This window comes from Sus scrofa, chromosome 10, assembly GCF_000003025.6.
Source record: "Sus scrofa isolate TJ Tabasco breed Duroc chromosome 10, Sscrofa11.1, whole genome shotgun sequence".
In the NCBI taxonomy this organism is placed as follows: Eukaryota; Metazoa; Chordata; class Mammalia; order Artiodactyla; family Suidae; genus Sus; species Sus scrofa.
The window spans coordinates 47,112,039-47,255,521 of NC_010452.4; the positions used below are offsets into that span (position 1 = coordinate 47,112,039).

General features: G+C 45.7%; 1 protein-coding gene and 1 long non-coding RNA gene across 7 annotated transcripts; one reads left to right on the top strand and one right to left on the bottom strand.

The window, feature by feature from the left end:
- Positions 28,738-111,348, top strand: FAM107B (family with sequence similarity 107 member B). 6 transcript variants are annotated; one of them, XM_021064845.1, is made up of 5 exons: positions 28,791-28,948; positions 30,582-30,650; positions 99,921-100,104; positions 107,211-107,361; positions 108,364-111,348. In XM_021064845.1, the coding sequence occupies exons 3-5, from the start codon at positions 99,977-99,979 to the stop codon at positions 108,478-108,480; spliced, it is 396 nt and encodes a 131-aa protein (XP_020920504.1). In that variant the 5' UTR covers positions 28,791-28,948; positions 30,582-30,650; positions 99,921-99,976; the 3' UTR covers positions 108,481-111,348. The 6 variants fall into 6 exon arrangements, with proteins under 6 accessions (XP_020920501.1, XP_020920504.1, XP_020920499.1 ...); XM_021064840.1 differs by lacking the exons at positions 28,791-28,948; positions 30,582-30,650 and adding exons at positions 57,508-57,845; positions 57,966-58,050; XM_021064843.1 differs by lacking the exons at positions 28,791-28,948; positions 30,582-30,650 and adding exons at positions 97,096-97,223; positions 98,640-98,936.
- Positions 95,013-96,955, bottom strand: LOC106505158. Its single transcript, XR_002336354.1, has 3 exons — positions 96,870-96,955; positions 95,336-95,482; positions 95,013-95,095 (listed from the first exon to the last, which is right to left on the bottom strand). It is a non-coding gene; the product is annotated as an uncharacterized LOC106505158 (long non-coding RNA).

Genomic DNA, 143,483 nt, shown 5'->3' on the forward strand with positions numbered 1-143,483 from the left:
GCCCCAAGCTATGATGTAGGTCGAAGATGTGGCTCGGATCCAGTGTCTCCATGGTTGTGGTGTAGGCCTCTGCTGCAGTTACCATTTGACCCTGGGAATCTCCATACGGCCGTAAAGAGGGGAAAAAATGATGTTTATAAAATATCCACTTAAAGTGGATGTTGTTGTTTAAAAACCCCATGGCTCGTTAAAACGCATCGTAAATTTAAATGTTGAGTTGATCATTGTGTAAGGTGCTATAACAACAAGCCATGAACCAATGTCTCATTGTTTTAGGCCTAATTGTCCATAGAAGATGCAGATATGAATAACAGGAGATGTGTTTTGGCTCTTCTATTGCTTTCAAGTCTATCAACAAGTCCTCTTTCTCTCCCGTCCTTTTCTTTATTTCGTTTTTAAATTTAATTTTATTGGAGTATTGTTGACTTTCAGTGGTGCTTTCTTATGCATGGCTTAAAGAGCTTTGCTGGGAGACACAGAGACTTATAAGACACCTAACTCGAAAAAATGATCCATCTCAAATCCACAGTCTGTTTCCAGGGAAGTCAGGTCCTATGATAACGAGGACCTCAGATGAGAAACCAAGTAGCCAACCTGTTGGGGAACAATGTACTGTCTTGCATCTGCACCCCAAGATCTCCAGCTCTTGGACAATCGTCCAGTACAATTGAAAATACTCCATTGCCATTCAAATATAAAACAGCATTGTTTTAATTGTCCCCCTCATGAATTGTAGATTGAAGACAGAGGAGAGGGGTGGGGGTCTGAGTTAATTCAAGCTGCAAGAGTCTTGTGTAAATCCTGGGCCACCCAGGGACTGGCAGTGGCCGGCAGTGGCCAGCAGTGGCCAGCCCTCAAATAAATGAGATAAAATCATCACCATAGCAGGAGATGGCTTTTCTCTTCTGCTTTGCCAGCTGCAGAACAACCACTGTCTTAAAAGAGTCCCGAGAGTACTTTGGCAGGGGTTGGGGGACATTGAGTGTTTCCTGCCTCCTGTTGGCCCTAATGAGGGAGGAAGATGTGTTTGGCTTTGATGTACAGCTGTAGGGTTGTTGTTTTTTTTTTTAATGAGGTAGGCGAGCGATCAGATTCCATTAGGAGATCTCCTTTTAAGCCTTGATTATTCAGCAGCCCTTGTTGAAATTAGCTGTTCATTTATCTATGAGCAGCTGCACACAGGGTTGGATGGTTTTGCTGGTAGTGTCCAACTGAGTGGGGCTGGGCTAAGGCACTCCTGAATATGGATTTAATTCAGTTTTTCCTCTGTGCTACATTTTTTTTTCCTTCTCCTAAGCAAGAGCACTAGATTCTGAAATTGCTAGAATTCCATCATTTAAATGACTGAGAAATCTGATCCGGATTGTAAACCGCAGCTTGGTTCTAACACAGCCCCGCCCCCACCGCCTGTCCCTCTTCCACGCGACACTAATGCCTATTTTGGCACATCCTGTCACAGCTGCAAAGCAGGGCTGGTCCCTCCTGTTCGCCTGTTCTGATGAACTCCCTGCAGGGCTGCCAGAACCGTCATATTCATGACTGTCAGGGCCCGGCTGGAAACACAAAGCCTGTGTTTCAGAGCCCAGGGGCCACGCTCTGCTCACTGTCCCGGGAAGGTGAACGGGGTTAGATGAAGCTTTGTCAGAGGATCAAAGACGAAGGAGTGAAGGATGACCCTGAGATGAAGCAGAGATTTGGTGCCAAGCTGGAAAACTGGTAGGGCTAGAAGGGATTCACACACACACACACACACACACACACACGCATCAACAGTGACATTCAGATCAGCAGATTTATTACCGTGCATCTGGTTCCATGGGCCACCAGGAACACAAGTGTTTCTCGCTCTTGAATGTGTACTGATCAAGATAAACTTTGTTATGTATGTGCTTTTGGTTGGCAAGACCTCTGCATTATTATTACTTTTGAAATATTTTATTTTTTGTTTTTGTTTTTTTAATTTTCATACTTTTTTTTTTTTTTTTGGCCATGTCCACAGCATATGGAAGTTCCTGAGCCGGGGTCTGAATCTGAACTGAAGCTACAACCTAGGCCACAGCAGAAATGCCGGATCCTTAACCCACCGAAACAGCAGGAACTCCAGACAATCGTAATACAATTTGTGCAGGTTCCTGTCCTTTAGTTAGTACAAAATATTTGCTCCATTCCCTGTGTTGTCCTTGAGCCTTTCTTACAGGTCATAGTTTGTGCCCCCTTCCCCCACCCCTGTAATGCCGCTCCCCCCTCCCTCCTAAGACCTCCTCATTATTCATTTAACAGTTTCACTCATCCCCTTCTTTTCCCCCCTCCGTATGTCAGCTGCTTGAGCTGTTTTACCACATTTGTCATAAGTGCAGCTTTGGTGCCCAAGTATGGAGTTCTGCTTGGGCGGGGACCTTCAAATGCCTTGGGAGCTGACCCCGACTTCTTTTTACTTTGAGATAAAACTGGCTAAACAAGTCCTGGGCCCAGTGGGACCTGGGGAACTGGCTCTGTCATTTCTCCAACTTTTTCAACCAATGTTGGCATGACTTCCACACTTCTCTCATCTCCTGATGGGTTTCCTGGTTTTATTTACTGGGTTTTTTTCTATTTTTTTAAAATGAGAGTTAATTTATAATTTGTGCCAATTTCTGCTATACAGCAAAGCGACCCAATCATACATATATAGTCCCTTTCTTATATAATCTTCCATCATGGTCTATCCCAAGAGATTGGATAGCGTTCCCTGTGCTGTACAGCAGGACCTCATTGCTTATCGACTCCGAATGTAATAGTTTGCACCTACTAACCTCAAACTCCGGGTCCATCCGGATCCCTCTCCCTACTTCTATGTACTGTTCTTATTATCACAGATTGTTTGCACTGTTCATGGGTCTCTGTCAGAGCCGCCATTGGTTCCATAATGGTCCTCCAGGTGTTTTCCGAATTGGACACCAGCCTCACCTGCCACTGCTTTGTTTCATGTTTGCTAGGATCCGTTTGGGGGACGATATGGCAGTGGTTGATGATGTGGGCAACTGATGTTCTACCATCCTCCGTTCCTCCAAAGATGGCTTTGTAACCGATGTTGGCAAGTTCATGAGAAAGCAGTGTCCTCAGCAATGTCGAGTGTTACTGTTGAGAAGGATGTTTGACATTTTTGTCAAACAGCAGAAAAACTATGGCAAAAGTTTTCTGTGCCTTCAGAATGCAAAGCCCAACTGGGAGATATTCTGCTTAAAGTCTGAACACATCAAATCCCCCATGTATATTTGTGCTGCTTTTGTGCCCATCCCCACAGCTCTGCGTTGCTCACTCTCCTTGAAATACGTGTGCCTTGTCTGTCGTTGATGTCCTTTAAACAGATCTCCACTTAGACACCTGCTGGATCGCAGTCTCTCTAAATCTTCGCGTTAAGATGTACAGGGAGAGGCTTCCTAGGCTATTGCAGCTGATAGGCTGTTCTCTACATACTTCTGTTCCTACTGATTGACTTGTTTTCTTACTGAGAAAAAGATGTTTTTGTTTCAAACTTGTTTACACCCATTGCTCTTGTAATGCCATAATATAATTAAACATGAAATAAGGCAACAAAATGAGAGCCAAAAGACAGGGGATGGTTATTACGAAAATCAAATCAAATGCTTGGAAAAAATGGATGAGCTGCTGAAGACAAATTGTTGTCAGGTAGGCGTGGGCAAGAGGTTTATAGAAGATGAGTCAGGTAGTAAAAATCAAGAAGGATTCTTTACTCAGATCGCTTTGCAATCCTCTCCCCCTTCTTGCTCCCATTTAAAGAAACAAACGGGAAATTTGGTAATACATTATGGGTGTGATTTGTGCAGGCGAGAAAGCAAAGGAACTCCAACATGAAGGCTTGTGCTTAAAGGAAATCCTTGACTGTACAACCAAGTAACCTTGTGAATAAATGCCCAGTGTGAGTTTATGTTAAACTAAGGATTCAAGGTATAGATTATTTTTATATAATAAAATAAATAATAAAATAAATAATTTTATATAATTGCCTGCTCTGAGTAACTGCTCATCTGCCTGAACCTAGAGCTAAGAGGATTTCCAGCGTACAGATCTTTAGCATCTTAGGTGCAGCCTCCTCCAGGAAGCTTTCCCTGACTCTCTTCTCCAGCCTGGGTGAATCCTCCCTCTTCCTGGCTCCCAGCTGTTGGTCCATCACAGCATGTTAATACATTGTAACTGATTGTGTAGTCATCTCTCTCCTCTGCAAGGCTCTGAGCTGGCTGAGATCTGTGAACTCATTTGTTGTCTCCAAATTCTTGGGTCCTAAAACAGTGCCCAGCCCCTGTGAGGATGCACGCCAAGGGTTGAAAAACAGACTTCATCAAAGGTGTTGGTGGGAGTTCCCTTGTGGCTTGGTGGGTTAAGAATCCAGCATTGTCTCTGCAGATGCTTGGGTCACTGCTCTGGCACGGGTTTGATCCCTGGCCCGAGAACTATGGCATGATGTGGGCACAGCCAAAAAAAAAAAGGGGGGGGAGTTGATGGAATAACCTAGATTAAAATAAACCAGGAGTTCCCCACTGTGTTGCAGTAGAATAGGCAGCGTCTTGGGAGCACTGGGACAGAGGTTCAATCCCTGGCCCTGCACAGTGGGTTAGGATTTGTCATTGACCCAGCTGCAGCTCATGTCACCACTGGGGCTCAGAAACTCCATATGCTGAGGGGCAGCTAGAAAAGAAAAAGAAAACAGAAACAAAAAAACAGATGTGGAGTTCCTGTCGTGGCACAGTGGAAACAAATCCGACTAGGAACTATGAGGTTGCAGATTTGATCCCTGGCCTCGATCACTGGGTTAAGATCTGGCATTGCAGTGAGCTGTGGTGTAGGTCGCAGATGTGACTCAGATCTTGTGTCGCTGTGGCTGTGCTGTAGGCCGGCAGCTGTAGCTCCGATTAGACCCGAGCCTGGGAACCTCCACTTGCCGCAAGTGTGGCTCTCAAAAGTCAAAAAAAGACACCCCCCCCCAAAAAAAACCCCGATGTATCACTTCATGGAGCGCTGATTGTGGAAAAACATGGTGGTATAAGGGGGTTGTTTCTCGGATATTTGAAATGTGCTCTAGAATGAGCTTAAAGAGCAACTACCTGGGGATCCCAGGGCAACTTGAATAGATTTTATTGCTTGTGTGCATTGTCTGGACACGTCTTCCCCTAAGTGCAAGATATTTTTGTGTGTCTTTGTTCGCCTCGCAGAATTTCTGCCCCTTTTTCTTTTTGCTGCACGTTCTGTGTTCTCTCTCCAGCTGCTAACAAGCAAGCTGTGGGACGGGGCTGGTGCCACCCCACATCGATGGAGACAGCCTCAAAGACTCTGAATCCTTCCCTTTCAAATCTTGTTTATTCTCCTTCCTGTCTTTCCTAACCTCAAATCAACATATGGGTTTAGTCTGGGAGGCTAGGGGAGTTCTCAAGGCCATGTATCCTGTTTCCTTGAATAGACTTGCAGCCTAACTAAGCTGAGAATTATCTTTTTTTTTTTTTTGCCTTTACATTCTTTAATTCCTTGGTCTTAACTCTTTAATCAAATGTCTTGCTTTAATGTTCTCTGCCCCGTGGCATTTGGCTTATGTTTCACCACAAAGTGTTGTATTTTGTGTACATTTTAAAAAGTGGCCTGCAAGAGGAAATATTTCATCTAAGGTAACTTGTAGAGTTTGAACACTTAAGAGCTTAGAACCAAAGAGTCTGCAATAGGAGTCAGTCATTGAACACAGACGTCACAGGCACGGTTTAACAGGAAAAAAAATTTTTTTTAATTTTTTTTTTTGTCTTTAGGACTACACCTGTGGCATATGGAGGTTCCCACGCTAGGGAACCAATCGGAGCTACAGCTGCCAGCCTACACCACAGCCGAAGCAACTCCAGATCCGGGCTGCATCTGCAACCTACACCACAGCCCATGGCAACACCAGATCCTTAACCCACTGAGGAAGGCCAGGGATCGAACCCATGTCCTCATGGATGCTAGTCAGATTCATTTCTGCTGAATCACGACAGGAACTCCCAGGAAAAAAATATTTTGGGGTGGTCTTTTTAGGGCTGCACCCACTGCATATGGAGGCATATCCAACTAGGAACTATGAGGTTTCAGGTTCAATCCCTGGCCTCACTCAGTGGGTTAAGAATCTGGCGTTGCCACAAGTTACGGTGTAGGTAGCCGATGTGACTCAGATCTGGTGTTGCTCTGGCTGTGGTGTAGGCAGGCAGTTGTAGCTCAGATCTGACCCCTAGTCTGGAAACTTCCATATGCCTTGAGTATGGCCCTAAAAAGAAGGAAAAAAAAAAAAGATATTTGAGGCTTCCCTGGTGGCTGAGCAGATTAAGGATCTGGCATGGTCACTGCTGTGGCTCGGGTTAGATCCCTGGTCTAGGCACTTCTGTGTGCCTTGGATACAACTAAAATAAAAAAGAAGATAGGTGGATGGCAAGTAAGCACATGAATAGATACTCAAAATCATAAACCATTTGGGAAATGACAAAACCACAATGAGATATCACTACACACTTATTAGAATGGGTACAATAAAACACAGGACAAGGGCTGACAGATTGTAGAACAACCAGAACATTCACACATCGCTGATGGGGATATAAGCACAGGTACCATGCTAAATAGTCTAGGAGATCCTATCCAGCCAACCATACACTTGACATATGTATTAATTTTGTAGGACTCCTGTACAAAGTATCACAAACTAGTTGGCTTATAACAATAAATGTTTGTCATTTCACCCTTCGGTGGCTAGAAGGGCAACATCAAGTTGTGGGCAGGGGAGTTCCCACTGTGGCTCAGCAGATTTAGCCCAGCATGGTGTTCATGAGGACACAGGCTCGATCCCTGGTCTCGCTCAGTGGGTTAAGGGTCCAGTGTTGCCCCAAGCTGCAGCATAAGTCACAGATGTGACTCGCTCGGACCCAGTGTTGCTGTGGCTGTGGTGTAGGCAGGCAGCTGAAGCTCCAATGAGACCCCTAGCCTGGGAACTTCCATAGGCCACAGATGCGGCCCTAAAAAGCCAAAAAAAAAAAAAAAAAAGTTGTCAGAAATTTATAGGGAATTATCCCTCCGTCCATCTCCTGTCTTCTGGTGTTTGCCAGCAACCCTTGACATTCCTTGGCTTAGAGACACATTACTCCATCTCTGTCTTGGTTGTCACATAGGCATCTTTCTCGTTTGTCTCTGTTTCTCTGTTTCTGTGTCTCTTCCCCCCTCTATAAGCATACCAGTTAGCTTAAGAGCCCACCCTATTCCAGTGTGACCTCATCTTAACTAATTCCATCTGCAATGACTTTATTTCCAAATAAGATCATGTTCTGAGGTAGTGGGGGGTTTAGGGCTTCAACATATCTTTTTTTGGGGGGTACAGGAGAAGGAAGGAACTGGGAGGGGGAGGGGGGCAATAATTCAACTCCTAACATCAGACAGCTCAGCCTTATCCCACTCCTTAGGTAATTAAGAAAAATGAAAAGGAAGAATGCAGGTTCTATCCCTGGCCTGGCACAGTGGGTTAAGGATCCTGCATTGCCACAGCTGCAGCTTAGGGCTTGACTGTGGCTCAGATAGATCCCTGGCCCGGGAACTCCATATGCTGTGGGATGGCCAAGAAAGAAAAAAACAAAACAAAACAAATTTTGAGTGCATCCAATAACATGAATGAATATCAAAGCTTCATGTCAGTGAAAGAAGCCATACAGGAAAGACCAAAAACTATGATACCATTCACTCACCATTCCAGAAAAGGCACATACGAGGAGGCAAAAATCAGAGGGGCAATTTGCAGGGTCTAGAGGTGGAAAGAGAGTGTTGATCACAAAAGGGGGTGAAACAAATTTTTCAGGTGATGAAAATATTCTCTATCCTAACCGTAGTGGTGGTTATACAACCATATACAGTGGTTGAAATTCATAGAGCTGAACATTAAAAAGAGCACACTTTACTCTGTGTAAATTATGCCTTAAGAAAGCTGACTTTCACAAAAATTCCTACACACTGCAGTGTGAAAATCAAGTGTACTTTAAAAATAGGACCCAAGATTCTTTGAGCTCTTAGCATAGGCAGTCTGCATATAAAGTATTTAAATGTGAGGGATTAAAGTTTCTACCAAAGATTGTTAGACGTATTCAGATTACCTGATATTAGTGAACATCAGTATAGCCTCCCCGGGCTGGAAATCAGGAAAAGAAATCTCCACAGGTCACTTTGGGGGCAGGGCCCTCAGAGAATGACAGGGAGCAGCCCTGGAGACAACCTGAGATTTGAAAAATCTCTCGAGGTTGAGCAGTAGTGAGGCCCCAGCCCAGCCCCTGTGTGTGCCTGGGGCTGTTTCTTTGACATCTACCCAAAGTTTCCCTGCCTTTTTTTTTTTTTTTTTTTTTTTTTTTTTTTGGTCTTTTTCAGGCTGTACTCATGGCTAATGGAAGTTCCCAGACTAGGAACTGAATTGAAGCTGCAGCTGCTGGCTGGCCTACACCACAGCCACAGCCACACAGGATCTGAGCCATATCTGCAACCTACACCACAGTTCATGGCAATGCTGGATCCTTAACCCACTGATCAAGGCCAGGGTCCAAACCTGCATCCTCATGGATACTAGTCGGGTTCTTAACCCACTGGGTCACAACGGGAACTCCTCCCCGCCTCTTATTTGGATTCTCCTGACAGCCCTTCCTGAGATGGACTGTGTACTGTGTTCCCCACCTGCTCTTGGTATTATTCTTCTGCCTTGGCTCTGGGCTTATTTTTGTCTGAACTCAAACATCGGCAGCTACTTTTATGTTTCCAATCCAAGGAAGTCACCGATTGTGAAATTATGATACAGGCACACCTGGGAGATATTGCAGGTTTGGTTTCAGACCACGGCAATAAAGTGAATATCACAATAAAGCGAGCCACATGAATTTTTTTGGTTTCCCAGTGCATATAGAAGTTATATTTCACAACATGGTAAATCAACTATAATTTTTTTCTAAAAAGTTATGTTTAGGAGTTCTCTTGTGGCGATTCGGTTAGGGATCCAGTGTTGTCACTGTGGCAGCTCAGGTCGGTGCTCTTGCGTGGGTTCGATCCCTGGCCTGGGACCTTCCACATGCCAAGGGCATGGCCCCCCAAAAAGTTATATTTGTACTCTTAGTAAAGTGTGCAGTAATATTATATAGCAGTGTAAAAAAATTAGTGTGCATACCTTAATTTAAAAATACTTTATTGTATTTCCTGTCGTGGCGCAGCAGAAACAAATTCGACTAGGAACCATGAGGTTGTGGGTTCAATCCCTGTCCTTGCTCAGTGGGTTAAGGATCCAGCGTTGCCGTGTGCTGTGGTATAGATTGGAGATGTGGCTTGGATCTGGCGTTGCTGTGGCTGCGGCGTAGGCCAGCAGTTGTAGCTCTGATTAGACCCCTACCCTGGGAACCTCCGTATGCCGAGGGTGTGAGCCTAAAAAGCAAATAATGATATTAATTAAAAAAAATAAAAATACTTTATTGCTGGAGTTCCCGTTGTGGCTCAGGGGGTTAAGTCCCCAGTGTTGTCTCTGTGAGGATTCGCGTTGATCCCTGGCGTTGCTCAGTGGATTAAGGATCCAGCATTGCTGCATGCTGTGCTCAGGATCTGGTGTTGCTGTGGCTGTGGTGTAGGCCGGCAGTTGCAGTTCTGATTCGACCCCTAGCCCGGGAACTTCCATATGCTGCAGGTGCACCTGTAAAAAGCAAAAACTTTATTGCTAAAAAATACTAACCATCATCTGGAGCCCTCAGTGTGTTGTAGTAGGAACATCAAAGGTCACAGATCACAGACCATCATAACAAACATCATCATCGTGAAAAAGGTTGACATATGGTAAGAATCACTAAACTATGACACAGAGATATGAAGTGAGCAAATATTCTTGGAAAAAGGGTGCCGATAGACTTGCTCAATGTGGGGTTGCCACAAACCTTAAAATGGTTTAAAAAAAAAAAAGCATCTAAAGAAAGTGCAATAAAATGAGGTGAGGTCTGCCTGTCCACAGGTCCCCCCATCATCCAAAGTTAGAATCTGTGAACTGTTTTGTAAGCCAAAATGGTGTAAAGCAAAGAAGGAATGATTCCTTAGGACACGTCTTGCTGGGGGATGCACAAACTAAATCAAGGTAAAGCAGAGATGCTCGCAGACAGTTCAAAGCGATGGCAGTCGGATGCTGAGGTGCTGGATGTGGTTCTCAGAGGAGCTTGGGGGGCCGCTCTCCCTGCTTGGATGCTCGCTGCCTCTGTAACTACTTGCTGCAAAATCATCGCTGAACACTATTTTCACTTTTCGCCTTTTTTTTTTTTTTTTTTTTTTTTTTTGCAAAAGCAAAAATCCTCTTTGGATTTCTTTCGGTTAGCAAAAATGGGTACTAATGTAAGGCTTTCATAAAAGCAAAGGAACATAAAGCAAACTTTCAAAAATTGGGGAATACCTGTATTAAGCGTCAATGATGTTACATTGCATTCAGTGTACACAAGCTTGGCAGTTGTTGGTTTTTTTTTTTTTTTTTTTTTTTTTTGGCTGCCCCACAGAATATGGAGTTCCTAGGCCAGGGATCAGATCCAAGCCACAGTTGTGACTTACACTGCAGCTGTGGCAATACTGGGTACTTTAACCCACTGTGCCCGTCTAGGGATTGAACCAGTATCCTGGCACTGCAGTGATGCTGCCTATCCTGTTTTGCCACAGCGGGAACTCCCCAGCTTTGTTTTTTCAGCTGTGTCTCAGGCATGACTTGACTCCTTCTCAAGCAAGACCAGGGCTCTCTCTCACTTGGCCTTTCCAAGTTAGAGCCATCACTCTTCCCCAGGGAAAGGCCCCTTTCTCTTTGCAGACACTCATCTTTTTTTATTTTTTTGTCTTTTTAGGGCCACACTCACTGCATATGGAGGTTCCCAGGCCAGGAGTTGAATCCGAGCTGCAGCTGCCAGCCTACACTACAGCCACAGCAACGTGGGATCCAAGCTGCATCTGGGATCTACACCACAGCTCATCGCAACACCGGATCCTTAACCCACTGAGAGATGCCAGGGATTGAACCCAAGTTCTCAAGCATCCTAGTCAAGTTCATTACCGCTGAGCCACCATGGTAACTCCAGAAACTTTTTTTTTTTTTTTTTTTTTTGTATTTTTGCCTTTTCTAGGGCCACTCCTGCGGCATATGGAGGTTCCCATATGGGGGAACCAATCAGAGCTAGGGGTCCAATCAGAGCTGTAACCACCAGCCTACACCAGAGCTATAGCAACGCGGGATCCAAGCCGTGTCTGCGACCTACACCACAGCTCACAGCAACACTGGATCCTTAACCCACTGAGCAAGGATCGAACCCACAACTTCAAGGTTCCTAGTCAGATTCAGTAACCACTGCACCAAGACAGGAACTCCAGGAACTCCAGAAAATCTTAACACACAACAACTGCTTATAAAGAGCCTAGCAACAATCCCACCCAGGTTGCTCCCTTGTGACACAGGGGGCTAAGGACCCAGCGTTGTCACTTCAGAGGCTCAGGTCACTGCTGTGACGTGGGTTCAATGCCTGGCCCAGGAACTTCCACATGCCTCGGGTGGGGCCAAAAAAAAATAAATAAATCCCACGCAGGCCTCAACAGGAAAGTTTGTTTCCTGAGTTTTGAATTCACAGTGAAAACCGGGGCATGACCTTCCGAAAAAAAGAAAATCTTGAAATAGCCTGCGTCTTTCTCCCTGCTAATTTCCTTTTCCTTTGCAGCCTCTTTATTTCTTCTGCTCCCCTCCCATCCCATTCCTGTCCGGGGAAGCCCTTCCCCTCCTCCGTCCCTCTTTTCTCATTATCCCTGCTCGCCTCCCCTTCTTCCTCCTGCGTTTATCCTCTCACCTGTCCCTCTTCTTACTTTCTTTTCATCCTTGCACTATTCTCTGGCTGAGCACTATAAGGACTCAAGCGTACCTCTCATAATTGCTGTTCTCATTTAGTCAAGTGTTGTGTTCTCAGAAGCCCAGGAGAAAATCGGCATAAACTTGCCCACTGTATACTCCCTGAGTGCCTCCTCTTTTTTATACCAGGCAGACCTAAGCTCCGGGGGACAATACCCTTTATCAACCTCTGGGTGTGAGGCCAGCTCATGCATATTCATGTTTCTCCCTCATTAGTCGTCCCCTGGGCTGACTCTGTGTCATGGAAAGAGCACGGATAACCGTGGAAATCAGTGAAAACCATATTCCTTGTCTTTTCACTTGCCTTGATGTATTTTAAAACACCAGTTTCCAATCTCTCCATAGAACCTCTGATCAGATTCTTTTCCTCTGCAGAAAACTGTCTTTAAAACAGCTCTGCCAGCGAATGAGCAAGATGGTTTTATCCAAATTCCCAATAAAGATCCTTGCCTCTGCCTTCCACCAGAAGATCAGAATCTTTTTTTTTTTTTTTTTGAAATAATGTCTGTAAGAAACTTTTCTATAACACAGCAGGGAAATAGCTAACATCTTTTGGAAAGATTTAAAATAATTGTTACGAAAACATTTGAAGGAATAAACTGGTAAGCTAAGTTTTTCATGATTATTTCTAGAATTCGGAAGTAATCTAATAATCCTTTGAATAATTCCATCATTCTGATTTATTTAATACATTTTGTTTTTGTTTTTGTTTCTACAGCCTCACCTGGAGCATCTGGAAGTTCCTGGGCTGGGGGTCAAATCGGAGCTGCAGCTGCCCGTCTACACCACAGCCATGGCAACACTGGATCTGAGCCACATCTGTGACCTATGCTGAAGCTTGCGCAGCTTGTGGCAATGCTGGATCCTTTACCCACTGAGCGAGGCCAGAGATTGAACCTTCATCCTTACAGACACTGTATCAGGTTCTTAACTCACTGAGCCACAATGGGAACTCCCATATCATACTGATTTTTAATATAATTTAACCAATATCTATCTAGGTTCTCTTATGGTTTTATTGCTGTGCCAAAGAGCGAGAGGATGAAAATATTTATTCCAATTCCAGCCAAGGTAATTAAGGAAACAAGATGGGTACAAAAAATTTGTAATATGTGACAGATAACAAGTTTGTTACCTTCTAGAGTGTGGATGTTGTGCTTTTTATTTAAGCCGTTCGTTCTTTTTGTGTGTGTGTGGTTTTTTTTTTCCCCCCCGCAGGGCTGCACCCATGCCATATGGGCATTCCCAGGTTAGGGGTCGAATCAGAGCTGTAGCTGCCGGTCTACACCACAGCCACAGCAATGTGGGATCCAAGCTACATCTGTGACCTACATCACAGCTCATGGGAACTCCTATTTAACCTGTCCTTGTCTTAAATCTAGCTCACTCTTTTGCACACAGAGATACTTAGTGTTTGAAAAATACTAGTGTAATAAGGAAAATAAAAGCAGCAATGGGAGTTCACGTTGTGGAGCAGCAGAAATGAATCTGACTAGTATCCTGAGGATGCAGGTTTGATCCCTGGTCTCATTCCATGAGTTAAGGATCTGGCGTTGCCATGAGCTGGAGTGTAGGTTGCAGATGCGGCTTGGAGCTGGGGTTGCTGTGGCTGTGGTGTAGGCCGGCAGCTACAGCTCCGATTCGACCTCTAGCCTGGGAACTTCCACATGCTGCGGGTGTGGCCCTTCAAAAACGAGAAGAAGAAGAAGCAATGAAGCTAGATTACAAAAGTTAGGGAAGGCCTTGTAGTGAAAGTAGGGCTTGAGCCGAAACTTAACACACGGGTAGAATTTGGTTCTGTTAAAAGGGGGAAGAACAGGAGTTCCCTTGTGGTGCAGTGGGTTAAGGATCCAGCCTTGTCACTACAGCAGCTTGGGTCACTGCTGTGTCTTGGGTTCGATCCCGGGCCTGGTAACTTCCATATGCTGTGGGCTCGGCCAAAGAAGAAAGGGAGGTCAATTGTGTTCCTTCCAGAGGGAACAGCATGAACAAGATTCAGTGGTGGGAGCAAGTGTGCTCATTCAGCAAGAGGGAAGCTGGCTGCAGCAGAGCACTCGCTTTAGTGAGGTCAGGGTTTAATATTTAAAAGACCACGGGGACACAGGTTCGACCCCTGGCCTCACTCAGTGGGTTAAAGATCTGGCATTCCCATGAGCTGTGGTGCAAGTTGAAGACCTGGCTTGGATCTGGCATTGCTGTGGCTGTGATGTAGGCTGGCAGCTGTGGCTCCGATTTGACCCCTAGCCTGGGAACTTCCATGTGCTGCCAGTGTGGGCCTAAAAAAACAAACAAAAATATTTAAAAGGCCAATATGGATAATCACAAATACTCTCCACACAGGATCATTTCCATCAGCTTGCAAAGAACATAGTAAGAATCATACCCAGGCCTCAACATGCCATTAATTTCTTCCAATTTCAAAACAAAACAAAACAAAAAATAGAATCTTTCTTAGTTCTTTATTTTAGTACACCTACCTCCCTAGAAAACGTTGTCTATACCGGCTGCCTCTAGCTCCTCCCCTCCCATTCTTTTTTTTTTTTTTTTTTTTTTTGAAGTACAGTGGATTTACATATTGTGTTTAGTTTCAGGTGTACAGCAGAATGAGTCAGTTATATATGTATGTCTTTTCATATTATTATCCATTCTAGATTATTACAAGATATTGAATATAGTTTCCTATGTTATCTAGTAAATCCTTGCTGCTTGTCTATTTATATATATAAATGGTATGTATATCTGTTAATCCCAAGCTCCTAATTCATCCCTTCCCCTTTCCTCTTTGGTAACCCATAAGTGTATTTTCTAGGTCTGTGAGTCTGTTTCTGTTTTGTAAACAGATTCATTTGTATTATATTTTAGATTCCATGTGTAAGTGATATATAATATTTGTTTTTCTCTGTCTGACTTACTTCACTTAGTATGATAATCTTTAGGTTCATCCGTGTTGTTACAAATAGCATTTTCTCATTCTTTTTCATGGCTGAGTAGTATTCCATTGTTATATGTACCATATCTTCTTTATCCATTCCTCTGCCGATGGACACATAGGTTGTTTCCATGGCTTGGCTGTTGTGAATAGTGCTGCTGTGCACAGTGTTGCCGCATCCAGGTCTCTATCCCTTCTGCTCCGCCAGTGATGCTTGGGTGTACAGTGGTCAGTTCTCAGCCCGCCTCTTTCAGGACCTCCAGCAGTGTTTGAGACTTTGACCACTCTCTCCTTGTAACACTGGTCTCCAGTCTCTTTTGTTACTTTCCACTTACCTCCCTGATCTTTAAATGTCAGGTGACCCAGGACACAGACCTCAGTGATAAATTCAGTCTCCTGGTTTTCAGCATCATATACCCACCGATGACTTCTAAATGTACAACTCCAGTCTGGACCTCTCCCCTCAATTCTAAGCCCATATCCAACTGCAGTGGACCCTTGAACAATGCAGGTGTTAGGGGTGCAGACTCTCCCTGGAATTGAAAATCTGAGTATAATTGATAGTCCATATAGGCAGATTCAGCCAGCCAAGATTGTGTAGTGCGTATTTAGTGACTATCCCGGTGTAAGTGGGCCCCTGCAGTTCAAACCTGGGTGGTTCAAAGATCAGTTCTACTTACTTGACTTTTTTCTTAGATCACGGAGGATGTCTCAAACTCAAGGTGCCCAAAGCCAAACTCCTGATCTTCTCCCCCAGAACGAACGGTTCCTCTCCTAGGCTCCTCCATCCTTCTAGGTCCTCAGGTCTTTTTTTTCCCCCTCCTGTCAGCCATTGAATAATCCGTTTGCAAATCCTGTTGGTTCTACCATCACAGTATCCGACCTGTGACCCTTTCTCATTGCTCCAGTTCCAAACAGTACCTTCCCTCTGCTGGATGAAGGCACTGCCTTCCAAGTGTTTTTTCTGCTTCCGCCTTTGTTCCCCTAGAGTCTGTCTTCAACCCGGCACCCAGGTGATCCCTTGAAAATGTACATCAAACAGGTCTGTCCTCTGCTCAAAACCCTCCTGTGCCTCCCAGCTCGCTCAAAGTAAAAGCCAGATGCCTTTCAGCAGCCCACGGGGCCTCGTATGATCTGACCTTATCATTGTCCTCTCTCCTGGATGGTGCCTGTGGTCTCCCTGCCCTCCTGCTGTTCCTTGAATTTACCACATGGGTCAGCCTCATGACCTCCACACTGCTATTCCAGCTGCCTCCAAAGCCACTGCTATTCTAGCTGCCTCCAAAGTTTTTCTTCCTGATGCGGGCACAAGGAACGCCTTTCACATCCTCCAGGTGTTTGTCCAAATGTCACTTTCTCGGAGAAAGCCTCCCCTGTTACCCTGTTTAAAATGACACATTCCCTTGGGGTTCCTGTGTGGCTCATCGGGTTAAGTACCCAATTAGTGGGTTTGGTCCCTGGCCTCGCTCAGTGGGTTAAGGATCCAGCATTGCCACAAGCTTCTGCGTAGGAGGCAGATGCTGCTCGGATCCGGTGTTGCCATGGGTGTGGTGTAGGCTGGCAGCTGCATCTTGTTCACCCCTGGCCTGGGAACTTCCATGTGCTGCAGGTGCAGCTGTAAAAAGACAAAAAAAAAAAAAAAAAAAAAAAGAAATTTACGCATTCCTTCCACCACTTTCTATCCCCTTCCTGGCTTAATTTTTTTTTTCTATAGCTTGGCAATAACAAATGCTTTCTGACATATATGTCTTTCTATTGTTCTTCTCTTCTCCTTCCTTTTTCCTTCCTTCCTTTCCTGTTTGGCTCCCTCATCCAGAATGTGCATCCAGTAAAGGGAGGGATTTTTTTTTTTTTTCTGTTGTGTTCACTGCTATGTTCTCCAGGACTAGACTAGAACAGGGCCTGGAACAAAGAGTGCGCTTGAGAAATATTAGTTAAATGAATAAGTCCCCATTTTGCTGATGAGAAAACTGAGTCTTAGAGAAGCTGAATGAATTACTTGGCCAAGGTTACTTAGCTGCTAAGTAGGGAGTATAGGTTACAAACTCTCACTATGTGGTCTGGGGACCCGATCACTAGAACATCCAGACCTCTGGTAGGCAAAGCAAGTGTTCTTTGTCTTATACAGGGCATGGCACTGTTTGCCAGGCTTTTTTTTTTTTTTTTTTTGGCCAAGCCCATGGCACGTGAAAGTTCCCGGCCAGAGATCAACCTGCAGCACAACATCCATCCAAGGCGATGCAGTGAAAGTTCCAGATCCTTAACTTTCTGCACCGCAAGAGAATTTCTGTTTTTTTATTATATTATTTGATAACCTCTATGCATGAAGAAATTTGATTTTTTCCCCCATTGTTAGGTGTTGCAATTTGCTCAAAAATAAATGGCAATAAAAGAACATATGAATTCCAAGTTCACCTCTTACTTTATAGATTAATAAAAGTTTTATTTGGGAATTCAGTTCTGTTTTGAGAAGATAGGAAAAAATCAGGAATTGAATTAAATTTATTCTTTAAAGTGGTACAGTTGGAGTTCCTGTTGTGGCTCCATGGATTAAGAACCTGATGTAGTCTCTGTGAGGATATGGGTTCGATCCCTGGCCTCGCTTAGTGGGTTAAGGACCTGGCATTGCCGTGAGCTGTGGTGTAGGTCGCAGATGTGTCTTGGATCCTGCACTGCTGTGGTGTTTGTGGCATAGGCTGGCATCTACAGCTCTGATTCGACGCCTTGCCTTGGAACTTCCAGATGCCGGGGTGTGGCTCTAAAAAAGCAATAAAATAAAATCATGTATATTCATCGTATGTAACATGCTAATTTGATATACACATTACATATGAAATGATTACTACAGTCAAGCTCATTAACATTATCTCACATAGTTAGCATTGTGTGCGCGCTCATGGTGTGGCGTGTGCGTGGGCATGTGTGCGTGTGCGTGTGTGTGTGTGGTGAGAGCACTTGAAATCTACTCTCTTAGCCAGTTTCCAGCCTACAATACAGTATCATTAACTAGTCACCACGCTGTCCATTATACGTCTAGGCTTATTCATCCTTTCTAAGTGCAGCTCAGTTTCCTTTGACCAGCATCTCTCCATTTCCCCTGCCTCCCCACCACGGGTTACCCCATCCTGCTTCCTTCTTCATGTAATTTAACTCTTTTAGATTCCACCTATCTGTGAGATCATGAAGTTTTTTTCTTTCTGTGTTTGGTTTATTTTACTTCATACATGTCCTCCAGCTCCAGCTATGTTGTTGCAAATGGCAGGATCTCCTTTTTTTTTTGTAGGCTGTCCATTGTATGTACACATCACAGTTTCTTTATTCATTCACCCATGGACAGACATTTAGGCTTTTGGTGTTGTTTTGTTTTTCTTTTGAAGATTGCACCTGCAGCATATGGAAGTCCCTGGGCTAGGGGTCAAATTGGAGTTGCAGCTGGAGGCCTGTGTCACAGCCACAGCAACACTCAATCTGAGCCACATCTGCCATCTACACCGCAGCAGGTGGGAACTTTGGATCCTTAACCTGCTGAGTGAGGCCAGGGATCCAACCCAAATACCCATGGACAGCATGTTGGGTTCTTAATACACTGAGCCACAACAGGAACTTCTGGGCTGTTTTCTTTTTTTTTTGTTCTGTTTTTTCTTTTTTTGTTTTTGTTTTTGTTTTTTTAGGGCCACACCAGAGGCATATGGAGGTTCCCAGGCTAGGGGTTGAATCCAAGCTATAGCTGCCTACCTACACCACAGCCACAGCAATGTGAGATCTGAGCCACATCTGCAACCTACACCAGAACTCATGGCAACGCCAGATCCTTAACCCACTGAGCAAGGCCAAGGATTGAACCTGCGTCCTCATGGATGAGTCAGATTTGTTTCCACTGAGCCATGATGGGAACTCCTAGGCTGTTTTCCTGATATACGGTCTTGGCTATTGTGAATAATGCTGCAGTGAACATAAGGGCACATCTCTTCGAAGTGCCGATTTCATTTCCTTTGGGCACATACCCAGAAGAAGGATTGCTGGATCATATGGTAGTTCTATTTTTAAGAAAACCGTTTCTTTTTTAAAAAATGTATTTAATTAAAGTATAGTTGATTTACACTGTTGTATTAATTTCTACTATAAAGCAAAGCGATTCAGTTACCCATATTTATACAAATTCTTTTTCATATTCTTTTCCATTATGGTTTATCATGGGATATTGAATATAATTCCCCGTGCTATACAGTAGGCTCTTGTTGTTTATCCATTCTGTGTGTAATAGTTTGCATCTACTAATCCCAAGCTCCCAACCCATCTCCCTTCCCTTCCCCCTCCCCCTTGGCAACCGAAAGTCTGTTCTCTACGTCTGTGAGTCTGTTTCTGTTTCATAGATAAGTTCATTTGTGTCATATTTTACATTCCACATGTAAGTGATCGTGTATGGTATTTGGCTAAGAAAATAATTTCTGAAAGAAAGAAGTAACTTTTCAATTTTAATGAAAGAAAAGCCAGAGGTCTGGATCAGAAGCAGGAAGCCTTAGATAACTTCCCATACTGGACGCAGCCTGCTGGTGCCAGGGCTTGGGTGATGGGGTTTCCTGTGCAGGGCAGATGGAGGAAAGTAATGTTTGTGGATGTCCATTCGGTGAGGATTAAGGATCTGTGGTCCATGGAGTTCCCGTCGTGGCACAGTGGTTAATGAATCCGACTAGGAACCACGAGGTTGCAGGTTTGATCCCTGGCCTTGCTCAGTGGGTTAAGGATCCGGTGTTGCTGTGAGTTGTGGTGTAGGTCAGAGATGCGCCTCAGATCCCGCCTTGCTGTGGCTGTGGTGTAGGCTGGTGGCTACAGCTCCACTTCAACCCCTAGCCTGGGAACCTCCATATGCCTCGGGAAGTGGTCCTAGAAAGGGCAAAAGACAAAAAAAAAAAAAGCATCTGTGGTCCAGGCAGAATTTGATAGTGATGGAGAGGAACAGATGGATAGGAGAGAAATATAGTGAAAGCAATATATTTTGTGACCCAAGTGAATGCGGGCCCCAAGAGAGGAAATGAAGATTATTCTAAAGTTGTAGGACCCAGACTGTCAGGGGTCCTTTTGATAAGGGGAGGAGTAGGGAGGTTGAGAGCGAAAAGAGAACTTCTGCTTTTAATTGGTCACATTGATACACTGTCCCCCAAAAAGATTAAGCCTATCTCTACCAAGCTATAAATATCATTAATCAGTCTTAAAATCAATTTCCATAGTACTTGGTTCCTCCTATTCTGTGAGAAATTTTTATTTTATTTTATTCTTTTTTTTTCTTTGTACCTGTGGCATATGGGAGTTTGCCGGCCAGGGATCAAATCAGAGCGGCAGCTGAGGCCTATGCCACAGGTACAGCATTGCTGGATCTGAGCTGCATCTGTACTCTACAGGATCTGGCGTTGCTGTGGCTGTGGCTGTGGCTGGCAGCTGTAGCTCTGATTTGACCCCTAGCCCGGGGAACTCCATATGCCACGGGTGCAGCCCTAAAAAGACAAAAGACAAAAAAAAAAAAAAAGTTTATGGGACTCTCCAGTTTCCTATTTCATTCAGAGTCTGTTGTAGCAAGTTAATATTTTCCTAGGAATTTTTTGCATTTCATGTACATTTTCATATTCCCTTTCGAGTGTCTTTGAGTATCAATAGGTATGTCTCCATTTTCATTCCTAATTTTTTTTTTTTTTTTTTTGGCTTTTTAAAAGGGCTTCACCCATGGCATATGGAGGTTTCCAGGCTAGAGGTTGAATCAGAGCTATAGCCGCTAGCCTACACCACAGCCACAGCAATGCCAGATCCAAGCTACATCTATGACCTACACCACAGCGCATGGCAATGCTGGATCCTTAATCTACTGAGCAAGGCCAGGGATAGAACGCGCATCCTCATGGATACTAGTTCATTAACCACTGAGTCACGACGGAAACTCCCTAAATTTTTTTTTTAATGTTTGTTTTTTCTCTGTCTCTCATCATTTTGGGAAGAGGTTTGTCCATTTTATTGGTCTTTCAGAGAAAAAGACGGTTTATCTTCTATTTTTGCTTTTCTTTCTTTTATCCTCTTAAGCAGTTGTTTATGCTCTCATGTCGAGGAGAGCAGATGGCTTAAGCAGTTGTTGTAGGGAGAAATGATCTGGGAAAAGCAGGTGCATGTTAAAGTACAGTTTCTTGCAGTGGGTCTCAGCTGTTGACTTGCAAGAGCACAGTCACCAGGGCAAGCTGGAATCAGAACAAGGTAGGTTGTTCCGAGCCCTGATGGTGACAGAGAGGTGCCCAGGAAGGGTTACAAAACACCTCCAGCAACTAGCCTTTAGCAGCCCCAGAAGGGCTCTGCCCTTTTATCATCCATTCTTTCTCTCTTTTTCCTTATCAAGTTCAACTCTAGATTCATATTAACGTTATTCAGCTAACTTGGCATTTTAGTCCATGTTAAATTCTGGTGGAAACAAAAAAAAAAATGACTCGAAAAATATTTTTTAAAGCCCAGGGATCATTAGCACTTCAAATGTGGGGATGATACTGTTCTCTAGGCAGAGTTAATAAGCAAACTTTCTCTGGCAAGATTTAGCATGAGCTGTAGTTTGGACTTTAGTTGCAAGCCCCAAGTGGATCGAGCTGTTCTTCTTTTCCAGCCAAGATAGACAGCAACAGAAAAACCATGAATGCTGTAATTTTTAGATATATGTATACACACACCTCTCTATATAAATGTATGTGTGTGTGTAATAGTACTGTAATTTTTACATGGAACGTACATATATATATCCAGATATGGATTGCTATAGAATCATTAACCACAAAATCCAGAGGAAATAGGCTGCAGTGAGTTAAATATTTTGTCCAATGTCACAAAACTAGTTGGGATCATAATCATGATTTAGATCTTTTCTGCCCTTAGCCTAGTCTTTGTAACTCCATGAGCCTATTTCATTGCATTGCTTTAAAAGTAGGTGAATATATAATACATGAGTTTACATAAACTTACAACTGGTTATAATACAAACGTTTTAAGGAATACTTCCTACCAATAGGAATGTATCTGGATTGTAGAGCAAGAAGAAGAAAATGTTGAAGCAAAATGTAGAATGTTCTCAGGGAATTGGCCACTTGTTTTCTATGTTAGTTACTCCAAGTAGGAAACATATAGGAATTGTTTTAATGATGCTTACGTGCAAAAATGGTTTGTTTACTCATGAATATCTACTATGAAGACACCTCATATTTTTGACAGGATGAGGGTTGGAGTGTTTTTTCCCCTCTCTTTGCTTTTGGAGATTTTAGTTTTAATATACAGGAAGACTGTCAGGAAATCCTTTTTTCTGGTTTTGGATTTATGTAAAGAAAAAGACGTAAAACTCAGAGCTTTGCATCATGCCGTAGTTGTTTATGTGACTAACAGCTGTTTCTTTTGATTCTTGGGCAATATTTAGTGGAAGATTTGAATCACCATTTTATAGAGTCCCTTTGACTTTAAAATTATGAGTAATGAAGAGCAAGTGTTTTGTAAAAACGAAATTAAGCATTTTAGGCCACACGTACAGTAAAGGTTTTGCAAGGAAAACTCTCCTATATTTTAAACTCTCTGGAAATAGCCAAGCGTTCAGTTACATTATGAACCATACCTCTGTTGTGCAGTTTGCAAAACACTTTGTAACTGATAGCTATTAAAGGGGAGAGTGCTCATTTTTCTTATAGGTGCTGTTAGCATATTTAATGAAGTGACTCCATTCCCTTGCTCACCAATGCTCATGCAAAGAGACTATTTTAATGTAACTCCTGATCTTGCTTATAACGTGTTCTTTTTACCGCTTAAGTTTTATTTTGTATATATTTTTAATTTTTAAATTTATTTTTTTTAAATTATAGTTGATTTACAATGTCATGCCAGTTTCTGCTGTACAGCAAAGTGACTCAGTCATGAACAGATGCGCGTGCGCCCACACACACACACGCATATATATGTGTATTAATATTCTTTTCTGTCACAGTCTATTACAGGAGATAGGATACAGTTCCCTGTGATATACAGTAGGACCTGCTGCTTATCCATTCTGAATGTAATAGTTTGTATCTCTCTCCCCCTTCTTCCTTGACAACCACATCTTTATGTTAGTCTGTTTTTCTTTGTACTGCCTAACACATTCTTTTTGATTTGGGTCTCCCTCTTTTTTTTTTTTTTTTTTTTGGTTTTTAGGGCTGCACCTGCAGCATTTGGAGGTTCCCAGGCTAGGGGTTTAATTGGAGGTACAGCTGCCAGCCTACACCATAGCCACAGCGACGCCAGATCTGAGCCATGTCTGTGACCTACACCATAACTTATGGCCATGCCAGGTCCTTAACCCACTGAGCGAGGCCAGGGATTGAACCTGAAACTTCATGGTTCCTAGTCAGATTGTTTCCACTGTGCCACAACAGGAACTCCCTGGGTCTCCTTTTTTGATCTTTGCTAAGTACTTCTGATTTTAAAAGGTACATATATGCTGGAGTTCCCTTTGTGGCTCAGTGGGAAAGAACCTGACTAGTAACCATGAGAATGTGGGTTTGATCCCTGGTCTTGCTCAGTGAGTTAGGTATCAGATGTTTCTGTGAGCTGCAGTATAGGTTGCAGACTCAGCTCGGATCCTGTGTTGCTGTGTCTGTGGCACAGGCTGGCAGCTGCAGCTCCAATTTGACCCCTAGCCTGGGAACTTCCATATGTTGCACGTACAGCCCTAAAAAGCAAAAAAAAAAAAAAAGAAAGAAAGAAAGAAAAAAGGTACATATATGCTCTATTTGCATGGCAAGTTATACACATTTTCACAAAACATTTCTACAAATGACTTCTCTAAGTCTCTTCATTGAAAAACATTATCCTTGGAGTTCCCACGAGGCTAAGTGGGTTAAGGATCTGATGTTGTCACTGCAGTGGCTGGGGTTTCTGCTGTGTTGCGGGTTCAGTCCCTGACCGGGGAACTTCTGCATGTCATGGGTGAGGCCAAAGAAAAAGGAAATCATTATCTTCATGGTTATAAGACACTGTATTAGCATGATGCAACAATGGTGCAAAGCAGTTAAGCAAAATAAAGAAGACACTATTACATTCATATTTTTGTGCTATTTAAGTGATAAAATTAGTGTGCCGTATTAACTTTCTTATTTTTTTCAGCAATCAGGTCATTGCAGTTTAAGGAAGACTTACTACCCCTTGAGCTGTGTGATAGCTAGGTTATTAACTATTGGAATTCCTTTCTAGGCCTGGCTTCCTCTGATTTACTTAAGTAGCTGATGGGCTTGTATGTGATACCTCCCCAGGCCCCAAGCTTCTGCCCACCCTCACATTCTGTAAATTTTATACTAAAGGACATCTGTCTGTCTGCCTGTCAGTCTATCTACTTGTATTCCAGATTGTATGGGCAGAATTCTGGGCCCTGGTGTACACATACCTTCTGCCAGGTACTCAATTATATACCCTTCTAGGTACTCCTGGGAGAGGATTTTGCAAATCTAAGGAAGGTCTCAAATCAGTTGGCCTTAAGATAAGAAGATGATCTAGGTGGGCCTGAGCTAACCTCATAAACACTTTAAATCTGCATCTAGAGGCAAAGACAGAGGAGGGTTGAAATGAAGAGGGGCAGAGATTAGAGGCACCAGAAGGATTTGATGTGTCCTCGCTCACTAGACACTGGAAAGGGCCACAGGTAAGTATATGAACAGCTTCTAGGAGCTGAGAGTTGCTCCCAGTTCAGCCAACAGGAAAATGGGAACCTCAGTCCTGCAACCACAGGGAACCAATTTCTGCCAACAGGATCTTGAACTCCAGACGAAACGAGTCACGAGTCCTGCCAAGATCTTGATTTCTGCTTTGGGGGATCTTGGGCAGAGGTTCCCTACTATTGAGTACTATTGACTTAGCTTTAGTTGTGCTTGACTGAAGCAATGATGAGCTAACATATATGGGCTAAATCTGTGATAATTAGTTATGCAACAACAGATGGTTAATACACTGCTCTAGAACCTGGTCAGTCTTAGCTTCTGTAGAGTCCTAAAGCCTTTGTCCTCCCCCACCCCCCACTTCTCGTTCATTCTTGGAACCAGAAACAAAAAAGCAGAAATCAAGGATGTACTTGAATCTCTCAAATCGGGACATGGGGCCAGTAGCAATTGATTGGATCTGTTGTGGGTTTAACGTTCAATTGCAAAGGGCTCTTGACTTTTTTATAACCAAAATGATTTCCCTTGAAATGACTGCAGTCACCTGTCACCGCTACCCTCCAGGTGTAGTTCCTTAACTCTGATGCAGGGGAAGGTTATTTCCAAAGAGGGCTATGACAGCTTCTCCAGTCGTATGTAGTATCCTCGTACCCAGGTCTAGGTGAGTAATGTGACAACTGCTTCTACTGTCAAGGGGTGGAGACCCTGAACTTTGGATTTGGATTTGGCTTAGCTCTGTGATTTTTTTTGGGGGGGGGGGGCTGTACCTGTGGCATATGGAAGTTCCCAAGCTAGGGGTCAAATCAGAGCTGCAGCTGCTGACCTACACCACAGCCACAGCAATGCCAGATCCCAGCTGCCTCTTCAACATACATTGCAGCTTGTGGAAATGCTGGATCCTTAACCCACTGAGTGAGGCCAGGGATCAAACCTTTATCCTCATGGATATTAGTCAGGTTTGTTACTGCTGAGCCACAATGGGAACACCCCAAAGTAAATATTTGATCCCACTGTTTTTGGTTTAAAAAGAAATACTGCTTCCTGGAATTCCCATTGTGGCTCAGGGGATTAAGGACACAATGTTGTCTCTGTGAGGCTGTGGGTTCGATCCCTGGCCTTGCTCAGTGGGTTGAGGATCCAGTGTTGCCATGAGCTGTGGTGCAGGTTGCAGATGTGGCCCAGATCCAGTGTTGCTGTAGCTGTGGTATAGGCCACAGCTGCAGCTCTGATTCCACCCCTGGCCCAGGAATTTCCATGTAAGTGCAGCTGTAAAAAAATAAAAAAAGAAATAATGGTTCCTATCCAAAAATGAGGCCAAAACTGAGAGCCCATGGGCATTAATACCCGGTCTATGGAGTAAGCTGCACGCTTCTGTTTTTCTTCAGGGCAGGGCAAGGCTGTGTGGTCACTTATCACACCGAGACACTCTGTGCACTGCACTGGCATCATAGACATTTGTCCAGGCTGCTTTGGGGTGACATTACAGGCTCACTGGTGGGTCAGTGCTTTTCCAGGGATAGTCTAGAATCTAATGCATACCTCTCGTGTTAGTCTGCTGGAGCTGCTGTAACAGTGGCTTAAACAGCAGATGTTTATTTTCTCACAGTTCTGGGGGCTGGAAGTCCAAGATCAAGGTGTCAGCAGAGTTGGTTTCGGGTGAGGCCTATTCCCGGCTTGCAGATGAAACTGCTTTCTCGCTGTGTCTGCTGTGTCCTCGCATGGCCCCTGTGTGTATGCAGAGAAAGAGCACTCTTTGCTGTCTCTTCCTCTTCTTATAAGGTCGCCAGTCCTATTGGATTAGGGCCCCACCATCACGAACTCATTTAACCTTAATCACCTCCCGAGGGCCCTATCTCCAAATACAGCCACATTGGGGGTTGGGGCATCAACAGATGAATTTGGGGAAGACACAGTTTCGTCCCTAATATTTCCTATATGCCAGACACTAGGTTAAACAGGAGGATGGAAAGATGTATATATATCAAGTATAAACTCTGCTCAAGGAGGGCATATATTTATGATCCAGGGCATGCATTACAAGGCCATGCCAGGTATGGGAGGGGCAGAAAAGGTCAATTCCATGTGAACAGGTCAGGAAGTCTTCTCAGAAGAACTTGGGTCTCAGAGAGGAGAGGAGCTCTTGGGAGTTTGGGGGAGGCAGGTGTGTTAGGCAGAGGGGAGTTGTGTGTTAAAGCCTAACTGATGACAGATTCCTTCATCTAGTCTTCATATTCAAAAAAACAGGGCCAGTTAGCAAATACAGCACTCTGGCTGAGTGGAGCCAAGTGTGTTTGTTTGGGGGATGTAGCAAGAGCACAGGGAAGTTGTCAAGGCGGTATCAGGAAGCATGCTGCTCAATGGGGTACTGTAGGAAGGAGCTTGAACTTGTGTACTGGAGTTTCCTCTGTGGTGCAGTGGGATTAGTGAAAATCCTGGGATATGGATTCCATCCCAGGACTGGCACAGTGGGTAAAGGATCCCCCGTTGCCACAAGTGCAGCTTAGTTTGCAAATGGCTTGGATTTGATTCCTGGCCCAGGAACTCCATGTGGCCAACCACCTCACCCCCAAACTTGCGTGCTGCTCTATGGGGTACTGTAGGAGTGAGCTTGAACTTGCATGCCGGTCTATGGGGTACTGTAGGAAGGAGCTTGAACTTGGTCATGTAGTAGGACTTGGACTTGGGCACGCATTAAAGGGTTTTAAGAACAGATTTGCATTTGGGAAATTCACGGGGGAAGCAGTTTGGAGGAAAAGCATTTGTGAGATTGAAGGCTAGGAACAGTTGGGAGGCTACTGCTAGAGTGCAGTGGTAGACCCTAAAGGGCAACTGTGGCAGAGCTGGGGGGATGGGGGTGTGGGGCAGGGGTGGGGGTGGCTATGGAGGCATCACCTAGTATGTGCAGGACTTGAAATTGACTCTCATGTGGAGAGTGGGGAGAAAATCTAGGTTGGATCCCAGGTTCTGGTTTTGGTAGCTGGTGGACCCATTGTCAAGAATAGAAACAACACAACTCAGAATGGGAGAGAAGTAAGACTTGTGGGAAACTTGTGGATAAAGTTCATACAGGTGCGTTTCTTGGGCTGGGAGGGAACTCCTCTTTCTAAATCCTGTGGCAGGTGACCCCACTCCTCAGTGGGCTTCAGGCCTGGGGATGACCAGGGTCTTAAAGTGCTGTGGCCTGAAAGCATCTTTGGACTAAGTCATTTGTTTGCTGAAATTCATAATTGATAGGACTTTTCTGTGTGATCATGACCCAAGCTGTTTCAGTCAGAAAAGCTTCCCCATAAATCAGCCCTTATTCATCTGTTGCCAAGAAAATTAAAAAGCTTTTGATCTAAAAATCCATTACCTGCTGTCTTTACTGTTTGTGACTTTGAAACAGATATCTCTCATTTTTGTACCTGCTGTGATTCGGGTAGATTGTAATCTAAGAATCTTAGGGTTGGGCAGAGAAGCCATTTGCTGTAAGAGCGCTGAGAAAAACGAATATCAGAGGGGGAAAAAAAAGAGGTAAAACAAACCCTTTTCTCCTTTTGCACAAGTTTAAATCTCCAATTACCCTTTGATGAGCGGGGGAGGGGGAAGAATCTGAGCAAATTCCTCTGTCACTGGGTTTCAGGCTATGGTTTGACAGTAAATGTGAACCATTTCAACAAATTTGATGCGTCTCCTCCTCATTCCCTTTGAGTTTGCTTCGGTCACGTCTTGGCAGAATTTAAATGGGGACAGCCTCTCTGAATGTTACAGGCGCGGAGTGGAGGTGGAGACCAGACACCCACCAGCCAAACGCTCCCGCGAACTCGTGTGTGTGTGTGTGTGTGTGTGTGAGAGAGAGAGAGAGAGAGAGAGAGAGAGAGAGACAGAGACAGACAGAGAGAGAGATCTTTAATCGTGGGTCCCGCAAACGCGTGCCTGCCGCCTTTAATTTCCCATTTCGCTCTCACTCATCCGGTGACACTCAGCTGTTGTTGTTGTTGTTGTTTTTTTCCCTTCCAATATTCCCTCTCCTGGGAGAGTTTCCGAAGCCAACCAGCCTAAAACCAGATAAGGAAAACCTCCCGGAACCTAATCCGCGAGACTCTCCCAGCACAGTCCCCCCGAGGCCCGGGTCCCGAGCACCGAGCTTCAGCCAGCGCGGCGGGGCGTGTCCGGGGCGTGTCCGAGGGCGTGTCATCAGCAGACTCGCCCCACCCTCTCCCCGCCCCGTCGCTTAATTCGGACGCGCGGGGCCGCCGGGTGTGAAAGAGCCGCCCTGCGCCGGACTGGCAGTCGCCGACGCCGTTTGAGCCGCCGCCCGCGCCGCCTCCGTCCGCCTATAGCCGCCGGGCGCCTCCGTGGACGCCCGGAGCGAGCGCCGGGAAGGGCGCCGCGCGCCTTTGTGCGCGCGCAGAGGTGGGTTTGCCTCCCGCACTTACTTTGCACACAAAGACTAGGAGCTCGGGGGAGGCGGGGTGCCCGCCGGGGCCACTGCGCGGCCGCCCGCCCTGCCTCGACTCCCGACCTGAGGGTCTCCGGGGCAGGAAGGGTCGCCGGGCTGCCCCTCCCGGCCTGCCCTGGGGCGGGAGGGTCCCTGTACGCGCGCGAGGACTGCACGCCGGGCGGTGGGCGTGCGAGGAGCCCGGGGCCACCCAGCGCCGTACCGGGGGCGGACGCGGGGCGCGGGCCCGGGGCGTGGCGGGGGGTCACGCGCAGTGGTTCTGGGAGCCCCGGGGTGCGGGGTAGCCGGGGGACGCCGCGAGGGAGGCGAGCCCCGGCGGCCACACTGCTCGGCTTATTGTTGCTTTCTCGGCCCTGAAAATGGAGAGACCCTGCCTGGAGCGGGGATGCGCTGCCCACCCGGTGCGCCGCACACGGCCAGATGCCGAGCCCTGGGCGCTGGGTTCGCCCCTCGCTGCCCGGGCGCAGCCGAGCCTCCGCCTGGGCAAACAAAGGAGGGGCTGCGGGGGGCCGGTTTGCCCCGCTGGTTTAAAGGTGACCCGGGCACTGTTTCCAAACAGTCTGCAAGTAACTTTTCCGTATTTGCTTCCTCTCCGCTTTTGCTCCTCCAGTGAACCCACTAAGTTGGGTGGACTCTGCACCCAAGTCCTAAAATTTTGATTCTCCTAACTTCTCTCCAAACATCTTCAGGTTCCTCACGGACGACGCGGATGCGTCGGGCCAGGTTTTGACAGGCTGTGTAGGGGATGGTAGCAGTCCCTCTGAAATGTGAAAAGGAATCCCGTTGAGGATAAATTACAGATCTTAGTCTCTGCAGCAAATCAAGATACCATACCCTCTCAGTGACCATAAAGCAAAGTTATTTGATTAAAGTGGGTGTGATATTAAAATAAATACAGAAAACGGGGGTGAGGCCTGTTAGACTTGCTAACAGGTTCTTGGTTTCTCCTCCGGACTCGTTCCCCCTCCAGCACTTTGGAGATTTTAGCTGTCCAAGTTGCCTTAAGTTGAAATAGTATCTGGAATTCCTGTCTAGAGATTTCTTAGTGCTGGTAGTTTCCAGTTTAAAACTTTTAAGTATAAAATTATATATGTTTATTAAAAATTTCCAAAGAAATATAGGAGGAAAAAGTCACTCAAATACTCAACCACCCAAACATACCCTGAGGATAAAGGCATCTTTGCTTCATTTATGGCGTGACAGCCGTTGTGAATGTGTGTGTGTGTGTGTGCGTGTGTGAATAAATGAGAGTTACTGATTATTAATCTTTATCACTCACATCAATCTAATTTATGATCTCTAATAGCCATAGTCTTCAACAGTGGCTTGCCAACAAGTTGTTTGAAATATATTTCCTTGTAGCCTGGCAAATAACCACCTGTACAGAAGGGGGAGGGAAGAAGTAGAAAAAACAATGCAAGTTCCACTTAAAATGGAAGAATGTAATACGACAGAAACATTGAAAATAATATTCTTTGGATTTTAGGAGTGGTTTGGGGTTGACTTTTTAAAATTTAATTTCTTTTATTTTTTAAAATGTTTTTAAATTATAGTTGATTTACCGTGTTTCTTCAATTTGTTGTACAGCAAACTGAACCAGTCATATACAAATCCCTCTGCTGTACAGCAGGAGTCCATTGCCTCTCCATTCCAGAGGTAACAGTTTGCATCCACCAACTCCAAACTCCCTGTGTGTCCCACTCCTTCCCACCCCTGAGTTTTTTTAAAAATAAAGGTAAGCCTTTCAGCTTTAAAATTATTTAAAATAGAATGGTATTCTGAGATTCTTGAGAATTATACCATGGAAAGGAGCTCTTTTCATAGAACAAGGCATAGCAGTGGTTTTGTAGGTGGTGACATGATTGCTTCTAAAAGACCTTGCATTGAGAAAGTAAAATAAGAAGGGTTTTCCTATGAGTAGTGGGTAGTTTTGAGGGTGTGTATTCGGTGAAAAACAAAAACAGAGAACACTTTGCTCAACCCGACATTGGGCCCCTGACGGCTTCTGTCATCACATTTATCTTCCACTTGTAAAATTGACCAACGTTGAATTTCTCCTGTTTGCAAAGTCACAAAGAGGCCTTGGAGACAAGTGTTTAGAACTTCTAGATTGAGCATTAGAATGATGCAATACTTTTTGAAGTTAGAAGATTTTGCAAGAAGGAAGTTGTGGTTGTGTGCTGTCAGGTGCAGTCTTTGTTCCTGTTTCTAACGGGGCTCCTTAATCTGCATGCGTGCTTGGTGGGGATGTGTGTGTATTACAGTTGGCCCTCAAATTTCGTATCCGTATAATCAACCAATACAGGATCAAATCTGCAGGTGCCAAACCCGTGGATACAGAGGACCGACTGTGTTCATCGAACTGCATCCTTTTAGACCAGGGATTTGAGCATCCTTGGATTTTGGTATCTGCAGGGGTACCCTGTGGAAATGGAGGATCAGTGGCTGTGAGCAGTATGTAATCTGCTATAATAATGGTACCTTTCTCCATACAGATGTCAATAGGTGCTAAAAGGGGGGTGTGAAAATCTCTAAATCTTATTTTTCAATCCTCCTGTGGCCTCGAACAGTCTAAGCAGCATAGCCAAGCTGGTTAGAGTTGAGTCGCTTTGCTCCTCAAAGTCTTGTTGCCTTGTAGGTAGGAGAGAAAAATTGGGGAGTGGCCCAGGGCTCTGGACTTGCTCTGGCTAGTTGTGATGGCCAGCTGCCGTTCCATTCCTAGGATGTTTAAAGAGTAGACTTGGTTTGTGTGTGAGAAGTGCTATGGGAAATCCCGTCCTTAAACTGTATGTTGCTGTCATTCATTCATTTTTCATTCATTCATTTTTTTGTCTCTCTCTTTTTTTTTTTTTTTTTTTTTTTTTGCCTTTTCTAGGGGCGCTCCCGTGGCATATGGAGGTTCCCAGCCTAGGGATCGAATCAGAGCTGTAGCTGCTGGCCTCCACCACAGCCACAGCAGCCAGGATCCGAGCCGTGTCGCGACCTACACCACTGCTCACGGTAACGCCAGATCCTTAACCCACTGAGCAAGGCCAGGGATCAAACCCACGACCTCATGGTTCCTAGTTGGATTTGCTAACCACTGAGCCACAACAGGAACTCCTTTGGTTTCTTCATTGTTTAAAATGTCCAAGTAAATGTGGAAAAGACTTTTACTGATTTTTGAGGAGTGTGGCTGAGGAGGTGGAAAACTTTTCTCTGCAAAGAGGGAGGCTTCATATCATTATGTCCCACCTGCCCCCTCCATCCAGAATTCTCTGTGCAAATGTTCGGAAAAAGTGGGCCAGGAAATTTGGTTGGGTGAGATCTCGAATGGAGGCATTTTTAGAAGTCCCCAGATATCTGGAGGAGATAATGACTTGTGAGCCTTCCTCTTCTTTGTCTTTTAGGGCTACAGCTGCAGCACCTGGAAGTTCCCAGGCTAGGGATCGAATTAGAGCTGTAGCTGCCGGCCTATACCATACGCCACAGCCGCAGCAGCGCCAGATCTGAGCCGTGTCTGCCTGGATCCTTAACCCACGATCAAAGCCAGGGATTGAACATTTGTCTTCATGAATACTAGTTAGATTTGTTACCACTGAGTCACAATGGGAACTCCTTGTCAGCCTTTTTCAGCTTTGGAGGAAGTAGCTGTGGGCATTGACCGGATTTTGCATCTCTCTGCCTCCCCCCCCACCCCCGTTGTATGGGGAAAACTGTGCTATTGGGGAGTCTCTGCCCAGCCCTGGGGCTACTTAGTGCTGCGGTGACCTGATGAGGCTTCACTGCGCTTCCTTGTGTAATTTCCTTGTCTCTGCTTGGCCTAGTTTTGCCTTTTGTTTGCTGAGCAGACCAGTTTCTCTCCTTTTCCTTCTCCAGCAAGAAGTGCTGGGCCCTCTCTGTCTGAACTCCACCCCCACCAACATCCAAAACACTTAAGATTTACTGAAAACAATACAATACAGAAACACCAGATTTTCATTTTAGTGGAAGATTGACAGCATCTTCCAGAACTTTCCTATCCTCTACCATTCGTATTACTATTAAAAAGCAAAACCAAGATCCCAAATCATTCATGACCCTGATGCTGGTAAACATTCTTCTCATGGTTCTGCTCCCACCCGAGATTTTTTTTTTTTTTTATTTTACATTTGCTCCTTCATCTGAACTGTAGACTTTTCCTTGTGCAAAGTACCTAGGGAATGCTGCTGAAAAGGAAACAACGCATTTACCGCATCTGATGCTGCTGAGTCCAGGACCTCATCAGTGAAAGAAACTCATTGGCCAGCTGCCACTTAGTTATGGTCAGTCGGGGAGCAGCTCTTCCGAGGCTGATGGGGGAAGCGTCGTTTTCTCTTCGTTCTTTCATTGAACAAACATTTCCTTAGAGCCTCCCGTGTGCCGGCGCCTTTCTCGCATGGGGCGGACAGCCGCTGACCAGTCTGATGGGGTCCCTGTCCAAAGGCAGGGCAGATGAGGAGGGTATTTAAAGTGCTGCATGGAATCACACCAGTGTTGTTCAGTGACAGTCACGTTAAGAGCTGCGAAGGGACAGTAGCACTTTGTGAAGTAAGGTGTTTCAGAAAGAATGATGGAATCCCAGCTGGGGCTGCGGTGTTGGGTTCCGACTAGTGAAGGGTGTGGGGAGAGGCGTGAATGTGTGTGATTTGCTCAGGGTAATCCATTAAGGGCATGGTGGTAGCGGCTTGGCAGAAGAGATTTGCAGGACTGTTCCGTTTTGTCTAGAATTTGGCGGCAGGGTTGGGACACTTTCTAGTGCAAAATTCAGAAGGAACTAGGAAACCATGGTCTTGTTCTCATGTCCTTTTTTTTTTTTTTTAGCTTTTTAGGGCATATGGAAGTTCCTGGGCTAGGCGTTGAATTGGAGCTGCAACTGCCTGCTGGCCACAGCCACAGCCACATCAACGCCAGGTCCGAGCCCAGTCTGTGACCTACACCACAGCTCATGCCCATGCTGGATCCTTAACCCACTGATTGAGGCCAGGGATGAACCTGAGTTCTCACGGATGCTAGTCAGGTTCATTACTGCTGAGCCACAATGGGAGCCCCTGGTGTTCTTGATGAAGGTAAACTCCCAGGCCACTGGCCCTGGGAGGCTGATTGTGGTGGGGACATGGTGTCCCAGCTGGTCTGAGGGACTCCCAGGAGCTGAGCGCTAGTGTTATGTGGGTGGGGACAGGAGGAGGGGTGACTTCATCTGTGCCCATCCGAGGTTCTGTTACAAATGAAAAGATAAGACAAGAGGCTGGCGGGGAAATTGTGGGAAGACTTATTTAGAATGTTTTTTAACCTCACGTGAACGGAGGAAGGAAAATGGGGAGAGATGCAGAAAGAGGAAGAACTGTTGCTTTAAGCTGAAAGCAAACTCTTTCACAGCACCGGTTCTACCAAGGATCTCATTTAGGGCCAAGCAGCTGGTGCAGAGCAGTTGTAAAGCAGTAGCCGTAGTCTGTGCTGTGTGCGTGTAGAGAGGCGGGAGGGAGGCCTGCTTTGGTGACAGTAATGGTTTCTACACACAGCAAAGTCCTGGGAATCTTTGGTGTGAAGAGAAAGTCCCCGCCCCCTGTCTTAGAGGCCATGAAATGATGTGACCTCTGGGCTGTTTGCAGTGCTGTTCCTGGCCGTGCTCTTGAATCATAAATCCTTAGCAGTCGTTACAGGGAGAAGTCTTAGATGGGGGATTGCAGAGCCTCCAAAGGAGAAAGAATGCAGGTAGACCAGCTGTATGCATCCCAGTGGGTTGTTAGGAAGCAGTGTCTGGAGGATTTTCTCACCTCCTTCTCTCTTTTCCTCTGTGCTGTCGGTGCCAACTGTATTATAGGGGAGCATCTGTGGGATACAGCCCTGCTTGGCGCCACCCCTAGGTGAGAGGGGTGGGATTGGGGAAATGGGGCACATTGCTTTCTTTCTTTCTTTCTTTTTTTCTTTTATGGCTGCCCTGCAGTATATAGAGTTCCTGGGCCGCAATTGCAAGCTGCACCGCAGCTGTGGCAATGCCACATTATTAGTCCACGGTGCCAGGCTGGGGATAGAACTTGCATTCCACTGCTCCCAAGATGCTGCTGATGCCATTGCACCACATCAGGAACACCCAATTTGGGGCTTTGCAGCCAGACACATCTGAGTTAGAACCAAGCCCCAGCTTTGTGATCCACGCCCCTCCCCCCAAGTCACAAAGCCCCCAGGAGCTTTAGTGCTCTTGTTTGTGAGATGAGCTTAGTAAGATCTACCTCCTGAGGGCCTTAAGTCCCAAACCATGGGATGGCTGGCCGGCCATGGGTGTTTAGGCCCTGTTCTACTACCCCAGCGTTTTAGTAACAGTAGGGCTGGCAAGATTCTGATGAGGCACTTGGGGGTTGGGAGTGGGATCAGGGACTTTCTCCCTTCTCTCTTCGCCCAGCCCCTCACGATGGCTTCATGCCTTTAGGGTTGTTTTAAAGATAACCTGACTTTGATATTAGAAATAGCATGTTTGGGAGTTCCTGTTGTGGCTCGATGGTAATGAACCCTATCCATGAAGATGCAGGCTCCATCCCTGGCCTTGCTCCGTGGGTTAAGGGTCTGCCATTGCTGTGAAACTGTGGTGTAGGTGGCAGACTTGGCTTGGATCCTCTGTGGCTGTGGCTGAGGTGTAGCCCAGCAGCTTCGGCTTTAATTTGACCCCTAGCCGGGAACTTCCATATGCCATGGATGTGGCCCTTAAAAGCAAAAAAAAAAAAAAAGGGAAAAAAAAGCAATAGCATGTTTTATTTTATTTTTAGACGCAGGTTTTGTCACGCTCTGGAAATGTCACAGTCAGGTGTCTAGGTGAGAGGCTATTGGTCCAGTGCTGTAAGCTTTACTGTGTCATTAATATCGGTAACACGGAGCACACTTCGTGAGCATTCAAGTTAAAACTCACGTTTTATCCAGGTTTTTCAGGCATCTGGGTCTGATCCATGCTAATGAGTTTATAAAACCTGTCCAGTCATAGTACAAACTCCCGCGGTGTACATGATCAGAAGTTGTTTATGGCTGTCTAATGGAGCACAGAATTCCTCTGTGCTGAGGTTAGTTTAGAAGGTCATTGTGGATTAGAATGTATAGAAAGACTCTATTTAGAATGTTTTTTTCCCTTATGTCTTAATGTTGTTTCAAATACATAAAGCTGTGGTCAGGGTTCTTTGTCTTCCTTTTCCTTTTTTCATGGATTCTCAGAGTCGCATAGTGTATTGGAAAGAGAGTGGCTTTGTCTTTCATATTTCGAATCCCAGGCCCACCTTCACTGGTTTTTTGTTTTGCTTTGTTTTGTTTTTGTTTTTGTTGTGTTCTTTTTAGGGCTGCGCTCATAGCATATGGAGGTTCCGAGGTTAGGGGTCAAATCGAAGCTGTAGCTGCTGGCCTACGCCCCAGCCACAGCCACACAGGGTCTGAGCCTCGTCTGTGACCTACATGACAGCTCACGGCAACGCCGGATCCTTAACCCACTGAGCAAGGCCAGGGATTGAACCTGCATCCTCATGGTTCCTAGCCATAACAGGACCTCCCCAAGTGCACCGTTAATTAGTGTGTATGTGATTTTCGAGCAGGTTATTTGTTTCTCTTTTTCTGCTTCTTTGTCTATAAAATGGAGACAATCCCCCTGGCCCGTCTCTTAGAGCGTCCTGGACAGTGAGGTGGACGCCTGCTTTCATCACACCCAGTGGCGGGCTCGGGACTATAAGCTGTCGTTCCTGGGACTGCCATAGGGTGCGGTAGCCTGCTGGCCACCTCTCTAGGACAAGGTGATTCTTTGAAGGTAAAAGGACACAGAAGGGCCAGGAGTACTGGGCTCCTGCTGGGGTGGGAGCATCACTTATTCTGTGCTCACGGAAGGAGGCCCTGTGGGCATGTCCTATACTCTCGGACATAGTTGACCTCGTAAGGCTCCCACTTTCTGATCTGTAAAATGTAATAATAATGCATACCTGTCCTTTTTATTAACAACTAGCAGTTCTTTTTTTTTTTAATTTTTATTGTAGTTAATATAACTAGTAGTTCTTTTTTTGTTTTGTTTTTTGATTTTTAGGGCTGTATCTACGGCGTATCGAAGTTCCCAGGCTAAGGGTTGAATCGGAGCTACAGCTGCCAGCCTATGCCACAGCCGCAGCAACGCCAGATTGAAGCTGCGTCTGCCATCTGTACTGTAGCTTATGGCAACCGTGGATCCTTAACCCACTGATTGAGGCCAGGGATTGAACCCACATCCTCGTGGATGCTGGTTGGGTTCATTACTACTGAGCCATGATGGAAACTCCAACAACTAGCTGTTCTCGAGCACTGCCTCCCTGGCCCGTGTTGTGCTGAGTGCTTTACAAGGTTTCTTTATTCCTTTAAGTGTTTACAGACGTATTCTCTGTGCCAGGCCCCGTGCCAGACCCTGGGGCATGTGGCCAGGATGGGGGGCAGGACAGACAAAGTCCTGCCTGCACAGAGCTTGTTCTGGTGGGAAGACAGAGTTTGCCATGGGACAAAGGCAAGTCGGCATTAGGATCCAGCTCTCGTCCTTGCCCCGGCCTTGGCTGTTCTCTGTAAAATGTCTGAGTTTGCTGTCATAATAGATTGGTGAGAAAGTACCTGTGCAAACACTTTGAAAATATGTCTTTTTTTTTTTTTTCCCAGCACAGCACTATTGAGGTATCATTTATATACCTTACAATTCACCTATTAAATGTGTACAGTTACGTAATTTTTAGGAAATGTGTACAGCTGAGCACCCATCACCCCAGTCTAGCTTTAGATGCTTGTCAGTTCCTATCTCCGTCCCCAGTTTCTGGCAACCATTGATCTTCTTTTTCTAGGAGTATGCCTTTTCTAGATATTTCCTGCACAGAGAAGCATACAGTGTGTGGCCTTTTGTGTCCGATTTTATTCATTTAACCGAGTGTTTTTGAGGCTCGTCCATTGTTGTACGACACATCGGCTTTGAAGGAACATTCTTTGCCTCTGTCAGAAAGAGGTGCTCTGTGTTGATGAGAGCGAGTTCCACGGAGATGGGCCTTCAGATAATGATAGAAATCATGATAGCCAGCATTTCTTGTTATGCCAGGCAAGGTTTTGTTCATTACCTTCTGTGGCCTTCCAAGAAGTTCTGGGAGGGAGGTAGCATGAGTGTGTTTTACAAATGAGGAAAGGAAGCATCAAGAGCTGAAAAAGCTTGCCCCAGATTCTGAGAGCTGGGATCAAATCTGGGCCTTCTCTCTGCACAACTTTTTGCCTTGGGTTCTGCTCTGTGTTCCTTAACCGTGCTGATAAAGCTCTTGACATCTTAGCCGCAGAAAGGGCTTGGAATCCCATTTGGAATAATAGACTTGCCAGGTAAATCTGAAACTGTTGTTTTAAGGAGGATGCTTATTCTGCATTTTAATTTTGGCATCACCATGTGGAAACGATAGCTTCTTAAAGCGACCCATTGGTGAAGGAGCTTTCTTACTCATGATGTGAGGGTGGTGCCAAATGAAAAACACACAATTATGTCATTAGGCAGAGCTGGTGTGTTTGAGTTGTGTTTTAAATATTGTGTTTACCAGAAATGCTCTTTTTTGTATGACGTTTCCCAAGACTGTGACCTTATTTTTAATGGGTGGAATTTAACTAGGCATCATGCATTTTTCAGAATGTTTGTATTATATCATTATAATGCTTTTAATGCATTTCCCCCCATGTAACAAATCTCTATTTAAATACTGTTTTTTCCCATTTGCGTATAATCCATATCGGAGGATTCTGTGTTCCCCATCACAGAGGATTTCTTTGTGCATCACAAATATCTGAAAATTTTTAGATTTTTAAATACTTCCTATCTTCTATAATTTTTAAAAAAAGATTATCAAGTAGCTGTTTTTTAAAAAAGATTATCAAGTACATAATTTAACCATAAGAGATAACCTCTTTGGAATAAGGACTGACTTTACACAATGTTTCTGCTCTTGGTTTCTGGTCAGGGCACTTTTTACTGGTGTCATAGTCTCCTGACTTTCTGTAGTGGCATTATAGCATCATTAAACTAATTTTTTTTTTTTTTTTTAAGGCTGCACCCATGGCATATGGAAGATTCTGGGCCAGGGATTGAATTCAAGTCACAGCTTCAACATTCACTGCAGCTGTGTCAACACCTGCTCCTTTAACACACAGCACAGGGCCAGGGATTGAACCTGCCCCTCTGCAGTGACCGAGCCGCTGCAGTCAGATTTTTAACCCGCTGTGATACAGTGGGACCTCCTAAACTAACTCTTTAAGTGTAGTATAGCTTTCATTTTTAGGGATTTTTAATTATAGTCCCAATTTACTAGTTCAAAATAGCAAACAAGGAAAGGAAGCCATTTGTTTTAGAATACCTGGTTTCCAAGAGGGAAAATTAACAGTATGACGTGTTGCTCTAAAAAGATTTCCTTCACATCCTTGTTGATCTCTTCTTATGGTTTTCACCACAGGGGAATTGGCTCTTTTTTAAAAAGCCTAACCAGTGACACTCCAGGTCTTGAAAATTGGGCAGACAGGGACAACCAGTGTTCCAAACACACTGGGCAGTTCTGGGGAGTGGTGGCAAGTTAAAATCCCTAATGACTTGAGCTAGAAGCTTTGAGAGAGTTAGGTTTTGGGAGCAGAGGGAGAGACTTAAAAAATGCAATGAAGAAGCCTGGTCTGTAGTTATCATTCTGAGTAACTTGACTCTGTGTCCTGGCTGGATAGCTTGCATCAGCCGTGCAGGACACCAGCAGACAGAGCCCAGAAGTTGGAAATAGGTCCTTACTTATTTCTTTTCTCCTTCCAGGCCTGCTTCTGACCAGCAGTAGCCTTCAGGAGAGGGGATGTGATAACCAGGCAGCCATACCAAATCCAATTTAAATTTCAGGAGGTATAATGTGCCTGGGGAGTTCCCATTGTGGCTCAGTGGGAATGAACCTGAGTAGTATCCATGAGGATGCAGATCTGATCCCTGGCCTCACTCAGTGAGTTAGGGACCCAGTGTTGCAGACGTGGTTCTGATCCTGAGTTGTTGTGGCTATGGTGTATACTGGCAGCCGCAGCTCCGATTTGAAACCCTAGCCTGAGAACGTCCATATGCTGCAGGTGCAGCCCTAAAAAAAAAAATATGTGTGCCCTGTACTTTATGCAAGTTCTAGCTCAATTATTAAAAGAAAGTGATAGACAAAAAGAACTATACAAAACTCTCCAGGGACTAGAGGTGCTGGGATGGAGCCATGTTTAAGAGTGTAGAATTGGAGTTCCTGTCATAGCTCAGTGGTTAAGGAACCCAACTAGTATCCATGAGGACGTGGGTTCCATCCCTGGCCTTGCTCAGTGGGTTAAGGATCTGGCACCACCATGAGCTGTGATATAGGTCGCAGACATGGCTCAGATCCCAAGTTGCTCTGGTTGTGGTGTAGGCCAGCAGCTGCAGCTCCAATTCAACCCCGTCATGGGTGTAGCTCTAAAAAGAGCAAAAAAAAAAAAAAAATGCAAAAGAGGAGTTACCACTTGGGCGTTCATCTTGTTTCCTCCTCTCCCATTTCATAGGTATCTTGCTTGCTTCAAATGCTGACTTCTCTACTCAGAGCATTGATTTTATGCTTTTTACATCAATTCAATGGGTTTCATAGGAAGCTCAAGGCTTCTAGAATCTTATTGGCACAAATTGTGCACAGGAACCTGTAAATTTCCTCCCTGGAGGGCTCCAGGAACTGCCTCTAGTTTTACCAACCAGGATCTTGGGAATCCTCTCATGGAGAGTTTCCCCTTCCTGGGCAGAGCTGGGTGTGGCCCAGCCATCTATGGCCCAGTATCTGCTCATGGGCCCTGCTCTTGCAGGAAGGGGGTGGCTGAATGTGCCATTCCAGGATATCAGAAGGCAAGGGATTGGGGCAACCCAGGAATCCGCAGGAATCTCCATCTTCCTTGCATTGATTTCGCCCCTCATTAGCTTAAAAATGTCTTTTAATCGTTGAGTTTCTTCACATCAGGGTCTGAACAAAGCCCACACATTGCATTTGATATGCTTCTTGAAGCTTTAACTCTAGAGCAAACCCCCCCCCCCCCCCCTTCTCCTGAAGTTTTTGTTTTGTTGAAGAAGCAAGTCAGTTGTGTAGAATGTCCTACATTCTGGATTTGGTGAGAAGTTTTCTCTTTAGTGTTCTGCTAATCTCTGTATTTCTGTACCCTGAAAGTTAGCACTAAAGCTTGATTAGATTTATTGATGTAAATCAATAAAACAACCAGTTATTTTACCAGCAGAATGGATTTTTTCGGGAACGGCAAAAAATTGCAATTTGGCACATGGCGACTTAAGGTGAACCACATGTAAGTCCAGAGAACAAAGAAGAGGAACATTCTTTTATAGAGGAGAAGCTGGAGTTGGGACAGGCTGTTGTAAACAAAGATTCTATTGGAAGAAACTGGGAGATCAAAGTGTAGTGGCTTTTCATTGGCTGACTTGTGACAGTCTTTCATTGGCTGGGCTGTTGTTGGGCAAAGAGAAATCTTTCCTTCCTCCTGCTGGGTGGTAAAGTAATAACCTTCTTTCTGTTGGAAATGCAGAAGTATCTCTTCTTTTTGGGTCTACACTGACATAGAGTAATAGGGCATGAGAACTCCCCCTTGTGGCCGGATCCTTAACCCACTGAGTGAGGCCAAGGATCGAATCCTCATCTTTGTCCATGCTGCTGAGCTCCTGTCTTCATTCCATTTTAAATGAGATTTATGTTTATTAATTTTCAAACACTTATGTTCAGCTTTTGGGGGCAGGATTAGTTTGTTGATGGTGTTGAACACTTTGTGTCCCATCATCTCAGGACAGTGTCTGGTTATCAACCTTATAGTGATACTGAGGTTGGACATTGGGCTTATGTGATGTCAGTTTGATTCATTCATTGTGTATTTCCTCATCAGCCTCTCTCCCAGCGTCTGTTACCATCCACTGAGGTCTGTTGCCTGAATTGATTATTTCATGAGAGATTGTGATTCTTCTTTCTTAATGAGCATGTTAGTGAGTGTGAGATGAGATTTAAACTGGCCAGGGTGCCTGTTTGGGGATAACTAGAGAATTAATAGAGAAGCAGTGATTGGCTTGGCTTCATCCACACATAGTGAATACTTCTAATTATTAGAGCTAATTAGCATTTGCACAATCTTTTATGAATGTTACTGTGCCAGGTTGATTTTATTGTAAGTCTTGTTGAGCAGCAAGGTTAAATTCTGTCTGTATTTGCTAACTTGGGTGCTTAGCCACCACCTAAATGAAGAGATTGTGGCATGGGTTTCTGACTTAGAATTTCATGTGTAGGGGAGTTCCCATCATGGCTCAGCAGAAACAATCTGACTAGTATCCATGAAGATGCAGGTTTGATCCCTGGCCTCGCTCAGTGGGTTAAGGATCCAGTGTTGCTGTGAGCTGTGGTGTAGGTTGCAGACAAGGCTTGGATCTGGATCTGATGTTGCTGTGACTATGGTGTAGGCCAGCGGCCTCAGCTCCGATTCGACCCCTGGCCGGGGAACCTCCATATGCCATGGGTGCAGCCCTAAAAAGACACACACACACAAAGAATTCCACATGAAGGTGTAGACCATGACAGATCATCATTTTCAATCATCATTTAAAATTACCTGTCGTGAAAAGACATTGATGCCCCATCTTTCCTTATAAAAGAAGAATGAAGTCTTTGATGAGTTTAAAAATACAGGAGGGGAATGATAAACTTGAAACAGTTGAGTTTCTTCTGCCTAGATGTAAGAGAAATGGATGTGGGCTGACAGCTTTCGATTTCATTGTTAAGATCGGAAAGGATAGGTTATTGCAGTGTTTCCAGCAGGAAGTAATTGGGAGTTCCTTTTAAAAGAGGGTGGTGGTGGTGGCAAATGGATGTAATTTGTGTGTGCTCCATCACTGCCAAGGGGTCCTGGGACATGTACTGGCAGTCTGACACGGACTCAGTCCCAACATTTGAAGGCCCCTGGGATGGAAAGTATATTGACTCCTCCTGCCATAAGCAGGCTTTCTTATTTGCCGGCACATGTTCCCAGAAGCCACATCGTGGAAAGGATCTTTTTAAAGCAGGTTCTAGAAGCCCCACAGACACAGTCTCAAGATTAGGAATTGCGGTTGTGACTAATAAATCATAAAGGTGTAACAACTCAAAGCCTAAAAGAATTTGAAATTAGGGGTTCCTGCCGTGGCTCAGCAGAAACCAGTCTGACTAGTATCCATGAGGACACAGGTTTGATCCCTGGCCTTGCTCAGTGGGTTGACGATCCTGTGTTGCCGTGAGCTGTGCTGGAGGTCGCAGATGAGGTTCAGATCTGGTGGTGGTGTGGCTGTGGTGTAGGCCAGCAGCTGTAGCTCCAATTCGACCCCTAGCCTGGGAACATCCATATGCTATGGGTACGGCCCTTACAGGGACAAAAATAAATAAATAAATAATAAAAAGAATTTGAAATATAAAATATCCTACCTTGTCACAGAGGGGAAGCCTTAGCGACCAGGAGATCATCTGACCTAGACTTCTCACTTTTTCGGCAAATAAACCGATGCGCAGACCTGTTAACTGGCTTGCCCGAGACCCCACAGCTCATTAGTGGTTGAGCTAGAACTAAACTTCATCCCAGAATGACCATCACTAACACTTGGGTGTTTCTTACCCACATGCTAAATGCTTTATGTGCATCCTTTTTTTGATCCTTGCCATGATGTAGGACTGAAATTGGTTGTAGGACTATAATTTTAATGAGGACACCGAGGCCCAGAGACCATCAGTTACTTATCCAAGATCATACGGAACTCAGGTATGGTTGCCCGTCCGTATCTGCAGGTTCCACATCCTTGGATTCCACCAACTTCTGATTTTTCAATCAGAAAAAAAAAAAAAAAAATTCAGAAGGTTCCAAAACATGAAATGTGTATTTGCTGCACTCTGGTAATTATTTGCATAACATTTACGTTGTATGTACAACTATGAACGTTGTATTTGCATTGTCTTAGTTATTATAAGTAAACTGAAGATGATTTCAGGAGGACTTGCAGGAGGATCTGCATAGGTTATATGCAAATACTGCACCACTTTATATACGGAACTTGGGCATCCTTGGATTTTGGTCCATGGGAGTCCTGGAGCCCATCCCCAGTGGATACTGAGGGGTGACCAAGTAGCCACTACAGAAAATGTGTGCTTACACACCCTGTGGTACTGCCTTTTACTTCAACCTTCCTTCTTTTCTTCCTTCCTCCTCCTCCTCATTATTATTATTATTTTTGTTTTGTTTTGTCTTTGTGCCTTTTCTAGGGCCACTCCCGCTGCATATGGAGATTCCCAGGCTAGGGGTCCAATCCGAGCCATAGCCACCAGCTTACGCCAGAGCCACAGCAACGCAGGATCTGAGCTGTGTCTGTGACCTACACCACCAGCTCATGGCAATGCTGGATCCTTAACCCACTGAGCAAGGCCAGGGATCGAACCCACAACCTCATGGTTCCTAGTCGGATTTGTTAACCACTGCACCAGGACGGGAACTCGCTCATTATTATTAATATTGTTATTATTATTATTCGTCATTAAAGGAATTATTCCTAATGGCCCATAAACATTGCCTTTCCATATACTCAAAATCTATTTTAAACCCACCAGGGAGTTCCCGTTGTGATGCAGTGGTTAACGAATTCGACTAGGAACCATGAGGTTGTGGGTTTGGCCCTTGCCTTGCTCAGTGGGTTAAGGATCTGGCGTTGCCATGAGCTGTGGTGTAGGTTGCAGACACGGCTGGATCCCACGTTGCTGTGGGTCTGGTGTAGGCCAGTGGCTACAGCTCCGATTCAACCCCTAGCCTGGGAACCTCCATATGCCGCAGGATGGCCCCAGAAAAGCCAAAAAGACAAAATAAATAAATAAATAAATAAACAAACCCACCAGCTCTAATGTATTGCAAATCAACAGAAGGTGATGCATAGCTATAATAAACATTGAAATAATGAGTAATCTTGCTTGGCTGCTTTGCATTTAAAAGTGCTTTTGGGAAGTCAAAAAAAAAAAAAAAATTCCTTGGATCATCCTTTCTTTTGGCTGCCTCAAGGCCTGTGCTAGGGATGGAACCCATGTCATCGCAGCAACCCGAGCCGTAGTAGCTGTGACAACGGCCAGATCCTTTATCACCAGGCCACTGGCAACTCCTCCTTGGATCGTTCTTAAAAAAAAAAAAAAAAAAAAAAAAAAAATCACCCCCTGTCCTTGAAGTACTTAAAAACATCACCAAGGAGTTTACTTGCAGCAGGTCTGGAAAGCAAATGTGTTTTTCCCACCAGGGCCTCCTGGTGTCCCGCTCCCCGACCCCCTTCCTCCTCTCCCTTCCCTTCCTCCCTCAGTCACATCTGGGCAGTTCTGGGCTCTGTTTCTACAGAACAGGTCTGCTTTGGGGGTCGAGGCTGCGCAGGGGGATGGGCGGGGAGCAGTGGAGGGGAGAAATAGCCTCTAAAAATGGAAGAAGATGTTTGCTGTTGAGCGTTGGCCTCTGGAAGTTCCGCAGGTTTCTGCAGGTGGGGAGGTTCCCCCTTTTTCTGTCCACGATGCCTGCACAGAGCCTGGTGTGGCTGCCACGGAGGCGTTGATTCGACTGGATGGTCTGTGTTCTCAAAGGACACAAGGGCCCGGGGAAGTGTGGAGACCCGGCTAACGCCTAGGGCAGCTTCCCCTTCGATGTGGTGTGTACTCTGGCCCATGGGTGACTTGAAGCAATTTGTGATCAGACAAAAAACATGGCTGGCTTTGCAGCTGTCCGGATAGAGGCTCCGGCGTGGAGTTTTTTTGTTTGTTTGTTTTAAATGCTTCAGAATTGCAGTTCTTCATGAGCTTCCTGTTTTCAGGCTGAGAGCTGGATCGGCAGTGCCTGGCTCTCCCAGCCCTGGTTTTCTCCCCTCTTTGATTTGTGCTAGAAACAAAGCGCTTGCAGATCAGCCTGGAACATGCTTGCCTGCATGTGCTTCTTGGTGGACCATACATAACACAGAGCTGACTGATTTCAAATACCGCCTGTTTATAGCCTCTTCAGAATAATTATAAGACCTTAGATGTTCTCTCTGCCACCGCCACGCCGATGAACAAGACTTGTTAAATGGAGATAAATTATGTTCTCACGGCTGATTCATTTCACAGCCCTCTTTCAACACACACGCCTCCATTTCTGTGGAGTGCGTCACTAATGATCAGCTCGTGCTGGGGTGTTCCCAGTACGGTCTGGGATTGGAAGCGGGGGTGAGACTTTCCAGAACTTGTAGCTCTGGATGGGAAACCAGAGTTCAGGGGAGCTGAAGATAGCAGTGTTTTACACGTCTCCTCAGTGCCTGTCTAGGACCAGAACACTCATCCCTTGATCGATAACTCAGCCCAGCTTCCTTTGCTCTGACTTGTCTGCCCTCGCCTTACCCACTCCACCTACTGCAACTTGCTCTCCCAAAGGAATAAAAACAGAAAAACGAGACGTCCCAGTTACTGGGATGTTGGTGATGACCCGAAAGAGTACCAGTTCCTCTGACGTCGTACCTCGTTTCAGACTCCGTGTGGGTCAGCATCTGAGGTCTGCAGGAGTTGCTTTTGTTTTTGGCTACACCTGTGGCATGAGAAGTTCCCAGGCCAGGGATCAAACCAGTGCCACAGCAGTGACAACATGGATCCTTAACTGATAGGCCATCAGGGAACTCCCTGCAGGAGTTCCTTTTAAAAGCATCGTTTACTTCTGTTTTTGGGTTTTTTTTGTTGTTTTGTTCTTTTCTTTTTAGGGCCCCATCTGTCACACAGGGAAGTTCCAGGCCAGGGGCTAAACTGGAGTTATAGCTCCTGGCCTACACCACAGCCACAGCAACACCAGATCCGAGCCTCATTTGCGATCTACACTGTAGCTCGTGGCTACACTGGATCCTTAACCCACTGAATGGGTCAGGGATCAGACCCACATCCTCACTGACACTATGTCGGGTTCTTAATCTGCTGAGCCACAAAGGGAACTCCTACTTTTGTTTTTGTATCACTTTGTCCCACATTTCCTGAGCTCACAACCCTCCCTCCTAAGGACTTGCCTTGAAACACACACACACGTAACAACAAAGCAACAAATCCTCTTAGGGGAAAGGGTTGTCCTCTCCTTCAGACTGTGTCTCCAGGCCTTGGTTCTCAAGAGATCAGCCTTGTGATACGCTGCAGGGCCCCAGCAGTGTGGAAATGCAGAAGACCCTTCTAGTGATTGGATGATGGTTTTATGTGTCTGCGTGTTTTCCCTTCCTTTGCTTCTGGTGGTTAATTACTTCCATCCTGAACTTCTCCCCATCCTTTCTGACGGCTTATGTTGGCACGTGAAGGTGCAGGCTGGTTGGGTGGAGCCTGGTGCTCTTCCTGCATCCCCACCCAGTCTATCTTTACGATGTAGGTGGGGTGCTGTGTTGGGCCACAACTTCCGTGACCCTTTTTTTTTTTTTTAATAAGACAGCTGTACCATCAGCTTGTGATCTTTCCTAGATGAAAGGACATTAAAATGGAATTGCTTGCCCAGGAAGGGGAGCTTGCATCCCATTTTCCGGGTTTTGTGGCCTGTACTGTGCTTCTGCACCTCATGCCACTTGTTAATGAACAGCAGATACTTTCCCTGTAGTCTCTTTAGTTCTGGGTTATGTACATTTCCCCAAAGAGGCCCGACTCTGGATCTGAAATAAGACCCAGACGGTCTCATTAGCTAAATGGAAAAGGATTATGTCCCCTTTCAGCCCCAGGTAACTTCTGTCTGATGCTTATTTCTCTCTGTCCAGGTTCTTTAACCGGAGGGGCAGGGTGAGTTGGTTGGCTCAGAATCACCCTGCTTGGGCCCCCTTCTGGACCTGCCATTTACTAGCTTGATTGGTAAAAGGGGGGAAATAATAGTACACACTTGATCGAGTTGTACAGGAACACAGCTAGTGCATCGGCAGAGTGCCTGCATGTAATCTAGCTAGCACTCGGTTCTCACCTTAAAAAACATGAGTGTTGGTGGTATAGAAACCCCAGTACTTTGGTGCTGCCTTGTAACTGCGACCTGTCTCCTGGAGGACTGTCACCATCTCTAATCATGATCAGAGGGAGCTGTTTGGGAACTATGCATGCCTTTCTGGGGTTGACAAGGAAGACTGTTTGAAATGGGAGTGGCCCAGAAAACCCGGATTCCTTGGGTAATTTGGAGCAAAACAGGATGCTGATAATACACTTCCTGCTTGAAGATACAGTTTTATCTTAAAGTACCTGCAGTTTTATCTGCCATCACCAAGACAGCGTCAACAGAGTGCCCAAACTGAACCTGTCAGCCCTGGCAAGCATCCCACACAATCTCTCTCTCTTTTTTTTTTTTTTTTTTAATCAATTTTTTTTGGAGTTCCTGTCATGGCTCAGTGATAACAAACCCGAGTAGCATCCATGAGGATCCATCAGTTTGATCCCTGGCTTCATTCAGTGGGTTGAGGACCTGGCGTTGCCGTGAGCTGTGCTGTAGGTCGCAGACGTGACTCAGATCCCGCATGGCTGTGACTGTGGCTGTGGCGTAGGCCGGTGGATGCAGCTCTGGAGACTTCCATGTGCCTCTGCTGTGGCCCTAAAAAAAAAAAAAAAAAAAAAAAATTAGTGCAGTATAGTTGATTTACAATGTTGTATTAGTTTCAGGTGTACAGCAGAGGGAATCAGTTACACATATGCATGTATTCTTTTTTTTCCCGTATAGGTTATTACAGAATATTGAAGAGATGTCTCTGTGCTAGACAGCAGGTCCTTGTTAGTTAGCTGTTTTATATACAGTAGTGTGTAGGTGTTAATCCCATCCTCCGAATTCATCCCTCGCACACAAGCTTAAACAGTCACCCTCTGCTCCCTATAACCTGTCTCCTTACAGTCACTGGGCTTTGATTTCAAAACTGCTGCAGGTGTGGACCGCTGCAGATGAAGCCCGATGGCTTTATCAGGCAGGCAGGGGAGGGGGTCTGCTTTAAGCTTCTTTCAGGCCAGCCGATTCCCCTGTGTTGGTGCCTTGGAACTCTGAGACCTCAGTCAGCCGCTCCTTCAAGTGAGGGCTCAGAAGCTGGCCTTGCCCTGCCACCTCCCTGACCCAGTTTCCAGTCACTTTCCTCTTGCATGAGCTCCAGCCACACTGGCTTCTTTTCGGTTTTTCCTAAACAGTTCAAGCTCACGCTTGCCTGGGGCTGGACAGGCCCTCCAGGGCCGCACTCTCTGGAAAGCTCATCCTGGCTACTGAGGCCTCTCCATCCCCCCTGACAGATCCAGCCCCGGCACCTGCACCTTCTTACCCTGCACACGAGGCCTCTTGACACTTGCTCAGGTGCATGGCAGACACCTTGTCTGCTCACTGGCTTCTCACCTGCCTTCCTCCTGTCTCGTCCCACCACCAGAACCAGGAGTCCACCAAACCTGTGTTTCCAGCACAGAGACACTGCTTTGTGGGTGAGATGTTTTTTCCTGCTTCAAAGCTGTGCAGGAAAAGAGGTCATTAGATTTTTTTTTTTCTTTTTTTTCTTTTTTTCTTTTTTGGCTGCCCATGGTTTAGGGAGTTCCTGGGCCATGGATCAGATCCAAGCCGCAGTCTCGATCCAAGCTACAGCTGCAGCAATGCTGGATCCTTAACAGACTGTCCCTGGCTGGGGGTTGAACCTGAGGTCCCAACGCTCCCAAGACGCCGCTGATCCTGTTGCACCACAGCGGGAACTCCGAGGTCAGGTTTTAATCACTGGGGGGAGCTAATTGTCTGTCCTCTCAGCTGGCAGAGGAAAAGAACATTCTGCAGAATATATTATTTGAGGTTCCATCATGGCCTGAAGTCAGAATCTTGGGAGCCAAAAGTGTGGATTAAGTTAGCATTTCCTTTCAGTGAATTCTAATGAATGAAAGGTCTGTGAATTAAGAGCCAGGCCTAATCTAAGTCCTTTGGTCTTTAACAGTTTGTCTGTCTGTCTGTCTGTTTTTCATATAGAAAACAAGCCTTGTGTTGAGTGTACTTTTATCTGTGGGTAAATGAACACAGACTGTTAGTCGCTCTGTTGCCAGTTTTTATGTAATTTATATAAGGTCCAAGTGGGGGACTTTTTGTTAGACCCTATTTTTTTTCTTTCTCTTGAGAAGGAAGATGACTTGCCTTTTTTTTTTTTTTTTTTTTTTTTTTTTTTTTTTTTTTTCTGATGAGAAGTATCTTAAGTTTTTTTGGCATCCTGGCCACTAGGAAGCTCAAAATCACTTTTAGCACTTGGATCTGGAGAGTATGTTATTCCTGTTGGATCCCACGTTGGCTGTTTCTTCTTTTTCTTCTTTATTTTTAAAATTTATTTTGTTACGGTTGATTTACAGTGTGGTGTCAGTTTCTGCTGTACAGCAGAGTGGCCCTGTCATACACATACATTCTCTTTCTTCTCATCCCTCATGGTCTATCCCAAGAGGTGGACATAGTCCTTGGGCCCTGCAGTAGGACCTCTTTGCTTTTCCCGGTTAAATGGAATAGTTTGCCTCTGCCAGCCCCAAACTCCCCAGCCCTCTGGCTGTATCTTCTGTAGTGTGGCCTTAGCTTTTCAATTCTGTTTATCTAGTTGCAGCGTATGACTGACTTTGAGGTATCCTGAACCGTCTTCGGAGAGAACTGGAGAATGACAAAGTTTTCTCCCCCTCATCTCCTCATGAGAGGTATTAAGGAGCCAACTTGGCTTGCAAGTTCTGTTGCCTTGTGTGTTTTTGCTTGAGGAAGGTACCTGACAGAAATTTCTTTACTTGCCTAGGTAGAATTTTCATTTCTTTGGCTGATAAGCCCCAGGAAGCAATTTTAGGGTAGTTGCCAGCTGGGTAGGGAGGTAGGAACCTGTAAATAATCAGAGTACAGTTTTGAGATAACTTTCTCCCTGGTTTTATCTGGTTTATTCCAGTTGGAAGATTTTGGTTACTTTGCACTAGAAGGCTTTAAAATAAGTATGCAGCTGTTGTAGGGAATCCAGATAGCTTGCATCTGCATATTAAAAGATAATTTCTTAAGCATTGCTTTCTCCAAACAATTTGGGTTTTCCTGCAGTAACTTGGCACCTTCCTATGTTCAAAGATTTATAATAGCTGTTGTGGATGTTTTCAAGTGAGGCTGAAATAGCTGAACATACTTTTGAGAAGCTTATATTTTAATCAATTAGCTTTCAAAATTGGAGTGTCAAATTGGTAACTATTTCATAAGCAGTTAAGGAGATATCTTTCCCCTTAGAAGATCAGTTTAATTACCACTTGAGCTTAATATAATATATATAACATAATATTAACAATAAAATAATAATACAGAGTGGGTCTTTTCCAGGTGTCTGGTACTGGGCGGTTTTCTGAGAGGCCTGTAGAAATTAATATAAAGTGAGTGTGTGTGTGTGTGTTGTAATTTTGGTAAAGTCCTAAAATGAAATTTGTGAACAAGAAAAAAAAGGAGGAGGGTGAGTTCCCATTGTGGCTCAGCGAAAAAGTATCTGACTAGTATCAGTGAGGATGTGGATTCAACCCCTAGCCTTGCTCAGTGGGTTAAGGATCTGGCGTTGCCATGAGCTGTGGTGTAGGTCGCAGACATGGCCCAGATCAAGCGTTGCTGTGGCTGTGGGGTAGGCCAGCAGCTGTAGCTTCTATTCCACCCTAGCCTGGGAACCTCTATATGCCGCAGGTGGGGTCCTAAAAGGACCAAACAAAGAAATTTGTGAACAGGGCCCTTAATTTTAGCATGTATTGGGATGGAAATATTCTGTACTTTGCGGAGAGCCTGATTGGAAAAGCCGCTTAAGATAGTGGTAAATCCCAGGTGATTTAAACTGCTGCGTTCTTTCCTTGACATTTGATTCTGCTGCTGAGTGTTTGTAGTGATTTGTCAGGCAGGATGTACATGTTTTTCATCTGCCTCTTTTTCCTTCATTTTAATCTCTTCTGTAATTGTTGTGTTTTTCTCTTACTCATAGGAATTCCTAAATAATACTTGTTTCTAGTGACTGAGGTGTAGTTTGAGTCTTTTCTTGCCTTGTCAGTGCCCTCTTGTTGCTTCCTATGGAGTTTTTTGTTTTGTTTTGCTTTTTAGGGCCACATGTGGAACATACGGAGGTTCCCAGACTAGGGGCCACATTGGAGCTTCAGCTGCCGCCCTACACCACAGCCCTACACCACAGCCACAACAGTGCAGGATCTGAGCCAAGTCTGTGACCTACACCACAGCTCATGGCAATGCTGGATCCTTAACCCACTGAGCGAGGCCAGGGATTCAACCCACATCCTCATGGATACTAGTTGGGTTCATTACTGATGAGCCACAATGGGAACTCCCTTTTTAATTTTTATTATTATTGTTTTTTAATGGCTGTACCTGCAGCATATAGAAGTTCCTGGGGCAGGGATTGAATCCAAGCCACAGCTGTGACCTACACCACAGCTGCAGTTAGGGATCTTTAACTTACTTCACTGGGTCGGGGATCAAACCTGTACGTCCACAGAGACAAGCTGAATTATTAACCCATTGGCCACATCGGGAACTCCCATGAGATGGATTTTTTGCTTCTTCCAGTGAAGACTGATCATCTTTATAAGATCGTGGTATTATTGCATACTTGCCAAAGGAAATTGTATCTGTGATAGAGAGGGAGCTTGCTGATTCTAGACTTTCCTTCACTATATTGCTAACATTGAGAAAATTACTCAAAGAGGTTTGACACAGTGAAGGAAGAGGAAAAATAGGTTGAGTTGTTGGAATGTATTAGTAAGCTAGTGGTCATTAAACTCCTAACATAAGACCCACAGTCCTGGAGTTCTCATCCTGGCTCAGCGGAAACCAATCTGACACAGGTTCGATCCCTGGCCTTGCTCAGTGGGTTAAGGATCCGGTGTTGCCATGAGCTGTGGTGTAGGTTGCAGACACGGCTCAGATCCTGTGTTGCTGCGGCTGTGGTGGTGTACGCCAGTGGCTACAGCTCCGATTTGACCCCTAGCCTGGGAACCTCCATATGCCGCCAGTGGGGCCCTAAAAAGCAAAAAAAAAATTTAAACAAAAGACCCACCGTCTAGGGCAAAGGTAAGGAGGCTGGATATTTACCCTTGGGAGCTTATTATATCCAGTTAGGGAGGCAAGGCTTGTCCTTTGAGTTAACAGATATGTTAGAGCAAGTAGTTGCTCATTCTCTTGGAAGCAAAGTGGGTACCGTTTTGCTTATTGAACTTTCCTGATGGGAAGAACACTTTGTATCTCCCACGCCCTCGCTCTGGGCCTAGAGTCTCAGAGCCCCTGATGCCTGTTTAAACATAGAAATCGGTGTCAGCTTCAGTTCTGAATTCACTTGGGAGGAGAACCGGGGAAAGGAGCTGTTCTTTGGTGGAATCAGTGACTATACCTTTACCAAAGCTTCCTTGGACTCCTTGTATTTCCTGGCCTGCCACAGCCACGGAAATATTAACTGCCCACCATTGTGTATTTAGAGAAGAAAATGACTCTCATCCCAGAGTTGCATGTGAAGAGAAAACGGTGGATTCTGCATAAATACATTTCTTCATATTTGCGGTTGAAAACTTTGGGCCAACTTAACCAGAGTTCCTGCTGGGGCCGTGTGTTGTCTCGGCATCAGTACAAGTTTAAAGAGCTAAGGCTAAAGGGCGGCTGGGGAAACTGAGTCTGAAATTAGGGTGGCGGAGAAAGATCCCTCCTATCATCCTGAAGCTGGAATCCTCAGATCTCAACTTGACAGGGCAAGGGCGAACATAGTGTATCTTTGAAATGAAATGGAGTTTTTTAAAAAGAAGCATTTATCAATATTTTTATTATATATATATATATATACACACACACACACACACACATATATATGTATGTATATATGTATTTTTTTTCTTTTTGCCCTGGTGGGCTGCAGCTTGATGTGAGAGCTCAGTTCCCAGACTGGGGAATTGATCTCAGGCTGCACTGGTGAAAATGCCAAATCCTAACCACTAAGATCACCAGGGAACTCCTAAAAAGAAACAGTTTTTTGATCAAAAAAGTCTTGCATGATTATTTTCATCTTGACCCACTGCTTGAAATCAGTGTCTTTAGTTTCTTCCGTTTCCTCGTTTTTAATAGAGATGACGCGTTGCTGATCCCAAAATACCTGAAGTGTTAATCTACTGAAAGCTTTTCTCTATTCAGTCGTCTGATTATTTCCCTTCTTCTAAACTCAAGTTTTCATAGTGTTTCAACTTTTTCATCAACAAGTATTCTTTGAGCATGAGTTTGCTCTAATTTTTCACGGTAAACATCCTTGGGTCTGTTGTATGGTTGGAAAACGAAGGTTCAGCTGTGTGCGTTGAGCACACTCTTAGAGATTCTAATTATTTTAGGAAAAAAGGGTCCCACCTTGCCTTCTCTGTTTCTCTTTCACTCTCACGCTGCTGCCACCCTTCACACTTCTGGCGCCAGATGTTTGGGGATCTTCCCCCACTGCGTCCTGCTCTGTGACCCCAGCTGGTGTCGGCAGGGGAGCTCAGCTGTGATCCTGCATACCTGGCGCTCGGTCCCCTGACACAGCCCCCTCCCCTCCTGACATGCCCATCTCAAGTGGTATGTTACCTCCACGTCCGACGGGGCTGCACCTTGGAGGTCCCCGTGACCTCTGCCCCCTTGGATTCAGTTATCAGCCAGAAAGCCCACAGAGCTCCGGAACCACTTAACATGTACTGTTTCTTTTCCTTCTCTTCCTGCCTCTCTCCCTTCCTCCCTCCCTTCCTTCCTGCATCTGTGGCATATGGAAGTTCCTGGGTGGGGGTTGAATTGGAGCTGCAGCTGCCGGCCTACACCACAGCCACAGCCACACCAGATGTGAGCTGCATCTGCGACCTGTGCTGCAGCTCTGTGGCAGGGCCGGATCCTTAATCCACTGGGCGAGGCCAGGGATTGAACCCACATCCTCATGGATACTAGTCGGGTTCTTAACCCCCCGAACCACAACGGGAACTCCCCGTTTACCAGTTTTTAAAAGGATATGGTCAAGGATACAGATGAACGTTGAGATGAAGAGATAACAAAGGGCAAGCTCTGGGCGGGCCCCGAGCCCGGGAGCTCCTGTCTCCATGGATTTGGGGTATGTCACCCTCCTCATACATGGCCATGTTCATGTATAGGAAGCACTCTGCACCCCATACGTGGGGGATTTTGATGGCCGCTTCCTCGCAGAGGCATGCTCAGTAATTAATTCCATATCCAGCCCCTCTCCCCTCTCTAGAGAAGTGGGGGGGGGGGGAGGTGCGCTAAGAATTCTGAGCTTCTACTCATGGCCTGGTCTTTCTGATTAGGGGCTCCCATCCAGGAGCCCACCCAGAGTCACCTCGTTGGAACAAAGGATGCACGCAGTGCTCTCATCACTTAGGAATTTGCAAGGGTTTCAGGAGCCTTGTGTAAGGGACAGGAGTGGAGACGAAATGTTAGAAGAAGAGATGCCCCCAGTTGCTCTTTTTGAGCAATTCTGTGCAGGGAACTGGGGCCAGGGACCAATACATCTGTCTTGTGTTATCTCACCTTAATGCTTCACATTACAGATTTCTTGCCCATGGTGCCGACTTCAGTGTCCCAGAGGATAGAAAGCCTTCATCTTTTAAAGAAATTCCCCTGCTGTTCTGCCTTCAACTCGGTTTTCTTTTAATTTGTGTTTTTTACTCTGATAAAATATGTATACTATTACATCTTCCCCATTTTTAGGTGTTCAATTCAGTGACATTCAGGCCATTCACGTTGTTGTGCAACCACCCCCATCACCCATCTCAGAACTTTTTCATCTCCCCAAATGGAAATCCTATGCTCATTAAATACTAACTCCCCGCTTACCCCTCTCCCCAGCCCCTGGCAACCACCATTCTTCTTTCCATCCCTATGAAGACGATGACTCTGGGTATGTCATGAAAGTGGAATCATACGATGTTCTTCTTCTTCTGGCTTGATTTACTTCACCTAACATGAGGCCTTCGACGGGTTCATCCACGGGTAGCATGTGTTAGAATTGCATTCTTTTTTGAGGCTGAGTAGTATTGCATTGCATGTATGTGCTGCATTTTGTTGACACATTCATCTTTTGATGGCTCTAACGCTGACTTTTTATTTTTTTGCTTTTTAGGGCCACACCTCGGCATATGGAGGTTCCCAGGCTAGGGATGGAATTGGAGCTGCAGCTGCCCGGCCTACACCACAGCCACAGCAACACGGGATCTGAGCTGCATCTGTGACCTACACCACCAGCTCATGGCAATGCCGGATCCTTAACCCACGGAGTGAGGCTAGGGATCGAACCCACAACCTCATGGTTCCTAGTCGGATTCGTTTCTATTCGCCATGACGGGAACTCCTCTAACTCTGATGTTTATACTGTGGGTCACAAGTGGCTTTTTTTTTTTTTTTTGCCACAACCGCAGCAAGAAAAAATGGCATCAGGGGAAGTTCAGGGGTCAGGGATGGAATCTGAGCTTAAGCTGCGACCTATGCCACAGTGCCAGGATGGATATCAAACCTGTGCCTTAGCAGCGACCTGAGCTGCTGCAGAGACTTCAGATCCTTGACCCATGGCACCACAATGGGAACTCATTTTAAAATATAAAATATACTAGGAAATGTGGGTGCGTATTAGGGATCAATCCTGTTTTGTGAAACGGGTGAAAGTGTGTTGTACTGAATCCTGTTGGTTTTTTACATTTTTTTAAAGGTAGAGTAGAGTGAAACTCACGTTTCTCCAGGTCTTCTGACACGGCTCACGTAGAGGGCTCTGGGGTGTTTCCTGTGTTTTGGGAGGGGTTGACTATGTAAGAAGGAGCAGGAAGAGCAGATTAACTCATGGGCCTGCTTGTTTGTTTTAAGTGTCACATGTCTGCAGTGATGCACTTGGAAGGAATTTGAGTGAAGCCAATGTGAAGCAGACAGCATTGTTTGTAAACAGTGTTCAGGGTTTTCCTTGGGACCTCTCTCTCCTGTCTCTGTCTCTCTGGGCCTCTCCACCACCCCAGGCACTGAATGAAACAGGGCTGCTTTCTGGGAGAGCCTGCAGCTCCCGTGTGTTGGGTTTGAGGCAGGATTGGAGGGGACCATGGGCCAGAGCCAAAGTCAGCTCACTGAATGTTACATCTCATACCTGCCTCTGCAGTTGCCATTTCCCCCCCCCGCCTTGATCTAGATTTTCTGTTTCTTACTAATACAGTACCAACAATCCAGAACTTGAAGGAAACTGCCTTGGTTTTGAGGGGCAGACCCTACAACCTAGAGGCCATTCAAGCATTTGGACAGAATTGGGACCAAGGAGTTCCCATTGTGGCTCAGTGGGTTAAGAACCTTACGTAGTGTCCCTGACAGTGTGGGTTTGATCCCTGACCTGGCTCAGTGGGTTAAGGATCCAGTGTTGCCACAAACTGCATCGTAGGTTGCAGAGCAGCTCGGATCTGGCATGGCTGTGGCTGTGGCGTAGGCCGGCAGCTGCAGCTCCAATTCAACCCCTCGCCTAAAAACTTCCACATGCCACGAGTGGAGCCTTAAAAAGAAAAAAAAAAGAAAAAAAAAAGACGTGGGATTAGCGCTCAAGGCCCTCTTCCCCTGATGCCATTTTTTCTCACTGTATTAAACGCCTCCCCCCCTCAAAGAGAAAAATCCCAGTATAGTTCATGAAATAGAAATGCCCATGAATTAGGATCCTTAGGCGTGCAGGTTTGTGTTGCCTCAAAGCTGTATGCTCTAGGGCTTGTGGTGGTTACAAACCACAGAGGAGGTTACAAACTCCACCTCCACTAGTTGGGGGTGGGGAGGGGTTTAAGTAGTGGGAGAGATGGGTCCAGCATGATCAAGGTGAGTGAATGTTGGGCTGGGGGCAGTGCACCTGCAGGCCTGGGGAGATCTCAGTGTGTGGCTGCGTGTGTTTGTGTGTGTGTGTGTGTTTCCCTAATACATTTCACTTAACTTGTGTAGAGAGTATCAGCTCCCGAGCTCTGCTGGTGTTTTCTGCACAGTCCACGTGTGCTGCCAGAGACAGCGTGTTCCATTGGTCTGGAAGGTCAGTAACTGGTACGGGAGTTGGAACAGTTTGTTTTTCATTGTTTGCGCTTGTTTCTAAGCCTGATGAGGTCATTGGGTTGCACACACAGATGGGTATGCAGACTCTGCTGCCAGTTCTAAAGTTGCTACAGTGTCTCCCTTTGAACTTTAACTCTGACTTTTTTGATTTCCAGAAAGAGCGCTGCTTGGTCGGGGGAGGGGGTGGTGGTGCTAGGTTCTTGTTCCGAGTGCTCTGTGTTACCACTGGAGAAAAAGTACTCCTGTTGGGAGGTGCTTTCTTACTGTGATCTTTTTTATTTGTTGCCTTCAATAAGGAGCCTTGCAAATATCCAAAGAGGTTAGTGTTCATTCTCTATAACCTTTGGTGGCTTATGCCTTGAATACGTGACAAGTGTGGGTTGATTTTCTGGCAAACTTTGTCTGACTAAAGGATGGTTTTTAAACCTCTGAATGTTCACAATGCAAGTCTAAACAAAGTGTGTATCTGAGGTCAGAATAAGCCTTGAGATCTTCCCCTGGGGTCATTGAATAATCTAGTTCTTCAGATGTGTGCAGTTGAGCTCGTGGGTTTAACAAAACAGCAGACCTACACAAGACTAAAGAAAAAGTCATGTCTTGTTATAGTCTTGGATGTCGTGTCTTTGCCTAGGAGAGAGCTCTGTGAGAGGCTGTCTCAGAGTTCCCTTGTGGCGCAGCGGGTTGAGGATAAGGCATTGTCATTGCAGCTACTCTAGTTGCTGCTGTGGCACAGGTTTGATCCCTGGCCCAGGGACCTCTGAATGCGACAGGCTTGGCACCACCCCACCCCTCCTCCCCGCAAAAAAGTGGAGAGACTGTTTCTCTTTCTTGCAGTGATAAAAGTCTTTTTTTTTTTCTGATGATTTCTTCAAATGCTCATCTATCTGTCAAACTCTGGATCACCTTTTAAAAATACCTTTTGATGTTCAGTAAATTTAGTCTCCATGATTTTATCCATACTCCTTTCCGTGTCTGGGCTCCTGGGGATTAAATTATGCTGTTTCTTTGAAGATCCCCACTTCCTGTACAGTGTGACTCTCCAATGAAAATTACAGGACTGATGTATATTTTGAAGTATTTCATTTTTTGCAAAATAGCACTTGCTTTGCAGTTGTTTTGTTCCTTGTCGCCGCTTTTTCCCTGGTAGTTGTGGGTATTAAAAAAAAAAAAAAAAAAAAACGCACAAGCTCGTGAAAACAGCAGCAAAACACTCGGATATGCTTTGGTTTTAATTTGCCGTGTGTTCCGTGATAGTGTTTCGGAAAGATGCTTTCTTGGCTGTCCATCACGGAAACAGTATTTTCAGTCTCTGTTATTGCCTGTCTACTGAGAAAAGGGATTTAAATCTTCTCCTTCATCGTGGTGTCATAAATTTCCACCATGGTTTTGAGTTGTGTTGCCACCTGCTGCTCCACACTCCTGCCTGGCTCAGGAGTGCACAAATATTTGGTGATGATCTAGACAAACAGATCAACACACACACACACACAAGACCATACACACAACCACCATTTTTCTTTTTTCTTTCTTTTTTTTTTTTTTTTGGCTAGGTGCTTTTGCAGTGTCCTTGTTAATGCAAGTCTGGGTGTCCATCGCACATGCCTGACACACAATGGGGCCACACAAATAGAAATGTCGGAGAATGGAGCAGGGAAAGTTTTATGGCAGGGCCTTGCAAGAGACAGGACGCTTGTGCCCCCCAAATAGCCTGAACTCCCTGAACCAAAATTGCAAAAGATTTTTAAAGGCAAGGTGAGGGAGGAGTAGGGTTGGTTGTTGCCAGCTTCTTGGTGCAGAAATCCTTTGTTCTCAGAGCTGCCCACAGAGGTCAGGTCAAGATGTTCCTGTAACATCCAAGAAGCTGTTATACTTGGGAGAGGAGCTAAAGCAGAGGATATGGGGGAAGGGCCTGCCCCCCACCCCCACCCCTGCCCAAGGTCCTGTAGGGTCCTTCTGGGTTACATCTTTCCCTTAAAAAAAGAGTCTGGGCTCTCCTAGTTAACGTAGAGCATTCACCTGCCTTGTGCATTGGTATTTATTTATATAAAAATAAAATTTTCAATAGCAGCAATGTATGTCATCTGAAGTAATACTGTCTTGACGTCAGAAAGCTGTTGTTTATAGAATTTTCTTCCTGTAACTGAGGAAAGTGACGTAGACATATCTATTGGTAACCACCCTAGGAGAAAATGGGCTTAGCTGGTGGAGGTTTCTGTGCCGGCCTCCGTGTTCTGGTTTTGGTCAGGCCTCTGGCTTTCCCAGCCCACAAAGTCGGGTGTTGGGCCCGAGGCTCTGTCTGACTGTCCCCTCCCTGGATCCTGGGAAACTGCAGAAGCACCACTGTGAGGCCTGCGAGTCCCACACCTTCAGGAAGCCCTGTATTGAATTGATAGGGAGCGTGGGGAGCGCGTGGGGCACGTCAGAGAGGAGGCAGCGGCCCCCCATCTCCCTCCCAGGTGCTGAATGTTGAATAACCATCCTATCTCCCGGTGACCTGTGTGCTTAACTATTCTTTTTTTGTTTCACTGGAGTCCTATAACCCCAGGCCTGGCTTAATTCTGTCTCTTCCACAACTTGAAAGCACGGTCATCCTAAACAGAAGTACTTGAATTGTTCTTGAGTTGAGATTTTTCTGCACCTATTTTTTTTCTAAATAAGACTATAAAGTTTTTGCTGTTTTACTGTTGAATTTTTTTCTGTCTTCCGTAGGACTTCACTCTTCAGATGGTATAATCTTAACACATATGCACGCACGCACACACACACATAGGACAGAAAACACAACACAGCACATGCTCACCCTCTCCTCCTCTACGGTGATGTGATAACTCTGGCGTTTTATTGTCAAGAAATGTGTTTCTGCACTCTCTTTATTAATTACAGATTATCCGTATATCCATGAAGGTCTTCTGCATTCAGATAACACGTTACGAGGGAAAGGTGAGAGATTCAAGGAGGTGTTTTCAGGATTGGGTGAAGGTTTGACTCTCAGAACGAAGACGATTACTTAGGAGAACGACATATGGGAATTGAATCCCAAGAGAAAAGGACTTTTTTTAAAATTTTTTTAAAATTTTTTTTTACGTTTTATTGAAGTGGCCTTCGTTTCCAAGGCTGTGGTAATTCCTGCTGTAAAAGGGACCCAGTCACACACATACACACACACACACACACACACATTCTCTATCAGATTCTTTTCCCACGTGGAAAGGACTTTCAGACAAGGACCAGAGGAACTCATTCTGGAGCTTCCGAAATTCCTCATCTCTCTTCTTCAGGATGAATCTTTATACCAGATTGAAATGTCAGTGTGTCAAAATACACCTGTGCTTCGATCACACAGAATGTGGGACACCAGCTCTCTGGTAGTTGCCGTTTAGAATATCACCAGCCCCCCATCCTGTGACCCACGTGGGGTTACCTCAACCCCTCCCTTCCTCCCTGCAGTTGCCTTGGTGGGATCCCCAGCCCTGGGATTCCTGGAACTTTCCTCCGAGGTCGGTTCTGTGCTTCCCCCTCTGATCCTAGACGTCGCCCCTGTGCTGTGATGCTTGTTCTACCATCAGCCAGCTCCTACTCCCCTTGCAGTCTTTTTTGTTTTTTGTTTATGTTTTAAGGCCGTACCTGTGGCATATGGAGGTTCCCAGGCTCAGGGTCAAATGGGAGCTGTAGCTGCTGGCCTACACCACAGACACAGCAATGCCTGATCCTTAACCCACTGAGTGAAGCCAGGGATCAAACCCGCATCCTCATGGTTACTAGTTCTTAACCTGCTGAGCCACAGTGGGAACTCCCTCCTCTGAAGTCTTGACTTCACCTCCTGGTCCTACTCGGCCTGACCCTGGCTGGTGCCTTTGTGAGAGGACATCACCCCTTTTCCCACCCTCCATGTGTGGCCCTGATCTTCCTGACTCTCAGGTCCTTGCTCCTCTGCCCCTGCTCCTGGAGGCTGACATCCATCACGTTCTGTCTCTGATCTCTGGAGCTGTGATGTATGTACTGGTCATGTCTCCTCACTCTTTGCATGTTTGGGCACCTGGCTGGCCATCTTCTGCTCCACATTCAGTAGTTGTGAGGGCTCCATGGCTAATTACAGCTGAAGGTGGGTGACTAGCAGTCCCATTTGCCCAGGACTTGGGGGTGGGACTTTCCTTGATGAGGTGCTTTCAGTTTGATTTTTTATTTCTTTTTTGGCTGCATCTGTGGCATATGGACGTTCCTGGGAAAGGGATCGAATCCGAACCACAGCTGCAACCTACAGACTAGCACCATAGCTGCAGCAATGCCAGAGCCTTAACCCACTGCACTGGGCTGGGGATCAAACCTGCATCTCCACAGAGACAAGTTGGATCGTTAACTCACTGTACCACAGTGGGAACTCTGGGCTTTCAATTTTTAAATCATCCCTTCCTGGGGCTAGGGCCTTTCCCAGGACATGGGACTTTTCGTGCTCACACTGGGAGGAGTGGGCCACCATGAATCACTATTCCAGACCTTGTTAGTGGTAGGAATTGCTCCTGACCTCGAATCCATGGGTTCCCCTCCACTGGCCAGAAACTCCTATCCTTCTAGCTCATCTGACAGATTCTCCCTGCTATCTTCAGAGTTAGGTCTTTCTGTGCCTCAGCAGTAATAAACCCGACTAGTTTCCATGAGGATGCGGATTCAATCCCTGGCCCTGCTCGGGGTTAAGGATCCAGCGTTCCCACAAGCTGTGGTGTAGGTCAAAGATGTGGTTTCGGATCCCACGTTGCTGTGGCCATGGCTGTGGTGTACGCCTGCAGCTGCAGCTCTGATTCGACCCCTGGCCTGGGGATTTCCATATGCCACAGGTTTGGCCCAAAAAAGCAAAAACAAAACAAAACAAAACAACAACAAAACCAAAAGCAGAGGTAGGTCTTTCCAGGTCCATCTCCAGGTGTGGTCTCTGCTTTCACGCTGCGTTTCCTTCACTCCCCACCTCTGCTCTTCTAGTTCCCTGACCAGCTTTTCACCTGCACACTTAGCAATCCACTGAAACGCATCCCAGCTGCCATCCTGGCACATCCCAACCCTGAGGGATCTGGCAGCTCACGGTCCCTGATCCTGTCCCTGGACTGCCAGGTTTTGCCAGAGAAAGTCCCACAGATGCTGCTGTGAAGTCTGGTCCCTGCCTTCAGCACTGCCTGGAGATGCAGCAGTTTCCTCATCAACACGCTCACGCCCCAGGGTGCCTATTTTCCAAGTTCTCTCAACCCTTTTCAAATCTCCATTTGCATTGTCAGCCCCATCCCTCCTGCTTGCTCTTCACTGTCAGCAGATGCTCTTTTCACGGCCAGTAAAACAGTCATGTGAAGGCCCTTCTTTTCCCACTGCCCCTTTGCAAATCTGCTTGCTCCTGGATCCCATTCTCATTTTTCTGTTTATACTGCCAGAGGCATCCACCTCCCTCACTTTGTAAAAATCATTCTTTCTGCAGCCATCCTCTCCCTCTTCCCATTTCAGCCTCTGTCCTGGTGTTTCTGTCTCATGAAGATTTATGAATGCTCAGGTGGCTCCTATCTTAAAGCAGAAACAAAATAGAACAAGCACCATGAAACCCAAGCCTTCCCCAGTATCTCCTCTCTTAGCTGCCACTTTCTCCTGCCTTCTCTGTGATGAGACTTTTGGAGAGGATGTTCTACTTTCTGGCTTGTAGGAATCATCACTGCTGCACAATAAATAAGCATAAACTTTGTGCCTTAAAAGGATACACATTTCTTATCTCAGAGTTTTCATGGGTTAGGAATCCAGGCATAGCTCATCAGGCTGCAGGCCACAGGGCACCAGGGCTGTGGTCTCATCAGAGGCTCAACCGGGGAAGAATCTGCTGCTAAGCTCACTGAGGTTGTTGGCACAAAGCATTTACTCGCAGTGGTGGGACCTAGGTCACCCTCGGTTCCTAGAGGTCACTGAACTTCTGTGACAAAAGGGGGTTTCACTTACTGCATGGCAGCTTCCTTCCTCCCAGATGGTGAGGGAGGGAGAGAGAGCCATTCCAGCAAGGTGGAATCATGGGAGTGCTACCCCGACACCTTTGCCTCACTCTCTTGGTTAGAAGTGAGTCCCAGATCCTGCCCACACTCAGAGGAAGGAATTAAACTGAGGGGTGAGCAGTGGGAGATGAGATTGCTGAGGGTCACCTTAGTCTGTCCACCACATCTCAGGCTGCTCATTTCCATTCACTCCTTAAACCAATATCTTCTTTTTTATTTGTTAAAAAAAAAAAAAAATCCCTACCACTTTATTGAAACTGATCTCAGAGGCAGAATTAGCTACAGAATGTGGTCTCAGGGCAAAATAACAGGGTGGGGCTCCCTGTTCAAAAATTATTAAGTTCAGGATGGCGACAGCAATGCATTCAACCCTGTGTGTGGCCCTTCGGCGCGGGGGGACGGCAGAGGTCCCCAGCTGTGAGGCCAGCCTTGCAGGGAGGCCACCCTCTCTGTTATTAAATCCAGAAGGTGCTTCCTTGGGCTCTTTCTCACTTGACCTCTCAGCAGTTGCACTTGACCGTTTACCACTGTTGAGAGAGCACCTTGCCTTCTAGAACGTTCTCACATCCTTGCACTTCTGAGACCTCGTGCTCTCCCGGTTTCCCTTCTCTTTCCACATCCTCCTCTTCCATTTCCTCTGTAGCATCCTCCTCTTTATGTACCCTTTTTTCGTTTTGTTTTGTTTTTTTTGTCTTTTTGCCATTTCTTGGGCCACTCCCACGGCATATGGAGGTTCCCAGGCTAGGGGTCTAATCGGAGCTGTAGCTGCCGCCCTACGCCAGAGCCACAGCAACGTGGGATCCGAGCCACATCTGAGACTTACACCACAGCTCACGGCAATGCCAGATCGTTAACCCACTGAGCAAGGCCAGGGATCGAACCTGCAACCTCATGGTTCCTAGTCAGATTCGTTAACCACTGCGCCACGACGGGAACTCCTATGTACCCTTTTTTATTTGGGAGTTTGGCGGGGCACCTTTGTCACCCTATGAGGAATAGCAGTTTCCATAACCTTGGTTGCTTGTGGATTTGGCGTTCCCAAGTCTTGGTAGCTAGCCCGTGTTGACTCCCAGCTCGGGCACTCACGTCCAGGGCTTCCTGTATGGTATTTGCTCGCTGGTGTGCTTTATGGGCATCTAAATGCAGAGTGTCTCATGGTGACCTTGTCTGCTCTGACCCAACAAGCTTGTTTCTTGAGAGTCTTCCATTGTGGCGAATGGCTCTGCTCTCTGCCAGGCGAGTTGGGATTTCTGGTTGTGCTCTCCTCCTGTCTTGAGTCCCCTCTTCCTTCTGATCATTCTTGCTTGTACTCAGGGTCTTTGCCTCCACAGGGCTGTGAAGGGCTGGTCCTGGACTGTATGGACAATCTTTCTGTCCACAGAGTCACCTGGGCTTCCTCTGTTACACCCAGTGTGCTTCATTGCCCCTCCTGTGTTAAGCATCTGCTTTCCCCCTTAGAGTATGAGCCTTCTGAGAGCAGGGACTTGGTGGGTTTTTGTTTCTTTGGTTTTTGGCTGCGTTTGTGTCATGTGGGAGTCCCGGGGCCAGGGGTCGAATCTGTGCCATAGCAGTGAGCTGACTCACAGCTGTGGCCATGCTGGATCCTTAATCTGCTGCCCCAAAAGAGAACTCCAGGACGTGGCTTTGTTCACTGCTTTATCCTCATTTTTGGAAAGTCAGACACCTGCTACACCCTCAAAAAATAATGTATTTTAATGAAAGAGTTTTTTATTTCCAACCTGATTTTTTGTTTTATTTATTTATTTATTTAACGGCTGCCCTGCTGCATTTGAAAGTTCCTAGGCCAGGGGTCAAGTCGGAGCTGCAGCTGCCAGCCTACACCATAGCCACAGCCACAGCCACAGCAGCACCAGATCTGAGCTGCATCTGTGACCTATGCCCCAGTTTGCGGCAACACTGGATCCTTAACCCACTGAGTGAGACTAGGGATCAAACCCACATCCTCATGGAGATAGAGTTGGGTTCTCAACCCACTTAAATCCATTGAGCCACAGTGGGAACTCCTCAACCTCATTTTTTCAAGTGTGACTGTTATGTTCCTTTGTAGAGACTGTATGTTTTGGAAAAACAGGACAACACTCTAGAAGAATTCCTGTTTTGGAAATGCTAGGAATATCTGTAACATAGTTGGAACCTTTTGATTGGATTGTTGTTGATTAGTAATTAAAGTTGTAACAGGCACCAATGGGGTGTTTTCTTATTTCTCTTGAGTTCTGGCGGTGCTAATTTGGGGGCGAGCATGCGTCATTGGGTTTGCAGAATTCAAAGAATTGCTTTGTGTAACTCGGTAGAAGGAAGTAGAAACAGATAGCGATAGCTGTGAAGATAAGTATGCATCAGCCACTATCATTGAGTCTCGCTTGCTCTTACCCCAGATGTGTTTTGATAATTTTTGTTTGTTTTTTTTAACCAACCAGTGGAGAGGTAATTGTGGTTTAGAGATCTCCAGCGATGATTTTCCAAGATCCTCTTTTCCTTGCAGTGTCTGCTTTTAAAAAGTATGTTACTAGAATGCCAAAATACATTTAGGTAGTTGGGGGCCTGATTAATTTAGAGACTAAACGTGGGCCAGAAGAGGAAGGATTCCATCCAGTGTGAAGACTGCCAATTTATCAAAGGTCTTAGAGAAGTCGCCCTTTAAGCAGAAGTCAGTCACAAGCAAACAAGATAATACATTGCTTTACTTGTGAAAGACACCCTTAATTTTATAGCCTAGTGGTTCTCAAACCTTTTGATTTTAAGATCCCTTTATGCTGTTAAAAGTTTTGGGTTTCAGGATCCCTTTATGCTGTTAAAAGGTATTTGAGGACCTTCAAAGCCCACCCCCCCTTGTTATAATATCTTTTTTTTTTTTTTTTGGCTTTTTGCCTTTTCTAGGGCCGCTCCCAAGACATATGGAGGTTCCCAGGCTAGGGGTCGAATCAGAGCTGTAGCCGCCGGCCTACGCCAGACCCCCAGCAACACAGGATCCGAGCCTCGTCTGCAACCTACACCACAGCTCACAGCAATGCTGGATCCTTAACCCACTGAGCAAGGCCAGGGATGGAACCTGCAACCTCATGGTTCCTAGTCGGATTCGTTAACCACTGAGCCAGACGGGAACTCCCTATATTATCTATTAATTATTTACTGTGTTAGGACTTAAATAAGACATTTTAAAAAGTCACTTAAAATGGCAAAGATAGCAATAAGTGCATTACATATTAGCTAAAGACCATTTGTGTTGAAAAATATTTTTTCCAGAAATGGAAAAAAATAGTGAGATGAACATTATTTCGCATTGGCATACATTTCTTTAATGATTTTTTTAAAATGAAAAATAGCTTTTTTCCAGAATTTAAAAAAAATTAGTGAGACTGGTTGGCATTATTTTACATTTTTGCAAAGCTATTTCATAACCAGCTTTAATAGAAAACAACTGGGTTCTCCTATTTGTTTCTACATTCAGTCTGATGATGGGTTGTTTTGGTCAAAGTACATGCAGAAAATCCAGTCTCACACAGAGCTGTAAAGGTAGGTGTACTGAAACTGTTTTCAAAGAATTCTGGATGGTGCAGTGTGGATTCTGAAACCACAGCAATGATCTCTCCTTACTCCGTCACAGTAAAAATTCATTCAGTTATCTTCATTTTGAATAGGACAGAAGAGGGATGGGTGAACCAGTTATAATACACCTGTATAATGCATATTATGCAACCATATTTTAAGAATATTTTGTCACAGATGAAATGCTTCCAAATGTAATAAACTATCTTGTATGATCCTCATTTTTGCTAAAAAAATGAAAAGAGGTGTGTGTTTGTATTATCTGAAAAAAATATCAAAATATGGATGTTGAGTAATACATTCACAGAGGGTATCTTATTTTCGTTATGCTTTTCTGATTTTCCAAATTTTCTGTGATCACACTGCTTCTGTAACCAGCCAGGTGGGGAGTTTTTTTGTTTTTTTGGTTTTTTTGTCTTTTTGTTTTTGTTGTTGTTGTTATTGTTGTTGTTGCTGTTGTTGCTATTTCTTGGGCCGCTCCCACGGCATATGGAGGTTCCCAGGCTAGGGGTTGAATCGGAGCTGTAGCCACCGGCCTACGCCAGAGCCACAGCAACGCGGGATCCGAGCCGCGTCTGCAACCTACACCACAGCTCACGGCGATGCTGGATCGTTAACCCACTGAGCAAGGGCAGGGACCGAACCCGCAACCTCATGGTTCCTAGTCGGATTCGTTAACCACTGCGCCACGACAGGAACTCCTGTTTGTTTTTTTTTAAATAGAGAAATAAGCATATCTGTTAAGTCTTTTCCCCCATCTATAGATCATCTTTCACATGAAAACCCCAGTTTTTATAGTGGGAGTGGTAATAACAAAGATCCCTTCCCCCCACTCAAGTTTTTGTCTGGGTAACACACACACTTTTTTTTTTTTTTTTTTTTTTTTGGTCTTTTTAGGGCTGCACCTGTAGCATATTGGAGGTTCCCAGGCTAGGGGGTGAATTGGAGCTACCGCTGCTGACCTACGCCAGAGCCACAGCAACTCGGGATCTGAGCCAAGTCTGTGACCTACACCACAGCTCATGGCAACACCGGATCCTTAACCCACAGAGTGAGGCCAGAGATCAAACCTGCTTCCTATGGATAGTAGTTGGGTTCCTTACCACTGAGCCACAGTAGAAACTCTTTAACTTTTCTGTGGCTGTTTTCAACTGCAGAACTTTTCAGACTCTTATAGTAATGATTTCTTAGAGAAACTTTATTCAAGACTCATTCCAAAAAATATTGATTGTTGAACTTTATAGCAGGGATGTGATTTGCTTTTCCTCTTTTTTGCTGCACCTCAGGCAAGCATGGATTCGCTGCGTCCTCATGGATTCTAGTCAGGGTCGTTACCGCTGAGCCACAACAGGAACTCCCAAGTGTGGATTCTTATCTGAGTAAAATAGCAAAAGGATCTTATCCTACAGTGATGATAATGGAGCTCCTCTCAGAGTTGAGAAAGAGCCTGGAAATTAGCACAATTAACCTCTCAGTTATTGCAGTGACTGCCTCTGAGTCCTTATTGTCCAGGGGTGTGGCATTTCTCTTTACAGTTTTATGGCTGGAAGTTGAAGTGTCTGCTGAGAGATCCAAAGGGCACCTCACCTCTGGGATTAGCTTCCCGCTTCCCCCTGGATTTAGAAAGAGTGTTTGCTCGCTGTTCTGTCGTCGCTCACGTAGTTCCCATCCCAGAGTATGGCTGCTTTAAGGCTTTTGTCCTCTGTCTGGGGACAGGAACCCAAATCTGCTGCTGGTCTATTTCCCTGAAAATGGAGGATTGCCTTGTGTTGCTACTTCTTTGTTTTATGTTCTTCATGATATGATTAGGTGATTATTGAGGAGCCTACATGAGCTGCAAAGTACCCACAAAGCAGGAAATTAGCAGTTCCGAGTTCCGTACTTATCTGAAAGATACAATGTTCCTTGGACATTTCCAGCTGAACATACAGCTCTGTGGCAATGTTTGCAACCTCTCCCAAGACTGTTTACATCGGCAAAGCTCACTTTGAGGAATAAACTGTGATGGGAAACTACTAATCGCTCATCTTAATAATATTTAACATTAAGAGATCTACTAAGAGTTCCCTTGTGGTGCAGTGGGTTAAGGACCTGGCATTGTCACTGCTGTGGCTTGAGTCTCTGCTGTGGCACGGATTCAGTCCCTGGCCCAGAAATTCCCACCTGCTGTGGGCATGTCAAAAAAAAAAAAAAAATAGCATTCTAGGTTTTGCTTAAAACAACTGAGAATATGCTACTTGGGGTGTCCATGATGGTTAAGGTCATTAAATTTGGAAATGTTCTAATTTAATTTTAGTCAGATTTTATGCGTTGAGCTGAGCATTTTGGAGGCAAAGAAATACACTCCAGACATATCTAGTGGTTTCTTCCATGTATAATTGAAACCCCTCTTTGAATTTAATTATTTCTTGGATCTGTCATCATCTTTTTTTTTTTTTTTTTTTTTCCCCTTAAGTCCCATTTTATTACTGAGGGCGTACAAATCGCTTTCCCCTTCCCTTGGGTGGTTGATATGCCTCTTCCAGCTTTCTCTTCTGCCGTACTTTCCACGTTGGTTAAAGTGTTTGTAGAGATAGCTGATGCCTTTGTTGAGGTTGTGCAGGTCATCAGTGAACATCCGATTTCCAGCCCTTCTCTTCTTTCGGATGCAATGCTGCAGTTCATTCCCCTTCCAGCCTCGAAGCCATATGGGGCCCTTGATCAGTTCTTTGGGGTGTTTTTCAAGGTTTCCCAGGATCCCGATGATACATACCATACACCCCGAACATGGCCCTCTTCTTGTTCCAACGATCAACTGCTTTGCTGGGGGGGGACAGTGACCCTTAAGTGGAGCAATCTAGGAATACCCAGAGAGAAGCTTCTATAGGCTGAGGGCAACTGGCCCCACACGCCCCGCCTACCACCCAAGAAAGGCTCCCTGCCATTGCTCTCGTGTCTCTCTCCTACAACAGGAGAGCACAGGAGGGAGGGCCAGATATGGCCTTCAAGGAGATCACAAGAACTGTCCCCGCTGGGCTCACATTGGTACTATGTGGACACAGCCTTCTTGGGCTTTACCCAGGTAGCACCCTGACATCATCTTTTATGTAATAGACTAGACTTGGAAGGAATCACAGATTCTAAGTAGGGAATGGGGACTGTTACTATTATTGCATTACCACAATCATAAACTGCAGGAGCATTTAGAATATAATCTGAAATCCTTGCCACAATACAGAAAATAGGCTTCATAGGGACAGGAGCTTTGATTCCTTTGCTGCTAATCCCACACGACTGAGAACACTGCCAGGCAGCGAATAAATACCTGACCCGTTAATGGAAGAATGCACTCAGTGGATTCCCTCTGTGGACTACTGTAAACAGCATGCATTTGCTCACCAGAAGTTGCACCTCCCCCAAAAGACAGGGAGTGAACGTGAAAGGCTTGCTGTGGGTAGCTTGACTCACACTGCACCAGGCACCTCGCCTGGCCTGCAGCTGATGGTCTGATGTTTAGAACAGAATTCTAGTGGGATGGCCAGATAGTTGGTTATTTTTGCTCATGTTTGTCGGTGGCTCCTAGAATTGTAATGCACTCCACAGGTAGAGAAAATAGGGGCTCAAAGAGTGCAAGGAGGTGGATGGGAAGCTGTTTCGAATTTCTAATTTGTAAATATTGGGACTTTGGCATGCTTGGATGAGATTTTGGGTTTTTTTTTTTTTTCATTTTTTAAAGTTTATTTTTATGCGTCCCCACCCCCATCCCCGCCCCCCATGGCATATGGAAGTTCCCCCACCAGGGATTGAATTTGAGCTGCAGCTGCAGTAGTGCTGGATCCTTTAACCCACTGCACTGAGCCAGGGATGGAACCTATGCCTCCACAGCAACCTGAGCTGTATTCGAATTCTTAACCCACTGGTCCTAGATGAGATTTTTTTGATAATGGCTTGAGAGTCATGAACAACCCTGATTAACGTTCTGGTTGAAAATAATTGGTGTTTTCAGACATTTGTCAGAGGCTCAATCAGAGCGGATAGCAGAGTTTATCCAGGTACCTAAACAGTTTGCATCATACCTTCTCCTTCTTGGGGACCTGCCAACCTCTGTCGTACCTGATCGTGTCTGATCGTGTCACAGGGAAACCACATCTGGGTTCAGAGTGCTAGGTTACCTGCTCCGCCTATCTGCTCAGCCTTACTTCCTGCCACCTACTGATGAGTCCTTGCTTCAGTCAGGCTGGTCTCTCCCTTGTTTCTCTGTCTGTGGGTCATTGGTTCCTTCAAAGACCCTGCTTGGTCCCTGCTGACTCCGCCTGGCCAAACCCTTCTTTCGAGACTGGCTGCAGTGGAGTTTCACCCTCTGACTAATCACCTTTCCCCGCGCTGTACAATTTAATTCTCAATCAAGACGGAGTGTCATGTGATAGTAATGTTATTTATCTTGGTTTAGTTTTTACAAAAAGACTAAATACTCTTAAAAGGGATGCTTGTTCTTCTTTCATATCCCCTAAGCCTGGGATGGGTATTTGTCCCAAATGGAAAAAAATAAAAGAAAAAGTAGGAAATCCGGAATGCCGATGGGACAGACTTAATGTCAGAACACTCCGATTACCGGGTCTGAGGATGTGGGCTCACATTGTTTAATTGTCTGGATCAAGCCACAGAGGGGAGCCGTGTGTTAAAAAGTCCTGGCCTGCCAGATGAAATAAGATTGTGCAGCCAGGGGTTGGGGGTTTATAAACGTGAAGATGGTGTGAAAATTGAATGAGCTAGAATTTTTCAGCTTGGGAGGAAGAGGATATTGACTTTTTTTTTTTTTTTTAGTAAAAGTATAGTTGACTTACAATGTTACGCCAATTTCTGCTGTACAGCAAAGTGACCCAGTCATACAAATCTATACATGAAGTTTTAAACTAACATTCTCATTACATTTAAAGAAGGGTTTTAACCAGTTCATTCAACACACCACACCACAACACAATACGTCCCTGATGGCCAAATGAGACGCTGTGGGCTAAAAGGATTTCAGTCAGTAAAACGATTGAAATTGTTTGTGGGAACCTTTTTAGTTGCCTTTTTTTTTAGTGCCGCACCCATGGCATCTGGAGGTTCCCGGGCTAGGGTCTGATCAGAGCTATAGCTGCAGGCCTACACCACAGACACAGCAATGTGGGCTCCAAGCTGCGTCTACAACCTGCACCACAGCTCACAGCAACGCCAGTAACCCACTGAAACCTCATGGTTTCTGGTTGGATTTGTTTCCACTGTGCCATGACGGGAACTCCTTTTTTTAAAAAAAAAAAAAAAAAAAAAAAAAAAAAGACTAGGGTAACTTAATCTCCCTGGTGTTTTTTAAGAATAGGGTAACTTAAATCTCCCTGGAAGCTCCTGAAGGACAGGTCCGCCAGTGTTGTTTGCCATCTGTCCTGGTACTCAGTGCTGGCACAAGAGATACTCAGGGATGGAGGGATGGAAGGATGGCTCTTGCCGTCTGGACCAGCCTTTCCTCTTTACATGGTGGTGTACTGCCCAGACCCCAGTGGAGGTGTGGCTGATGATGATGGATGCTCCTTTAGTGCTTCTCTGCTGGAGCTGGACAGGTGCATTTTTCCTTTTGAAGTTCCACAGATGATTCTGATGGGCAAGGGAGGGTTGGAAACCACAGCAGTACAGTGTCTGAAGGAAAATGGGGGGTAACTTAGGTTAATTGGTCCACGTGGAAATAAACAAAAGCACCTTACCCTTGGGTGGGGGTGGGATGGGGTTATTTTGCTACTCTTCAGTTGGACCCACTCACCTCAGTAGTTGATTCCTGCCCCACCCCCAGCACACACACATCTGCTACTTTGGACTTTTGTTCAAGCTTAGCTTCTGGTAGCCAATAAGAATTCAACTAGTAAGAAGCTCTTTGGGCACATTTTTATTCTACGTGTCAGAATGTATTACTAAAGTGTGGATGTGTTTTTGAAACTTAAGCAGCACAGTGCAGGCGGTCTCCAGCCTCACCAACTAGATTTGGAGTCTTCCTGCTCCTGCCCTACCCCCACCCCAAATCTCTGGTTCTCCGTGTCCTGGCCACCCGCGCCGCTGTGAGCACCTTAGGTTGAGTTCAGAATGGCAGGAAGGAATGCGTTTGAGAACATCGGGGTCAGGAGAGCGGTTGCTCATTGGCCTCTCCGTTCAGTTATCTTCCTGGACAATCCTGGAAATTTCCATCCAATTTTGGTTATTTTTCTGGACGTGTAATAATTCAAGGGCTACTTTGTGAATCAGTAACTTTGAATGTGTTATGCGTTTTGGCATCTCTAGGAAGGTCAAGCAGTTATTTACTTTTTCCACCGCAGGGCGAAACAGGAGAAAATTGAGTGCGCATGCGTGTGCTTCCGCACATCTGGACCGCGGGGAGGAGAGCAGTTTGGTCCGTGTGATGGACCCCATGGCACAGAGATGACTTCCTGGAGGGGCGGGTGAGGGCAGTGTGAGGGCGCTGGGGCTCAGAGAGGCAAGCTGGGAGAGATTCGGAGGGGATTACCTGGACTGAGGGAGCATGGATCCAAACGGGAATTTAGTCTTTTTCTAAAAACTTTAAAAAATGATTTTCTTGGCTCCAGAACAGGAGGAGACAGCCGTGCCTCATTTGTTTCCTGCTGGTGATGGACTGTCTTGCAGGGGGTGAAACATCGTCACTCAGCCGTGAAGAGCTCGGACTCTGGCAGCAGAGCCACTGGGCTGATGTGCTTCTGCCAGCTGCATGACCTCGAACCAGCTGCTGATCTCCCTGTGCTCAGCTCTTCTTTCAGTAGGATAGTCATGCTTGCCTCATAGAACTGTCTGGGAGGGTATATGAGATGAAATCACACTGAGTTCACAGTGGTACTTGGGAGTTCCCTGGTGGTTCAGTGGGTTAGGGATCTGGCATAGTCACTGTGAGACCAAATAAATGTTAACAAGAAGGAAGACAAGTCTTTTTTTGGCCTTGGGTATGCTGTGGCTTGAGGTGGGGTCTCAGTTCCCAGACCAGGGATTGAACCTGAGCTTCAGTGATGAAAGCCCCACTGAGTCCTAACCACTAGACCACCAGGGAACTCCGGGGGACTAGTATTTCTAAGGATTACCTGTGAACAAATTATAATTGATAACAGGGTTTCTATTACAAATTTCAAGTTATATTTCAAAACTCCCCTTTAATGAATAGATTGCAGTGGAGCCCAGAGCCAGCCACAGGGTGGATATTTAGTGGCGAAAAATAGGAAGTAGAAATTAATTTTGCCCAAGACCAGTGAATACTTTTTTGCCCATGACCCATTTAGGACAAATAAAAAATGTTTACGAGCTGCTTTTTTTCTCCCTGTAAAATGGACTGGGATGCTGAAGAACTTTGGAAGTGAGAATTGAACATGTGGTAGTTCTAAGCCTTGGCGATCCAGTGGTGTACAGAAGAAAAGTGTTCCCCATCCTCAGGTGTCTTCATCTCTGGACCGGAGATGATCAAAAAACAGGTCCCCAGCAATTAAATAAACAGTTCAAGACTCTGAGGGGCGCTGCAGAAGCCGGGGATAGAGACTGACGGTGGAAGGGACCCAAGTTAGATGGAGTGACCTGGTCAGGTGATGTTTGGGTGGAGATGAGAGGATGGCCAGTGGAAGGGAGAGATTTGGGATGGGGCTGGGTCGGGAGGGGGGCTTGGTGTACACACACAGGCTGGGTAAGAGATGAAGGAAGGCCAGCAGCACTGGAGGGTGGGGACCACAGTTGGGAGAGATGGAGGTGAGGTGAGATGTGAAAAGTAGGCTGGGGGCAGATCAGGTAGGGAGTGAGGGCCATAGTCAGGGGTTTAGAGACACTATGGGGGAGTGACCTGACCTAATTTGTATTTTATGAAGTCCCACGGGAGGAAGATGAATTTTTGTTTGTTTGTTTTTTTGTTTTTGTTTTTGTTTTTTGTTTTTTTTTTTTTTTGGTTTTTTTTTGGCTGTGTCCACATCATGCAGCAATTCCTGGGCCAGGATGAAACCTGAGTCACAGCTGTGACCTGAACCACAACAGTGACAATGCTGCATCCTTAACCACTAGGCCACCAGGGAACTCTGGAATATCAATTCTTAGTACCGGCTTCCTGCTTTTTTCTGTCTGATAATGAATAATGAAAAAAATACTGGGACTGTGTTTTTAGCCATGAAACTGTTGGTATATGGGGATATTTGAGAAGCTGTGATGACAAGGCGACCTTTTAATTTTCACCCTGAAATGATGTGGCAGCTGAACTGTGAGGCCAGGCTGGTGACCCGCATCCCATCCTGCAGGTGCTGGACATAAAGAGCACATAGTAGGTGGCCAGCCCAGCTGGAGGCTGGCACAGCTTGTCAGGAGCAGAATTCTCATTCCTCGGGGCGGAGACTAATGAGAATACAGTGACCCCGGTGATGGCTGGCAAGCCAAATGCTGACTGGTATATATCTTGTCGATCACAGCATCCAGGCTGAGCCAGGAAGAATCCAGAAAACTCCCTGATTGATCAGCACTTATAGTCTTGTGTGGTTTTGGGGAGAGTCACCATGGACTACTTGATTGTAAATTTCCGGTATCAAATTGCTGATGGGGAAACCACTTGGTTCTGATGACAGAGGAGGACCCTTTGGAAGGGCATTTGAAAGCACTCGGTATTGATGCCCTTGTGCCCCTTTTTACATGGAGTATTGCGAGAACGCTGCTGTGCTTTCTTAGCGCTTTGCGTTACTACCCTGCCTGCCAACCTCCGAGTGTGGAAAGTCGCAAGACTCGGGCGGTGAGGAGCACAGGCTTTCATCTGGATTTCCTCTGCTCATAGGTCTTCCTAGGAGTCACCCTATTATTTTGTATTATAGCTTCAGATGAGCGAAAAGTGAATTTCTTGCTTTCTGCTTTCTCTTTTTTGGGAGGAATGGGGGAGTGTTTGTGGCTTTGAAAGACCTGGTTCTTTTGGAGCCCAGTGCTGTGTGTGTGTGTGTGTGTGTGTGTATAAAAGGAAGTCTGCAGGTTGAGATTAGACTGCCCTGGTTAGTGAGGATCTCTCATCTCCTGGTCTAGGGTTCTCAGGAAACTGACTCCAGAGGTCATGGGTCATTTTCTGAAGGCACATTGCCTATTGTGGCCCAGGCATTTTTCTTTTCTTTTCTTTTTTTTACAGCCTCACCTGCGGCATATGGAAGTTCCCAGGCTAGGGGCCAAATCAGAGCTGCAGCTGCCAGTCTATACCACAGCCACAGGAACACCAGATCCGAGCCACATCTGCAACCTACACCACAGTTTACAGCAACGTCAGATCCTTAATCCACATCCGCATGGATACTAATCTGGTTCCTAACCCTCTGAGCCACGATGGCAACTCTGGACCGGGCATTTCTTTCTTTCTTTCTTTCTTTCTTTTTTTTTTTTTTTTTTTGTCTTTTAGTCTCTTTAGGGTCGCACCCACAGCATATGGAGGTTCCCAAGCTAGGGGTCTAATCGAAGCTACAGCTGCTGGCCTACACGGAGCCTCAACAACGCCAGATCGAGCTGAGTCTGTGACCCACACCACAGCTCACGGCAACACCGGATCCTTAACCCACTGAGTGAGGCCAGGAATAGAACCCGCAACCTCATGGTTCCTAGTTGGATTTGTTTCCACTGCGCCACGATGGGAACTCCTGGACCTGGCATTTCTGATGCTTGGACCTGTGCCCTTTGACAAAGCATGTTTATTAGTTTAACTGTAAAGAAAAAGGTCAGTAACAGATGTAATGAGGAAATAAATAATGTTGAATTATTCCAAGCTACTGGCTTGAATCTTTTTAAATCAGCAGTGAACCATTTTGAGAGAAAACAAAATTTGTTTCTTACTGGTGAGGTGAAAATGGAACATATTTTAAAAAAGGAGAATGAGGCAAAATAAAACTAAAGACAAGTAAGGGAGTTCCTGTTGTGGCTCAGAGGAAATGAATCTGACTAGCATCCATGAGGATGCAGGTTCGATCCCTGGCTTCGCTCAGTGGGTTAAGGATCTGGCGTTGCCATGAGCTGTGGTGTCATAGATGTCACAGATGTGGCTCAGATCTGGGGTTGCTGTGGCTGTGACATAGGCCAGCAGCTACAGCTCTGATTCGACCCCTAGCTTGAGTGCCTCTATATGCCCTGGGTGCAGCCCTAAAAAGACAAATAAGATTGTTAGTCTAGGATTCTTTCCAGTTTTGTTTTATAATCAGGTGTTAAATTAGAATATCAATGGCAATGATGTTTAATGATACTAAATTTGTAATGTCATCAGCACCTAATTAAAATAATGGATGTATTAGATAATATCTAACATGCTTTTGTTCGATAATATTATTTAATCTGGTGGGTAGTTTCATAATTTTTTCCCCTAAAGGTAAAAAGAAGCTGTATCTCTTCAGATTATTAAATAGTTGTATAAAGCAATGGTCTACTTCCTGGACATTCATAAATTCAAATTATGTCCTTTAGATTTATGGACTTTCCAAGTCGTGCTTATTCTGGGTGGTATTCCCCTTTGGTTTGGCAAACTAATGACTTCTTAATACTTGGAAAGTAGTTTATATAATTAGCCGTAGCTGTAGAGGGCAAAACAAAGAGCCGAACTGCTAAATATGAATCTGAGCAGACATTGTTGTCCACTGTTGCCATGACAACTAACAGTTGAAGTCTAACTTGTGTAACTAACCTGTCGTACCCTAAGGGCACATACTCACACAGTTCATCTCTATTTGTCTCAAAAAATGACCCGATTCAGCAATTAGGTGATAGTGTCTTATCAACGTGTCTTTCATCGACTTGGTTCAGTTAACTTGGTTGATGTGCTTTGGTTCTTTCCATCGAAGGGCCCGTCACTGCTTCTGCTGACCCACTTTCTGGGGTAGGGAAGTGGAGGGGGTGGCATTTGCCAACTAAGGTAGACAGACAGGAAAGCCAGGGAGAATGTGCCCCTCTTTTGAAAAGTTCTGTCGACACTTATTAACGACTCTCGCCTGGTACTTCCTATTTCCAAAACAGACTGAATGCAATGCTACCCTCCATTGTGAGACTGTTTTATTGCCTTCAGCAGAATTCCTGGCATATTTGAGGCCCTGCCCCTCTCGTTCCTGCCAGATCCCCAAGTCACAACTGGCCCTGTTGCTCTCCTGCCTTCATTCTGCCCCTGGTCAAGGCCCTTTTGGGTAAATAAAGCTTAATCCGGGTGATTGTTCTAAAGCCCTTGTGCTGCAGCATTTGAGTCCCAGCCTTCACGGCTCCCTGCCTGGCATTGTCTTGGCTTCACATGAAGCCTGACAACTTGGCACCGCCAGACAAACACTGGACACCTCCCTCCCTTCCCTTAGTAAATATACTCATGATAAGTCTTATATACTCTGCCTCCAGTGCTGATGACATAGGTCCTGTTTCCTCCGGTCAGTGAAAGGTATTCGTGGGAGAGGTGTTTGAAGAGTGGGACAGGGAGGGTGGGAGAGAAAAAAGACACAGTTTCTGCCTCGGAAAAAAGAAGTTTCTGACTTTGAACAGGTGAAGCCTGCTTATGTGAAATCTTAGGTGACCCGGGATGATGGCAGCTGGGATTCTGGGACGGGGTGGTGATGAGTTCTTGTCACAGGCATTCTTCCCAACTGCACCCCTGAGAGGGAAAGATAAGGAACCTGGGGCTCAGCAGGCAACCTCCCACTCAGGTTTTGAAGTGAGTTAGCTTAGGTGCAAATTCGGGCCTTCCCATAACGAAGAGTGCGCCTGCTTTTGTGTTGTTCAACTTAGGTCATCCCGCTAATACGTGGCAGAGCTGTGACTCTCTCAGGCGTGAAAGCCTAGCCCTTTCTACTGTCTGATACCACCTTTAGTGTTGCTGTGTCTCTTTTTACCAGGAGGAAAAATAGACCAGTTCTCAAGTTTTCTCCCTTACCATGTTTCTGCCTAGTTTCCCATGTAGTGGGCGTCAGTGACCTTTGACTGTTGGGTTGCAGGTATCTGACTGGAGAACTTCCTCTTACTCATTGTGAACTCGGGTTGAGTGTGTGGAATTTTGTTCTGCTTCTTAAAACCATATGCAAATCAAATTACTGCTCTGGTTTTAAGAATCTGTGTTACATTGTAGTTTAAAAAAATAGGCAAATGACATTAAATTTCATTTTAAAAATTGTCTTTTTTTTTTTTTTGCTTCTTAGGGCCCAGGCTAGGAGGCAGGCACATGGAGGTTCCCAGGCTAGGGGTCAAATTGGAGCTGTAGCTGCTGGCCTACACAACAGCCACAACAACGTCAGATCTGAGCCGCATCTGCGACCTACACTACAGCTCATGGCAATTCCAGATCCTTAACCAACTGAGTGGGGCCAGGGATTGAACCTGCTTCCTCATGAATGATAGATTCTTTTCCACTGAGCTGCAGTGGGAACTCCTTGTTTTAAATATTGTTGTAGTAGTCTACCATTTGTGGATAGAGAAACTATTGAAAATGCTTTAAAAAAATTTTTTTAAAGGAGTTCCCTTGTAATGCAGCGGGTGAAAGATCTGGTGTTACCACTGCAGTGGCTCTGGTCGCTGCTGTGGCATTGGTTTGAGCGCTGGCCTAAGAGCTTCCATATGCTGTGGACATAGCCAAAAATCAAACCAAAACAACAACAACAACTTTAAAAAACACTTTAAGGAGTTCCCTGGTGGCCTAGAGGTAAAGGGTCTGGTGTTGTCTCTGCAGCAGGTGGGATCACTGCTTTAGCATGTGTTCGATCCCTGGCCTGGGAACTTCCACATTCTGCAGGTGCAATGAAAAAAAAAAAAAAAAGATACTTTAATAAGGGGAGAAAATACTTCCTCAGTCATCTCTCTCCCACATGTTCCATCATCCCTGGGAAGAAGGTTTACTGAACTTTGAACAAACAAATTCCATAAGTGATCTTTAATTTGTATTCCTTTATTCCTTCACACCTAGCTAGAAGGATCTGAGGGTATTCCTTGACAATTGGAGTAAGGATATTTTAATAACTAGGCAGAGGAGAAGATGATGGCTTTAGGGTCAGTAATAGGAACTGAGATAAACTTAAAAGCTCATGGTTTTTAAGTGCTTCCCACCAGCTGCTCAGCCAATTTTCCGTTCGGACTTTCGAGGTGTCTTCCTTCATACTCGGAGTCCTGCCAAGTTATTGTGGCAAGTTTAAGTAAATGAATTAGGACAGGATTTTCCAAGCTGCATCCATTAAGGGGTCACACAATCAATTTAGTGGGTCACAACAGGAATTACCAAAAAGAAAGAAACAGCGAAAAGTAATGACAATGTATCTATCTAGCACAAAGCTAGTATTGCTTCTGGAAACTTTCACTGCAGCTGATTTCAGTATGCAGGTATTGTTGGGTCCCTGTGCATAAAGAGGATTACAGACAGAAAAATTCGAAAGCCATTGATCCAAGGTATTTCAGGAAGTTTATCAGCTTTAGAGCCAGTAAATGTGCAGAGAATAACAGTGCTTTAAATGAGTCCTTGACATTGGCTTTTGTAAATGGCTAACAGAATGAAATTTAGGAACACAGAGTGGCAACACAGAATTTTTTTTTTTTTTCCCCAGAGCTAATATCTGTTTTATAAGTGGAAAATAAGGTTTGTGACTTGAGCCCTGAAGCTTCATGGAGGAAATTATGAAAATAAAGTTGATAGGGCCCTTCTTAGTTTCACACATACTGTTGTGTTTTAGATTTTGTTCTAGAGACTAAAGTTAAAAATCTAAAATTGGACTCCTAAATACTTGGACACTTACTCAGTTTGACATTTGTAAGATTATAAACTACAGGAAGGAGGTTTTGTTCTTTGAATTGCCTTGAAAACTTTTGAAGAGAATTATCTCATTGTTCATGGCCCTTTGACTACATTTTACTTTTGAATACTAATTTTAAATAAGTAAAACTATCCTGTCTTAATTAAGCTTTTCAGATTTTTTTTTTTTTTTTAAGGCATAAGGGAAGTAGTTAGCTATCATGATAAATCTGCAGTTTCTTGTTAGAGAATTATTTTCTAACTGTTCTTCCGGAAGCAATTAATGATTTCCTTTATAACCAGCTGTGAGGAGAGGACAACTTTTCATTGTGAATGTGTTGACATGTCCTTTGTCCTTGGCCTTTTCATTTAATTAAATTAACCAGTAGCTCCTCTTGTGTGTGGAGTTGAAAACAGACAGTGTTCTCAACTTTTGGACAAGAGCTGTGAGAGAAGTCAGAAGCTGATGATGGGAAGTTTCTGGATGCCGAGTTCTTGAGTAATGAATCCTATTGCAGCAAAAGAAGTGAAACCATTTCAAACTTAGGTAACTTGAGCAAGCAAGAGCAGCAGCGTTCTCCATTTCGGATGGAACTGGGGTCGGGCAGGGCATTCGCTGTTACCAGCCCATCCTGTTCTTTTACTTAATCCGTATTGCTACTGTTGATGTGTCAAGACTTGGGGAAAACATAGAACAAATAGTATTTTTGGTTAGCAACAGGGTTTGCTGGAGATGCCAGAGTGAGTAGCCTGATGGAGGTACTGAGGGCAAAAGGCCTAATTCCTGTTGGCTGGAGACCTGGGTGCTGTCAACACAGTGATAAGTGGTTTGAGTTCTACATACGTGGATGGCTGGAGGAACCAGCGATGGTTAAGGCTTTCTTTTAAGAAAGGAAGAATTTCCTTGAGGATCTAGGCTACCAAGTAAACATGAGAGTACTGCAGGCATCATAAATTGTGCTTAAAACACATAAGCATCCTTAAAACCTCTTGTTTGAATGAGGAGGAAAACTTTTATTTCGCTTCTGTAGGATCTGGATTATGGAGGATGTATCTCTTCATCACTCAAGTGATTCTCTCAGGCTTCTGTGGGAATATGTAAATTTTTGAAACCTTGATTATTTTCCAATTAACAGTGAGCTCCCTCCCATTTCAGTGATGATGAAAGCTCCGATGCTTTTCAGGCCTTGTGGCACCTGACACCTGCTGGTTGAAAAGCAGGTACCTTGTTTCTAGGTTTTTTGTTTTTTCTCTGTTCCTTGTTTGCCACATAGGTTGCTGTCATTTTCCCCCGATTCTTATTTCGAGTTTTCCTCCACCTGTGACTGTACCTGGAGAAACTCAGGGCTCTTTTTTGTTTTCCTGGGACTGCAAGACAGCCTGTGGGAAAAGTGAAGGCTTGGTGTCTTAGATTGACAAGCCTCTGGAGGGAACTGAATGCATGTGTGGGGTTCAAGCAGAAAAAGGGAAGAGTCAGTTTAGTTGACTCCCCAACGCAGAGCCCACACCTCCTACAAATGTGTATACGTTTGAACTTTTGCCAAAAATCCCCTTAGTTTACAAAGGGAGCTTTTTGTGTACAAGGGAAAGCTCAAGGCTGAAAGGGTTTCCATTAAAAAGTCCCTGGTCTTTGTTGCTTGTGTTGCTTTCGTTCCTGATGCTGTGAGCACTGAATATGTTTCAGAAATTAGCATTGCTCTAGTTTCCCTTTCAGCTCTGAAGCCTAGGTGGGGAGCAGTTGGCCTCACCCCGAGGAGCCCCAGGAGCCCCTTGGAGGGAGGTTGGCGTGCCTTTGAGGACAGTTGAATTGAGGATGTGTCCTAGCGGCTCGGGCTGCTATATCAAACTATCATAGACTTGGGTGGGTTAAACAACAGAGGTTCATTTCTCACGGTTCCCTTATTGGAAGTCTGAGATGAGGGTGCTGGCTGAGTGGATTCCTGGGGAAGAGGCTCTTCTTGGCTTAGGGACAGCAGCCTTCTTACTGTGTCCTTGTGTGGTGGCGGGGGTGGGGAGCGCCAGCTCTGCTGTTTCTTCCTTCTAAAGGACACTAATCCCATCCTGGGGGCCCCACCCTCATGACCTGGTCTAATCCTAGCCATTTCACAAAGGGCCCACCCACCTCCACGTACTGTCACATTGGGGGATGGGGCTTCAACCTACAGAGTTTGGGAGGACACATTCCACCCACAACAGTCTGTGTGTGGCAGAGTGACGATCTCCCTAACAGCCACTGGCCCACCCCGATGCTGCGTCCACCCTTTCCCAGAATCCTTTGTTGGTCTGGTGATAACATGACACAGCTCTGCCCAATGAGGTGTGGGAAGGGGGCTTCTGGGCGTGGCCTCCCTTCCTGGTAAAGAGACCTGGGTGGGCAGGGGCGGGGACGGGAGATGCTTTCCTCGTCTGCCTTTCCTCTTGGAGGTGCTGGGGCTGCTGAGGCCGAGCATTGAGAAAGCCTGCTGATCCCTAACGCAGCCTTGCACAGCCTGACACCACCCTCGTGTGAGAGGTGACAGTGAGCCCTCGTGGTTGCAGCTGCTTTTAGGCACGGGTTTCCTGGGGCCAGAGCGTCCTCCCTGATGGAGTCACAGGGCAGAACATTCACCTTTGGTAGCAGGAAGGAGGAGCAATCAGAGGAAGACCTTATGCCTGAGACCAGCCAGGCTTCCCACCTTCAAAGTGTACATGTCACACGCTGGGTGGCGGGCCTGTCCTCTCCACCAGCCCAAGTCCTGTGCGACAAGGGAGCACATCTCCCTTCTCCCTAGCACTTTAGGGTCTAACCCAAGGCTCGCACGTAGGAAGGACACTCTTCATTAAGGGATGGACACTCCTGGTTCTGGTCGGTCTGACAATAGTTGGCTTCATAATGCTGTCTTGATTCTAGTGTTCTCCTTACTGGCTGTTTGTTGTTCAGGGAAAGTCCCCAGAGTCTCCAGAAGAGGGATAAGTGGGAATAACAGACTTGAATTCGGGGGACTTGGGCCGTGCCAGTAGCTGCTCTCTGGGGTTTAGTTAGAGCCAGACAATCCCCAGACACCAGGATGGGCACGTGTCCCAATCCTCATGACAGTTTCTCACTGTGGAAGCAGAAGCCAAGTAAGAGTCAACTCATGTTCTTGTAATTATGAAACATGTTCACCATTCAGAAAAACACCATCGTGTCTGTCACGAAGACCTCTTTCAGAGTTGAAAATGACGTTTTCCAGACAAATTCTGACTGTGCCCTATTTCAGGAGTGAAATAGTTAAGTGAGTGAGAGTCAGAGCACCTTTTTTTTTTTCATAGAAATAACCCAATTTGGCCCATAGTATGGCTGAGATATAGCACATGTGAGATGAAAAGTTGTAAAATGTAGGATATCTGGCTGTCATTTTACCAGTAGGGGAAGCAGACCCAGGGAAGTTATGAGTCAGGATTTAGGTTTGGGGACCTTTTCTTTCCTTTTGTTTTTTTTTTGCTTTTTAGGGCTGTATCCATGGCATACAGAAGTTCCCAGGCTAGGGGTCTAATCGGAGCTACAGCTGCCAGCCTACACCACAGCCACAGCAATGCAGGGTCCAAGCTGTATATTCGACCTATACCACAACTCACAGCAACCCTGGATCCTTAATCCACTGAGCGAGGCCAGGGATCAAACCTATATCCTCATGGATGCTAGTCAGGTTCATTTTCCCTGAGCCGCAGTGGGAACTCCTGGGGACCTTTTTTTTTGAGGTTCTTTTTTCTCTACCTCATCTTGCTAGTGACTTATTAAGACAAAAGAGCCTTGAATCTCATTAGTCAGCAGCCACCAGGGAGGGATGTATAATTGTAGAGATTTGGTTCATTGAGCTTCTGCAGGAGGGCCAGTGGAACCTGGAAGAACATTGGGATTCTCTTGGAAAAGCAGAGTTGGGTTTGCACTTGAAGGTGGGGTGAGAGAGATGGGGCCAGACCTGGGGTGGATGTGATCAAGAAGCGGGCACAACCCAGTGATCGGGTATCTTAATTTTTATTAAGGGAGGTGGAACTTCAAGTGGGGTTAGAGTGTCACTTGGTGAAGAATCAGCAGTCACAGGTTAGTGAGAAAAAGGGAACGTCCGTTCATTTTTGTGAGGCACGGGCAGGCTCAGAGTCTGGATCCAGTGCTGAGCTTTTCTGTCCTGATGGCATAGTGGGGTCGGTTGTCAGGAAGACCTGTCTCTACTTCTCTACTGTGAGCAGGACTGGTTTTCACTTTTCCAATAGTTTCTTTGATTTAATCCTGAATACTCATGCTTGAGGAGGTCTTAATAGGAAAACAGTGAGATGGTAAAGGGAGAGTTTTTAGAGCATGGCTGAAGTCGCTGTGAGCAGTCACTGCTTTTTTGTTTTTTTTGTTTTTTTGAGGTTTTTTTTTTTTGCCATTTCTTGGGCTGCTCCCGCGGCATATGGAGGTTCCCAGGCTAGGGGTTAAATTGGAGCTGTAGCCACCGGCCTACGCCACAGCCATAGCAACGCAGGATCCGAGCCGCATCTGTGACCTACACCACAGCTCACGGCAATGCCGGATCCTTAACCCACTGAGCAAGGCCAGGAATCAAACCTGCAACCTCATGGTTCCTAGTCGGATTTGTTAACCACTGCGCCACGATGGGAACATCAGTCACTGGTTTTTAACATTGTAGTTGCTGGAGTTCCGGTCGTGGCGCAGTGGTTAATGAATCCGACTAGGAACCATGAGGTTGCGGGTTCAGTCCCTGCCCTTGCTCAGTGGGTTGACAATCCGGCATTGCCGTGAGCTGTGGTAGGTTGCAGATGCGGCTCGGATCCTGCATTGCTGTGGCTCTGGCGTGGGCCAGTGGCTGCAGCTCTGATTAGACCCCTAGCCTGGGAACCTCCATACGCTGCAGGAGCTGCCCAAGAAATGGCAAAAAGACAAAAAAAAAAAATTGTAGTTGTTCAAGGTTAGTATCTCAGGTTTAAAGAAAAAGACGGGGAGTTCCCGCTGTGGTGCAATGGGATCTGTGGCATCTTGGGAGCGCTGGGATGCAGGTTCCATCCCTGGCTGACTCAGTGGGTTGGGGGTCCAGCATTGCTGTAGCTGCAGCTAGGTTGCAACTTCTGTTCAGATCTGATTCCTGGCTTGGGAACTCCATATGCCACAGAGCAGCCAAGAAAGAAAAAAAAAAAAAAAGCAAATGAGTAGCCTTCTCTATGCCCTAAGAGGCATTTTTTTTTTAATCATCACAGTGACTTTGTACTTTTCTGGAATTTGGCAGGCTGTAGAAGCAGATGGAAGCTGGATGCTGTTATTGAAGGATACTTATAATTTAAGCACATTATCGTCTTCAACGATGCCATCTAGTCATTGATCAAGGGTAATGCTAACAGCGGCGTTAGTGCCAGTGCCAAAAACACCCCCCCAAAAGAGTAGGAAATGTAGAACATGAATTTAGGAATTCGATATAGTTCGGTATAAGAGTCAGAAGTGAGAGAGACAGGAAGGCCTCGAGGAGTGAGGGCCGGAGGCAGACCCTGGTGTTAGAGCAGGTTCGCCCACTTTCTCCGTGAATTCAGCCGTCTCATCTTCCTGGGCCTCAATCGCCTCCTCTCTGATGCTGAGGAATTTGAGCAAATGGTCTCTGTGTGCTTAAGTGTCTCTGATTAAGTCCTCCTGAAGATAGTCGTCTTTTCTGAAAATATTTATTTGGTTTCCCAGTTGGACCGGGTCATGCCTTTTATGGAATTAATATTCCCCTCTTGAAGACAGGAACATTTGAGGGCTTTGAAAGCTAGTCCAGCAGGAAGTTTTTTCTGGTCTGTGTCGTTTCCTTCCTCTCAGGGGTGCCTGGGCCTCAACCCACCATCTTCCCATCCAGCTCCTTTGTAGTTTCCTGAAATGAATGACTGAGGTTTTCTGCCTCAGAAAATCACATACGGTAAACGCACCAAGGGAGGTGCCTTTATTCAGAAACTTGGCCGTTTTGAAATAAGGACTGGTGATGTGTGCTTGCCAGTTTGAATTTTAAGACTAGAAAATGGCATGATAATCAAATTTCAGTATTTATGTTACATGCAGATTTTGAATGCAGAAACCCGAAAAGTAAAAGAAATTAATCGGAAGTTAGGTCACATCAAAGACGCTGGACCAAGGGGTTTGTTAAAGGTGTTTATGGCGTTGCCAGTAGCAGCCTCCCTCTGGCTGGTGATAAGAAGGCCTCCCACATTTAATCAGTATCCCCCCGCTCCCATCAATAACTTTGTAACAGAAACGAAAACACTGTGAAGACACAGGATGGGTGGGATGTGTCATGCTCTGGATGTAGGGGAAGGAGCACAGAGCGTCCTTGCACATATGCGTTATCCTAGAAAGATGTGAAACGTGGACTCCGGAGCTAGGTGTGCCAGCTGCCACGTATGAGCTTTGCAGCCTTAGGAAAGTTACCTAGCCTCTCTGGGCCTCAATGTCCCCATCTGTAGAATGGGGTGAATTTTACGTTATGTGACACATAGTAAACATGGAAACAGATTGCCGGACCTGTCTCCAGGGCTTCTGACCCCATACCTCTCAGGTAAGGCATTTGCATTGAACAAGTTCCCTGGTGATGCTGGTCCAGCTGGTCCAGCACTCTGAATAAAATCGCACATCAAAGACATACTGTTTGGGAACCTGATATTTTTCTCTTTGATACATCATGAATGTTTCCTCTTTCATTATTCTACTAATATTTTAAAGCTGCATTGTATTGCATTATTAGATACTTAAGTGGTTTCTTTCTCTTTTTCACGATCATGCATCTTACAGAAAAAAATCCTTTTACGTATGTTTTGTGCACACATCTGATTATCTCACTGGTATAAATTCCTGGAAGTGGAATTACCAGATTCATGGGTGTGTACCTGTTAAAGCCTTTTGTCACAGACTGCCATCAGATTCTTCAGGCAGGAAATAGCAAAAATGTATTCCTTATGAGTAGTCTATGAGAGTAGACAGTGATTTTCTAAATAAAGGCGAGGAGGAGGAAAAAACTCGTTAACTTTACGCAACTCATCTGTATTTGGGCTTTGGTGGGAGAGGGCAGGAAGAGGGTGGGTTTATAGAAAAGACAAAGAGATGTCTAGAGAAGCCAGGGGAGGAGCAATAGGGTTGAACTATGGCTTGATGTCAGGGTAGTTGAGGATTCAGACCTGAATGAATTACAATGTAGTATATACTCGCTGTAGGTGATTTTATGCAAAGAAGAACAGTGCTTTGTTTTTATTTATCAGATGTGGTATATGTGTGCCTCTTAGCTGGAATATCTAGGGGCCCTTGGATTAGGGGTGTGGATTTAATAAAGTCTGGTCCACTCGCCATCCTATGTGGACATCACTAGCTCTGGACCAGGCAGTTGAGACTCTTCTAGAGGGACCTGGAATGAAGTGGCTGCCTCTGGGGAAACAGCCTGGCGATCAGAGAGGCCGCTCAGTGCAAACATTATGCACTGGGAACAGGGATGAGTGAGGAGGGATGGTGGGCGGGGAGGGGGGGGAAATGCGTGGAATGTCAGGGGCGCCCTTGCTGCTCCGTCTGGCCCTGATGATGGGGCCAAAGTTCTGCCGCCTTGGGTTAGAAGCCCCTGCGCTTCTGACCAAATAGCAACAGATAAATAAGCCGAACTCTTGCATGTTATCAGAACGTCAAAACCAGGAAGGGCTCTCACGGGTTGTCTGGTCCAGCCGTCTCTCTTTACAGATAAGGAAGTTAAATAATTTATCATTTTCAATTAAGCTTCACCTCGTAAAAGTTTTTTTAAAATCAGATAGTCAAGCCTTGGGGCAGAACTGGCTGGATTTTCTTTCCTTGGTCTGGGAGAGCCGAGCTTTTGAGACGTGAAGTAGCCGGATGGTGAATAGGAAAGCAGGTGCCAGGGGTGACCCTGGGCTCCCCCTGGGACCCTGAGATGATGTCATGTCAGACCTGGGCTGCTTGAGTCACAGGAACTTGTCCCTCTTCAGATCTGCACATGCCTCTATGGTCCCCAAAGACTTCAAAGTAACCTTGGACGTAGGGGGGCTCTTTTCTTGTGCGGGCCTCGTTTTTACTAGACTTTACATGTATTAATTTTCTTAGTGCAAGTCCCCAAACACGGTTTTCTTGTTTTCCTCTTCGTAAAGAAACACATGTGACAGATGCTCCTCTTAAAAAACAGTACCTGCTCTGAACACACTGTGCCTTCTGCCACTGGGTGACACTGTCAGACCGCAGAACAGTCTTCCAGCTGCTGAAGGGTCCTTGAACTTCAGAGCCCATCACTGTCTCACATAGGAGAGCATGAAACTCTGACTCACTTAATGGTCATCCATCATGTTATTTGATAAGGGTAATTTATCAGCCTAAGGCGATTTTAAAGCCAGTGAGTTTAAGGTAATCAATTATTAAAGAATTCTGTTAATTGGACAGCCTTTCTGTTGCTTAGAGGTTTGTGCAGATTAATGGGCTGCATATTAATGAAGTGCTAATTACTTCATTCGAATATGCATGCAAGCCAGCGTCCTCAGATTTATTTCCCACTAGACAACAGTCTGACTCATCTTTCTGAGGCTCATGCACAGCAACCAATATTAGGGACATTGAGTGAGGGTTTATTTTGGGACGTCTTATGCAAAAGGCAGCATAACGTGCTGGTTTAGAGGTGTGAGCAGTGGTTATCTTTGGGTGGTAGAGTCATGACTGTTTTCCTCTTTTCAAAAATGTCATTACAGCATAGTTAATAAGTGGGACCATGAATTAGAATGTCTGGGTTTAAATTCAGATGCTGGGGATCATGGGGAAATTCCTTTATGTCTCTGAGCCTCGGTGCGTTCTTCTTTAAAATGGGGCTAGAGCTGTGAGATTTAAATGAGATGATGAATATAAATAAAGTGTGTAGCTTAGTGTTTGGCTCATAATCAATACTTAGAGGGAAACAAATAGTCTACTGGTTTAGAAAAATGGGCCTTTGCTTCCCTGGACTGGTGTGTATCAGAAGAACCAGGAACTCGTTTCTCACTCGTTTCTCAGATGAGAGAAGGACAGTTTGTTCAAAGCGTGAAGTGACCTCTCCTCCGCTCCCCTGTGTCGACCCACTTCTGCCAGTCTGAGCGCTGCCCTGCACTTGTCACCAGGTCAGGCTGAGTCGAACAGAAGGGGGAAGTTGCATAGAGATGTTTCTGGGGACGAGAAATGAGAAGTCAGGCCTTCCCTTTGCAACTTTAATGTGAGGGAGAAGCACGCTTGTAGGTTTCCTCTAAGCGGATGTGAGCATCCTTCGAGAAGGGTTAGCAGTGTCCTGTTGGGACAGAAGGTGAGAAACCTCAGGAGGAATCAGGAAAGGCCTCACGGGATGGGCTCCTGGGTTTGGATCCTCTGTATCTTAAGCATTTGCCCCCTTCATTCAGTGCAGTTTTGTAGGGTGTCTGCGGGGTGACGCCAGTCAGGGTGCTGGGGACACTGCAGAGGATAAAGCCAGGTGTGCTGCCGTGGACTCAGCTGTAGGCGCCAGTCAGTGGTCCCAGCTTTTGGTTAGTTCTTCTTCGTCAACTAGTTGCACTGGGGCTGCTTCTGCTTGGAGTGGCACGTGGGTGAGGCCTCGTGCTAGGGGCGGGGGACGATTTCAGTCGGCCAGAGGCCTTTCCCTTCTGCAGGGATGCACATCTGTCCTTCCAGAGGGACAGCGGGAAGACACTGGAGAAATTGACCTTGTGAAAGTGGCAAGTTCCCACGGGAAGGGAGCACCAAGTAAAACTGTACTCAGTACTCCCTGCTCAGAAGGGAGCAGGGGGAGGTGGCCCTGGAGGGTGGCCGTGGTGTATTTATTTATAGGAAGTTACGGAGAAATCAGAGCGATGTGGCTGTTGAGTTGTGCAGATAAAGACAAGCTCGGAGACTGGGCAATGACCACGATTGTCACGGTGCCGGCAGGCTCCGCTCGGTGCTTCGGTTTTCTCCCCTCCCCTCTCTCCTTCCCTGGTCCCCTCTGACCCATCTAAGTCCAAATTGGAAAGATGAGCAGAGGCCAAGATGGGTTCATCCATTAAACTTGGTCTAAACTAGGTAGTATCCGTGTGGTGCCTGGTCATCCGTTTCTCACTTGATAGGACATTCATTAATGGAGAGTTAGATTAATGAATACATTTGTTGGAAGCCTTTAACTGCTCAATTTATTGATCATCTGCCACGTGGGCAGGTACTATGTGTGGTGAGTGCTTTCCATACGTTTTCTTTCATGCTTACGACAACCCTGCAAACGCAGGTGTGCGCGCTCTGATTTGCAGGCGAGGAAATCAAGAGTCAGGTTCAGCAGGTGCTACAAAATCACGTGACTAGTCAGTAGCCTAGCCAGGCTCCTCATCCAGGATGGCTGGACTGCAGACGCGGTGGCATTACTTCTTATGCACTGCACAAGGCATCCATCTAACAGCCACTGCATGATCTCAAGATTGTCATTTTGGCAGCCATGAAATATGTACTCTGTTTATGGAGGTATAATATACATGCCGAGAAGAGCAAACACCAAAAAAGTGAACTGATTGGCGAATTTTCAGAACCAATGTGCTGTGTACCCAGAACCTGTGTCAGGAAACAGAGCCTTACCAGCACCCCGGAACCCCCGCGCTCTCCTTCTGCTTGCTCTCTGCTCCCAAGATAACCATTATCCTATCATCTAACCCCAGAGGCTTGTTTCTGAGGGTTTTGAACATCAGTACATGGAATGGTCCAGGATGGAATTTTGTGTCTGGCATTTTCTTTTTTTTTTTTTTTTGCCATGCCCACTGCATGTGAAAGATCCTGGGCCAGGGATTGAACCTGTGCCACAGTGACAACATGGGATCCTTCACCCACTGTGCCACAAGGGAACTCCCAAGTGTCCAGCTTCTTTTGCTGAATGGTTGAGTCCTGCCGTTGTAGAAGCTGCCATCTGTCGGTTCTCAGTGCTCTGTAGTCTTTCCGTGGGAGTCTCCCAGCACAGTTTACTCCGCATCTGACTGTTAGTGGGCATTTGGGTGGCTTTCAGATTGGGGCTGTTAGGAATAGCACCCCTCTGAACGTTCTTTTAAAAACATGTGTGTGGTCTAAAGAAAATGTGTCTTTTCTGCCACCCACCCCCACGTAAATGTGATTTTCCGCAAGATGTTTTCTGGCTGGGATTACAAAGTTATGGTGTTAGAAAGCTTCTAAAATCTATTTTGAGAGAGTGAGAAAGTCATCTTGCTAAAGCGAAACCCGTCGTGGCCTCTCCTGCCCCCTCCCGCGCTCCAATATCCCAGCCCAGAAGAGAGTGATGCTGAAGGGCCTCTCTTTGGAATCAGACCCACGTTCAAATCCTGGTCCTGCCCTTGAGTAGTGTAACCTGGGGCAGTGATAGCCAGGTTATTTTTACTAACCATTATTTGCTGCCAGAGGTGGCATTTACCAAGGGCTTACTGTTTGCAGACACTGCTTTGGGCATGCATTTCTCATTATTCTCCATGACCCTGTAAGATAAACTGCCCTCCTCCTTCTCCCTACCCCCCCACCTTCTTTTAAATTTTTTTCTTTTTACTGGTAAGGGAACTTGGCTCAAAGTCACACGGTAAATGAGAGAACTGGAATTGAGACCCAGTTGGTGTGATCTGGAGCCCTTATTCTTTTTTTTTTTTCTTTTTTTTTTTTTTGTCTTTTTGCCTTTTCTAAGGCCGCTTCTGCGGCACATGGAGGTTTCCAGGCGAGGGGTCGAATCGGAGCTGTAGCCACTGGCCTACACCAGAGCCACAGCAACGCCAGATCCCAGCCGCGTCTGCAACTTACACCACAGCTCACGGCAACGCCAGATCCTCAACCCACTGAGCAAGGCCAGGAATCGAACCCGCAACCCCATGGTTCCTAGTCGGATTTGTTAACCACTGAGCCACAACAGGAACTCCTGGAGCCCTTATTCTTGATGCTGCCTGAGCCACCTTTGGAGACCCCTAGGGAATCAAAACTCCTCCCTCACTGGACCTTCACGGGGAGAAGTTCATGTACAGCATCAGGAAGGTGCACAGTAGCTCCAGCATGTCGTCTCTGATGCTTTCCATGTGTGCTTTTACCAGCAGTGCTGGGGGGCCCCTTTTCTGGGTGTCATCAGGAAAACAGACACCTGCAGATCTGCAGAGGCATCACCACCTCCTGGTTGGTCCTGCTCCACCCAGACCAGCTTCTCGCCAACACTGGCGTGCATCCCATCTTCCCCTTGTTTTTCTTGCCTTCTTTCCCATTTTCTCATTGTGAAATACATGCCTTAAATTTCTGTCAAGATGCATATTTGGGGGATGAAAAAACTGATGAGAGAACAAGTTTGGTATTTTCCCAAGCGCGTCACTCCTTGGCGTTTGTACAGCAGTGTCTTTTCGGCCAGTTTATTGATGGAGCGTCTGCGTTCCAGCCCCTGTGGGCCGGGCACAGTTGGGAAAGTCATGTTTCTGCGCTCCTGTGCCTTCCTCTGGTTGGGTGGCATTTGTCAGCTTTAGTTTGGGCTTGTGGCCACCAAGGTTCCTCTGGACACTTGTGTGGTGCCTTTGGGTACCAGGTGGTGCCACGGTCTCCTGGCACTGAGACTGAATTTTTAGGTTCGCCTCAGCTCAGGACTTTGTAATGAAGCCCTTTGCTGTTGTGAGAAATTCCCATCTTAACTCCCTCTCTGCTCTCTCAAGCCTTCCTCCTTGTTTCTGGGGACCGTGGGTGCCGAGGGAGCGTGTTCGCGTCCAGGGACAGCTGTCCCCCTTCAGGTTGCCCGGGCCTGGACTTGGCCGGCCTGTCGTCTTAAATGACTTCTTCAGAGCATTGGGAGGAGGTGGCTGGACCCCCTCAGCCTGGGAAACAAATGCCTTTAAAAACTGCCTTGGTCCATGGAGGCAATAAGCAACAGAGCCTATTGCAAAGCACCGAGAGCTATATTCGGTGTCCTATGATAGACCGTAATGGAAAAGAATAATGTAAAAACCAATATGGATGTATACATGTATAATGAATCATTTTGCTGTGCAACAGAAATTAGCACAACATTGTAAATCAGCTATAGTTCGATTTGAAAAAAACTGGCCCAGAATTATTTTCAACTTTACAGAAGTTGTAGCAGTTCGAATGTGTACTTGTTTCGCTTTAGTTGGTTTTAGTACCTCTGTAAACTGTATACACAGACGAGTTTCAGGGATTGTTTCCAAAAGGGTTCATTTACTAGTGCTTCTAGGTAAAATTTGATTTGACATATTGAGGTTAACATGAACCTCAGCAGAATCTCTGAATTCTGATTTTTATCTCCTAGGATTAGGTTTGGTGTTTTGTTTTGTTTTTAAATTTTATTGAAGTATAGTTGATTGGATTAGGTTTCATATTTTACTTCGTGATGTGGAAATATGTAAATGAGCTATTAGAGCCAAGACTAATGTGATGAGAAACCCAGAGGCAGTAAATGTTTGTTTTATTAGTCCATTTGTGGAATTTTTCTGTGAGGATGGTTATTCGCCGCTGGAAAGCCATCAACACAAAATACCCGGGACAGGCAGAGGCCTGGGCCCAGAGCTAACCTTTGAAAGGGGGGAAAAATGCAAAGTAAGGACCCAGAAGGCATCTGTAAGGATGGGAGTTCCTTCCTCTCTGGTGGTGGAGTCTCTTAATGATTTCCATTTGCTGGTTCACAAGAATCAAAGGCAGAATTCTCCCCAGGGCGAGGTTTTCAGCACGTGGTATTCGTGTCTGTCTAAAATGCAAATCCGGGTTGTTACTCAAGAGCTTGAAATCTTTCCGTGAATCCCCTCAACCTCAGAACAGCCTCTGTGGTCTTCACCGTCAGCCCTGTTTCCTGCTACACACCCCCCACCCCTACCACTGGAGCTGGAGCCTTTCAGAACTCTGGGCATGTGTGATAGACCTTTTTAGATTTTCTAGAAGGTTCTTAAGGTTTGCAGCATGAAGGAGTCTTAGAACCAATGACTGTTACCAGCAAGAACATGACGGGGCTTCCATGGCCCTTTTCCAGCTCCACCTGTGAAGAAGCGCCAACTGGAGAGAGCGCCTTCATTTCAGCACCAGTGGATCATTTGGTGCAACTCTTATGTTTTTGAAGAACTCTCATGTTTTAAAGGCCCTGAGAGAGAGAGAGAGTTTTGCTTACAGGGTTTCCCAGACCTCTGAGTGAAAGAGAGACTGTGGCTGGTCATATAGCTTGACTAGTCGTAGCTTCCATTTGTTGAGTTTTCGGGGACATGCCAGGGATTTTAGCCTGTGTTACAACACCGCTCATTTTAGCAGGCAGGAGAACCCAGGGGCAGGGGTGTTAAGCTTTGTCCAGCATCTCAAGCTGGGTTTATTTCTCCTATACCGAGCTGACACTCCTTTTCTTTCTTTGACTTGATAGTTTTAAAAAAAAATTGCTTTGTGAATCAGTTCCTGGGCCTGTGAGTGTACATGACAAGAGTGTCTTCACTTTTATTTCTGGAAGAATGTTTCATGGAGCAGCAGTAGCATCCACCCACAAAGCCCCTTCATTTCCAGACCTGTTTCTCTCTCCTCTCTCCTTGTGGGCTGTGGATTCTGGATGCTGAGTCTCTACCTGCCCTGCCTCTAAGCGTCTGTGGGCTCCGGCCAGCTCAGGGGCTCCCTCTGCTGGTAGTTCCTGGACTTTGTCCCTTCACTTAAGGCCTGTTCCTGTTCATTGACACGTCCCAGGGATCTGAGGAATGTGAACAGAAACTGGACATGGTCTTTGCTGTAGGCGATGATGTGATGTCTGTACATGTTGCTGGGATACCGAGGGTGAGGGGGCTTGGTGAGTACTAGGAAAAGGGAGCAAAGAGAAGCCCGAGGTTGTCCAGAGGTCCACCAAGGCCCAAGATGTGTCTGTACCCGGGTAAGCGGGCAGCTTGTGTGGCCTCTAATTGTGGGACTCTGGGAGTGGTGGAGGGTCGCAGGCAAAGTGAGAGACCGTGGCAGTCAAACCACTAAGACCAAGGCAGCTGCGCAGGGTCTGAGCCTTCGCTGTCACCGCTCAGGTGTCTGGCAGGCTCTCAGCCCCAGTAGCCCCGGACGGAACTCCTGGCCTCTCTCCCGTCTGTGCTCACAGCCTCCCCACCTCGACAGCTCTGTCCTTCTCCCCGCTCAGGCCAGAACCCTCCCAGCGCTCTTCATCCCTCTGTGTGTGTCACACCACGTGCACAGGCCTTCAGGAGGTCCCAGGGGATTGGGGTGGAAAGGCATCCCTGCCAGGCTGTCCTCCCCACTGCTGCCGTCTGGGCTAAGCTGACCTGGGACACTGACTCCACTCCTGCTCCTTCCTTGGCTGCCTTTGGTCTGTCCCAAACTCAGTAGTTAATCTTCTAAACAGTGAGTCAGAGCTTGTCACTTACCTGTTCAGATGCCAAATGGCTCCCTGTTGCCACTCAGGGCAAAGGTCAGAGTCCCCACACTGGCCATATCCCACAGGGTCTTGCATCTTATCCCCATGCCCCCTGCCCTAGTTCCCTCTCCATCCTCACCTTCTCTGCTTTGTCCTTTGTCACCTCCTTCCCTCTGTCTGGACGTCCCTCCCATCCACAGGGCTCCCCCTCCCCTGCTGCCACCTTGACCTTAGGAAGGAAGCGGGAATCTGGACTTGGCAAGGTGGAGGGAATGCCTGGTTTAGGGCAGAGTAGCAGCTCCTTTTATGGAAGCGTGTTGGCCTTCTTGGCTACTGATTAACGAAGGAGAAACTGCAGTTGGCTTTTAGAGCAGTTGGGGCTGCAGAGAGGTGCGTGTGGTGCATCTCAGGTTTCCACCAAGGAGCGCGTTTCTCCACGGAGCACGTTCATAAAGTTGAGCTGTGATGGGGTCTCTGACTCACCACCTGCAAGGTTTGTGATTCTGCATTTGGGGAAGGCGACAGGCATTCTTATTCTTCTTTTTGTTTTTGGTTTTTGTTTTCTTAGGGCTACACCTGTGGCCTATGGAAGTTCCCAGGCTAGGGGTCGAATCGGAGCTGCAGCTGCTGGCCTACGCCACAGCCACAGCAACGCTGGATCCAAGCTGTGTCTGCCACCTAGGCCACAGCCCACAGCAATTCTGGATCCTTAACCCACTGAGCAGGATCAGGGATCAAACCCGAATCCTCATAGGCACTAGTTGACTGGGTTGGTAATCCGCTGAGCCACAGGCATTCTTTTTCTTAAAATATCAATGCAGGTAGCGTTGAAGGAATGGTTGGTGTAATTTGTCAGATGTATAGATTATTGTTTGGTAATTCTGATCCTTAATCGTGTATTTAATACCTGAAGTGCATAAACAAACGATGCATCTACCATTTTTCTGTTTTAGTTGCTTGAGTTATTCTTTGGGGCTTTATCTCTTTATTTTCACATTAATTTTCAAAATATTTTTCTATAAAAATATGGAGCATCAGAGTTTGGTAGACAAAACATGGGTTTTAAGATCAGAGGCTGATTGTTCATGGTTTTTACTTTGAGATTTACGCACTTGGCAAAGTGAGCCCGCTCGAGTTACTTGACTTTTGTTCCTCCATTTGTTGTCTGTGAAGTGAAGATTCTAGTTCTTCTGCTCGCAGGGCTGTCGCTAGGGTCAGATGTGGTCACATACCTGCAGGTGCCAGATCTAAAGGGTTAAGCAGTTGGTGGCTGCTCTGCGGGCCGTTCAGGGATTCAGGAAAACATCATAGATAACTTTGAAGCCAAAATCCTGCTTGTAGCTGACTGCCTCTGGACCCGTAGTATTTGTTTTTTACTTTTGCTTGAAAACACATCTTTATTCTTTCCCGCTGTGCACCCCCAGCCCCCCGCCCCCATGCCAGAGTCCACGAAAGCACATACTTGTGTCTCCTCCCTGCACCCCTGCCCCGTGTGTAAACACCCACGCCCTTACTTAGGTGTTTGCTCAGGGTGTTGATTTCCGGGGCGGAAATAAAGATAGAGCTTGTCTTCCATCCAGGAGCTCGTTCACAGACACTCTCGAGAGAGAGTCTTTGTCTGTCTCTACAGATTTAGTTTGAGTCCAACCTTTGCTCGGCTTCTGACATAGCCGGGCACTTGGCCGGACCCGGGGATTTAAAACTGGAGATGTGGTTTCAGCCGTTGGAGAGAACAGACAGATACCAGTGGTTGGCAGATGTGAGGATGCATTTTGTGCCAGAAGTGGCTCGTACAGTCCTCCTGGGGCCCCAGGGCACAGAGGTGACCGTCCTTTCCCCCCGCCCCCATCGCGTCTGGGGGCATAGCGCTGGCCAGAGCATTAACACGCATGTGCTCTGCACTTTCCAGGGAAGGCCCGCCGTTCAAGTCCTCTCCTACAGTCAGACCTTGCATCTGACTTGTGGTTTGGAAAATAAAGTCATCCATGCAGGACGAGCAAGCATAAAACGGCCTTGATTATCTCAGAAGGGTTGTGTGTGACGGGGACAGGGCGCCAGGATGGAGTCAGCACCCAGGGACGTGCCCCAGGTCTGCTGCATTCGGATGCCTGCCAGACGACCAAGGGTTTCCAGTCTGCCACTCAGCCAGCCCTGTCCTCCGAGCTCTGCCACCAGGAGTTTGCTCTTCTGTCTCATGAAATAATTGGTATATACGTGGAATGTCCGCCGTGTCGCTGCCCTGGACAGCTGCAGGGGCGTATGAAAGGGGACATGAACCCTGCTTTCCAGGGGACGGACACACACACACACATACACACACGGATCATAGGAGGAACACCTGAAATTAAACAAGGGCACAGGACCCAGGGATCGTCACGTGTTTCTCTCTTACTGATGGAGAGTCCCAGCCCAGAAAGACATCACATGGGGTGGTTCTGCTCTGTCCTCAGTGGAGCCTCCTCATCCTTCAGAGCATAGGCCTTGGAGAGCCAGGCTCTGCTGCCAGGTTCCCTCCTCCCCTGCTGCTTCCCAGGTGCTCTTCTAGCAGCTGGGGGATGGTGTGTGTGTGCAGATGCAATCTTGGCTCTCAGGAGCATCCGCCCTAGGTGGCGAGTTATAGATCAGTCAGGCTCCGGGTTGGATCAAGCCGGGAGTTCTGGGGTGGGGTTGCAGGTGTACGCAGGGTGGTCAGGAGGTTGGGCTTCTCTGAGAAGGGGACATTGAAGGAAGAGCTGAAAGGCCACGCACAGGATGAAGCCCCCAGGGCAGGGCACTCGTGGGTGGGAGGGAGACTGGACCGTAGCCTGGTGGGAATAAAGAGGCCGACCTGCCCCCAGGGAGCCATGGGCACTGATGCAGGGTCCGCAGTCTGTATGCTTCTAGAACGTGTGAATTTGGAGGCTGAAGGGAGCATGGAGGGCCTGGGTCTGCCCCCAGGTTCTCAAGGTGGGGTTAAGCCGGTGTTGAGACGCGGTGGTGGGAGCACCTGATGACCTGAAGCTCCGGGGGTGACCTGTCAGGCCGTGGGACCCCAGCTTTCGTCGTCAGCAGCCCAGAAGGTCGCAATTCCTCCCTCTCCCTGCTGCCGCTTTGCTCAGCCGGCGCGGCAGCGTTGAGGGGGACGTGGTGGCCTGGGCGGGCCGGGCGGGCCGGGCCACAGAGACCACAGTGGCTCGTCTTTGTCTTGCAGACAGCCCGCTGGAGGAGCCTGACCTGCAGGACGCTTACCTCTGCCCCAGGAGCATCATGGCCGAGCCCGACTACATAGACGATGACAATCCCGAGCTCATCAGGCCCCAGAAACTAGTCAATCCCGTCAAAACCTCCCGGAACCACCAAGATCTGCACAGAGAACTTCTCATGAATCAAAAAAGGTAAGCTTTTTTTTAAATAAGTTTTCTCGAAGTGTAGTTGGGGTACAAGGTTGTGCTAATTCCTCCTGTACAGCAAAGTGATTCAGCTGTACCCACACATACTCCATGCTCTTTCGGCTTCTTTTCCCACGTGGATGACCACAGCGTGTCGGGTAGAGCCCCCTGTGCTTTCCAGCAAGTCTCCTTGGCCACTCACTCCATCGACCCCAGTGTGGTGTGCGTACACCACTCTCAAACCCCAAAGATGGTATTTTTGAGCTGCCTTTTCCTTAGAGGGGCTTTTAAGGTAACGAGATTTCATTTTAATTACACTAACCAAGGCTTCAGAGAGTTTTTTGGTTTCTTGACCATACGGAAACATTTTAAAAATATTCTTTTTCTTTATGGTTTGTCATAGGCCGTTGAATATACTTCCTTGTGCTGTACAGCAGAACCTTGGGGATTAACCCCTCATGTGCACTTGCGGACCCCAGCCTCCTGCTCCATCCCCCTCCCTCCACCCTCCCCCTTGGCAACCCCAAGTCTGTTCTCTGGGTCTGTGGGGCTGTTTTATAGACAGGTTCATTCGTGTCATGTTTTAGATTCCACATATAAGTAATATCATAGGTGTTTATTTCTTGACCATATTTAAAGCTTCCTTATTCCCTTAGCAGACTCAAGCCAGGGAGGCTGACTGTAGGCTCAGCTGATGCCGCCAGGGTTACTCAGGGTTCTGTGGTCCCATGTCTCCTTATCGCTCTCTCTCTCTCTCTCTCTCTCTTTTTTTTTTTTTTTGCTTTTTAGGGCTGCACCCTAAAGCTATATGGAAGTTCCTAGGTTAGGGGTCGAATCAGAGCTACAGCTGCCAGCCTACGCCACAGCCACACCAGATCCGAGCTGCATCTGCCACCTACACCACAGCTCACAGCAACACCAGATCCCCGACCTGCTGACCAAGGCCAGGGATTGAACTCACATCCTCTTGGATACTAGCTGGATTCGTTCCTGCTGTGCCACAATGGGAACTCCACAAGTCTCATTCTCAAGTGGATGCATGTTTTAAATTTTGTATGGAAGGGACTGGATTAAGGATGAAAGAGGGTGTCCTGGGTCAAAAGGAAATGAATACATTATTTCTTAGATTTGTGAAAATTCTGAATTTTCTCCATCACTTGGAGAAATGTGACTCAGATGCTGTCCTGTTCAACATGTGTAGAATGGCAGAGAGAAGTCTGTAGGACCACATGAGATGTAACAGTAGGTCAGGACCCTCTTTCTTGTGTTTGCGTTGGTTTTTACATTACATTTGTAGCATTTTAAATTATGACTATCATCCTTTTTTTTTTTAAGAGGAGCAAAACATTTACCCCCTATCAGCTTAGTAAAAACCATTTGTTAGTTTCATATGTCAGGCATCATTTTGGGTGTTGGGTTTGGTGTACTCTGTTTTTTGGGTTTTTTTGCCATGTCCATGGCATACAAAAGTTCCTGGGGTGGGGGTCAAACCAGAGCCATAAGAGTGACAACTTAAGATCCTTAACCCAATGAGCCACAAGAGACTAGGACTATATAAGGTCCTAAAATGGCCACAGAATTGGGAGGCGTCCTTCCTGGAAAACCATGCTTGCACTTTGGTGAGAAGACTGGGGTGGGGAGTGTGTGTGTGTGTGTGTGTGTGTGTGTGTGTGTGTGTTAATAAACGCCAAGAGGAAATAGCTAGATGGTTTTCTTTCTTTCTTTCTCTCTCTTTTTCTTCCTCCCCCCCTTCCTCTCTTTCCTTTTTTTTTTTTTTTTGCTTTTAAGGGTCGCATGTGCAGCATAAAGAAGTTCCCAGGCTAGGGGTCAAATCAGAGCTATAGCTGCTGGCCTACACCACAGCCACAGCAATGTGGGATCTGAGCCTCATCTGTGACCTACACTGCAGCTCATGGCAGTGCTGGATTCTTAACAGCTGAGCGGGGTCAGTAATTGAACCCACGTCCTCTTGGATGCTAGTCAGGTTCGTTATTGCTGAGCCACAGTGGGAACTCCAGCTGAATGGTTTTCTGAACGAGATGGTTTTCTCACTGTCTTCACCTCTTGGGACTCAGTCCCCTTTCCTGTAAAATAGGAGTAAGAGACTTAGTTAATCTCTAAGAGATATTCTAGCTCAAACTGTTGTTGGTTTTTTTGGTTTGATTTTTTTCTATTATATCTAGGAAAAGGCTCCCTGTCAAAATAGAGGCAAAGGTAAATCAAAATTGGCAGAGGAGTTGCTCTTTGAACTCGAGGCCATAGACAGTTCTGTAGAAATGGATTTAGTAGCCTGGGTCCTGTCGCTGTAAAACATTACAGTTTTGTGCAGTTGAACCTGTTCCAGATTACCCAGAGGAGGCCTGTTCTGTGAAAGTGGAGAAAAAGGGATTGGGGCTGGGAGAGGGAGACAGAGCTGAGATCCACACAGAAAAAGCTTCCGTGGAGCCTTGTTACCTTTGCTCTGTGTGGCCTTGAATTTGGCTCAAAGCCCTGTAGCATTTCAGAGTCGTTTGCGTCTCTCCCTAGAGATGAGAGGATAAAAGTGGAGTCACTTCTTATCACCGCAGAGGAGAGCCTGTTCTCATAGCTTTTCTGAGATTGTGGCCTGCAGTCTTTGAAGTATACCATACATCTTTCGTTCCCAGCTAAGTTTCAGGGTAAAAGTCATTAAATCTTGATCTGGTCACAGTTTGCCTCCAGGTCTAACTATTTGACCCTTTGTCTTAATAGTTCTTAGAGTCTTTAGGTGTCCCTGGTGGCATACAAAGACAGATTGCAATAGGCATTCTTTTTTGTAGGTAAAAGAGTAGTGTTCAAGAGGTCTTAAAAAATAAGAATATTTCAAATATTATTTAGAGAGAGTCTTTCTTCTCTAAAAACAGTACTTTTGGAGTTCCCTGGTGGCCTGTTGGTTGAGGATGCATTGTCATTGCTATGGCCTGGGTTCGATCCCTGACCCAGGAACTTCTGCGTGCCATGGGTGCGGCCACAAAAAATAAATAAATAAAAATAAAAAGAGTTCTTTGGGGGCAAATATAGAATACCCAGCCATTCTCCATCTCTGCCATTGGTTCTTTGGCTTGTGTGTTTCCCTTGACAGTTTCTGGGTCCCTGTGTTTGCAGTTGCCCTTCAGTTGGTGTGCTTTGCTAGACAGATAGTTCCTCAATGAATACTTATTGCTATACCACATGGAAAGAATATGGCAAGTTGAGGTAGAAATATTTGCATTTGATCTACACAGATAGAAATGGCTCAGTCAGAAATGTAGAGGGAGGGGCAGGCCAGACCAGAAGATTCTAGGATTCAAGGTTAAGGGCTTGAAACCCAAAGGCAGCTCTCCTCCTCCCCCTAAGGGAAAAAAAAAAAATCAGGCCAAAAGTTGTTAGGTTGGGTGGGCAGGGGAGGGGAGTGTGTGGGGATATTGGGCCTGCCTCTCCCTCTGCTCTTGGAGAAGGAGGTGATTTGCCTCCTACTGTTTCAAGTGTGGAGTGGAGGTGGGGCAGGAGTGAACGTGGACCATTCCTCTCGGCCCCTGAATGCATTCAGTGGTTTATGTGACCTGGGAAACGGATCTTTAAAAGTTGCCTGTACGTTTTCATCATTGTTGGAGGGAATATAAATTGTCTCGGCCTGTTTGGAAAGCAGTTTGGCAGCAGGCTTCCCAATCCAATGCGTGCAGATGCTTAGCCAGCAGTTCCGCTTCTGTGAACGCAGCCAGCAGAAGTACTCGTATAGGACAAATGTAAGTGAACAGGAAAGTTCTCGCCTCATTGCGTTCAGCAGGGAGCCGTAGCAAACAACCTAAGTGTCTTTCATCATGGGCTCGGCAGAAATTTGGCAGTGCTGTACTCTGATGTCCTGTGCAGACGGTTAAGTGAGGCAGAGCCCTATTCATAAAGGTATAGATGGGAGGTCCCGTCGTGGCTCAGCGGTTAAGGAATCTGATGAGGATCCATGAAGATGCAGGTTCGATCCCTGGCCTCACGCAGTATGTTAAGGATCTGGCGTTGCCGTGAGCTGGGGTATAGGTCAGAGACTCGGCTTGGATCTGGCGTTGCTGTGGCTATAGTGGAGGCTGGAGGCTACAGCTTGGATTCAACCCCTAGCCTGGGAACCTCTATATGCTGTGGGTGCAGCCCTAAAAAAATAAAAAAATAAGTAAATAGATAAAATAAAGGTATAGATAATACTGAGGAGCACAGGCTAAACTGTGTTATCTATGGGTGCAGGAACGGGGAGCCATCCATGGGTGCAGGTACAATTTTGGGGGCCACTGTTCATGTAGAACACAGCGCAAGTGGCGCGTCCAAGATATGTATAACAGAGTTGGCGTGTGCTTTGACTTTTTATTTTGCATGTGTGTATATATCGCCTAATCTTTTTTTTTTTTTTTATTGCAAAGAGCACTTACTAATTTAAAAAATCAACTTGGCCCACTGTAATAGTCGGAGGAAGTGTTTTGGGAATAACTGTTGTCTTGAGTGGTGCAAAGCCTCCAGGCCTTGAGCAACTGTCAATCATAAAGGGTCTGGAAGTTCCTGTTGATTGTGTATTGATTAGAGAAAATCAGCTGTTGTCATACCAAGACTGATGCTGTCATTTTTATGAAATTTGGAGCTTGTTTCTGTCTGCCTACACTCTCTCTGCAATCTGATCCAGTTTTAGACTCCGAGAATCACATAGGCAGTGATTCTTTTTCACAAAGGCAGTGCTTGACTTTTTCCAGTTAAGTGAGCTGCTTGATAAAATATTAACAGAATTTGTATGACTTCTTGACTATTCTAAGTGCAGAACATTTATCATGTAAGTACCATTTTCTTGAGTTTCATGTTACTAAATATTTTATCTTACTGCACCATTGTGTAAAATCTTTGAACAGAAAATGAATACCGTGTATTAGTTAAACCCATTCACACATCGCGGTAGAACGCTGGCTTAATGCATCATACATCAGAGTTTGTTCAGCAGCTCTTGGATAATCCAGAAGAACTTAATAACCCTTGACGTTAATTTTGCTAGTGAAATATAGTTCGAAATTTAAATTATGCAGGTAGCTAAATTCTTAATCCTGAAATTTAAATCCCTTGGCTCTGTTTGTAGTGTCACACTAAGACTTTTAATAGTCATGAAGCTGAGTAGATCTTCACGCAGATTATTTACAAACAAGTTTTCCTGTGTTCAGTGACACGTCTATTTGAGCGAAGTACCAGAAGCAAGTTTTTTTTAATTGCACTGAAAAAAGATTTAATTTCTGTAGTAGTCTGTCTATACTTCTGTCTTCCTCATACAACCAGTAACTGAAACAAATTATAATTAACTGAAACAGTTATAAAACATTGATTTTTTTGTTGTTGTTGCACTGGAAATTTGGCTAAATTAATTTTTCTTTTTCTTTTTTCCCGGCTGTTCCCACAGCATGTGAAAGTTCCCAAGCCAGGGATCAAACCCACACCGCAGCAGTAACAACACTGGATCCATAACCCACTGAGCTGCCTAATTTTTGTTTTTAAACCAAAAGTTCTGCTAATGAAGATTGGGAAAGTGGAGACATGTGTTGTTATTTTGATAATATTTTATCTTCAGTGATGGGATAGCCTGATCTTTAACTTTGAAATATCATTTATTGTGATTTTTTAAAAAACCAAGGTAGATAGAGATATCAGAATTAAATATATATATATATATATATATGACTAGATAGATGAGGAAGTGTGACCTTGTGGATTAGTTTACAGATGTGATAGGGCGAACTTGAGAGAGACTGAGGCAAGGGTGTTGTTGGGATCCTTAGAACCAGAGAACTTTTCGGGAATAATTTGATCTATTGATTATTCACATGACTCCTAGTTGATGAGTCGCATCAAGTTGATCGAAGTGTTTGGAGAACAACCACGGGGGTCGACGTGCGTGGTCTGCAGACGCACAGGCGTCATCTGCAAGGCCAGCAAGTGTGCATGGAGGTGCCCCGGCCACCTCAGCTCAGAGAGGTACGCGGTCCTGTTCGGGCCGCGCATGCGCATGGACGTGGGCGTGCACTCATGCTGTCACTTAACGCTCTGTGCCGCGCATTGTTTCATTTTTATCTTAAATGCCCCTCGTCTTCGAGTTGAGATGATTTAGGGGCCACGGAGACTAGTGAGAGAAAGGGGGGGAAGACCGTGAAGAGGAGGAGACCAGCCAGGCCAGTACCAGGGAGCCTGGACTGAAGGAATCCTAAGGAATTGGCGGAGGAAACAGCGACACGGGAGTGCTAGCTGACCATTCACACAGGCAGAAATCCCGCCAGAGAAAAATGCCAGTGTAATGCCCTTCCCGGACCTGCTTCAGACGTTTCAGATGAGGGCTGCCAGGAAATAGCCTGAGTTTTGGTTTTGTCCCCCCCAACTTCTCTCTCCAAAATGTCCAGCTTCCCTGCAGCCTGACCTCCGTGCCCCATCAGCAGTTGAACTTCGGGTCTGAAATGGTTTCAGGGCACTGGCCTGGGAGTCTGGATATGAGGCCTCCATGGCTGTACCCGCCCCCGACTGCGCCCCCCCCCACCACACCCCAGCCCCAGCAGTGATAAAACCACGGACGCGCCTTCAGATGTGCAGGAACCAGCTCCCAAGTCCTTGAAAGCAAGGGTTGCCAGAGGCTTCTGGGGCCATTTTGTTCAGTTTGTGTGCTAGCTTATTTGGAGGCTGCATCACTAGATCACTTGGGATCAGGGGCTCGGTCTTGGGATGCTGCCCCTGAAACCCCCGGTGGAGGCGCCTTCCTCTCCATCGTGGGTGATGGTCACACCCACTGCATAAGTGTGTCCTTCCCCACCCTGAACCGCCCTTACTAACCTCCCTCACATGGCCTAGTGTGTGGCATACAGTAGGTGCTCAATATGTTTTTATCGAGCGATGACTTTTGCTTAGTCTTAGAAGATGCTCTTGCCCTTTTTTTCATGCTGGTGAGTTTCTGAGGCCCCCCAATGTTGACTGTTAGCTGGTTTGGTGGTAGGCATCCTGGTTATGCTGGGTCTCTACACCCCTTTTCCACAGTCAAGGCCTGAAATTTCTGTTCATAAAAGATGCAGCCATTAGACTGAGACTTTTTCATCTTGTCAATGCTTTCTTTGCAGGGGTCTTGCCCCTCAGAATAAGCCTGAACTGCAGAAAGTGATGGAAAAGAGAAAACGAGATCAAGTCATAAAGCAGAAGGAAGAGGAAGCACAAAAGAAGAAATCTGACCTGGAAATAGAACTATTAAAGCGGCAGCAGAAGTTGGAGCAGGTGCGGGTGAAAGGTGTTTTTGTTTTTTGGGTTTTTTGTTTTTTGTTTTTTAAATTAAGATGTGTTTGACTTACAATATTGTATAAGTGTAAGGGGTAACAGTCTATTGATTTGGTACATGTGATTGCCCTTGTAGCATTCGCTAGCACCTCTCTCACATCCTCTGATTACCATTTCTTTCAGTGGTGGGAACAGTTAAGATGTACTCTCTTAGCATCTTTCAGGTTTAAATCGTTTTGTTGTCTACAGTCTCTGTATTGTGTATTAGATCTCCAGGACTTATTTACTAGATGCAAGTATGTGTCCTTAATAGCATCTTTCCTGCCCCAGGCCCTTCTAGTCACCATTTTGCTCTCAGCTTTTACGATTTCAGTGTTTTGAGATCCCCATATATAAGAGAGGTCATACAGTACTTGTCTTTCCCTGACTTATCTTGTCCTGAGAAATAAGGATGTTGGAACCAGCAGAATTTCCCAGGCATGTCAGATGTAAATATCTATATACCGTGAAAGGGAAATCTGAGGTAGATGTCTGCAGGTGGACTGAAATAATTTCAAGGTAAAGAGAAGCATTCTGTTGAGGACCTGGAAGAGAGCAGGAATCCAAGCCCAAACCAGGGAACATCACTGAATTCACAGCTCAGTGCCGGAAGCTCAAGCAATTGAATGAAATTCAGCCTCACTAAGACCACGGAGCAAGTGCATGTTGAGCTCGGCAGTTGTTTTAAGGCTTCTCCTTGACCTTTAGGCTCTTGTCATCCGTCAGTATGTCAGTAACAAGCATTCAGCTGCTGTTCCTGTGCAGAATTCTTATCACAGGACCTAGATCTAGCCATATATATAAATTATGTAAATACATTTAAAGTGAAGACTTTAAGAGAGACGTTCTTCCAGTGGGACATCAAGTCGGTAGGGATTTTGGAAAGCCGAACGATGTTTTGGAAAGCCTCTACTGTTTATAAATCACATGTAAATAATTTTCCTATTTCTGAATTCTGTTTAGCTTGAACTTGAGAAGCAGAAATTGCAAGAAGAGCAAGAAAACGCTCCCGAGTTTGTGAAGGTTAAAGGCAACCTCAGAAGAACAGGCCAAGAAGTGGCCCAAGCCCAAGAGTCGTAGGCCAGGCTGCAGAGACCGCGCCCCTGGCCCATCGCACACAGAAATCGTGTGCGGGGGGGCCTCCCCAGCGCTTCCCCCCCGGGGCCAGATCCCCTGAGAGAATCCCAGCCAGCAGAGAACTGTTCCTTTAAAAAGGATTTGGTTTTGGTTTTCCTACCACCTGGGTGGATAAAGAACCTGTGACAGTTGCAGTTCCTATGCGCCAAACGAAGGACGTCCACCAGCACTTAAGTTGGGATAATGAACCCGTGTTCAAAGACTTAAAAAAAACGACGCCAACAAGAAGGAGAAGCAGAACAGGAAGAGGATACTGGGAGAAATCCTGGAGCGTTGCACTGCTTGGTTTTTCTCTCAGTCCAAGTGTAGTGGGGCACCAGAGCCTTTTCTCTTTGAAAACCTAAAGAAAATGTATTTCGTCCTTCCTTTAGTTGTCTGTCCAGTAGTTTAGATTGCATAGACAGGCCTTAGATCTGTTACATCCACCGTTTGTAAAGTGTCTTCTTCCTTTACGCTTTCACCCAAGTGTTAGACAACATCAGAAAAGGTTAATACTTATGGTAAACACAGCTCTTACTTTGTTAGCCATTGAGATTCAGAAATAGGGTGAGACGGTTTCAAAATATGGAAACAAATATGTAAACATCTGTCTCGATCTTATTTTCATTCCTGCTGGTCCTCTGATGCTTCCTGGTGACCTTCTGCTGAGAAGGTACGTCATGTAAATCCATGTATTGCTTTGATAACGGTTAGACGTTTTCTTCTGTTTTATTTTCTTTTTAAATTTCTTGCTCAGCCAGTCCTTTTATATGACATAATCTCCTAGTCCTTGGAGGCATAAAACCTAGTCCACATAACCCAACTTCAGTGTCAAAAGTAGAGGGTTCAGGAGTTCCTGTTGTAGCTCAGTGGATTAAGAACCTGACACAGTGTCTGTGAGGATGTGAGTTCGATCCCTGGCCTCACTCAGTGGATCAAGGATCCAACGTTGCCGGGAGCTGCCGTGTAGGTCGCAGATGCGGCTCGGCTCTGGCGTTGCTGTGGCTGTGGCATAGGCCGGCAGCTGCAGCTCCAATTCGACCCCTAGCCTGGGAACTTCATATGCCGCAGGTGCAGCCCTAAAAAGACAAAAAAAGAAAAAAAAAATTAGAGGGTCCAACTCTTTTGGTTTCTTCTGAGAGCACTGTGGGGAAAGCTCCCACCGGGACCTGGGAAGGCAGAGTCCTTTGGGTATTTTAATGTGAAACAAATGTAGATGGGTCTCAAGGAGGCCCAGCTGGAAGATTTCTAGCATTTTAGAATAGAATATTATTTGAATCCAAGCTTTGAAATTTTCTGATGAATGATCACCTATTGCTTTGCCCTTTTTTTCTTATGAAGAAGGACTGTTTTGCCACTACCTTAGTGATGGGGATGCTGTTGATAAGGATGCTGTCGTGACTACTGTTCTCATCTCTCAGGAATAGCGGAGGGGAGGGGAGGCTGCTCGGTGTGTGCGCTCCGGCTGGCCTGCTACTCCAGTTAACAGCCAGATGCTTAGGCAAAATGCATTTTATATTGCCAGTGTGGGCAGGGGAACATTCTGCTTGGGGTGGTCTGGACGAGTTCGTGTGGATTTCAGTACGTGCTTCGTATAAACAAGTCAGCTAGTAACTTCTCCATCAAAGGCTCTTCTTGGAGTTCAAGAGTCCTAGAAAGCTGGATCCCAAGTTTCTGAATCCTGAATAAGCATAGTAGAAATTAGTTTTCTGTGGGAAGGCTATAGCTTTCACGGTTGACGATTAGGCTGGTGTTCAGCCCTGATGGGAACAAGACAAAAGAGAAGACATAGATGATATGTACCTCTAGTTAGAGAATGTGTGGATTACACCTGCAGTGTGGATTGTTCCTCTCAGCAGCAAGTATTATTTGAATAAAAATAGGGGGTGCCGAAGATACAATGTTGCTTTTGAAGGGTGGACAGGTAACTGTTTTTCCCCATCCTTCTTCCTTGTGAGAGGGGACAGTGCACCATGGAAGCATGTTTCTGATTGTCCGCTGACTAGAGTTCTTTCTTGGTGTGTGCAAACTAATGCAGTTTGTAAAAATAAAGGTTCAGGACTAACCCACAGCCTTTAATCCACCCAGAGGTAAGGTCTTCAGATCCTGTATCCTTGAAGCAGTGCTGCCACTTGGGCAACTTCTCCAGGGCCCTAACAGCCTCCCTTGGAAGGACTCGTTCTGTTCCCAGAACCCGAACCCGCTCCCCTTCACTGGGAAGAAACACGTTAACAAAAGCACATCCCTCCCGATGTCACTCGTACATCTGCAGAGTTAACAGTGGTTAGGAGTCCAAGGTCTGGCCCAAAGAAGACTTGCGACTAGTGTGAAGGGAAGGTTCCTTCCTAAACAGTGAAACACACAGGTAGAGGCGTTCTTGGAAGTTGCCACGTCAGCTCAGCTCTCAAGTCTGAGCCTAAGAAGGCGTCACTCCCCTCCCCCAGTTTAATACTGTACAGTCCAGACCCCTAGGGCTCATAAACACCAGAGCAATTTTGTGCTTTGAGCCACTTTTTGACAAAAACGGCTCCATTTTTCCACTCTGTGGTTTTCTTAAAATAGTTGAGTGTTTTCTAGTCTCCGAGTGGTAAAGTAGTGTTGCTTTCTAAGCTATCACAGTTGACTTTATTCTTCTACTCTGAAAAAATCTTGACTTGTTTGAGTGTATATAATATATATAAAGGGAGCCTTAATGGATTTGTTTTCATAATTTAATATTTTTTGTATTTGCTCTTGTATAATTGTTTTTAACGGAAAGTATTACAGAATTGAGGGTGGAATTCTTAGAACCAAAGTTATTCTTAATAAAAATCACCACATGCTTGGACCATGCGGCTGTGTGTGTCTGATCTGTTTAAGGTGGATGTCTGGGCATTCCTGTGTGGCTCAGCGGGTTAAGGTTTCGCATTGTCACTGAAGTGGCTCAGGCGTTGCTATGGTGCGGGTTTGATCCCTGGCCCAGGAACTTCCGCATGCCTCAGATGCGGCAAAAGAAACCCCCACGTGATAATAAAAAGTACAAACAAACAAAAAAAAAATATGGATGTCTGGACTGAAATGGGGGGGTGCTGAGTTCAATTCAAGGATTAGAGGTGGTTCTAGGGTTTCCCTTTGATGACCTTTCCCCTAAACCAGGTACATCTTTTTGCTTTGTGTCCATCAGGACTGGCAATTTATGATGTCCAACAAATTCATGCTAAGATTAGTTATGCTACACTTTGCTTAAAATATGTGATACTTTAGTAGCAGATGTCGTTTCTTTAAATCAAAGTATTCTCAATTCTAGGTTGCTTCGGGGGACAGGGAGATATATATTTGGGGAAGGGCCTTTTTTTAGTGCTTGTGAGCTAATATGTACAGTGTGTAACAAGTATGACCATGAAATTATTTTGTTTATTCAGCTCAATTCATTCCTTCTTCGAAGAAGTGAGAAGGAAGCTATACACGTGATTGCGCTATATTGATTAAAATAGCTTGGAGAGTCAAGATTCTTTTTTTTTTTTTTTTTTTTTTTTTGGTCTTTTTGCCATTTCCTGGGCTGCTCCCTTGGCATATTGGAGGTTCCCAGGCTAGGGGTCTAATCAGAGCTGTAGCTACCGGCCTACGCCAGAGCCACAGCAACGCAGGATCCAAGCCGCGTCTGCAACCAACACCACAGCTCACGGCAATGCCGCATCCTTGACCCACTGAGCAAGGCCAGGGATGGAACCCGCAACCTCATGGTTCCTAGTCGGACTCGTTAACCACTGTGCCACGACGGAAACTCTGGAGATTCAAGATTCTTTGCTTTGTAATTATGCCCTTGTTTTCTACCCTCAGACAACTACTCAGCTTAGTCATTCAACTCCTAGTATCTTTTGAACTCTTCCCCAAAATTAAATCTACTCAAGGCAGTGAAGATTTGCTATGTCTAAGGTTAGAGTATGAGTTCTAAAGGCCAGTGCAGAAGGTGGGTTCCAAAAATATGAGCTCCCATTGTGGCTCCATGGGTTAAGAACCCAACATAGTGTCTGTGAGGATGCAAGTTCAATCCTTGGCCTCACTCAGTGTGTTAAGGCTCCGGCATTGCCGTGAGCTGTGGTGTAGGGGACAGATCCAGTGTTGCTGTGACAGGTGTAGGCCGGCAGCTACAGCTCCAATTTGACCCCTAGCCTGGGAACTTCCATATGCCACAGCTGCGGCCCTTAAAAAAAATTTATATATGTATATGTATAATCAGAGACCCAGGAGTCTGAAGGCCTGGGAACCAGGGGAGCCAGTGGTGTAAGTCCCAGCTCAGAAGACCGAAGACCAGTGTCTCTGCTCTGCAGTCAGACAGAGAAAGCCCCCTCTTCATCTTGTGTCATATTCAGGCCTTTAACTGATTGGATGATGTCCAGTCCCATGGGGGCGGGCCATCCACTGATTGGCCCCCTATCAATTCATGTGCCACTCTCCACCAGAAACACCACAGAGACACACCCAGAAATACTTAATCTGGGCACCACATGGCCCAGTCAAGCTGACACAAAATTCACCTTCACACTGGAGTACAGTGACTGACACATTTTTTTGTCTTTTTGGGGGCCACACCTTGGCATATGGAGGTTCCCAGGCTAGGGGTCAAGTCGGAGCCGTAGCTGCTGGCCTACATCACAGCCGCAGCAACGTGGGGGACCGTGTCCGTGACCTACACCAAAGCTCATCCTAACACGGGATCTTTAACCCACTGCGCAAGGCCAGGGTTCGAACTTGTGTTCTCATGGGTGCCAGGCGGGTTTGATAACCACTGAGCCATGAGAGGAACTCCAATTAAACATTTTTTTAAAAAAGCTTATGTAAACCTATTTTAAAAATCAACTTTTGAGGTTTATATCTAATATATTTCTACTTTAAAAGTACTTTTAGGGATCTCCCCTTGTGGCTTAGAGGTAATGAACCTGACTAGAATCCATGAGGCCGTAGGTTCGATCCCTGGCCTTGCTCAGTGGGTTAAGGATCCAGCGTTGCCCCGAGCTGTGGTGCAGGTTGCAGACGTGGCTCAGATCTGGCGTTGCTATGGCTGTGGCATTGGCTGGCAGCTCCAGCTCTGATTGCGATTGGTCCCCTAGACTGGGACCTTCCATGTGCCATGGGTGCTGCCCTAAAAACCAAAAAAAAAAAAAAACCAAAAAACAACTTTTTGGAGTTCCCGCTGTGGCACAGCATATTAAAGATCCAGCATTGTCGATGAGGGGGCTCAGATTGCTCCTGAGGAATGGGTTCTCTCCCAGGCCCTGGAACTTCAGTATATTGTGAGTGCAGCTGAAAAAGAAAAAAAGAATTTTTCTACTATTGTGGCAAGATTTGTTTTTATATGTTCTTGGGGATTCAGTTATACTTTTGTGTATTTCCTAGGCTTATAATCAAGCCTAAAAGAGAAAGCATACTTTTTCAGATTGAGAGAGCTCAGTCTGGATTGTTGACTGACCTACTTAGGACATGGAACCCAGCTGCACAGGCCAAGCTGATTCAATCACGAGCCTCAGGCCTTGGATTTGGTCCTGGTGTAATCACTGCTTACTTGCTCTATCATGGGAATTTTTTTTTTTGTGCACCTATGTCTCTTTAGAGCCACACCCACGGCATATGGAGATTCCTAGGCTAGGTGTCGAACTGGAGCTGTAGCTGCTGGCCTACACCAAAGCCACAACAACTTGGGATTTGAGCCGTGTATTCGATCTACGCACCAGCTAACCCCAACTTGGGATCCTTAACCCACTGAGCAAGGCCAGGGATTGAACCTGCATCCTCATGGATGCTAGTCAGATTCATTTCCCCTGAGCCACGACGGGAACTCCTATCATGGAATTTTATTTGTTTATTTATTTTTTTGTCTTTTCTGGGGCCGCACCCGCGCCATATGGAGGTTCCCAGGCTAGGGGTCTAATCGGAGCTACAGCTACTGCCCTACGCCAGAGCCATAGCAACCTCAGATCCAAGCCACGTCTGCAACCTACACCACAGCTCACGGCAGCACTGGATCCTCAACCCACTGAGCGAGGCCAGGGAGCCTCATGGTTCCTAGTCGGATTCGTGAACCACTGAGCCACGAGGGGAACTCCTATCATGAGATTTTCTTTAATACCTTGCCATTTGTATTACTTTTTTTGGAACTTGATGTCTTTCCCAGAAATGCAGTATGCTTCCATTTTGCATGGCTGGCATTACCTGACTCACTGTCCTGCCTTTATGATATATTGATCTTATCTATTAGTGTCGTTGAAAACTGAAGTGTACCTTATCAACAGCTTGTATAGTTAGTATGATCATGTGCAGATTTTGGTCATCAAGTCTGTGGTAAATTCTTTGAGACATTTGGCGATGTGTTGTCTTGGACGTACTGTTGGGTCCTTTTAAATTTGTTATTTCTATGTTCAGCGTCTCCTTTTCTGCTTGGTTATTATGTGTGACCACTGCTGATGAGCACTCTACCTGTGCTATGGTTTTCCAGTGTCTTTATCTCTCAGATTTCTCATATTTATTCTCTCCTGTATGCATAGTTAGAAATAAGCACATGCCCATACTTTATAAAAATGTATATTCCTAGTAGAGCAAACAAAATAGCCTCATGTATGAGGATATATGAATATTCCCTTAAACATAGTCTATAATTGTCTTTATTTTGTATTACAATTTCTTCTTCTCTTGAGTATCACAGATTCGTGGACTTTTATAGATTCAACTTATAATTTTCATCTCCTTTTTTTGGGCGCTCAGAATATTGCAACTTGGCAGCAATTCAGGCCTATTCCTAATTTTTATTTTTTGGATTTTTATAAAAGCTTGCTTCTAACGATTATGAAAGCGTCCTTAGTTTGTTATAACCAGAGTGTTTCAGATCATGCTAATATTCTTTCCTAACATGACAGGTCTTTGTGCCTTTCAAGGAGTCCTCGTTCCTCCTTTTTTTTTTTTTTTTTTTTTTTTTTGTGTGTGGCAGGAGGGCACGCACCTGTGGCATATGGATGTTCCCAGGTGAGGGGTCAAATAGGAGCTAGAGCTGCCAACGTACACCACAGCAACACAAGATCTGAGCTGTGTCTGCGACCTACACCACAGCTCACAGCAACGCCAGGTCCTTAACCCACTGAGCAAGGCAAGGGATCAAACCCCCATCCTCATGGATACTAGTCAGATTCTTTTCTGCTGAGCTGCAGCAGCTCCCAAGTCCTGGTTCCTCTTGATGGAGAATAAAAATAGAGATCAAGGTCCAGCATGAGAGGTGCCCAGGGAAGTTGCCAGTAGACAAAATGCTCCTGCATTTCTGGTAGCAATAGAACCAAAGGACACAAAGTCACCCTGGTTTTCCACTTTAATCCCCATGTGTTTCTACCTTATTTTCCCTTTTATGTGAGATTCATTGAACTGGAAACCTATTCATTACACTTATAAAGAGTTACTGAAGTATTTTCTTTTAAAATAAGGGTCATGATGGGGGCGTTCCCACTGTGGTTCACCGGGTTAAGAACCAGACTAGTATCCATGAGGATGCGGATTCAATCTCTGGCCTCACTCAGTGGGTTAAAGATCCAGAGCTGCCACAAGCTGCAACATACACAGGTCACACATGTGGCTTGGATCTGGCGTTTCTGTGACTGTGGCATTGGCTGGCAACTGCAGCTCTGATTCGACCCCTAGCCTGGGAACTTCCATATACTGAAGGTGAGGCCCTCAAAAGAAAAAGAAAATTGTAGTGATAGTTGCACAGCTCTTTAAATATACTGGTAATCATATAAACGTAAATATACCAATAGCCACTTAAAATGGGTCACTTTTATAGCATGTGATATTATGCCTCCATCAGGCTTTTAAAAATACACATCTCCTTTGAAGCACAATTAGATTTCTAGCAATTTGGCCTTCGGAAGTATTTACCTACACAAATACTGTTGTTCACAGTAATTACAGCATTACTTGGAATTTCTCTGGGAAACAATTCACTATACGATAGTAGTTTACTAGATAGAATATCCTACATCCCTCTTCCCTATTATGGACTATAATGTATATCTTTTAAAATAATATGGTATTATTATTTTATTTACATATTCAGAAAGAAGACTTTGAAGCTCTACTGTTACATAAAAATCAAGCTACAGAACAATACACAAAATGTAATCCCACTCACTTGAAAAGTTAAAAGTATGTACATCTATATGTCTATATAAAGCTTACAAACAAGACTGGATATTTATTTATCATGTCTATAGAAGTTACTTCTGGGGAAGGGAAAGGAATTGGGGTCAGAAATAAAGGGGGGTTTCCATGTTTAACATGCATTTTTTTTATAATTTTGCACAATTAAAATGTATTCTTGAATCCCCAGTGTCTAAAAGGGCATCGGAGTTCCCGTCGTGGCTCAGCAGTTAACGAACCCAACTAGCATCCATGAGGACTTGGGTTCGATCCCTGGCCTTCCTCAGTGGGTTGGGGAACCGGTGTTGCCTAGAGCTGTGGTGTAGGTCACAGACACGTCTCAGATCCTGCATTGCTGTGGCTGTGGTGTAGGCCGGTGGCTACAGCTCTGATTGGACCCCAAGCCTGGTAACCTCCATATGCCGAGGGTGAGGCCCTAAAAAGACAAAAAGAGAAAAAATAAATAAATAAAAGGGCATAAGAATGAAGAAAAAACTTGGAAAAAATGTGTGCTTCATACAAAATTATCTTTTAAAATTAAATGATTTTTGGAGTTCCCATTGTGGCTCATCGGTAACAAGCCTGACCATTATCCATGAGGATGTGGGTTTGATCCCTGGCCTTGCTCAGCGGGTTAAGTTTCCGGTGTTACTGTGAGCTGCAGTATATGTTGCAGACACGGCTCGGATCCTGCGTTGCTGTGGCTGTGGTGTAGGGCGGCAGCTACAGCTTGAATTAGACCCCTAGCTTGGGAACTTCCATATGCTGCTGGTGCAGCCCTAAAAAGACAAAATAAACAAAGATATAAATGATATTTATTTCATAATGATTTGCATATAGAATGCACGTATGGTGCATTACATACATTGGAATCACAATGGAATGATTTCAACGCTTCCAAACAGCAAAGTGAATCTATGTTAAGAAACTGTCAAGAATCCAGTTATTTTAAGCACAAAGATCTGTAATTGAAGTGGAGTCGAAGGAAAAGAGGGTCCAGAGAAAGAATAAAGAGAAGAAGCTCAGACTCCAGAAGGGCAGTGAGGAACATTTCAACTCTTGGTTGATGCCCTGGTGATGAAACAGAGACCTAAGCCAGGCTCCTTGGAAGGCATCCAGCTGTAGGCTTTACCATGAAAAGGACTCTGCCCTTGAAATGCTTTCTCTGCTACTGGCATTTAAGGTAGTGTGGTTACAGTGTTGGTTTTTCCTACTGTTGTTTTTGTTGGCTGAGGTCAAGGGGACTGGGAATGTGAGGATATGTGGGTCAGTGATGAATTACTGGTGCCCTGGGCACACAGGGCCTTGGGGGAGCTCTGGGTTGGCCAATCACAGTCTTCCTGGCACTTATTCCCTCCTGGATGATGGTGAAAGTTGATTTACCTTCTCCCTTGCTTCCAGGTCAAGCCTTCATCCTGTTACCAAGAATACTTGTATTTCTCTCTCCGCTTCTTCTGGATGAAGGCTTAAGATTTAACCTTAGACTCAGCCATAAAACAGAATGAAATCATGCCATTTGCGGCAACACGGATGGACCTAGAGATTTCCATACTAAGTGAAGCGAAGTCAGGCAAAGACAAATATCGTGTGACATCACTTACACGTGGAATCTAAAAATGAGTATGCATGAACTATGTACAAGATGGGAACAGACTCACAGCTATGGAAAACAAACGTCTGGTTACCAAAGGGAAAATGTGGGGGAGGGATAAATTGGGATATGGGATTTAGAGATGCACATTACCATATAGAAAATAAACGACAGGAGTTCCTGTCATGGCTCAGCCGAAATGAATCTGATGAGCATCTGTGAGGATGCAGGTTCGATCCCTGGCCCTGCTCAGTGGGTTAAGGATCCGGTGTTGCCGAGAGCTGTGGTGTAGGTCACAGACATGGCTCGGATCCTGCGTGGCTGTGGTGTAGGCCAGCAGCTACAGCTCCGACTCGACCCCTAACCAGGGAACTTCCATGTGCCACAGGTGCAGCCCTAAAAAAGATGAAAAAAACCCCCCAAAACAAAAAACCCAACAACAAAGGAAGTTCCTGTTGTGACTCGGTGGGTTAAGGATCCGACTAGTATCCATGAGGAGGTGGGTTCTTTCCCTGGCCTCTATCAGTGGGTTAAGGACCTGGCATTGCCACAAGCTTTGGTGTAGAATGCAGATATGGCTCGGATCCTGTGTTGCTGTGGCTGTGGCATAGGGCAGCAGCTGCAGCTCTGATTTGACCCCTAGCCTGGGAACTTTCATGCAGCCCTAAATACATACATACATACACACACACAAATAGGTTTCGGGAAACCAGGGCACCTGTGTCTGTCAGGTACAGCGAAGGAGGGGAGCAGTATGATTAAAACATCTACTGTGCACCAGGAGGGCAAAATATTAAACAATGAACTGGGTACCAGAATCAGGGTTCAGAGGGAGCCTCTTTAGAGCCAGTAACCAATCTAGGACCTTCACAAGCAGAAAATTCACTGTGTAAACCCAAAGGAGTGAGGGCAGTTTTCTGGCTAAAATGTGAGTTAGCTTTAATTTGATGAGCTGGTGGTCCTCGTTTCTCTTTCTTTCCTTAGCGGTTTCAACGTTTCTCAAAATAAGCAGCCAGGTCAATCGACTGAAAGTACTTACCAAATACGTTACAAGATACCTTGCTAGGAGCTGTTTCCAGCCTGTGGGGTATGTAAAATCTTGTTCTGAGATCAGACATTATGTGAGATGTAACATATAATAACAAGCATTCAGAGAAATAATATGCTACATGAACACCTGGGAGATAAGACCTGTAGGAACAAATTAAAGGGGAAAAAAAGACTCTCCATCAAGTGGTTTTATGCTCTATACAAACTCTCATAAATGTTCTCTGGGGGGCAAGCAGTGGAAATGAAAGGTTCAAATAATATTTTAAGTGAGATAGGCATCTTATTTATCCATGATCTCCTTCTTGCTTTCACAGATTCTTCAAAAATTAACACTGGAGAGTTTGACAACCTAGGGTGGTGAGTTATCAGTAACAGAGAGGTAAGTGTGGCAGGATGAGGCAGACCCACAGCCCCTCCAGGGACACAGCTTGCAGCGTTGCCAGGTAACGGCTAACATTGTTTATTTCCAAAGAACTTCCTGAGGTGCTTAAGGTTAGGCTGTGAGTGAGTTTAGATTTGCTTCCCAGCGTGAACCCTGAAAAACTGTGTGGTTTGCCGACGAAGGATTAACTATGAGCAAGTGGCAAGCGGTCCCCATGCGCCAGGAGTGAGTACAAAAGAATGAATGGGGCTCTGGAGAAGCATGCATTTCCCGTCCAGGCTCTTTGTCCATTTTTATCCCCATGCTCAGTGATGGGGCTGCAAATTCATACTCGGTCCTGATCGTTTTGAGGTTTCAAATCCCATGAGAAGATAAATATTCAAAAATCACACACACGACTAGAACATGACAATTGCGGCATGTGCTGTGAAGTCTCTCAAAGAAGCAGGAGACCAGGCAGTGAGGGCTGAATCCGCAGGGCAAGGGCACCTACAAATCCAGCCAATTAGGAGCTACCTGACAGACAGGAAGATCACGGGCAGCTCTGAGTAGGACAAGACCGAACACACGTAATGGCCTTTTCTTCCTCAGGCAAGGAAATGTAACCTATAATCCGAGACTTGGATGATTCCAAATGTGAGCTAGGTATTTACTCTGACAAGCTGACTCTTCACCTTAAAAATAAGTCCCAGGGAGTTCCCGTCGTGGCACAGTGGTTAACGAATCCGACTAGGAACCATGAGGTTGCGGGTTCGGTCCCTGCCCTTGCTCAGTGGGTTAACGATCCGGCATTGCCCTGAGCTGTGGTGTAGGTTGCAGAAGCGGTTCGGATCCTGCGTTGCTGTGGCTCTGGTGTAGGCCGGCGGCTACAGCTCTGATTGGACCCCTAGCCTGGGAACCTCCATATGCCGCGAGAGCGGCCCAAAGAAATAGCAAAAAGACAAAAAAAAAAAAAAAAAAAAAAAAAAAAAAAGTCCCAGAGTTCCTGCTGTGGCACAGTGGGTTAAGAATCTGCAGCAGCTCTGGTAATTGCAGAAGCGCAGGTTCGATCCCCAGACAGGGAGTTAAAGGATCTGGTGTTCCTGCAGCTGTGGCTCATATTCAGTCCCTGGCCTGGGAACTTCCATATGCCGAGGGTGTGGCCGTGAAATTAAAAAGAAAACAAAAGCCCCCTCTCCCTTCGTTAAGGCAAATCATTAACTACCCCCTCTCCCTGAAACAGAAAAGATATCTTAAAACATTATTTCTCCAGGAGAGTTACTTTTTGCAAACCTGCAACCTTAAGGCTCTAATGACTCCACTTGCTGTGTTGAAGGTTGCAAGTTTCTTTACCTTATTGTCCCTACTGGCCTGCTTCTTACACGAGATTGTGGGGAATCTGACCACATGGAATTGGTCCAAGCTTCACTGGCTTTTTCTGCAGAGCTGCATCATTTTCTTCCTGTCTTACTTTACTCATGGTGGCCTTTGGCTCCAGGTGTCCAGGGTCACACCCCCTCCTGTTCCATGACAGAACAGGGGGAGAGGATGGGGGAGGGGGAGGGAGCAGCTTTTGGGGGGGCCCAGCCAGGAAGCAAGGAGGTGGCCAGCCCAGGAATCACCAGGAGACCCCTTTTGTCCTGAGCCCACCGTCTCCTCTCCCAAGGGTGTGCTTACACTTGGTCTCAGCTAAGTGAGCATCCGTGGTATGCTGGCCCGCAGGAAGGTCCAGCGTGTGTAGGACAGACACCCTTCAAGTAAAGCAACGTCCCCCACCTGCAAGGAACCTCCCTATATTGACCTTGACAGAGGTGATACAGAAAGGGTTGTAGGAGCCACAAAAGAGTCATTTATAATCTTCTAAGAGAGTGGGGGAAGGTCAAATCTAGGTATCACCAGAAAGTACCAGGGTCTTGTCTGTGTCACCACAGGGAGACACCTAGAGGCTCCCACGAACTTTTGCAGAAGTGCAAACCACAGTTGCCCAAAGGCCAAACACGTCCCAGGTCTGTGCTTCCTCTCTCCAGCTTGGAACAGATTGGACTGATTCTCACCAGCTGACAGCACGAACCCGGAGGCATTTGAGGCTGCCTGCCTTCAGTGCAAGGGCTGCCTTGGTTGGTGGTGGGGAAGGGAGGAGAAAGGAAAGAGAGAGAGGGGAGGGCAGGGGGAGGGGGGAAAAAGAAGAGGAAGAGGAGAAGGGGGAGGAGGAGCAGAGAGAGAGGGGAAGAGCGAGGGGGAGGCAGGAGGGGGAAGGATAGATGGAATTCACATTGAATGTTAGTTAGGAATTTTGTTTTCAGGCAATAGAGTGAGGTAGGAGGCCAAGCTCTTGTTCGAATCCCCAAGGCTTTCTAGTTTTGAAATCCTGAGAAAATAAATTCTCAGGCCTCGGTTTCCTCATCTGAAAAATGGGGATAACGAAGGAATCTGCCTCACTGAGTTGTTGCTTGAGTTACAGGAGTCAACCCACGAGAAGCCTGCTGTAAACATTAGCGGCTGTCACAGTTGCGGTTCTGTAATCGGTCTGTTGTCTCTGTGTTATATTTAGGAGCTTCCAGCAGGTGTGGGCTGGAATGGCTTAAGGACCGTGTTGCTCACAAAATCAATGCCCTGGGCTGGGATGATCTGGGTACAAGCACCTCTGCCACATGGTGTGGTTTAAAGCCACTGCATCCACCTGCTCCCAAATTTGTCTCTGAGCCTATGGTATTTATCTGTAAAGTCCCCACCATGGTTTATTTCTTTATTTTCATTAAATCTTTTTTTTTTTCTTTTTCTTTTTAGGGCTGCACCTGAGGCATATGGAAGTTTCCAGGCTAGGGGTCGAATTGGAGCTAGAGTGGCCAGCCTACACCACAGCCACAGCAACTCAGGATCCAAGCTGCATCTGCGACCTACACCACAGCTCATGGCAACACCAGATCCTTAACCCACTAAGCAAGGCCAGGGATTGAACCTGCATCCTCATGGATACTAGTTAGATTTGTTTCTACTGTGCCAACAAGGGAACTCTCCCACCACTGTTTAAATCTGTGAAAATTTCAACGTGCTGTCACTCGGGGAGAGAGAACAGTTACCCCTGCTGCCTGGCAAAGACCCTGATTCGTCCTCAAGCCCTGGGAACAGCCAGGATGATCCCTTTTGGTTTGGGAAGAAAGGAGACAGGCTGGGCCTCGAACAGGAGCCTGAGGATCTGGGAGCAGGAGGATGGCTGGGGTGGATGGTACGGGGGCAAGGCACCTGGGGCTGGGGGCTGATGTGTGGGCATGATGCCTGGCACCGAGGAGGTGCTCAGTAAATATTTCCCATTAAAAGATGGGTCTTGGGAGTTCCCGTTGTGGCTCAGTAGGTTAAGAACCTGACAGTGTCCATGAGGGGAGGATGCTGGTTTGATCCCTGGCCTTGCTCAGTGGGTCCAGCTGGCGTTGCTGCAAGCTGTGGTGTAGGTCACAGAAGCAGCTTGAATCTGGTGTGGCTGTGGATGTGGCTGGTGGTTGCAGCTCTGATTCGACCCCTAGCCTGGAAACTTCCATATGCTGCAGGTGCGACCTTAAAAAGAAAAAGAAAAAGAAAGAAAGAAAGAAAGAAAGAAAGAAAGAAAGAAAGAAAGAAAAAGAAAGATGGGTCCCTGAAAGAGGAGGCTTAGGTACTGAAAGGTGTGATCTGTTGTCACCAGCATGCCCAGGGCCAGGAAGGGAGGCCCATGAGAGGTGTTGCCGACGCATTCTAAGGCCAAGGGAACACCTCTGTCCCTGCCACCCCTTCTCTCCATGGAAGAACCCTACTTCAGAAGCTTCTAGGAAGCAAGGCTTCCCTTGGGGTGGGGATGGGGGACACGTCTTCAGGGACAAAGCAAAGCAGCCACACTCTGGCAAGAGGTAGGTTGGTGAGCACAGGCTTCTACAACTCAGGACCTGATCCTTTCTGCGAGGCTGTTTTAATGTGCAGAAATGAATGGTCATGAAACTGAAAATCAAGCCTTAGCTAAGTGCAGGGTCTGTACAGATCCTGCCCTTTGGGGACCTCTTGCCGTCCTTACTGTCCTCAGAATGATGCGAGATGCTGCCACCTAGTGTGCATCAGCAGAACTTAAAATTTTTAATTCGAATTGCAATTAATTAATGAATTTATTGTTTTTTAGTTTCCTCTGTTGGCCTTAGGAGTTTCTTTCCAGAATAGTCATCTTCCATTTTTTTTTCGAAAATTGAAGTGTCGTCGATTTACCATGTTGTGTTCATTTCTGTCACCTTCCTGTTCTTGATCTGAGGGGAACTGATGTGGCTTAGATGCGTCCGTTTGATCTGCCGGGTTCCTGCACACAGAGGAAAAGTTCCCCTTTTCTGGTCCCAGAGCTGCCTCTTACTGTGGGGGAGTCCACGAGTCCCTCAGCCTCCGGACGTGTCTTTTTCTCATGTGTAAAATGGGCTAAGTGGCCTTTTTATGTCCAGAGCCAGCGTGAGGATCAGTTTCACCTGTTCATTCATTCATCTGGGGAATCCGTGGTGAAGCCCGCTGGGAACCAGCCCTGGATCCGCAGTGAGTAAGGAAGGCGCAGGATGGGGTTGTTGGGGGCAGGGGTGCTGCCATCCACCCAGGAGCCGTTGGAAATAAAGTCACACACCAAGTGAGCAAACCATGGAACCATTTCTCACGAGGACTCTCTTCCTCCATTCCCTGCTTCCAATCTTTTTCATAATATTGGGTTTCTTTCTTGAAGCGCAAATCTGAGCAGATTACTGCTTTGTGCTGAAAACATCTCTTGTCAATGTAATAGAGTCCAATTTCTTTTTCATTTTACTTTATTTAAAAAATTACTATAGTATTGTTTATTTACAGTGTCGTGTTAGTTTCAGGTGTACAACAGAGTGAATCAGTTATACATTCCTTTTCAGATTCTTTTCCCATATGGGTAATTACAAAACATTGAGTGGATATCTGTGTGCTATATATAGGTCTTGTTGTTTATGTTGTTTTTTTCTTTTGGTCTTTTTTTTTTTTTTTAGGGCTGCACCTGTGGCATATGGAAGTTCCTAGACTAGGGATGAAATCAGAGCTCTAGCTGGTGGTCTATACTACAGCTCACAGCAACTCTGGACCCCTAACCCACTGAGCAAGGCCGGAGATCGAATCTGCGTCCTCATGGATGTTAGTTGAGTTCATTACAGTTGAGCCACAATGAGAATTCCTTTTTTTATATATATAGTAGTGTGTATATGTTAATCCCAAACTCACAACTTACCTTTCCCCCAAATGTTTCCTCGTTTGGTTTCAAAATCTTTGGGTCAGTTTCTGTTTTGTGAAAAAGTTCTTTTGTATCATTTTTGATTCCACGTATTAGTGATCTCATGATATTTGTCTTTCTCTGTCTGACTTCCTTCACTTAGGTCCACCATGTTGCTGCAAAGGGCATTATTGCATTCTTTTTTTATGGCTGAGTAGTATTCCGTTGTATACACATCTTTATCTATTCCTTTGTTGATAGACATCTAGGTTGCTTCCATGTCTTGGCTATTGCAAACAGTGCAGCTGTGAACATTGGGGTGCATGGACCTTTTCAAATTATGGTTTTCTCTGGATATATGCCCCAGAGTGGGGTTGTTGAATTATATGGTAGTTCTGTATATAGCTTTTTAAGGAACCTCCATACTGTTCCATAGAGTCCAATTCTCTATGATGGAAGCTGTGACCCCAATCATACTGGCTGCTCCATCAGGATCCTTCTGGTTTTCTGAAATTGTAGCAGGTTACTTCTGCCAAGTTCTTTATCTGTTCATCTTCACTACAACCCAAGAGCGATGTCCTCTCATTACCCTCTATTTCTCTATGGGGAAACTGAGGCATAGAGAAGTCAAGGAACTTGCCTGAGGTCACACAGCTAGAAAACAGCAGCACTGGAGCTCAGACCCAAGTTTTTGAGTTAACTTCCAAGCCAACTGATTAGTGACTGTAATTATGTGTGCAAAATCTCTTTGGCCATGTAATTTACTATCATCACAAGTGTGCTGCTTCCTCACTGCCACGGTCCCAGGGATGAGGGTGGGAAGTCTTGTGAGGCCATTTTAGGGATTTACCTGCCCCACATGTACCTGAGAAACTGCTCTGTATGTGCATCAGGAGCCAAATATAAGGATATTCACAGCAACCCGAAAGGGAATACATGCCAGTGTTTATCACCATAGGATAGATGAATATATGGTGAGAAAGTCATCAGATAGAATTCTGTACCACACCAGGAAGAAGAGCACAACAGCTCCACTCATCCACAGGGATGAATCTTACAATATTAAGCAAAAGAAATTTATCACAAAGAAATGCATGTGGTTCGGCTGCTTTTAAGTACAGAGGGTGGCAAAATGAGACTCTTTTATGGCAAAATCTGGGCATGTGCTAAAATGTGGTAAAACGATTTAAAGAATATATATGTATATATATGTGTGGGAGTGTGTATAAATATATATAAATATATATTTCTTTGGGCCCTAAGCTCTAATTCCATGTCATAGTTAAAGGTTGCAGAGATTTGTCTGCCTACGAGGGCTGTGGGGCACTGGGGCGTGAGGCCCTTGAAAGTTGGAATCGCAGAGTTCCCTTTATGGCTCAGTGGGTTAAGAACCCGACTAGTATCCATGAGGATTCAGGTTCGATACCTGGCCTCGCTCAGTAGGTTAAGGATCCAGTGTTGCTGTGGCTGGGGTATAGGCCTGTAGCTGCCTTGGGTCAAAAGCTGAAGTGTAGGTCACAGATATGGCTTGGATGTGGTATTGCTGTGGCTGTGGTGCAGGTCCCAGCTGTGGTTTGATTCAACCCCTAGACTGGGAACTGCCCTATGCCACAAGTGCAGCCCTAAAAAGAAAAGAAAAAAAGTTGGAATCTCCCCTGTTCTTGGAGGAAGCACTTTGGGATGCTCCTACCTGAAATTTGGAAAAGGGGCCTTCAGTGAATCCTTTGGGGAAGTGGAATCCATGTGGCAGTGTCTCAGTTCAACCAGTTCCTTCCCCATAAAGGGTTTTTATTATTTGAATAGAGTGGATATGTTTCTTAGGAAAGAGCACCGTGTGAGAGAATGAATAACTGCTCAGTAAAATTTAACTTCATTCTAATGACAGATTTGCTCAGTTATTTCCCCGCAGATACTGGACATGCCTCATGTTGTCCTGTGCCTGGCCCAGTGCCTGGAGCCACTACTGGGAACTCACTGAATCATACTGAATGAATGAGATGAATGCTGGGTCGAGCACCCAGGCTGTGATTGGTGATATTTCCTGACCAGGCTTTCAGGATCCCTGGATCCCTGGATCAAGAGACTTTCTTCCCCCCAGCTTGTTAGTCTGTGAATTTTAAATGGAGAGAAGGTAACAGTTTCCCACTGTACCTAGCACTAAGATCATCAGTCACCTGAGGATGAGTTTGTGGTATTAAGAACTTAAAGACTCAAAATGCTGTTTAGACTTGAAATGAAAATATTTGTTGAAAAGTGGATTTATTGCAGTATAGTTGATTTACAATGTTGTGTTAGTTTTTGCTATACAGCAGAGTGACTCAGTTATACATATATATCTTTTTCATATTCTTTTCCATTATGGTTTATCACAGGATATTGAATATAGTTCCCTGTGCTCTACGGTAGGATCTTGTTTATCCATCCTACGTGTAATCACTTGCATCTGCTAATCCCAGACTCTCAGTCCATCCCTCCCCCACCCCTCTTCTCCTTGGCAACTACAATGTGTTCTCTATATCTGAGTTTGCTTCTGTTCCGTAGATCAGTTCATTTGTGTCATATTTAAGATATCACATATAAGTGATATCATATGGTAGTTGTCAAAAATGAGAAGCTGAGTTGTGCTAATTAATGTGGAAGAGCATATCACATATCTTTTCCCATAAAATGAGATTATCAAATGAAACGTAAATAGATGAATTTATATGGCTTTCAAGACGAAAGTCATGGAAACCAAGAAGTGAATATTCATTCTTGGAAGAATGACCACAATTCCTTATTTTCTTATAAACAACCAGTGATATTTTGACATCTTAAGAAAGGCAGGTACCTCCAAGTGACTGTGGCTGCATACTGCTTTATTGGCTGTATTTGCAAAGGGATGCCTATCACATGCCAAGGATTTCAACCCAGGGCTGTAAAATCCCTGACTTACTCAAAGGAACCTGAGCAGTGCGATGCAACATTAAGGCCATGACTCAGCTATCAAATCTTTTAGTGACACACAGCATAATAGTGTGTGTCTTAAAATTCTTGTTGCCTTCAGTGATGATGTGATGTTGCAAGTGTGAGAAGCGTGCTGCAGGAGAATAACACAGAGAATGCTGTGAGCAGGAAGATGTTCTTGTAAATGGTGTGGATTTGGAAGTGCTTCTGAGAAGCTGACATCTGATCCAAGACCTGGAGGAGGTCAAGGATGAGCCTGTGTCCTTCCGGGGCAAGAAGAAATTAAAAAAAAAAAAAGAGAGCGAGAGAGAGACTTAAGGGCATACTCCAGCCAAACACAATATAACTGATAGCTCTGTGGGGGTGGAGTGGGGTGGGATGTATGTTCCAGGAGGACAGAGAATGTGAGCTTGTGGTTATTGGCAGGTCAGTATTTGTGGATTAAGTGAATAAACTCAAAGCAGAATGCTATAGTGAGTGATGAAACCATGAATACCTGAAAAAACTACATTTAAATAATTGCTGTTCATGGAGTCATGAGGTTTAATACTGTTATGGTCTGAATGTTTGTGCTCATATGTTCGTATGTTGGAATCCTAACCCCCACGCTGATGGTGTTAGGAGGTGGGGTGTTTGGGAGGTGATTAGGTCATGAGGGTGGAGCCCTCCTGAGTGGGATTAGTGCCCTTAAAGAAGAGGCCCCACCGAGCTCCCTAGCCTTCTCCGCTGCATGAGGATAAAAGAAGTCTGCGACCCAGAAGAGGGCCTTCATCTGGTCATGCTGGCCCCCTGATCTTGGACATTCAGCTTTAAGAACCATGAGAAATAAATTTCTATTGTTTACAAGCTGGCCAGTCTGTGGATTTTGTTATAGCAGCCAAAATGGACTAAACAAATACATTTTTAAAGGATTTCAAAAACTAAACAGTATATGTCCTTAGAGAATTTCTAATTAAAACAACAACTAGATATCACTATATACCATTCAAATAGCCAAAAAAAAAAAAAAAATTTGCCAAATACTGACAACAACACACGCTGGTGATAATGTGGAACAAAAGAAACCCTCATCCATTGTTGGTGGGATTGCAAAATAGTACAGCCACTTTGGAAGTCTGGCAGTTTCTTACAAAAGCAAACATACTCTTACCATGCAATCCAGCATGTGTACTCCTTGGTATGTACCCAAATGAGTTATAAAGTTATGTCCACACATCCATCGAAAAACCTGTAAGTGGATGTTCATGGCAGCTTTATTTATAATTGCCAAAACTTGGAAGTAACCAAGATATCCTTCAGTAGGTGAATGGATTAATAAACTCTGGTACATCCAGACAATGGAATATTATTCAGCACAAAGAGAAATGAACAACATGGAGGAACATTAAACACATATTACTAAGCGAAGCAATCCAATATGATAAAGTGCAATACTGTAGGATTCTAACTACGTGACATCCTGGAAAAGGCAAAACTCTGGAGACAGTTAAGGATAAGTGGTTGCCAGGGGTTGGGGAAGAGAGGGATGAATAGGGGGAACACAGAGGATTTTTAAGGCAGTGAAGCTACTCTGTAAAACACTATAGTGGTGGACACAAGTCATTACACATTTGTCAAAACCCACAGAATGTACATCACCAAGGGTGAACCCTAACATAAACTATGATTTTGATGATAATGATATAAGTGTAGGTTCATCTATTGGAACAAATGCACTACTGGGATGTGGGGTTTCGATAGTGGGAGGGGCTGTATGTGAATGGGGTAGGGGCAAAAGATCTATGGGAACGCTGTACCTTCTGCTCAAAAGTACAGAAAGTGAACATAAAAGTGCTCTAAAAACTAATGTCTATTTGAAGCTAAAAAAAAAAGTCCCTACAATAATCTTTACAATCTTAGAACTAAAGTTTAATGTTCTTTCAACCAAGCTTAAGTGAAAGGGGTCATTAAGAAGAAGGGCTATAAGAAGTCAACATAGCATCTTGTTTGATTTGGAGAAGAGGCAGGTGAAAATAGTATTTAATTATTGAAATTGCTGGAAGAAGCAATTTGAGTTTGTTAAAAATGGAAGAAATGGAAGTAAAGCTCTGGTAGATTAGAAAGAGAATGTAGGAGTTCCCGTCGTGGCGGAATGGTTAACGAATCCAACTAGGAACCATGAGGTTGCGGGTTTGGTCCCTGCCCTTGCTCAGTGGGTTAACGATCAGGCGTTGCCGTGAGCTGTGGTGTAGGTTGCAGACATGGCTCGGATCGCGCGTTGCTGTGGCTCTGGCGTAGGCCGGTGGCTCCAGCTCCGATTGGACCCCTAGCCTGGGAACCTCCATATGCTGCAGGAGTGGCCCAAGAAATAGCTAAAAAGACAAAAAAAAAAAAAAAAAAGAGAGAGAGAGAGAGAATGTAGAACTTCATAGAGTATAGCACAGAACAAAGAGAATTTAAGGAATCTAGTATAGGCTGGGAAAGGAAAACACTGAGAAACTATACAGAGAAAATGTAAACCGGGAGTTCCATTGTGGCTCAGTGGTTAACGAATCTGACTACCATCCATGAGGACGCAGGTTCCATCCCTGGGCTTGCTCAGTGGGTTAAGGATCTGGCATTGTCGTGAGTCATGAGGTAGGTCACAGACCTAGATCCGATCCTGTCGTTTGTGTGGCTGTGGTATAGGCTGGCAGCTGTAGCTCGGATGTGACCCCTAGCCTGGGAACCTCTATATGCCCCAGGTGTGGCCCTAAAAAGCACACGCGCACACCCACAAACACGCACACACACAAACACACACACACAAAAGAGAAAGAAAAGAAAAAGAAAACATAAACGGAGTGGGCAAGAGTCACATCACACCTACCAGGGAAAAGACAAGCTCCCCAGTTAAGGGACAGGCTGGTGCTGGGTGGGGGCAGGGAGGAGCAGGGCACCGCAGGGAATTCCCTTAGGGCTTCCTCCAGCGGGTGGGCGCTGGGAGGAGATGCTCTGATGGTGAGCCCCCTCTCCCCAAAGGCGCTGGGGGTACAGCACAGAAGGGAGTGTGCAAATCTGGTTGACCCCATCCTAGCCCCCAACTGCTTGCGAGAGCCTCTGAGTGTTTCTACGGGTGGGAATTGGGCTGGAGTTAACCCGGAAGCAAAACCATTATCAATGACCCTTGTCTGTCTTCCGGAAGTTGTGGAGCACGCAGGTCACTCTGGTCCGCGTTCTCCTGCTCCTTGGCCCACTGTGGCCACGTGAGGAGACTGGCAGGCACATCCACCCCTGACCTGGTGAGTTGGCTCGGCTGCGTGTGGCTCGGCTGCATGTGGCTGAGGGTATGGACCAGTCCTCGCTCCCCGTCCCCCCACCCCCGCTTCCTTTGGCACATTCTTGTCTAAATCAGCTCAGGGTGCGAGGATTTGACGGATTTTATGGGGCTCTGTAAGGGGAGGGCTCCTCCACTTCCCAGTAGGCTCGCTTTACTTTGCACGTGAGGAATCGCTCACTAGTCAGCCCTGATCCAATTTTGCTGCCAATCCCGCCCCCCTCTGCGGCATCCCACCGCCGACCGTCCACAAAGCTCTCAACGTTTCTGGCCTGCTGAGGGCCCGCTGTGCTATTTTCCAGCACCCTTGTCTTTGCTGATGTTTCCGTGCTTTAGTTATTTCCGGGGAAGTTTGAGAGGGAGAGGATGGAAATGACAGTGGGAAGATGCAAGTTGCCATTCCGAAGCGGCAACCTCGTTGTAAAAAGCACACTCTACTTTGAGGTTGAAAAGCCTCCTCTGGGTGCACAGTATGTTTGTTACAATGTATTTGTTAAGAAGCAAAGCCAGTCCTTTTGAGCACACCAGGCATGTTTCCCCAGGGCCTTTTGCACGACCCTGTGCTGGCCTCTCCCCCAGATGCTTGCCTGGCTTTCCCCCCTCCCTCAGTCCTCTTCTCTGAGGTCCCTTCCTCAGGATACATTACTCTCTTTCCTTTCCTTTCCTTTTTTTTTTTTTACGTGGCACCTGCAGTGTATGAAAGTTCCCGGGCGAGGGGTTGAATTGGAGCTCCAGCTGAAGGCCTATGCCACAGCACGCAGGACCCCAGCTGCATCCGTGACCGATGCTGCAGCTTGTGACACCGTGAGATCCTTAACCCTCAGATTAAGCGAATGAGGCTGGGGATCAAACCCACATCCTCACTGACACTATGTTGCATTCTTAACCCACTAAGCCACAGCAGGGAACTCCCTATTTTTACTTCTTCACTAGTACTTCTCTTTGACATTGGACTGTGTATTTTTGTTTTCTTTCTGCCTTTCCTCTCAATAGCAATAAACTCTGAAAGCCGGCAGAGTCTTGGTTTGCTCACTTCTCAATCCCCAGCACCTGGAACAGTGGCACCCAGGAGCATGTGCCAGTGCTTATGAATGTAAGGATGTGTGACAGTGGAGGAGGACGACTAGTCCCACCAGGTCAGCTGGACTGGTCTTTACTTCCCTTTCTGTTATGTCAGATTCACACTCAGCTAACCTGATAGTTTCGGTAGTTTTTTCCTCCTAGATAAAACCGAAAAACCCTTGCATTTCATTGTATGATAATACATGGGCATTCTGGTTAACAGTCTGGCTCTGTCGTTTTAAGGAACAAAGCCTGGAGCTGTAACCATGGCAGAGGTCTAAACCAGCTCCCCATCGTCTTGGTGTTTGAGGCTGTCTCTCTGAGTACAACCCTTTGTTTGTGAGCACGTAGCTCAGATTTGCCCGCTGGACAATCTTTCAGAGCTAATAAGGCAATTCACGGCTCCCAGTGGCAGGGTTTGGTTTGTTCTGTCCTCAGCTGACGTGGTTTTATTAATACCAGCCATCACTCGGTACTTTTCTATTATTTTGCAGTGTGATTCATGATAAGCCTCTGGATAAAAGGAGCTTGCCAATAGTAAATGACCACTTAGGTCATGCTTTGATTACCTCCAGCTGCCTATTCAAATAGAAACATTCAAGGTGGAAAGTGATTACTAGATGTAGACTCTAAGTACTAAGAGGAGTTAAAGTGGGAAAGAAGCTTCTTTGAAGGACTGAGTTTAGAGCACATCCTGGGCTGATTTTCCAGAGCATTCAGGCAGTGTGCAAGGACTAGTCATTTTCTTCTTCTTCTTTTTTTTTTTTTTTTTTTGGTCACTCTGGGGCATATGGGGTTCCTGAGCCAGGAATCAGATCTGAGCCATAGTTGCAACCTAAGCTGCAGCTGTGGCAAGGCCTGATCCTTAACCCACTGAGCCGAGCCGAGGATGGAACCTGTGTCCCAGCCCTCCCAAGATACTGCCAATCCTGTTGTGCCACAGCAGGAGCTCCAAAGATGAGTCATTTGTTAGGAGGTACTTGGTACTGAAAGTCCTCCAGGAGAGAAACGAGAGCCAGGAAAAAGAGCAGGTATGAGGAAGGAAGGAGGGAACAGAAGGGGCAGAAACAGGGGGGGAAAAAGGAAATTATTCTTGTTGGGAAGTAATAGAATATCACGGTAAGAGAATTTTGCTCACTGATGTTAATGCAAGATCTTCTATCCAGAACACTTATTCAGTAGGGCAAGAAGTCAAGGGAAAGCGCTTTGATGTTGCCAAAATTGCCTTGAACACCGTCAGCCCTGGAAGCAGCAATTCAAGGCACTGAGAGCATCCAGTTGTAAAGTGTAGCTGGTACCCACAGACAGATGTAACAGAAATCTTGATTGCTGCTTCCAGAATCTCTCCTTTTTCTGTTTTTATTAGTAATTCAGAGTCTTGGTTACTGCCCTGGCTCCCAGAAGAACTCTCAGGATGTTTGATTGACCTCATGATGCTGGCTGCCATGTTGGAGCAGAATATGGATTTGGATTAAGACTAGCTCACAGGGTACATGTTGATGAAAGCTGTTAAAGGAAAATCCCTTCTCTCATTGGAACATTCCATAATTCCCTCTTGGTTTAGCACCTCCCTGTGGTACCAAACCCAGTTATCATGTTAAGTGATGGCGTTCTATCTGGGAGGATGGGAAGTATCCCATGAATGCAAGCTTTGCCTCCAGTTCAGCCTTAAAGATAACTTATGTTCAGGTTTGTGCTTATCATGTTCAGGTAGATAACACTCTGTCATTAATACTGAAAACTTTTCAGATTTCACTTAACGTGTTGGCAGCGAAGTATCCCTCCCATGTCCACTAGCAACCTCTCAGGCAAATAACACAATGGCATACATTCTAACAAGAGCATACGTAGGTCACCAACAAGGGGGCTTGATGAATGGTAAAACAATGAATGTTATATGGCATTAAAAAATGTGGGCTTGAGGAGTTCCTGCCATGGTGTAGTGGGTTAAGAATCTGACTGCAGGGAGTTCCCGTTGTGGTACAGTGCAAACGAATCTGACTAGTATCCATGAGGATGGGGGTTCCATCCCTGGCCTCGTTCAGTGGGTTAAATGATCTGGCGTTGCCGTGAGCTGTGGTGCAGGTTGCAGATGTGGCTTGGATCCCACGTTGCTGTGGCTCTGGCATAGGCCGGCAGCTGTAGCTCCAATTTGGCCCCTAGCCTGGGAACCTCCATATGCTTCAGGTGCGGCCCTAAAAAGAAAAAAAAAAAAAAAAAAAAGGGGAATCTGACTAGAGTGGCTTTGGTAGCATAGGTTCTGGCCCTGGCCCTGTGCAGTGAGTTAAGGACCTGGTATTGCTGAAGCTGTGGTTTAGGTCACAGCTGTGGCTTGGATTCAGTCTTTGGCCTGGGAACTTCCATATGCTTTGGTGAGGCCATAAAATTATAAAATAATGTGGGCTGGGGAATCTGAAAAATCCAGGCTCCTGTATTTGGCAGTGACATCACCTTCAGTTAATTACCTAAATTCTGGGGGCCTCACTTCTCCGTCTGTGAGATGGGGAGCACCTCTCATTTGGGTTTTTAATACCAGGCCTTGAATATTCTCAATGCACAATAAATAATGGCAGTTACACAGTTACTACTGTTATCATTAATTCTAGAAAATAATGGGAAGAAATTTCAGCCAAGACAAAATTGGCTCCAGATTCTCTGGCTAATCAAATTCCCCAAGATCAAGTTCAAGAATCCCCCAGTGGGGAGTTCCCATTGTGGCTCAGCAGTATCGAGGATATGGGTTTGACCCCTGGCCTTGCTCCCTGGGTTAGTGAGCTGGGGTGTAGGTTGTAGACTCGGCTCAGACCTGATGTTGCTGTGGTGTAGGCTGGCAGCTGCAGCTCTGATTCGACCCCTAGCCTGGGAACTTCCATGTGCTGTGGGTGTGGCCCTAAAAAGCAGAAAAAAAAAAAAAAAAAAGAATTCCTCCAATAGTGTGTAATTGCTATCAATACCAGCTGGACTGTTCGGCCCCTCTAATTCATCTCTCATACAGTATCTAGTTGTATTTAAAAAGTGAAAATCTAACTGTGTCACTTCCTGCCCCTTCCTCAGAGTCCTGAGAAAAGGACTCTGTAATCTTTGTGTGGGGGCCCTTCAAGGAGAGCCTGTCTTGGTCCCTCCATAATTCCATGGGGGGATTAGGAATTATGACTATGTATCAGAATCTCCCTGGATTCTGGTCAGATGGAACCATTCATAGAAGTGCTTTAGATTCGAGGCTTCCCCGCAGTGTTCCACCTCTTCCTCTTTTCTGCTACTCATCTTTAAGACTCAAGCCAAGGAATTCCTGCTGTGGTGCAGTGGGATCGGCAGCACCTCTGGAGTGCCCAAGGATGCAGGTTCGGATCCCTAGCTGGCACAATGGGTTAAGGATCTTGTGTTGCCACAGCTGCACCATAGGTTGGATGGGCTGGGAACTCCATATGGTCAGTGTGGCCAAAAAAGGAAAAAACAAACAAAAAAGAGACTCAACCCGAAAGGTGTCTCCTTCCCACTGGACTGTGAGCTTCAGACCGTGTTTTACTCATCTTGGTCTCTGTAAGAGCCAGGGCCTGATAGCGGAGATGCTTAGCAAGTTAGCCAAAGGAGCGGGTTCGATCCCTGGCTTCACTCAGTGGGTTAAGGATTCTGCATTGCCATGAGCTGTGGTGTAGGTGGCACATGCAGCTCAGATCCTACCTTGCTGTGGCTGTGGTGTAGGTTGGTGGCTACAGCTCTGACTGGACCCCTAGCCTGGGAACCTCCATATACCCATGGGTATGGCCCTAAAAAAAAAGCAAAAAAAAAAAGCCAAATGAGTCAATGAATGACAATGCTGTGCGGGAGAGGCTGGACATACCCATAGGTGCCAACCTTCCTTCCCATCCTACCCTGTAGGAACCCTAACTTCAGCCAGACCCGGGCCTGACCTGTGCTTTCCAGCCCTGGCTTCTTGGGCCTTTGACTTCCCTAGGTCTGCTGTATCCTTCCTAGTCTCCCTCCTTGTCTGAGCAACTTCTATCCTTCTTTGAAGCCCTACTTAGAAGTTCTACATTTTCAGGGAGTTCCCATTGTGGCTCAATAGGTTAAGAACCCAACTAATATCCATGAGGATGTGGGTTCGATCCCTGGCCTCACTCAGTAGGTTAAGGATCTGGTGTTGCCATGAGCTGGGGTGTAGGTTGTAGATGCAGCTCAGATCTGATGTGGCTGTCAGCTGCAGCTCCGACTCCACCCCTGGCTTGGGAACTTCCAAATGCCACAGATGTGGCCCTAAAAAGCAAAAAAAAGAAGTTCTGCATTTTCAAATATTGTTCAGGGGAGTTCCTGTTGTGGCTCCGCAGGTTAAGAACCCAAAATTGTTTCTGTGAGGATGTAGATTTGATCCCTGGCCTGGCTCAGAGGGTTAAGGATCTGGCGCAGGTCACAGATTTGGCTGGGACCTGGCATTGCTGTGGCTGTTGTATGCCACACGTGTGGCCTTAAAAAAATATTTCTCAGTCCCAATTGTAATGTGTCTCTTTCCCCTGATTACCTATAAGTCCCTGTGGGCAGGGACTATATCTTTCATCTTTCTAGTCTGGCGCCTAGTTGAGTGTCTGGAACGTGGGATTGATCTCATAAGTGTTGAGTATATAAATGGAAGACATACACTTAATATTCTCATATTCATTTGGTACTTACTTACTACTGGTATTTTAGCTGCCTTTTCCTATCCTGGAATTCTTAAAATTACTCTTAGTACTTGTCCCAGGCCTGAAGATTTAATGGGCCCTTAATAAATAAGCTTTGATTACTTAAGACTTTTCCTAATATTATGTGTTCTATAGCTTATATTTTGCCATTCTTAAATTTCTTAAAGTTATTCCACGATTGAAAGACACATACTCCCTTCAAACATTTCATTCAAGGTTTTCGCGGAGAAACAGCATTGTAATAAGTGTAGATAAACATTATGTGAATGGATAGTGCTGCTGGGTGGCAGAAAAGTGGCCCACCACTAGAGGGCCTCCTCTCCCTATGATCCGCTGGTCCTGCCTGGGATCTTTGCCGGCTTCGGTGGCTTCTGACTTGGAAGAAAAAGTGAGGAGCAAAGGAAATTTGAGCCTGTGAATTCTTTGTGGAATCGCAGATTAGACCTTATATATCAGCCCTGTGTTGCCGAGGCTCTGGCAGAGCCGCAAGAAAAATAGAATTTTCTCCGCCCAAAATCCTAGCCCCAGTTTAATTTTATTCTGTTTATATCTGGCTCTTGAATGAGCCATGTGCCTTTATTCAAATCCTTTTTATCTCATCCCCATCTGGGAAGCAATCTGGATTTGGTTGCTAGTTTTCCTCTGAAATAACACTGAAATATAAGCATGGAATGGGGTTCCCTTGTCCCTCATGGGGGCATGTCAAATGACACAGCTTAACACATCTAGTAACCAGTTTGATGTCCTTTAGTCAAGGGAAACAATCCAGGGATGGGGGGGTATCTTTCCAAGGGGTTTTATATGTTCAAAGAGGTGACGTGGAAACAGGGCGGGCTTGACTAGGAGACCAGGGACTTTAAGGCCAGCAGGTCCTGTTTTCCAGGGTAAGGTGAGCTCCCTAAAGCCGACTTGGAGGATTGTGATTAGTGTGTGTTAGATTTCCTTGACAGGTGTTTCTCTGTAAGTGCAGGCTGCCTTGGGGTTAGATTTGTGATGTGGGAAGCCCCCCCTTTTGTGGGTCCCAATGTGTGCATTAGCCTTGTCAATTCCCCCTTTTGATCAAAAAAGGTATTAGCACCACTCTGAGCCACTGCTTCTTGTTGACGATGGAGTCGGTTGCATCTCCAATTGGAATTCATAGGTTAGGATGTTGAAGTCTCTACCGCTTAGTTTTCTTCAACATCAAAACAGAAGAGAAACACATCACTTCACCTTAGGAAACCTAGGAGAAGAAAAGGGAAGAAAAAAGCAGAAGTCGCACAGAGTGTTTTTTCTTTCCCATCTTTGAAAAATAGAGGGAGGAAAATTTTAAGAAAATGTAATGAAAGGCCCAATCTACAAAGCAGAACAGAAAACAAAAAATAAGCAGTCTTTTGACTGAAACCCACTCAGACCAGCAGGATTAGAAAACCTTTGTTGCTGCAAGACAGCCAGTGTCTGAATACACAAAACCCTTTAAAAGATTTCGTTATTGAGGTCTAGTTCACAAATAACATATTATTTTCAGGTGTACAACATAACGATTCCATATTTGCATATATTGTGAAGCGATCGTCACAGTGAATTGAGCAAACATCTGTCACCATACATAACTACACGTTTTTTCCTCGTGATGAGAACTTTGAAAGTTCACTCTCCTAGCAACTTCCAAATATGCCACACAGTATTGACTATGGTGCATTACAATATTCGCAGTATTGACCAGGCGGTGCATTACAGCCCCAGGACTTAATTACTTATAACTGGGAGTTTGTAGCCTTTTGACCCCGTTCACACATTATGCCCACCGTGCCCTCTTTACCTCTGGCAACCACCAGTGTGTCCTCTGTATCTATAAGCTCTTTTCTGTTTTTGATTTGTCTTTTTCTGTCTGACTTATTTCATTCAACATCATGCCCTCAAGATCCATCCGTGTTGTTGCAAATGGAAAGAGTTACTTTTTTATAGTTTGAATAATATTCCATAGTATATATCCATACCACATTTCCTTATCCATCCGTCCATCATTGGACACTTAGGTTATTAATGTATTGTGGCTACTGTAAATAATGCTGCAGTGAATGTGGGGGTGCAGATATCTTCTCAAGCTAGTTTTTTGGTTTTCTTCAGATAAATATCCAGAAGTGGAATTGCTGAATCATATGGTAATTTAATCTTTAATTTTTTGAGGAACTTCTATACTGTTTCCCAAAGTGGTTGCACCAATTTACATTCCCACCAATAGTGCACAAAAGGTCCTTTTTCTCCACATCCCTGCCAACACTCGTTACTTCTTGTCTTTATGATAATAGCCATTGTGAAGATGTGAGCTGATATCTCATTGTGGTTTTGGCTTGCATTTCCCTGATGATTCGTGATGTTGACTACATTTTCATGTGCTTGTTGGCCATCCGTATGTCTTCTCTGGAAAAATGTCCACTCAGATCCTCTGCTCATTTTAAAATCAGATTTTTTTTTTTTTTTTTTGCTGTTGTGTTGTATGAATTCTTTATATATTTTGGATAGTAACTCCTTAACAGATCTATGATTTGCAAATATTTTCTCCCATTCAGTCGGTTGGGAACTGTTACTTTCAAATATACGTCTTAAATGAAAATGTTTGTCTGGTTGGAATGTTCTTCATAATGGCCATTGTAATTCTCGGTTGTATTAGTAAGAGTTTGCCATTTTCTTAGATGTCTATAGCTTCTGGAATCACAGTTCTTAGACCTACAAGAAGCAGCTGTGTAGGAAGGTGAGGCGCTCACTTCTTTAACACCGGACAATCTCATTTCTCTAGCTAAGCCTTGGGTCTCTTGGAGTCAAAGTAATACCCAAGAGGATGTGCTGCTAAGTTGGGACTTTGTGGGGTTTTATAGTGTACCCTGTTGCAGGGAAGTTTTCTTGAGATTGGCAGGTGATCTAGCATCAAGCAATATAACCTTTTCTATGATCGGCTTGTCCCAGCACAGCCAGGGCTTTAAGAGCTTTTAAGAGCTTAACTCACGCTGACCAATTTTTCAGATTTCGCTTCTGAAACTCCCATTTGCAATCGATCTATTATACCTTTCATGAGAAGTTTTTATTTTTATTTTTTTTTATTTTCGCAGATGCCCTAATGGCTTTTAATATTGGAATACTTGTGCTTACTTAGATTTTGATATGCCATTGCTCAAAGAAGTCTGAATTTCATGACTTTATTTCCCTAAGTCCTCTAGCAGATTATCCTATGGACTTACCTTGAGGCTTTGTGAGTCCTCTAGTGGCTGCCTCTTGCTTTCTAGTTGAGGAGTACCCATTATTTTCCCTTGTTGAAATAATCCTCCTTAGTTCAACCAGACTCACCATTCCAGGCTGCCTGTGCACATTTCCTGGGACCTGTCAGGACCTCCTAGAGGCACTCACTCACCTTGTAGATGTGGCCTTCCTGTTGCTAAAGCAAATGTAACTTTTTCAGGGTTAATCTCATGTGAACTCCCAGTGGCAGCGTTGCAGGTCCCAGGAAAGCCTGGTCTCCTTGTCTAGCTGCTCCACAAGGGGCCAACAACCCCTTCCCCTGGAAGCACCTGCCTCTTGACATTTTATGTCCTAAGGATACACTGTAGGTTGTAGGGGCCACCCTATGGAGCATATAACTGGGCAAGAGACTGGTGGTGACTCTGGAAGGGTCTCTGGGCAACCTGATGTTGGAATTCTTGGGTCTAGAAGTGGGGCCATGAGCTCGGGTTGTTGAGGGGGCATATCCTCTCAGCTCTGTGAATGCTTTCCATGACAGGGGCTTACCCCGAGAAGGACCAGCTCAGGGCCCAGGGCAGGGTCCTTGGTTGCCCAGATGTAAGAGTGGTACTAGGTGATCTCAAGGTCTCCATCCTTTGTTCCTTGGTCTTCAGTTCCATGTTCATTGCTCCCTGAGCAGAAGCCTTCCCCACTCAGGACCAGGGAATAGCCCATCACCAAGCTAATCAAAAGTTCTTTTTCCACATCCAGTGGCTAAGTCCTGGAGGACTTTTGCCAAATCCAGTAGCTTTGGACTTGGCAAAAAAAAAGTAGGTAGCAATGGAAATTTGAACCAGCAAATGTTTGATCAGGGCAGGCTTTCCTTTGGGAGTTTGGACCTGCTTGGAAATTGTAGAAAATTATACAGGTTATCAGTGCAGTTCTACATACATCACCAAATGCCCTGATTTACTCCAAAGTGGTTTTTAACTGGTTTCTAAATATATTACAGCAAGAGAGGTGATCACACACATTTGGGGCTTGTGCTGACAGCCTTCAAGTGGGTTTATTTTATTTTATTTTTTGGCCACACCTGTGGCATGTGGAGTTCCCAGGCCAGGGACTGAACTCGCACCACAGCATGACCTGAGCCACTGCAGTGACACCAGGTCCTTAACCCAATGTGCCACAAGGGAACTCCTCCAAGTGCATTTTAGAAGTATAAGAGCCAAACTCTCTTTGTTGGGAGTGTGAAGGGCCAAAGGGTGGGGGCTGAGTGGTGCTACAGTTATTGTTGACGCCTCAATTTCAAAAGGCCACATCAGACTATAGACGTCTTAGTTTGCCACCATGGAATTCTGCTTGGGGTTTTGGCAGAGACTCTTAGCTGACTGTGATCTGACCACAAATTGGGAGGAAGTTAATGGGTTTCACATGTTACTGGCAACTCTGGGCCCACCTACAGTAGTGAAATAACTCAGGAAATTCCTTTGCTGCCTCCTGAGTGTTTTTATCTTCCCTGCAAAGAGACACCACTCAGAGGCCTCTGTGATTTCCAAATCACCAAGTCACAATCACCTGTGACTTGCTAATGTCTTGAAACACTAAGGGGATGGCTGCTCAGTACCTTACAGTGGCATTCTGGTTAATTGAGAGAGAGGCCACCTTGGACTGGGAGTCAGCCACATTTTCCCAGCCTCTTGTCCCTTGTCTGGTTATGAGCATGTCACCCTTCTATGAGGTGCACAGATTCTGAAATGGAACTTTAGCAGAGTTTGAGTGAGGAGGCTGGAAAGCGCATTTGTTTCACCTAATGCTGCAGTTGTTATGATGCTAATAGATGGAAACCCATCAAGGGACCTCATCCTCATTGTGTTTTTGTAGGCTGGCAATTAACTTCTCCGGTTTACTGCGGCCTGGCAGGCTAGAAGCTCAGGGCAGGTTCTCCCTCACAGCTTCCCTTGCTTCTGCGTTTTGGTACATGTTGCTCTGCAGGTGTCCAGAAATGCCCCACAGTCCCTTCTCAGTGGGATGCAGCAAAACAGCAATTAAGCTTCAGTAAGAAGAATGTTGGTTTCAAAACAATGCAATCTCCTTTCTATATGACATGTGTTTCTTTAAGGTATAGAGCCTCTATTGTTCCACTATTTTTTTTTTTTTTTCTTTTTAGGGCCACGCTTGCGGAATATGGATGTTCCCAGGCTAGGGGTTGAATTGGAGCTACAGCTGCCGGCCAACATCACAGCCTCAGCAATGCAGGATCTGAGCCGAATCTTCGACCCACACCACTGCTCACAGCAATGCCAGATCCCTGATCCACTGATCGAGGCCAGGGATTGAACCTGCATCCTCATGGATCCTAGTTGGGTTCGTTAACCGCTGAGCCACAAAGGGAACTCCTGTACCACTAATTAAAAAGTCTGTATCTTGGAGTTCCCGTCGTGGCTCAGTGGTTAACAAATCCAACTAGGAACCATGAGGTTGCAGGTTCGATCCCTGGCCTTGCTCAGTGGGTTAAGGATCTAGTGTTGCCGTGAGCTTGGATCCCTAGTTGCTGTGGCTCTGGCATAGGCCAGTGGCTATAGTTCCGATTAGACCCTAGCCTGGAAACCTCCATATGCCGTGGGAGCGGCCCTAGAAAAGGCAAAAAGAAAAAAAAAACCTGTATCTTGGGAAGTTCCTTGGTGGCCTAGTGGTTAAGGATCTGGTGTTGTCACTGCTGTGACATCGTTTCAGTCCCTGGCCTGGGAACTTCTACATGACACAGATATGGCCAGAAAATGTATTTCTGGAGATTGGGGGTGTTCTGGTTATAAATGTCTGTGTAGCAAATTACCCTAAAATTTAGTGGCCTAAAACAACAGTTTGTTGTCATTCTCTTGGTTTGCTAGGGCTGCTGCAACAAAATCCTGCAGACTTGGAGACTTAGGCAACAGAAATGTATTTTCTCATAGTTCTGGAGCAGGGATGGTTTTTCCTGAGGCCTCTGCTTGGTTTGGAGACACCATCTTCTCCCTCCGTTTTGACGTGACCTTCCCTCTGTGTCTGTGTCCACATGCCTCTTCTTCTAAGAACACCAGTCAGATTGGATGAGGGATCCATCCCAATGACCTCATTTTAATTAATTACCCCTTTAAAGGCCCTGTCTCTAAAGACAGAAACATTCTGAGATACTGGGGCTTTGGACTTTAACATAGGAATTTGGGGGCGAGAGACGCAATCCAGCCCATAACAGTCACGAATCTACAGTTTGAACAGAGGTCAGCAGAGGGACTGGTTCTGCTCCACATTTGGGACCTCAGCAGGGCTGACTAGAGTAGCTGGGGGCTAGATCAACAGGTACCCACCACTCCCCTCCTCCTCCACCCCATGCCCCCCAGGACATCTCCCCCTCTCTCTGTCATCCCTTT

Excerpts from the sequence above, each read along its gene's own strand:
- FAM107B (XM_021064840.1), top strand. Across the intron at positions 58,051-99,920 it reads GTGTTCCATTGGTCTGGAAG|ACAGCCCGCTGGAGGAGCCT; the intron begins GTCAGTAACTGG and ends TTTGTCTTGCAG. Across the intron at positions 107,362-108,363 it reads GGCAGCAGAAGTTGGAGCAG|CTTGAACTTGAGAAGCAGAA; the intron begins GTGCGGGTGAAA and ends AATTCTGTTTAG.